This window comes from Jaculus jaculus, chromosome 1 (assembly GCF_020740685.1).
Source record: "Jaculus jaculus isolate mJacJac1 chromosome 1, mJacJac1.mat.Y.cur, whole genome shotgun sequence".
Classification (NCBI taxonomy): domain Eukaryota; kingdom Metazoa; phylum Chordata; class Mammalia; order Rodentia; family Dipodidae; genus Jaculus; species Jaculus jaculus.
The window spans coordinates 242,816,442-242,960,620 of record NC_059102.1 but is presented as its reverse complement, the minus strand read 5'-3'; the positions used below and the strand labels follow the sequence as shown (position 1 = coordinate 242,960,620).

At 44.6% G+C, this 144,179-nt stretch overlaps 1 protein-coding gene and 2 pseudogenes across 1 annotated transcript; 2 read left to right on the top strand and 1 right to left on the bottom strand.

The window, feature by feature from the left end:
- Positions 1-31,998: 31,998 nt before the first annotated feature.
- Positions 31,999-115,931, bottom strand: Kdm5b (lysine demethylase 5B). Its single transcript, XM_045142292.1, has 27 exons — positions 115,562-115,931; positions 94,000-94,077; positions 92,677-92,799; positions 91,254-91,424; positions 85,949-86,083; positions 84,056-84,152; positions 82,360-82,469; positions 78,764-78,922; positions 76,161-76,280; positions 71,828-71,986; positions 69,290-69,471; positions 67,121-67,283; positions 65,299-65,418; positions 63,105-63,299; positions 59,122-59,303; positions 58,700-58,824; positions 56,672-56,822; positions 56,404-56,518; positions 54,328-54,683; positions 53,136-53,274; positions 50,561-50,740; positions 48,046-48,204; positions 44,468-44,953; positions 41,725-41,836; positions 39,133-39,284; positions 36,119-36,439; positions 31,999-35,600 (listed from the first exon to the last, which is right to left on the bottom strand). The coding sequence occupies exons 1-27, from the start codon at positions 115,766-115,768 to the stop codon at positions 35,463-35,465; spliced, it is 4,635 nt and encodes a 1,544-aa protein (XP_044998227.1). The 5' UTR covers positions 115,769-115,931; the 3' UTR covers positions 31,999-35,462.
- Positions 110,752-110,871, top strand: LOC123457795 (annotated as a pseudogene).
- Positions 115,932-121,065: 5,134 nt separating the features above from the next.
- On the top strand, positions 121,066-138,737 carry LOC101594913 (annotated as a pseudogene).
- Positions 138,738-144,179: the final 5,442 nt, after the last annotated feature.

The window sequence follows — 144,179 nt, the reverse complement described above, 5'->3', positions numbered from 1 at the left end:
AGTCTAGGAGAAGTGTTCTCTAGTGAGAGAGTAAGGTCTCATTTTACATCTTGGCAAATCTCTCCCAGGCCTGGTTTACTAGAAGGGAACTGGAGTCTCCTGTCAGAGATCCTATATGCAGTCAATCACAGTGTTTGTTACTGTGACTGGAGAAGGCAAGAACATTCAAACTCACATGGAAGGATAGTTGGAAATGGAAGTATTTATTTGTTTTTAATTTTTGAGACACAGTCTAGGCTGACCTAGAACTCACTCAGTAACTGAGGCTGACCTTGAACTTCAGGTCCTCCTAACTCTAAAAGTGCTGAAATTAAAGGCATACTCCTCCAGGTCCAAATATGGGACGGGTATTTAGTAAAGCCTGTCAAATCACTATGGCTGATTCCTTGATATGACACCAAAACCCAACATTCAGTAGTTTCTTATTCATTTGTGTGGGGGAGGGGTTGCTCCAGGGACTCTTGCTTCCGCAAACAAATGCCAGATTCTTGTGGCACCTTGTTAAGTTTGTTTGCCTATTTTGCCGGAGCTGGGGATTGAACCCATAGCCATGCACATGGCAAGCAAATGCTCTTATACATCCCTATCCTTGGCCTCTTTTTTTGAGTCTGGTTTATGTAGGCAGCTTAGAAAGCAAGCAGGCACCTTTAACCACGGAGTCTTCCCCCCAGACCAGCTGCTATTTGTTTGTTTGCTTGTTTGGTGTATATGTGTTTTTGAGGAAGTTTCACTCTAGTCAAGGCTGACCTGGAACACACTCTACAGCCCCAGACTGACCTTGAACTCATAGCAATCCTATTTCAGCCTTTAGAGTGCTGAGACTTGAGTCACCATGTCCAACTTAAGTAGTTTCTTTTTTTTTTTTTAAGTTTTTTTTTTTTTTTTTTTTTTTTTTTGGTTTTTTGAGGTAGGGTCTCACTCTAGACCAGACTGACCTGGAATTCACTATGTAGTCTTGGGGTGGCCTTGAACTCACGGTAATCCTCCTACCTCTGCCTCCCGAATACTGGGATTAAAGGCGTATGCCACCATGCCCGGCTAAGTAGTTTTTTATTTTTTAAATTTTAAAATTTTTTTTATTTATTTATTTGACAGGGAGGGAGGGAGGGAGAGAGAGAGAATGAATGAGAATGGGCACATCAGGGCCTCCAGCCACTGCAAATGAACTTCAGACGTGTGCGCCTCCTTGCACATCTGGCTAACATAAGTCCTGGGGAATTGAACCTGGGTCCTTTGGCTTTGCAGACAAGCATCATAACCACTAAGCCATCCCTCCAGCTCTTAAGTATTTTCTTTTGTTTGATTGTGTGCTTATTTTTGTTGTTGTTTGTTTGTTTGTTTTTCAAGTTAGGGTCTCACTCTAGCAGAGGTTGACCTAGACTGGAATAGAAAAGGAATTCACTATGTAGTCTCAGGGTGGCCTCGAACTCACAATGATCCTCCTACCTCTAGCTCTTGAGTGCTAGTATTAAAGGTGTGTGCTACCACACCCAGCTTAAGTAGTTTATTAAAGGTTATTTGCCATATGGAATTTGGAACATTTGTTTTGGGAATTTCTCTGGAAAGATCACTCCGGCACCAGTATAAGTGAAAGTAGAGAATTTTTTTTTACCTGGGGACTGAAGCTGGGATTGCTCCCAAAGCAACTTTGACCTCAAGCTAATTTTACTTTCATTTTATAGTTTCATAGCCATGAAGAGGAGTAAGAGAGCAAGCAGCTGGGGTTTATAGATGTAAAATGCGGCAATTAACCGAGTTAGCTGATGTGGTCTATATGGTTCCAAAACATTTTTCAAAACATGCATATCAATCATTCCTGTAGTCGGGTGGCCTTAATCATGAGCTTTATTTTACTTTATTTTAGTCTCAACTGTCCTTCCCTCTTGTCACCCCTCTGGGCCCTTCCTGGACAGTTCTCTCTTTAGGATTTTTCCATCTGCTGACAAAGATAAGTTCAGCTCCTCAGCACTTAACTCCTACAGGAAATTCAACTTTCAGCTTTTCATCTTGCAGCTTCTTTTCTACCACACTTTGAGCTCCAAGAGAACCTTTTTCATTTGGAGGAGGGTTATAAGTATCCCACATTTATCCCTGGAGATGTTGGCTTGCTCAGTGGTACACTGTCTAAATACTGACAAATTTCACTCACATATGACTAAGTCACATCCATTAATATTCCCGCTGATCTGACCACAAAAGTCCTCTGCAAAATAATAGACATGTTTTTCAAATTTCTAATTTTTGCTTAAGTGTTTGTTTATCAGTGGTAACATACTGCCAGCCTTTTTTTTTTTTCTTGAAGTGACAGGCTCAATTCATTCATCTTTGCAAAAATGTCTACCTAATATCTACTTCAAGTAACTGCAGTAGTCACTTTCTTTCATGAAAATGGTTTTCCATGAAAAAAAGTGGCTAGTTCAGCTTGTAACTCAGATGCCTCTAGCCACTGCCAACACGCTCAAAATGCATACGCCACTTTTTGTGCGCCTTGCTTTACTGGGGAATCAAACTCTGGTCATTCGGCTTTGTAGGCAAGTGCCTTAACTGCTGAGCCATCTTTCCAGTCTTGATGTCATCATTCTTTCCCCTCCTATCATGCGGGTCTTGTGTAGGTACTGTTAACCACCATGAAGCCATGGATACCACAGCCACTTTGTAAGCACTTCTGTTGGCCCTTAAAATTCTTTCTGCCACCTCTTCTGCAATGGACCCTGAGCTGTGACAGATGGAAGTGACTTTTAACATTTTTTTTTTTCATCTTTGATACCACATTTCAGCATACAGCAGAAGTGCTTTGTACATATTTCATAGTAAATATTAAAAAAGATACACACTCCAGGATCCAGATTTAATGAAATCATAATATTGACTGTTCACCAAAGACATTGTTAAGTGAAACTGGCACTTTTCCCCTAGTTATTTGTTAAGCAAGTATGTGGTGGGAAAGAACACAATGACCAGCTCAGTTAGGGCTCATCCTTGACTCTTACGGTGGGTATAGGCACTTTCCTCCCCACTGCCTTAGTAATACCACCATGGAGCATGAAAACGCCAAAACTTTCAACGCTGGCCTACAAACTGTTTTGACCTTAGAGACCCCTCTGAAAAGTTCTTGGGGACTCTCCCCACTGACAGCCTATTTTGGGAACAGCTGTCCTAAGGCACTTTGTGTAATTTTCTTGAGAGCTGTGGTCTCTGTAGTACTCTCCGTATTCTCGGGAAGACCCTGAGGCTCAGAAGTTTCAGTACATCACCAGGGACACATATGGAGTCTTGATTTAAGTCTCCACTCCCTGACATGTTCCTTTGGAACAGGCCCTTGAGAACATGTAATTGTGAATCATAGCTCTGGGAGTACCAAGCACCTCCTCTTCCTCTTCCTCATCACCCTACCTACCAGGGTCTGTGGAGCTCACCACTTACTCCAGGGAAAGCCCAGAGACATCTCCCAGCCTGGAAATGATAAGGATCTTGGCTGCATCCCTCAGTTTTCCCTCCCCTAGCAGGGGACTAGAGGGGGTGGGAGCCAGGCCTCCCTAGCGGCTGTCCGTGGCAGGCTCAGGCGCTGCTCCTTCCAGGCCTCCCACCACAGCAAACACAATTCCCAGCATCAAAAAGCTAATCCAATTTCGCGGCTGTGTTTCCCTCTTCGCCTCCTGCAAGGCTGGGATTGATTTGGAACCAGGGCGGCCTTATTAAAACGATGCCTTTTCTTCTCTTGGGAGACACACTGGTAGAGGGAGCCCTTTTTCACTAATTAGCACCACAATTCCTGCTTACACATGTTCCAGCCCCTGTCTGCCCAAGAGTTTTCTGGGGCTTACCTGTAACTTCTCTGGGCTTCAGTGGTGAGGGTGGATTCAGTATCAGCAGATTCTCATACATCCTTCCTCCGCACCCAAGTTGGCCCTCTCTCTTCCTCCAGGTCTCCACCACTCCTGCCATCTAGTCTTACTTGGATCCCTATTGGGCCTGTGACATTGGCCCAGCTTAATTGGCACAAAAGGATCCCTAGTTGGCAAGAAAAGGGGGGATGAAACCAATAGCCCAAAGAAGATGGAGATGAAAAGACTGTTTTAAAAATACTAGAGAGATGGCTTAGTGGTAAGGCAGTTGCCTGCAAAACCAAAGGACCTCAGTTCGATTCTCCAGGACCCACGTAAGCCAGACGCACAAGGGGGCGCATGCATCTGGAATTTGTTTGCAGTGGCTGGAGGCTCTGGTGTACCCATTTTCTCCTTCTCTTTCTCTGTCTGCCTCTTTCTCTATATCAAATAAATTAATTAATTAAATATTTTAAAAAATAAAATATACACAGGAGATGAGCAGTGAGGAGACCTTCAGAGACCTCAACCACACTTCCTCAAGTTCCCTCTTCAGGGCCCCTGCAGCTGCCTTGGAAGTTCTCCTTTGCTCAAGTAAGTGAGGCGGGTGTAGCAGGAGAAGGTATGTTATACACCAGAAAGGACTTCCTTTCTATAACCACATTAAAACTTTTTCTAGTCATTTCTCAAAACACTAAGTACAGGCCCAACCTGTGGACCATTATTAGTTCAGACCAGAGTCAATGGTGAAGGAAATTTAAAGGCATGGTGGCACACTAAAATTCCAGTACTTGGGAGGCAGAAGTAGGAGGATCTCTGTGAGTTCAAGGCCAGCCTGGAGCTACAGAGTTCCAGGTCAGCCTGGCCTAAAGTGAGACCCTTCCTCAAAAACAAAAAACAAACAAACAAAAAAAAATATTTCTCTCAAGGGAGCAGGAGTTATCTGGAGGGTCTGTGGAGTGCTACCCTATCTGACTTTGATAACCTGTGTCTGCAGCAGAGAGGAACAAAGAGGCTCAACCCTGAGGGCCCCTCCCCAGCCTGACCTTGTCCTGGCACATGCCGCCTCATTTCACTTCAAGAAATTGAACTCTAGGTCAGAAGTGAGGAGGAGAAGTAAAAAGTGAGAAAAGGCAGCCGGGGTGGTGGCGCGGGCCTTTAATCCCAGCACTCGGGAAGCAGAGGTAGGAGGATCGCCGTGAGTTCTAGGCCAGCCTGAGACTGCATAGTGAATCCCAGGTCAGCCTGGGACAGAGTGAGACCCTACCTCGGAAAAAAAATAAATAATAGAGGCGGGCATGGTGGCTCACGCCTTTAATCCCAGCACTCGGGAGGCAGAGGTAGGAGGATCGCTGTGAGTTCAAGGCCACCCTGAGACTACAGAGTTAATTCCAGGTCAGCCTGGACCAGAGTGAGACCTTACCTCGAAAAACCAAAAAATAATAATAATACTAAGTGAGAAAAGAACACAAGCAGGAGAGAGATCAGGCACAGAGCAGGTTCTTTCCTCTCTGCCACAGGGGGCGCTACTCTCCCACGTGCTCCTGCCCGGACTGGCCCCCTCCCCAGCCGCCCTCTCTCCTGGCCTCCATTCCCACATCTTTAACCCCAGACATGCACCCTGATGCCTCAGGTAATATGGAGCACTGGAAGGTTCCCAAACAATGAAATGACAAACGCCTCACATGGCAGATGTGCCAACTGCCTTGACCTGATTACATGTTGCACGTATGCACCGCAATGTCACGTTTACCCTATAAATGTGGACAGTTAGTGTGTGTTAATTGAAATCGCTTTTGGGGTGGCTGAAGAGATGGCTCAGCAGTTATGGGCACTTGCTTGCAAAGCCTGATGGGCGGGGTTGGTTCCCCAGTACCAACACGAAGCTAAACACACAAACAAGCGCATTTGTCTAGAGTCCGTTTGCAGTGGCAGAAGGCTCTGGCACACGCCCATTCTCTCTCCCTCTGTATTGTAAAAAGCCCACTGGCAGCACACACCAGTCACCCTAACAGTTAGGAGGCTGCGGCACGAGGAGACCCAGAAGCTGGAAGCCACCCTTGGCTACATGGTGAGTTCCAGGTCAGCCCTGTCTGCAAACACCAAAATATAAAACAAAATAGAAGCCCAGAACAAACCTGAGTATTCTGCCTGAGCTACATCTCTCTCCGCGTATGTGCGCAGTGCGTGTATGTGTGTGTATGTGCGTGCGTGCGTGTGTGTAGTGCAAATGTACACACCCTGTGCGTACAGGAGCAGAGGCCGGAGTAGAACAGTTGGCATCCTTCTCTATCAGTCTTCTATTTGCTTTCTTGAGAAGGAGTTTCTCACTGATCCTGAAGTTGCTATTTTGGGGGTCAGACAGGCTGCCCAGTGAGCTGCAGTGATGCTCTTATCTCTTCACCCCCCCCCCCCAGGACTGGGTTTATAAGCATGCAAGGACGTGCCCAGCTGGGGATCAAACTTGGGTCCTACGCTTTCATAGCAAGCCCTCTTACCTGCTGAGCCATCTCCCCTGTTTCCTGCACCTCTTCTTACAAACACAATGCACGCCTAGCCTTCTTGCCCCAACTTCCAGGTCATTCCATCCATCGGCTTAGTTTCGGTAAGGGTTTCACTCCCTCTTCCTTGTTCCACCTCATCCTCATCTCGCCCCATCCCATCCCTTCATTCATTTTTATTTTCCCATCTCCCCAGTGCCATGCTCATAGTTACACTTACGTGCACTCACTATAAAGAGGCACAGAATGGTAATGGGTAAATTCCATCTCTAATTGCAGTATTCCCTAATTGCAATTCCAGAGCCACCACATCAACCCAATTATATGCCGCCCAGCCAGGCCGTTCTATGGCCAAGGACTCCTGCCTCACTCGGAGGCACCTACCTGCTTTTGCAAATGCCCTGGGGGGGGGGGCCTTCCTGACTCTCTGAGTCCCCGTGATGTAGTATGCTCGCTCACTCAGACCCTTCAGTTCTGTGCGGGTGGTAGCAAAGGAAGGGAAGCTGACTGCACAGACTGAGGAACCTGGTACTGTCTGGCAGCCAGCCAGGACTAAGGGAGTACTGGGAGCCCAGCCTCCCTGTCCTGGCCATCACTAATGCTCTCTACAGGTGCTGGAGGCAGGGACCGAGGACACAAGGAGCCCTGTACTCTGCTCTCTGGGGGCTCCCACATGATGGGCCCTCCCTCAACAATCTGGCATGTTTGCAGAATAGGTGTTTAGTCCATCTGAATGGAAAATGGAGGAGAAATGACAGGTGTGGTGGTGCATGCCTTTAACCACGCAGTACTGGAGAGGCTGAGATAGGAGGATTGCCATGAATTCGAAGCCAATCTGGGCTACAGAGCTCTGGGTAATCCTGGGCTACAGTAAGACCCTTCTCAAAAAAAAAAAACAAAAAAAACAAGAAACAGAAAAGATAAAGAAATGGAAGCCACACATGGTGGTGCACGCCTTTAATCCCAGCACTTGGGAAGCAGAAGTAGGAGGATCGCTGTGAGCTTGAGGCCACCCTGAGACTACACAGTGAATTCCAAGTCAGCCTAGGCTAGAGCAAAACCCTACCTCAAAAACCCAAAAATTTGCCAGGCATGGGGTTCATGCCTTTAATCCTAGCATTCAGGAGGCCGAGGTAGGAGGATCGCCATGAGTTAAAGGCTACCCTGAGACTACAGAATGAATTCTAAGTCAGTCTGGGCTAGAGTGAGACCCTACCTCAAAAAAAAAAACAAGGGCTGGAGAGACAGCTTAGTGAGTGGTTAAGTGCTTGCCTGTGAAGCCTAAGGACCCCAGTTCAAGGTTCGATTCCCCAGGACCCACATAAGCCAGACGCACAAGGTGGTGTAAGCATCTAGAGTTCGTTCGCAGTGGCTGGAGGCCCTGGTGCACCCATTCTCTCTCTCTCTCACTGCCTCTTTCTCTCTCTGTCTGTTGCTCTGAAATAAATAAATAAAAATTTTTCAAAAATTCCCTCTCTCTCTACCTCTTTCCTTGTCTGTCAAATAAATAATAATAAAATAAATTTTAAAAAAAGAAAGAAAGAAAAAGAAAATGAAGGAGAAAGAATGGTGAAGAGCCAGGAAAGATCAAAGCATGTGGCTCAGACTGTGCACAGGCTCTGCGCCCCTGAACAGCAGGGATGGTTTTGGGGCTATGAGTCCCACGGGAATCTGACTTCTCAAGTCTGGGCTCTGAAGAAGAAACACTTGCCGCTAATTCCCATTTCCCCTTCCTTCACGAGGAGCCCCTGCCTCAGTCTATCCACAGAAACACACATGCACACAGCGGGCAGGGTACCTACACATATACTGGCTGCCAGGCATCATCTAGTTACCACCGGGACCTGCTGAGGCCCCCAGTGCTGATGATGTCAGCATCCCACTAAAAATAAGACTATAATGGGGGTGAAAAGGCCCAAAGTGAGGCCAGGGGAAGCGCTTGAGTAAAAGAAAGATGGAGGGAGGGCTAACCAAAATCTAAAAGGATATAAATAAATCATATGGCATCCTACTTTTTTGGACAATGGAATACTCAGGAGCCATAGATTGTTGCTAGAAAATTTTCAGTGCCAGGGATGGGATACCTTCCAGTGAGTTGTTGGCCAGGGAGGTCCCTGATGCCCCCAAAACATTATAGGCCATTGCCAAGGCCCTGGGTTTCCCACCAGGAATAGATGGTAAGACCCTATTGCTGAAGACTCCACATACTTGGGCTGCAAGGGCACTGAGAAATCCTGTTGGAACTGAGCTAATAACCTCCTCCGTGTAGACCAGCTGACAGAAAGCTGGAAGAAGCCATTCTGCATGCAGTTCAATGGGAGAGAGAGAAATCACCAATGAAAATACTCAACAGTGGGCATTGCAAGCCTTATATTTGGCCAGCCAGGCCAAATGAGCCAATGGGTGCAATAGTGGCACGTCTGTCATGGTGGAAACCTTCTAATTGGACTGGAGGCCCACCCCATAGGAGGGAATACATCCCTGATACTGAAAACTTAAAACAGGGGTAATCATGAGCCCTAGAGGTGTAACGTCTGCTGCTGTCTGGCCAAATGTATATACTATGCTTATCAAACTGCCCAGTAAGCACTTTTCTTAATGTTCATACCCTTATATTAATGCTACTCTCACTTTGGGTAGAGAATCTTCTTTTCAGATGGCAGTGACCTTGGCATGACTCAGAAGTTATCATGGTGCTGGAAATAAGTGACAGAAGTGCTCAGTACTGCAATATTTCTATCATACCTTCCAAGGCTCTGGGTCTATTGCAGAAGAGGTGGTGGAAAGAATGTAAGAGCCAAAGGAAGGACTCCTTACAACGTGCTCCCTCCAGACACAAAATGGCCTGGATACCCATGACCTCACAGTGCCTGACACTACCTACACAAGACCATCATAATAGGAGGAAAAGATCATGACATCAAAATAAAAGAGAGACTGATTGAGATGGGGAGGGGATATGATGGAGAATGGAATTTCAAAGGGGAACGTGGGGGGAAGGAGGGTATTATCATGGGATATTTTTTATAATCATGGAAGTCGCTCATAAAATTTTTGAAAAGAAACAACAAAAAAAGATAAGGCTGCTCAGTCAGGGCAGACTTGATGTCAGGGTGCCCCACATGCATTCCAGTCTTCCCTCCATGGTTCCTCTCTCCACCTTCTGAGAGCCCCTAAAGAAGATGCCAGAGAACCCCTGTGGAGAGGCCCCAGGACCCCTGTGTCAGCAAGGAAGACCATAATCAATTCCTCCAAGAATCATGGCCTCCTTTCAATCCTCTGGTCCCCTGACTACACTCAAGCATTAGTGAGCTCGTCCCCGAGGGTCTCTGGAGCCCCTGCCCGTATTCTCGGACTCTGTGCTGTAGGCAGCACTGGTGGGGACAGAGCCAGGAAGAAATGCTCAGTCCAGCCAGCCACAGTCTCCAAGTACCCAAGATCTGCAGGCCCATCACAGCTCTGGGCCTTTGCTTCTTTGTGAAATGGGGCAGGAGATGGCTGCTCCCAGGTTCCCAGGGTGGCACTGATGACTGCAGGAGCAGGAGTGCGAAGCCCTTTCTGAGCTGCCATTTCACAGAATGGAACCGCAGGTGGTGCCCCAGGGGGTTCTGAGTTTGGCCTGTCTTGTATGAACCTCATTGGTTCTCTTATTATTTTTTTTGTGGGGGGGGGGTTCGAGGTAGGGTCTCACTCTAGCCCAGGCTGACCTGGAATTCACTATGTAGTCTCAGGGTGGCCTTGAACTCACGCGATTCTCCTACCTCTGCCTCCTGAGTGCTGGGATTAAAGGCGTGTGCCACCATGCCCAGCTGGTTCTACTTCTTCTTATGCCTCCTATTGCCACAGCTGCAATGCTGAGGTGCCCAGATAAAACAGCCAGTGAAGATGGGGTGGGGGGAGCTGCTTGGAAACCAAATGGTGTGATGTTCTATGGTCATTTCAAAAGTTCTTGCAGGGGGCTGGAGAGATGGCTTAGCGGTTAAGCGCTTGCCTGTGAAGCCTAAGGACCCCGGTTCGAGGCTCGGTTCCCCAGGTCCCACGTTAGCCAGATGCACAAGGGGGCGCACGCGTCTGGAGTTCGTTTGCAGAGGCTGGAAGCCCTGGTGCGCCCATTCTCTCTCTCTCCCTCTGTCTGTCTTTCTCTCTGTGTCTATCGCTCTCAAATAAATAAATAAAAATTAAAAAAAAAAAGTTCTTGCAGGGCTGGAGAGATGGCTTAGCAGTTAATGCACTTGCCTGCAAAGCCTAAGGACAGGTGTTGGACTCAGATCCCACATAAGCCAAATGCACAAAGGTGAGGCAATTGCAAGGTCACACATGCCCACTAGGTGGTGCAAGCGTCTGAAGTTCGACTGCAGTGGCTGAGGCTCTAGTGTGCCAATTCTCTCTTTCTCTCTCTCTTTTTTGGTGTGAGGCAAAGTTTTATTGGGTAAAAAGAAAGAAAAAGAAGAAAACGGGTACATCAGGTCTGCATCCCAGAGTTCAGGATCTCAAGATGTAGCTCTAAAAAAATTAGTTAAAAAGATCTTGCAACTCACATCCTGCTTCTCTAAGTGGCAAGGGCTGGAAGGGACCTCTAGAATCCAGCTTCTCACCAGGTGGGGGGACTCCAAGTGAGGAGGAACTCTCCATAGCAGCTCTTGCTCACCAAGCATCCAGGGACCCCTGCCTGGTGTCCAGTCTTGGTATGCGGCCCCTAGAAAGGGGCTGGCAGCCGGGTACTCCCCATAGTCCGGACACAAAGACAACTCAGGTCCCTCTGGGCTAGAATCCAAATTTATCCATCACTCTGGCTACTTCCTTGAACTGTCTGTTCCAGAGATGAAGATGAAGGATGGCTGGGACAAATCCTTCCCAGAAATTAAGCTCTAGCAAGAAATGACTCATTAGGCATCAGACAGAATCCTCTGAAAGTTGGAGGGAGGAGCCAGGCATGGTGGCACACGCCTTTAATCCTGGCACTCAGGAGGCAGAGGTAGGAGGATCACTGTGAGTTCAAGGCCAGCCTGGGACTACATAGTGAATTCCAGGTCAGCTTGGGCTAGAGTGAGACACTGCCTCGAAAAAACAAAATAAATTTAAAAATGAAAGTTGGAGGGAGGAGACCCAGGATGGGAATGGAAGCAGGCAGGAAAGCTCCCTCCTGTGGGCCGTAAGACTGACAGAACGCAAGGCCCTGCTTGTAGGGAAGGACAGTCCACATGGTGGGAAATGCTCCCATGGATGTCACCCTGGGCTGTTGCAGAATGGACAGGAATTCATTGACTCGGTCCTCTCAAAGCACCATGGCAGACATGGGAAGTTTAGCTACATTCTATAGATGACTAAGGATTAGAGTTTCATTAATTTGCCCAAAGTCAGAACGTGTGGCAGAGCCAGGAGGAACTCAGGGAATCTGTCTGGAGTTAACATGCTGCCTTTTAGAAATAATAATTATATGTGTGTGTGTGTGTATAATGTTACACAGAATATTTCTTCAATAAAACTATGAAAGAAAAAAAAAAAGCCAGGCATGGTAGCGCATACCTTTAATCCCAGCACTTGGGAGGCAGAGGCAGGAGGACTGCTGTGAGTTTGAAGCCAGCAGCCTGGGACTACAGAGTGAGTTCCAGGTCAGCCTGGGCTAGAATGAGACCCTACTTCAAGAAGAAGGAAGGAAGGAAGGAAGGAAGGAGAAGGGGAAGGGGAAGGGGAAGGGGAAGGGGAAGGGGAAGGGGAAGGGGAAGGGGAAGGGGAAGGGGAAGGGGAAGGGGAAGGGAAGGGAAGGGAAGGGAAGGGAAGGGAAGGGGAAGGGAAAGGGAAAGGAAAAGAAAGAGAAAGGGGAGGAGGGAGGAAGAGAGGGGAGGAATACTGAGCGATTATGGGAACTGATGATCAGAGTGGCTCAGTGACTTGCTGAGGCCCAGTGGAATACAAAATCTAGAATGGCAGGGATTGAGGGCTGGGAGTACAGCTCAGTGGGTAGAGTCCTTGCCGAGCACGTACGAAGCCCAGAGTTTGATCCCCAGCAATGCAGAAACCACGTGTGTAGGGCTAGGGAGATGGCTTGCTGGATGACGGTGCTTGCAAAGCTGGTTCTCCGGCACCCGTGCAAAACTGGAGGCAAAGATGCAAACCTAGCACAGTGTCACATGCCTATCATCCGGCTCTTGGGATGTCAAGGACAGGAAGATCAAGGTTATCCTCAGCTACACAGTGAGTTTGCAGCCAGCCTGGGGTACATGAAAGCTTGTTTCAACAAAAATATTAAAATGAGCTGGGCGTGTGTGGTGGTGCACACCTTTCATCCCAGCACAGGGAGACAGAGGTAGGAGGATCACCATGAGTTAGAGGACACTCTGAGACTACATAGTGAATTCCAATTCCAGGTCAGCCTGGGCTAGAGTGAGACCCTACCTCAGAAGAAAAAAAACTATATATATGTATATACACAAGAACTGCTATCTGTTGTCACTACTACATCTACAGTACCTACAATGGGGGCACCCAGTAGACGCTCACTATTAAAATATTTGCTGTGGGCTGCAGAAATGGCTTAGTGGATAAGGTGCTTGCCTGCAAAGCCAAAGGACTCAAGTTCGATTTCCCAGGACCCACATAAGCCAGATATACAAAGTGGCGCATGCATCTGGAGTTGATTTGCAGTGGCTCAAGGCCCTGACATGCCCATTCTCTCTCTCAGATAAATAAAAAACGATTTACCAAAGCATCACATTATTTAAAAAATAAAATAAAATGAAAACATACTTGTGTGCTTGAAGGAGTAAGATGAGCACGAATGAACACACTTTGTAATTAGCCGCTATATTAACTGACACGAAGCGAGTTTTGGGGGAACAGGTTTATTTTGGCTCGCGGTCCAGAGTCCATCCTGGTGAGAAAGATGCAGTGGCCGTGGCAGCAGAGCAGGAAGCAGGCAGAGGTAAGGCGCTGCTCTGCTGGTTCTCCTTTTCCCCTTTATTCAGTCCCAGGACCCCATCCATGGGAATGGTGGCCTCACACTCAAGACAGGCCTTCCTCTCAGTCAATCCTCTTAGGAAAAGCCCTCACAGACACACTCAAAAGTGTGTCTCATTAGCGTCCTCAGTGTTTCTTAACCCAATAAACTGAAAACCAAGACCAATTATGGCAGTGGCCCTGAGGACTTGAACACAGACCCACCTGCCTGGTTTAAGGTCTCTCTGCTTGCTCCTTTATTTTATCGATTATTTGTTTGATTGATGGTTGATTGATTTGAGAGTATGGACCTGCCAGGGCCACCTGCCACTGCAGAGGAACTCCAGACACATGTGCCACTCCGTGCACCTGGCTTTATGTGGGCGCTGGGGAACTGAACCTGGACATCAGACTTTGCAAGCAAGCACCTTTAACCCCTGAGCCGTTTCTCCAGACCTCTGCTTTGCTACTTTCTATTTTAACCAGCAGCTACGTAAAAGCCCTCTGGTGCTCCACCTGCCTGGCCACTGCAGGCCCTAAAGAGTACCTTCGCCACCCTGCACAGATGTCTGTGATGTCTGGCTGGACACCAGCAAATCCAGCTTTAGCTAGAGCCTGCCTAGACCAGAAAAGTCCACATGGAAAAACCCGAAGCCAAGGGAAGCAGCGTCTCTACGCAGCGCAGCTTGCTGTCATCTGTGAGTACGCCTCGGGGCAGGGAAGGGAAGGCTGCACCATTCTTGCAGCCCACTGAGCCCTGTCCCCCCCAAGCTCCTTGCTTCCCACACTCTTTGACAGAACTGCACAGGTTTAGTGGGGGGGGGGAGAGAGAAAGAGGAGACCTAGCAAAGATCAAGGGTAGGAGGACAAAGATCAATAAAAGGCCACTCAAGGTCAGACAAGCCTGGACCCAGAAAGACTGGGGTGACCTGGCAAGAAAGAGGCTTCTCAAGCCATCGCCTGCACACCCCCCATATCTGCAGTGCCAGGGGGGAGCCTTGTAGCAGCTTCACGGAAACTGCCTGAGGGTGAAGGGCTAAAATGAACTCCAGTGGCCATGTGGTCAGGAGGCCTTTGCCCAGCTCTGGAAACCCTCCCTGGTCCTTTGGTCTTCAACAAGGAGCATGCATGCTTTGCCCAGAGAAAACCATTCACTGAATGCAGGGAGAGGACAAGTTACAGATGCCAGTATCTTTTCTCCCTGCACCCATTCCCTCCCCTATCTTGTTCTTTGGATACCAGGCTCTAAGGCTAAAATAAGAGATGTGTTTGCATACCCCTTGCTCAAATAAAGAGGACCTCCCCCCCGCCAAGTCTGCTGAGGGCAGACTGGTCTGCTCAAGGAGTGACTGGGACTCTGCCTCCCCCTCCCTCACTTTCCCAAATATCCCTGGTCCTCATTGAGCCAGGTGCGGGAGGAGAAAGGGAGAGGACTGAGCCCAAGACGTCCCCCTAAAAAGCTGGATGGCAAAAGGAACTCTAAAGGATGGGCCCAGGGACCTCTGGCAGCTTGGGACAGAACCCAATTCAGCTGGCACCAGCCATGCCAGGGAGCTTGGGAAGAAAGACTGGATCACTTCATCCAATATGCCTGATGTGGACCCCCTGCAGCGAACTCACCCTCCCCCCCAGGCCCTGACACCAGCTGCAGTTTGCAGTGAGTGTCTGCCTGGCCACTGCTTGCTAGCCAGGAAGCCAGGCACGTCCCACTGCATCAGAGCCGCCCCCTCCCACCTGCCCTCTACTCAGCCTTTGGGGCACCTGACATGGCTTTTTCTTTTCTTTTCTTTTCTTTTCAATAATTTTTTTTTTTTTCAGCCTCTCGGCTGATCACAGAGATGTTTCTAGCAGCCCAAAGGCTGGTCTTGGATTAAACTGGGGAAGATGGCTAGAAGGAATAAGGCCTCTGGCCCTGCTCTTCCTCAACGCCCCCTGTGATGGTGCCCAGGTTTCTGAGAGGTAGGGACTGGACCGAGATCTATCTATTACACATGGGAGACTCTGCCTCCAGCCAGCAGCAGGGGAGGGGGAAAGCACGTACCTCTGGCTCCCTAGGTACGACCCCAGGCTTCCTGGTGTTTCCCGCTAAGGCCGTCCTCCTTCTCATGCCCACCCCTTTCCAGCCTCCCACCCCCTGCCAGCCTCTGCCCTCTTCACAATGCAGTGGCCCTGTTGGGCCGGAGCCACCTCTCTCCGAGCACCGCCTTCTTCCACCTCAGCAGCTCAGCAGGGAGTAGGGATGTATATGCACAGGGAGAAAGCCCCTTTGGCATGATGCGGGATGGAGTGGGGGCCCCAAAGGTACCTGTTGAATGTGGGCAGGTGGGCATCCGGGGCTTGTGGGATGGTGAAAGGATACCGCCCCTCTTTAAGTTAAAATAGAAAATCTGGGGTGGGGGGGACACGTGGGAAAGGTAAATGGAAGAGTCCAGAAAGGAAGAGTGGGGGCTGCCTGCACCAGAGCTGGGGCAGACAGGACGTCCTAGGTCGTGCTGAGTCATGAGATTTGGAGGGAAGCCTCCATTCCGGCTCTCGCCTCCCCGGATCCCTTCCTCTGGACCCCTCACTTCCAGGCAGTCCTCTCCTTAACCCAGGCTCTCGAGACCTTCCTCCTTCCTCCCACGACGGTGGCGGGGCCATAGGTTCCTGAAGCTTGAGGGGGCAAAAGAGCCTTCGCCCGCCCGAGACCGCTCAGGCGGGCGGGGGTCTTCTAGGGACGAGACAGAGGGGCAGGGGCGCAGAGCTGGAGGTGCGAGGGACCTCGCCGCCTGCTCTCTCTCTCTCTCTTTCTCTCTCTCTCTCCCTCTCCCTTTCCCTCTCTCTCCCTCCCTCTCGTCCGCAGCTCTTCGAGGGAAGATGAGAGGGAATCTGCAACACCCCCCCACACCGCCCAAGCCCGCAGAGGAGTGGGTTCCCCGCGGGTCCGGCGATCCCCAAAGCACTGTGCCCACGGGGCGCTGCAAAGTACCCCCAGAGGCTGGGGCGGTCCCCCGGCCTCCCCCCTCCCCTCGGGTGACCTCAAAACTTCCCGCGAGCCCACCTACCTCTTCGGAGCCGGATGCCACCCGGCCCCTCCACTCAGTTGCGGGGAGGGAGAAACTTTGGAAGGGGGCGGTGGGTGCCCCCCGCGGGCGGGGACGGGGCTCGGGGAGGCGCGCTGCTCGACGTGAGCCGGGCGTCGGGCCGCGGGGCTGCGGCGCGGGCCACCGTCCAGCCGCGGCGTCCGCTCGGGGCGCGGTGCCGGGGCGCGGAGTCCCCGCTCCGCTCGGGGCCCAACTCGGCTCCGAAGTGCCTCTGCCGCAAGACTTGCTGAGCTGGGCAGTCTGCGGCGGCGGCGGCGGCGGGCGGGGCGCGGGCGGCTGGCGGGGCGGCGGGGCGCGGGCAGCTCCGCGCCGGGCGCTGCAGTGAGGGGAGGAGAGCCGCGCGCCCGCGGAGGACGGGAGGAGGGCGGGGACGCGCGGGTGCGGGGCGGGGCGGGCCTGCCTCGGGACCCGGCCCCGGTGCGCAGCGCCCCCCGCCTCGCCTGCGGTCAAGGTCAGGGCGGCTGCCAGCCGGGCGAGAATGGCCGTGCAGGGAAAGGGTCCCCTCCCCACCCACCCAAATCCTCTCCCTCTCCACCCGGCACGCTGGTCTCCTCCCGCGAACCAGCTTCTTCCCGACATCCGCAGCCCGAGGCTAAGTTGTTGGGTACGCGGGTCCCCATGGCCATCTTGGGATCCAAGAACTCCCTTTCCTTCTTTCTCTCCGCCCCTCCCCCAGGGTCCCCCCCCAAACCACCTCTGCCTCTAGTAGTCCTGGGGCTGTTGGGGGCGCTTCGGAGGTCAAAGGATTGGTGAGGAAGAAGGTCCCTGGGAGAAGATAAAAGGAAGGAGCTGTGGGGACTGGGAGGTGACATGGAAGGGGGACAAGGAAATGAGAGGGGATATGACTAAACGACAGGGGTCTCCACACATTAGTTTTCTGAAAGTGTACGGCTGATTTCTTTAAAAATATTGATTGAAGGGCTGGAGAGATGGCTTAGCGGTTAAGCGCTTGCCTGTGAAGCCTAAGGACCTCGGTTCGAGGCTCGATTCCCCAGGTCCCACGTTAGCCAGATGCACAGATGCTGGAGGTCCTGGAGTGCCCATTCTCTATCTGCCACTTTCTCTCTGTGTCTGTCTATCGCTCTCAAATAAATAAATAAATAAAATATTGATTGATTGATGGGACTGCAGAAAGAGAGCAGGGCCTCCAGCCACTGCAAACAAATGAACTCCAGACATGTGCCACCTTGTGTATCTGGCTTTACATGGATACCGGGGAATTGAACCTAAGTCCTTTGGCTTTGCAGGCAAGCACCTTAACCATTAAGCCATCTCTCCAGCCTTTATGATTGTTTTTAGGGTGGGGATTGCCATCAGGTTGCTGATGAAGAATCAGTCCCTGAGCTGCCCTGGGCCAAAGACAGCAAAATGAGGATGTTGAAGAGCCTAGACAGTGTAGTAGGGTTAACCTTCCCCAGCTGCTGGCCACGGTCGGAATTCCCACTGCGAAACCAACTCAACTTTTGTAATACTACTGCCTCTCTGCTGGCTACCAAAAACAAGTAGCCATAGGTCACTCCTCATTATACATTTGCTGTTTGAGAAAATGAGAGAGGGGCTGGGAGTGGTGGCGCATGCCTTTAAATCCCAGCACTCAGGAGGCAAGGTAGGAGGATTGCTGTGAGTTCGAGGCTACCCTGAGACAACAGAGTGAATTCCAGTCAGCCTAGTCTAGAGTGAGACCCTACCTCAAAAAAACAAAACAGAACAAAAAGAAAGTGAGAGAGGGAATGACTGCATAATGAGAGGATATACAAAGAACAAGTGGGGGCTGGAGGGACAGCTTAGCAGTTAAGGCATTTGCCTGCAAAGCTAAAGGACCCAGTTCGATTCTCCAGACTCACATTAGCCAGATGCAGCACAAGGGGACGCATGAGTCTGGAGTTCGTTTGCAATGGCTGGAGGCCCTGGCTCCCCCATTTCTCTCTCTCTCTCTCTCTCCCTCCCTTCCTCCCTCCCTCTGTTCCTCCCTCTTTATCTGTAAAATAATAAATAAATAACAATAAAATATTAAAAAAGAGAACAAGTGGGGGCTGGGAGATGGCTCAGTGGTTAAGGTGCTTGCCTACAAAGCCTAATGACAAAGATTTGAATCCACAATACTCACATGAAGCTAGGTGCACAAAGTGGTGCATACATCTGGAGTTTCTTTGCAGTGTCAGGAAGATTTGGTGTAATTCTCTCTCTCTCTCTCTCGCTCTCTCTCTCTGTTGCTCTTTCAAAAAAATAAATAAAAATATTTTAAACGTTATTTTAAAAAGAACAGGGCTGGCCAGGCCTGGTGGTGCATGCCTTTAATCCCAGCACTCAGGAGGCAGAGGTAGGAGGATCACCATGAGTTCCAGGCCACACTGAGACTACAGAGTGAATTCCAGGTCAGCCTGGACCAGAGTGAGGCCCTACCTCGAAAAAACAAACAAAAGAAAAAGGCTGGAGAGATGGAACTTGCCTGCAAAGCCTAAGAATGCATATTCAAATCTCCAGGTCCCATGTAAGCCAGACGCAAAAAAATGTGAGGCAAGTATGCAATGCCACACATGCTCACCAGGGGTGCATACATCTGGAGGGCGCTCACAGAGGCTGAAAGGCCCTGGTGCACCTGTTTCTCTCTCTCAAAACTAAAATACAAAAATAATTTTAAAAACCAAGTGTGGTGGCGCATGCCTTTAATCCCAGCACTCAGGAAGCAGAGGTAGGAGGATTGCTGTGAGATCAAGGCCACCCTGAGACTACATAGTTAATTCCAGGTCAGCCTGGGCTAGAGTGAGACCCTGCCTTGAAAAACAATAAATAAATAAATAAATAAATAAATAAATAAATAAATAGATAGATAGATTTAGGCCAGACTGGGTGGTGCATGCCTTTAGTCCCAGCACTTGGGAGGCAGAGGTAGGAGGATCGGTGCGAGTTTGAGGCCACCCTGAGACAACATAGTGAATTCCAGGTCAGCCTGGACCAGAGTGAGACCCTACCTCAAAAAACCAAAAGAATTTTAAAAATTAATTGATTGATTAAAAAAGAACAAGTGAGACTTCAGGGATGGGGAGCAAGTAGAGGCATCAGAGACAGCCTTTGCAGATCACATCCCTAGTAATATCAGCTAGAATTCTGAGACCATTCCTGGTCAGCTTGCTTTAGTGGAAAGGGGCAAGTGGCGACCACTCAGTGGCTGTCACAGAGTCTTCTGGAAGTTCTAAATCACTTGAAAGCCAGTCACAACAGCATCTGCAGAGCAGCCACTATGAGCAGCACAGGAGGGAGCGAGGAGTGGAGTTTGAATCGTGAGCAGTGAGATGAAACTGAGACAGACAGTCATCGTGCTGCCCTTGGCATTCGGGACTGCCTGGCCGCTCGAGGCAGAGATGAGCTGGAGGACTTGGTGCTTCACCAGAGCAGGGAACTCTGCTCCCCCCGCCGCCTGTACCCCCATCCTACTAATGTGCACCTGCAGAGCTCCAGCCAGGGAGAGTCTCTTCTGTGTTGCAGGCCTAGCTGCCCACATCCAATCAAACCTTTCCTAAGCACACCTGAGAACCTAAGGTCAAAGGAAGCCAGCCTGCCTTCCCAGACTGTGAGAAAATTCAATGCTGTGGTCAATTAGGTCAAATAAAGTGTGGTGTGCCTGGCTATAATCTTAACTGTTCTTTAATTCGTCAGGACAGCAGTGTCTGGGTTATAAACCCAATCAGCTCAGTATCCCTCATGTTTGTTCCTCCAGATTTCAACAAGCAAAGGAGAAGAGAACAGAAAAGGCATGCACTCCTTCTGCATCTGGCTTCCTACGGAGCGCTTCACTTTTCAACTGTCTCCTTTTCAACGGAGCCCTGGTACTCTTGGCCAGCATCGCTGAAACGTGTGTCTACCTAGGGGCCATTAGAGCAAGCTTTGCCTCCCTGCAAGATCTTTGTGAGGCCCTCAGTACAGCTAGCAAGGGACGGGGAGAAAGTCCACCTCCCCTCATTTGTCTCTCCACGTTCTCCTGAACAGTGTTTCCTGATGCTTCTTCTCTGGGTTTTCCCAGGCAGGGGAGAGAAGGTGGCAGGAAACTGTAGCATGTCTTCCAGCTCAGCTTTTGCCCGTGCACATATGTGTATCTCCTTGATCACACTTACACTGTGCAACGCTTAGCTTATTCTCCTTCTGCCAGGTGAGGTCTTTGTCCTCACACAGCCTTTCAAAGCCCTGGCTGTTGTTCGCGGAAACCCGAGAGGAAAGCCGGCCTTCATCTCAATAGGCCTGGCCGGCTTCTTGCTCCTGCTTTCTCTCCACACACCCAGGAACACAAGCAATGGGCCAGTGAATGGAAGTGCACATCCCACCCGACCCCCACGCCCACCCACCTAACTGGTCTTGAGTGCTTTGCATTACTCCTGATAATTAAGAAAACTCCGGCAGCCAGGCGCCTTTAATCCCAGCACTGGGAAGGCAGAGGTAGGAGGATTGCCATTGAGTTCCAGACCACCCCGAGACTACATAGTGAATTCTAGGTCAGCCTGGGCTAGAGAGTGAGACCCTACCTCAAAAAATAAAAACAAAAAACAAACAAACAAAACAGCAAAGCAGCCTTCAGTTATCTGTTTGGTCTCTCATACTTATATGCAATTCCTGTCACTCATGGTCTTGGTTTTGCTCTGTTTTCTCATCTGATTTTGTACACATATCAAGCTTAAGTGTATTTTAAATTTTAATTTAATATACTCATAGTGTCTGCTTAATTTTTTTTTCGACATAGGGTCTCAGACCCAGGCTGACCTGGAATTCACTATGCATTCTCAGGGTAGCCTCCAACTCAACGGCAATCCTCCTACCTCTGCCTCCTGCGTGCTGGGATTAAAGGCGTGCAGCACCATGCCCCGCTTAATTTTTAAATCTCCAATTAAAAATACTTTTGAGGGCTGGAGGGATGGGTTAGCAGTTAAGGTGTTTGCCTGCAAAGCCGAAGGACCCTGGCTCAATTCCCCAGGACCCACATTAGCCAGATGCACAAGGGGCATACATGTCTGGAGTTCGTTTGCAGTGGCTAGAGGCCCTGGCGCGCCCATTCTCTCTCCCCTCTTTTCTCTGTCAAAAAAAAAATAAATATATTAAAAAAATATTTTTTTGTTGTTTTTTCAAGGTAGGGTTTCACTGTAGCCCAGGCTGGCCTGGAATTCATTAGAGTCTCAGGGTGACCTCGAATTTATAGCAATTCTCCTACCTCTGCCTCCCGAGTGCTGGGATTAAAGGCATGCACCACCACGCCTGGTTTAAAAGATACTTTTGATACAAAGACATTAACTCACAGATGGGGGAGGGTGAAACATGAATAAAAATCACACAACACATGTTATACTTTTATTTTTACATTTTTATTTTACTTATTCGAGAGAGAGAGGGAAGGGATGGGTGCACCAGGGCCTCCAGCCACTGCAAACAAATTCCAGATGCATGCGCGAACCTGTGCGTCTGCTTTACATGGGTCCTGGGGAATTGAATCTGGGTCCTTTAGCATTGCAGGCAAGCGCCTTAACTGTTAAGCCATCCCTCCAATCTATATTTTCAATTTTTAAAAATAAAAATCCTAGGTTGGAGAGATGGCTTAGCAGATAAGGCACTTGCCTACAAAGCCTAAGGACCCAGATTTGATTACCCACGTAAACCAGATGCACAAAGTAGTGCATGCATCTGGAGTTCATTTGCAGTGGTGGCTGAAGGCCCTAGCACAATGATTCTCTCGCTCTCTCTCAAATAAGTAAATAAATAAAATATATTTTTTTTAATTTTTATTTATTTATTTGAGAGCAACAGACAGAGAGAAAGAGGCAGAGAGAGAGAGAGAGAGAGGGAATGGGTATGCCAGGGCCACCAGCCACTGCAAGCAAACTCCAGATGGTTGTGCCCCCTTGTGCATCTGGCTAATGTGGGTCCTGGGGAATCGAGCCTCAAACCGAGGTCCTTAGGTTTCACAGGCAAACACTTAACCACTAAGCCACCTCTCCAGCCCAATAAAATATTTTTAAAAAATAACAATCCCGGGCTGGAGGGATTGCTTAGCAGTTAAGGCATTTGCCAACAAAGGCAAATAACCCAAGTTCGACTCCTCCAGGACCCACATTAGCCAGATGCACAAGGGGGCGCACACACCTGGAGTTTGTTTGCTGGAGGTCCTGGCATGCCCATTCTCTCTCCCTCTTTCTCTGTCAAATAAATAAATATTTTAAAATCCCATCAGGTGTGGTGGCACTCACCTTTATTCCCAGCACTTGGGAGGCAGAGGTAGGAGAATAGTTGAGTTCAAGGCCACCCTGAGACTACATAGTGAATTTCAGGTCAGCCTGAGCTAAAGTGAGACCTACCTTGAAAAACAAAATAAACAAACAAAAAAATCCCAAGCAGAGGGCTGGGCATGGTGGCACATGACTGTAACCCCAGCACAGGGAAGGCTGAGGTAGGAGGATCGCTGTGAGTCTGAGGCTAGCCTATGTAGTGAATCCAGGTCAGCCTGGGCTTGAGCAAGACCCTACTGCAAAAAAAAAAAAAAAAAAAAGTCTCAAGCAGGGCATGGTGCTGCACACCATTAATCCCAGTACTGGGGAGGCTGCCATGGCTTGGCTCTCACTCCCCTGTGGCAGAAGAGGGCTCTGAATTATTGTGCCCAGTGCCAAAACTGCCTCCTTGTCTATCCCTCTTCCCCTAGCAGTACTGGTGCCGTATGCAGGGAGGTGTGTGCTTCTGGAATGTGAAGCGCGGGTGGCTCAGAACCAGCACGCATACAAGGGCAGGGTGTCTTTTCTTTCCAGAGGGCACCCATGTACTTTGAAGCTACCCATCATGACAAGATGAAAAGCAAGTCATTTGAAACAGTTTCTGAATAATTAACCCTGGCACTTTAATATCCCGGTGCCCATTAAAACCCTCCATAAATTGAGGCTGCTTTGCCAAACTGTCCTTCGGATGCCCCCAGCTGTGGGGGGCGAGTACAGAAGTCCCAGCAGAGGACAGCAGGCGAGGAGCCACAGGACTGATAGCGCCCTCGCTCGGGGTCTCAGGCCCACAAAGCAAGGCTCTCAAGTTCAGTTAATCTCCATACCAGTCACCGATCCAATCAACATTTCTGTTTTTGTATGTGTATATGCATGCTCATGTGTGTATAAGCACACATTTGGGTGCACATTCACACAGGTACATGTCATGTGGAGGCCAGAGGTAAATATTGGGTGTCTTTAAAAAAGAAGAACTTTATTTGAGAGAAAGAGGCAGAGAGAGAATGGGCGTGCCAGGGTCTTTAGCCACTGCAAATGAACTCCAGTCGCATGTGTCCCCTTGTGCATTTGGCTTATGTGGGTCCTGGGGAATCAAACCGAGGTCCTTTGGCTTTGCAGACAAACACCTTAACTACTAAGCTATCTCTCCAGCCTTGGGTGTCATAGTCACCCCCCCCCTTATTCTTTGAGGCAACATCTCTCACTAGCTGGCCAGAACATCTCAGGGACCCTCCTGTACCCATTCTATCTCCCCAGCACTAGGATGAGATGTACTACCTTGCCCAACTTTTACATGGGTGGTGGGAATCATACATGTGTGGCAAGCACTTTACTAACTAAGCCATCTTCCCAGTCCCTCTTTTCTTTCAAGATGGCCTTTTATGTAGCTGAGGCTGGCCTAAAATTTACTGTGTAGCCAACGATGAACACAAACTGGTGATCCTCCTGCCTCTACCTCCTGAGTGCTAGGATTACAGATGTGTGCCACCACACCTACTTTATGTGGTGCCAGGGGTTAAGGCCAGGGCTTTGTGCATGCCAGGTAAGCACTCATCTGCACTATATCCCCTGCCCCAAGTCAACAGTTCACCACCTGCCTCCTGGCTCTTGGGAGCCTTGCTAAGGAAGGGCTGAGAATGTGGAGGGGACACTGACAAACCTCAAGGAGGTCACAGCTTTCTTGAGATGAGAGTGAGCTATGCATACCAGTGGGCAAGTACAAAGTAGCCTGGGGCCGACTGTGAGGGCCACCAATTCAGCCAGGAAGGAGAGCAGGAAACGATGGTAGGCTTCCCTGATGGAAGACTCTTTCAGCTGCTGCAGAGCAAGGATGAGTTCTCTAGGGAGGCACAAAAGAAATAGACATGCTTGGCAGAGACAATAATAGCAGGCCAGAAGTACAGTGCGCTCACTGAAGAGCTTGAGCAATGGAGCTGGAAAAGCTCACTAAAACCTGTTTCCTTATTGGTTCAATGTAGATGTCATTACCTCCCTTGAGAGACTGTTGTGACTAAACAGTATAAACACTGAGCAAGGCCTTACCAAACGATGCTCCCGAAAGTGAAAATAACGTGGTGAGGCTAGAATGCAGGCCAAGTTCTGAGTAGTGGTGAAAAATCCAGAGGCCTAGATCATGGTAGATTCCATAGACCGGGTCTTTGTATTTTCTTCAGAAGGCAATAGAAACCATTGAAGGATTTGAACAATTTATACTAAAAACAACAACAAAAACCCACCTCTGGAGTTAGAGGACTAATAAGGTCCCTTCCCCTATGGGGCGAAGATGTAGTTCAGGATTATATAGCACTTGTCAAGCATGAACAGGGCCTGGGGTTTGATCGCCAGCACTGCACAAATGCACACGTATGCATGCACGCACACACACACCCCCCTGTAAGAAGCCAGGTGTGGTGGTATACACCTGCAATTCCCACACCTGTGAGGCTGAAGCAGCTTTGAGTTCAAAGCCAGCCTGGGTTACAGAGTAAGACCCTGTCTCAAGAACCTCTTGCTCTCCCCTCAAAAAGAAGAGACTCGCCAGTTCTATTTTGGAGCCAGAGTGCCTGAATTTGGATTTCAGCTCACCTCCCAGGCTGAGTCCTTGGGTTCATTCACTTAGAGAAGTGAGGCTCGCCGAGGTCCTCTAAGCACCCACCAACTGCCTAGGTTAGCACAGATGCTTAGCAACTGCTCAGGAAGCAGCAGACATCAAAGTGTCTGTTACTCTGTCTAGCTCCAGCAGGCTAGCAAGTCTTCACGTGACACCTCAGAGAAGTTGAGTGGCTTTCCCGAGGAATCACAGTGGTCTAGAAGCCAAGGAACAGCTGCTGATCTCACCGCCTCATACCTGCCGGCTGGCTGGGGAAGGGTTAAAGAGGGTTGAACACCCTGGGCTAGTTCTCTGTTCTTGCCCAATACTGTTATAGCTTTCTTTTTTAAAAACCGCTTTTAATTTTTATTTGAGAGAGAGGCAGAGAGAGCATGGACAAGGTGCTCTGGGAAGGGTATGTCACCATAAAAGCAACCTATATGTGTCTGCCTGCCTGGTACTTTGGTTCCAATCACCTTGGCTTGCCAGTTTGGCTTATGCAATTCCATCACTAAAGGGTTTCTTGGTTTTTTTGCACTGACTGGCTCTTTTTGCCAGGGACACAATAAACAAGTCTGGCTCGGTCCCAGCTGAAGTGACTTTGCTCATGATAGTGTGGGCTGGGAGCTGCGTGCCATCACAGAGCTGCCAGCCACCTGCCAGCAGCCCAAGGACGGCGTCCCTGCTGACACGAGCGGCCTATCAGAAGGTGAGACACCCAGGCCTTATAGAGGCCGTTAAAGTGCACTTCCAACTTGACCGAGCTGCTCATTCAGTTTGGGTAAAGACTTACTGGGTGCGGTGGCGCACACCTTTAATCCCAGCACTGGGGAAGCCATGAGTTTAGGGCTACCCTGAGACTACATATAGTAGATTCCAGGTCAGCCTGGGCTAGAGTGAGACCCTACACTGAAAAACCAAAACAACAAACAAAGCCTTACCCAACGGGGGGTACAGGAGGAGAACCACCATCTGTAAGGATACCAGCTGCTATGTTAGGGAATTTTAGGAATGGTCTGTTACTTTGGGATTCACATTTCTCTGAGCCTAGCCTCAAAGAGAATCCAAGGCCTCTTATCTCTGTGTAGCAGCTGGATGGCCTTTAGTACTTTGTTTTCAGTCTCACAACACAGCCCAGGCCAGCCTTGAACTCATCCTCTTGCCTTAGCCTCCAGAGTGTTGGCCTTTACACTTAATCTCTGCCACCTAATTTCCTTACCTGTAAAATGGGTATTAGTACCTCATTGGGTATTGAGAAGATTAAATGTTAATATATGCAAAGCACTCAGAACAATGCCTAACACATACCAAGTACTGTATTAGCATTCAGTTTTATCATATGTGTCATTTGAAATGTTTCTTCTGCCTGGTGAGATGGCTCAGCAGTTAAAGTCACTTGCTTGCAAAGCCTGCCAGTCAAAGTTCAATTCCCCAGAACCTACATAAATCCAGACACACAAAGTGGCACATGCATTTGAAGCTCGTTTGCAGTAGCAAGAAACTCTCTCAAATACTGTTTTAGAAAGAGGGAAAATCTTGTGAAATGTCTCTGCTTCAGCTTCCCCTGGATGTACAGCTTTTCCCCATTCCCTTGCCAGTACTGAACAGACTCCTGGGATTATGGTTCTGTTCCTTCTCCACTCGGTCTATCCAGAGTTCATTCTCAGTTTCAACATCCAAGGGTCCCAGTGAACCAAGACCTGTCCCTATTCAGAGAACAGCTGTATTGGAATGATTTTGACCTTTTACTTAAATAACACTTAAGGGAGCTACAACAAACTAAACTTATTGGGGGAGGGGCAGGTAAGGACAGAGTACCCCCTGTAGTTTTTAAAAAACATAGGCCATAGAGCCATCCACCAGTTTGGCAATGACCTAATTCAAATATCAATTCAAATTTTCAACTTTCCAAAGTTTTGCTTTTTCTTCTCTCAGCTTCATAGCAATGCACATCTAGGGAGTAAGAAACAGGGAGGATCCATGTGCGCAGTCCTATGCTAAGCCTTGAGCTCCTGGGTGACAGCACCCATGTTCCACAAGTCCAGCAATCTATAAGACATGGCAAGTCTGAGAATATAGGATGGGCTGGATGTATAGGGCACATACTGGGGTCATTATTAGTTTAGAAACTATCAGTGGGGAGAATGCAAATCCAAGCCCTAAGTTTTAGTCTACAACCCAATGCCCAACAGCAAGTTAAGAATCAATGGAAGAACTGTGAAATGTACAATACTGCAGACAATAAATCCTGATGCCCAGCGTGGGACAAAGGAACAGAGTGACCTTGGGTAGCATTTTATCCCGGCCTTCCCTCCCGTGGGAGCAGCACAGCTCTAGATTCTAGGAACGGAAAGCATCTTAGTCCTGGTCCTCTGCTGCCCTCTTCTGCCATGTCCTAGAAGTTCCAAGTGGCTTGTCCTTCAGAGCTTAGAAAACACCACTTGCTTTCAAATATGCCATCTTACCCACCCTACTCCATGATTCCAGTGAATTAGGAATTCTATTAAAAGCAAGAAAGGGGGCTGGAGAGATGGCTTAGCGGTTAAGCGCTTGCCTGTGAAGCCTATGAACCCCAGTTCGAGGCTCGATTCCCCAGGACCCACATTAGCCAGATGCACAAGGGAACGCACGCGTCTGGAGTTCATTTGCAGTGGCTGGAGGCCCTGGTGCGTCCATTCTCTCTCTATCTGCCTCTTTCTCTCTCTGTTTGTTGCTCTCAAATAAATAAATTAAAATGAACAAAAGTTTAAAAAAAAAAAAAAGCAAGAAAGGTAGGTGTGGTTGCTGTTAGTCTTCCTGGTCAAAAACAGTGTGCTTGGGCATAGGCTTCTCTCCAGAGACCTGGCCAATACTGCCATGTGTTAGGATTGAATAGCTTGTGCAAAGCACTAAGAATGTTTAATAGGCAGTGCTACAGAAGTGTTTTCCCAAACCCAGTGACGTGGTAGGGACTCATGGCAGAGAAAAAGCACACAGAAAAGGATATTGGGGCTGGATTGATAGCTTAGTCATTAAGGTACTTGCCTGGGAAGCCTAAGGACCTAGGTTAATTCTCTAGTACCCATGTAAGCCAAGTGCACAAAGTAGTGCATGTGTTTGTAGTTCAGTTGCAGTGACAAGAGGCCCTGGCATGTCCATTCTTTCTCAAATAAAAAAAAATTTAAAAAAAATTTTAAGCCAGTCATGGCACACCTTTAATCCCAGCACTAGGGAGGCAGAGGTAAGAGGATCACTGTGAGTTCGGGGCCACCCTAAGACTACATGGTGAAATTCAGGTCAGCCTAGGCTAGAGTGAGACCCTACCTTGGAAAAACAAAGCAAAACAAAAATTTTAAAAGGATGTAGGGGTTGCAGAGATAGCTTAGCACTTAAGACGCTAGCCTGAGAAACCTAAGAACCCACGTTCAACTTCCCAGACCTCACGCAAATCAGATGCACGAGGTGACACATGCATCTGCAGTTCGACTACAGTGGCCAGAGGCCCTGATGCACCAATTCTCTTTCTCTGATAAGAAAAAACAAACAACAACAACAAAAAACGTTCAGGGCCACCCTGAGACTACACAGTGAATTCCAGGTCAGCCTGGGCTACCGTGAGACCCTACCTCGAAAAGAAAAACAACAACAACATGGACTTGGGTTTCACTCAGCTACTGACTTCATCATGCCCTATACAAGTTCTATGTATAGATATGTCAGCATAAATCTGCATTCATGACTGGAGCTTCCTCAGTGCCCAGTCCAAAACAGGCTGGCTGGCAAACAGTGAACACCTGTCTGCATCCCTAGAACCTAGTCACTTGACCCCTAAGTGAAGGTGGCTCTAGAGGAAGACACTAAGAATGAAGATTCCCTCTAGCATATCTCAAACCTCTGACTAGGACCAACCATCTAAAATATAATCCCTCCATCAGGAGGGCCTCTCTCTCTTACTTTTGGCTGGACCACTATATCTATTTCAAGATGGAATGGGAAAGGCAACGTACAAAATTCCAAAAATTTTCTCTTATGAAGGATTACGGCCTTAAAACCTCAGAATCATCTTATTGAGGTTTGCCTCAACTCACTTATTTCCTTTCTGATCAACCCAAACAGGATGAATTAGGTCACAAGAAGATTCACGGCACTAATGGAAGCTGAGTGGTGCTATCTAGTGGCCAGGGCTGGAGTGGCAGTCACTGAACAAGTGGTGGAGCCCTCGACATGCATGCTCATCATTGGGCTAGAGAATCAGGACACACGACTCATTCCCTCTCCAAACCCTTGTTGGCTTTGCCTTCCAGATAGGACTCTCACTGACTCAACAAGAAGTCCTACTTAAGTTGTTTACTCTTGCTCGTTGAACATTCTTTGGGTGGGGAGGGGAAGGAGTGGATAAATGAAGAATAAGCTAAGCTATGGGTCTCAGAACCATCATGACTTCAGCCAATCTTCAATCCAGCTTGTGCCCAGGACCTGTTTCTCTGGAGAAGCTGCCCTACTGAGGACACAGAGAAGTGTCTGGTAAGTCAAGGTACACATCATGACCAGGTACTGGCAAGTAGTCTCTGTCTCAGGAGCACAAAGGAAACTGACTAGCGATGGATTATTTGGCCCATGAAGGGTATCTAAAATAACGAGTGGGCTGGAGAGATGGCTTAGCAGTTAAGGTGCTTAGCTGTGAAGCCTAAGAACGCATGTTTGAATCTCCAGGTCCCACATAACCAGACGCAAAGTGACACAACTGTACACACGTCTGGAGTCTGTTTATAGGCCCTTTCTCTCTCTCTCTGCTTCTCAAAAAATTTAAAAAAATAAAATAATCATATGATGATTAAAATTACATTTAAAATGAATGATTAAAATATAACAATTACTGTTTTTCTAAAAAGATAAAGCACCTCACACCTATGGCCACGTGCACAAATATGTGACTCATCAGTGACTGTAGGTCAGACCTTCAGTCACACTGCTCACCCAATTCAGAAGGATGCAAAGAGCCAGCCTCAGCCTCATGGGCAATATTCTAGGTTCTCTGAAAGCTTAAAAAACCCTGGCCAAAGAAGTAGCAACACAGAGTAAGAGCTTCCCATTCCTCTCCCAGAACTAAGTTAATCTTTAGTTTTCATCCACACCTGGGAGACCCAGCTATCTGCTACATATACCCTGGGGGCCATGTGAAGGCAGTCATCATGAGTAATTACTCAGTGAAGAACAGACTTCCTCTGGGCATGATGGAGGTGAGAGGATTGTCCTGAGTTCAAGGCCACCTTGAGACTATAAAGGGAGTTCCAGGTCAGCCTGGGCTAGAACCCACTTAGAGTTAAAAAAAAAAAAAAAGACCTCCTACTGGGCCTCATAATTGGCTGATGGATCAGGAAAGCTCAAGCAATTGTCATCCCAGAATGCCCTGCAAGAACAAGACCAACTGATTTAAAACAGTACAGACAGGGCTGGGGAGATGGCTTAGCGGTTAAGTTGCTAGCCTGCAAAGCCAAAGGACCCAGGTTCAATTCCCCAGAACCCATGTAAGCCAGATGCACAAGGTGGCACGTGTGTCTGTAATTCGTTTGCAGTGGCTGGAGGCCCTGGTGCGCCCATTCTCTCTCCCTCCCCCCTCTCTTTAATATACAAATATTAACCATCTTGGACTACCCTCAGCTCTACACTACATTCCCTCTATAGCATGTACTCCTGGTCTTGGCTACCCTACCGAGCACTAACAGCCTGCTAAGTTCCTTGCCTCCGAGGTCAATTTTAGTTAAATGAACATACATGGTTGAGGTGTAGGTTGAAATTAAATCCAGATCATATACAAAAGAGGCTTCATTTGAGAGTGCTCACCCCAAAACCAAAACAGTGGAAAACCGCTGGCAGTGTGGGAATTGCTTGACACTATTTTTCTCAGTTTCTCACAGGAACTAAAATAGAGTTACTTGGCCGAACTTAAATTTAACAAGTAACTTCTTTGTTCACAAAGGCAAATTTTTAAGGCTACTTAAACATTTTGGTATTTCCATTAGAAGGAAATCAGATACAATAGCCCTAAGGCCTCCCACTACTTGAAACAGATCAAGTAAGTCCATATCTATTCCTCTACTGAAAGGCAGCAAATTATCCTGAAAAATAAAACATACCCACACTTACAAATCACAGCCCTTCAAACTTTAACCCAGAACTCAAATAGGGTACAGGTTTATCTGTTCTGTCACTGGCTGGTTTAAAATATCCCATCTATACTGATGAAAATGTACATACAAGTACATTCCTAACTCAGTTTACATAATTTTGGAAGAAGTGAAATATACTTTACAAATTATGACTTAAAAAAGAATTTACAATAGCATTAGTTTATACAGTTTTTCTTTAGAGAACTTTTCAGTAACATTTCCATTACAAGTTATACATGAAGCCTCTCAGACAAAATTGCAAAGTTTGAAAGAGCTACATGCAGAGGACTGAGGAGAGAGGGCTATCAGGAGAGAAGCCGTCACTCTGGTCTTCATAGTCACTGTTGAGGAAGAACTTCCCTTCCAATGGAGCTCAACACAGGCCAACAACAGGATCTTCATTGCTTTCCTCAGTAATTCTTCTTAACAGGCAACATTTCATCCAATTCAGTATTTTTCCAGCATTGAGACAAGTGGAAATTTATCTTTCGGTGGCACGGAGATCAAACCCAGAGCCTCACACAGGCTAGGCAAGTACTGTATCAGAGCCCCATCTCTAGCCCAAGGAAAAGCCAGTTTCCTATGGGCTAACACCTAGCACAGACTAACATGTCAGTCTGCTATCGAATAATCAGTCTAGAAATAGGCAATGACTTATAATACCCACAGTCCAATTCTACCACCTATGGTAATCCATTCTACCCTGTGTTTTTTCTTTTTTTTTTTTTTATGAGAAGAATACTAGGCAATATTGGACCCAGAAAAATATCCCTAGGCACAAAATACCTACCACTGCCTGTTCTAAGCCAGAAGCAGATTTTACAGGACAGCCAGATATGCTGGATCCTAAGTAGAAAGAATAAAATATAGAAGCTAAGTGCATATGGGCCTGAAAGTACAGCCTGCTCAGCTGAGAGCGCGAAGTGCCGGGCCCTGTTCTCAAGCCTGCCACACTAATGCCACCTAATTTGAAAGAAGGGGTTTTGCCATGTATCCAGTGTTGTCCTCTAACTTGCAATCCTCCTACCTTAGCATCCTGTGTCACCATACAAGCTACCACATTATTTCAAATGATGTGCATAATGGCAAAATAGGTGTCTCAATGACTCTATCAAGCTACAATGAAAGCCTTAAGATCTCAATATCTCATTTTTGAGACCAGGATTTTGCTGTGTAGCCCAGGCTGGCCTTGAGCCAAGACAATACTCTTAACTTCCTGAGTGCTAAGATTACAGGTGTGCACACCATGCCTGGATTATTATCTGGTTTTAGAAGTTTAAGTTGTATCAACATCCACCACCACAAGTGGCATGTCTATGTCACATTAACCTGGACAGAAAAGTGAGTCTCACCCTGCAGATGCTGTAATGAAGCCTTCTCTACTGCTACTCTAAATCACATGGTCGTTCTCCCAGCTAGAAGCTTTGTTTGTATAGGACAAGCAGGCCCTTTATTTTGCACACACACACAGAGGAAAAAATACCTTCCAGATTCTGGAATGAAAAGTAACCAATCACTGTCACTGCATTGAGGTGGGGCACCCCACATCCAGCCTTTGGGGTATTTGCCTAGGACCCTCCTCCTGGTTCAGGGTCTACCTCTCAGGGTACTCTTGTCCAACCTTAGGGACCACAGGAAGTGTCAGTTGCTATTTTATCTTTTCCTACAAGTGCAAGGGCTTCTCTAGGGCACAGGACAGCCACAAAGATAGCATATAATGAAATGTGTTTTTTTTTTTTTAACAAAACATTAGTTTGCAATTATATTGGATACAACATAAGCTAAGCTGAGAGGGGGAAATATCTCATGTTCGCCATGCCTGATACTGTAACAAGGTAGGATGAATGAATATCGTATGAGAACTGGACTTTGTCATTTACTCGCATAATTTTGAGCAAGTGACACTAACCACAGCAGCATCAGCAGGAGAAACAGTGGTTCCTGCCCAGGGAGGGAATTCAGATGCACACATCATCTCTCCCACCCCCGCTGTCACTGGCAGTAGAGATGTTAAGTAACCACAGATGCTATTGTCAGGGTTGAGCACAACCCACACGGGAAGAAAAGTTAGTGAGGGGCTGGGAATACAGCTCGATCGACGTAGAATGTATGCCTCATGTGCAAGAAGCCTGGAGTTTGAGCCCCAGCACTACATAAACCAGGCATGCTGACACACGCCTGTGATCCCAGCACTCGGGAGGTAGAAGCAGGAACATTAGTTCAAGGTCATTCGCAGCTATGAAGTGAGTTCCAGGCCAGCGTGGGATATATGAGACACTGTATCAGAAAGTAAAATCTTATTTTCTCAAATGAAGGTAAGGGAAATTTTCTCAAATGAAGGTAAGGGAATCCTGGTCTGATGGTGGAAGATGGGTCTGGAACCTGGATTACTAAAAAGGTCAGAGAACATTCTGCTGCTTCCAAATCCCTTAAGGAGAGAAATCACAGCGACTGTAGGAAAACTGTAGACCAATAGGAGTCATTCTTAAAGAGATTTAATTATTTTATAAAAGGGATAGGACATTTAAATCTGCTTTTTGTCATTGCTTTATTTTATTAAAGATCCACTAGCTCTATCCACTTTCAGGTTTATGGCTATAAAATGTGAAGTGTTTGCAACAGACCAGGAGAGAGTAAGCAGAAGTCTGTTCTGTTTACTAGCTGCAGGCTGGTCCCCAAAAGAAAGAAATGGAGGGAGTTAGTGAGGAAAGGCAGGCCTGGGGTGTTCCCAAGCTCCATGCACTGAAACTGACCCTGTGTGAGGATGAATCTTCCTTAGCCTTCTACCCAACTTCTTAACCCCCATCCAAATTTCCTGGTCAGTTCAAATGTAATAAAGGTCTCATCTCCTCAAGGAGAACTGATTTAAAGATTGGAGGGATTTAGGGAACACTCAAATATTTGGAGAGCTTATTTTTTAAAAGCATGGCTTTAAAGGATTCTAGTCTTTGAAGACTGGACGGTCCTTTATTAGTGGGGGTCTGATGGCATACAGCCCACCTAAGCGGGCAGGCTATAAAAGAAGCCCTCATGTTGACAGGCACGTATCCACTGCTACTGCAGCCTGCTTGGGCAGAAGCAAATCTAAGAACCCCTACTGGTCTGCAAGCCCGTGAAGTGGTGGGGCAGAAGCTATAGTCTAGTTGCTCTAAATAACCAGCATTTAGTACTATAATAGGACCAAGGATTTATTATTCCACAATATAAACGGCAACATTTGATACAATCTACCAAAAAAATAAAGGGGAGGGGGAAGGGAGGCAGGATGAAAGCCAAAATACAGCTGTGGCAATTTACAGCATGGTCTCTTTTCTGCATCACTAGTTCATCAGTGACACTCGAAAGCAGACACTTGCGTTCTGAACGTTAACCAAGTGCTACAGCACCAACACACTGTTCAGACGTTCCTTGTTTTAATTCCAGCCACTGAAACCAACATGGAAGTTATTGCTCAGATAAATAAACCTAGCCTACCAGGAGGAAGGAAGGAAGGAAGGAAGGAAGGAAGGAAGGAAGGAAGGAAGGAAGGAAGGAAGGAAGGAAGGAAGGAAGGAAGGAAGGAAGGAAAGAGGGAGGGAGAGAGGGAAGGAGGGAGGGAGGGAGGGAGCGAGGGAGGGAGCGAGGGAGGGAGCGAGGGAGGGAGGGAGGGAGGGAAAAACAAACAAAAAGTGAAAAACTTAAAATTCTCTCAAAATGTGGTAACAGAGTAAACAAGAGATTACTCACAGAGGGTTTACTGGAATATCTGGTGCCCCCTCTGGGCCCTGAATCTGAGTTGGACTCTTAAGCCAGTAAAATCCCATACAGAAGAAGTACAATGTTAATGCTGTACATGAAAAGGTGCAAACTCCAATACCTTCGAAATCAGTGGAAACCCCTGCAAAAACCAGTCAGCATTTCAAACTTGAACAACCACAAACAGCTCTTAAGGAAAAAAGATACAAAAAGTGTCAAAAAATTTTTTAGTTGTTTTTTTTTTTCTTTTTTTCAAAGAGTTCTGGAAAAATGATCCCATAAGGAATAGAAATAGCACCGTGTACAGGCTGGCTTGGATACCAGTCCTGCAGCTTTACTGATTTGAGGAAATCTTCTTGGTTGGAGTCCTGAATTACATGAAGTGGGGTGTTTGTTTTGTTTTTACTTTCGGCTTGGTGCGTCCTTTCCAGTACAGCGCACACAGATGTAGTCTTCTTTCTCTGCCATCTCTGGAGAGACACCAACACAGACCTGATGAAACCACTGATTGCAGCTGCCATCACACTGGACCCAGTCCACCTGGTTACAAAGAGCAGGGAGATGGGGTGTTCAGAGGAAAAAATGCCATTAAAAATTGGGCAGGCCAGCCTCAAGACATTCAGGCCATTTGCCACTAATGGCCACTGTCCCGCCACTGGGATCTCTGGCACAGCAGCTAAGCCACACGAGTGTAGCTGGCCCACCAGCCAAAGAAACTGAGTCACAGTCAATCTTCAAGTTGTGACAGTGCTGCCCTGTGACAGCAAGCAAAGGGCATTCCTTCATCAGCACCCCTCCCACCTTCTGAGCGCCGGGACGGTGAAAGCTGGAGGAGCAAGAGAAGGAAGAAGGGAAGAACAAAGTCTCTTCGAGAAAAGGGAGGAGCCCCAGGAACGATGGTTAAGAGCAGAGATATCAGTAGGGGGAGAACTGAGCAATCCGTTCAGATCAGCTCAAAGCAGACAAGCAGAAGAGAAAGACCCAGTGAGATGAGGTCTAGCTTATAGGGTTTCTGAGTTAAGGGAAAGCATGTCCTCTATGGCCCAAACCTCACTGACCTCATCTCCTTCTGGCTGCAGGCAGCTCACAGCTGGACAGATGGCATCTTCATCCTCAGAGTCCTCCTGTTCAGAATAGGATGTATCTGAGGGCAGGGAATGAGTTTCCGCATTACGGACTAAGTCATAACTACAATCTCTCTCTAATTTGAAATTGTTCATGTCTTTGGGGTGGCTCAGTTTGATTTTCTTCTTTTGGGGGGTCCGCATTTTTTTAATTCGATCCCATTGCTCATTAGATAGGCCTTCTCTTTCCAGGTGCCTCTTCAGTTTTCTCTCAAGACTATTGATTCCAATCCGCTTCCCTCGGCAGCAGTCACTCTGGGGAAGGTAAGTAAGCACACGTGAACCTTGAGTTTGCCTGTTACTAAGATGCCCAACCCCTAAGTAAGTAACTGCCTACTTACTAAACCATGTCTAAGTGTTTTTCTGGAACTTAAGGAATCATCAAGCTAATATGTCCCTTCTTTATGGACATATATTCCACTCCTCACAGAAGTAAGGTTATTCACTGAGCACCATCAATAATGGTAATACTAGCTGGGCATGTTGGTGCACGCCTTCAATCCCAACACTTGGGAGCAGAGGTAGGAGGATTGCCATGAGTTTGAGGCAGAGTTAATTCCACGTCAGCCTTGAGTAGAGCAAGACCCTACGTCAAAAAACAAACAAACAAAAAGCCGGATGTGGTGGCACATGTCTTTAATCCCAGCACTCAGGAGGCAGAGGCAGAGGTAGGAGGATCACTGTGAGTTCGAGGCCACCCTGAGACTACATAGTATATATATTCCAGGTCAGCCTGGGCTACAGTGAGACCTTACCTTGAAAAAACAAAAGTAATACTATTTGGTATCGTAATGGATGGAAATAAAATTGTAGATGTCAGATCAGCCCTCGTGCTATCTTCCATAAGGTTCTCCCTGTGGTTTCAGTCTTGCTAGCTATAGTTCTCAAGGGCCTTGTAGGTGACAGGAGATTTACATCTCCACGAGGAAAGGGCAGCAGCATCTGTAACTGTGCTAGGGAATGGGACATTATAGAGCATCCTTCAGCACTGAAGCTAAACACCTTCATCCTTCACATCAGCTAACTGTGCTATTGGTTTGGAGTACAAAAAGCATTTGTTCAGTGTTAATCCTAGAAGGAATTTTCTTTTTTTAAAAGATTAAAATAGTATTTTAACTTCTAAAGATTAAATAAAGCAAAAAAGAATGGCATTAACCTTCACGCCTGAGCACTCTGAGACTGGTCATGCAGGCATATTTAGTGTCATGTCCCTCGAGACTATTTCATTTGAAGAAATGTCACCCTTTGGCCAAGCATGGTGGCACATGCCTTTAATCCCAGCACTTGGGAGGCAGAGGTAGGAGGACTGCCGTTGAGTTCGAGGCCACCCTGAGACTACATAGTGAATTCTAGGTTACCCTGGGATAAAGTGAGACACTACCTCAAAAAAGCAAAAACAAAACAACAACAACAACAAAAAAAAAAAACACCAGAGCAAACAAACTCCAGATATGTGCACCCCCTTTTGCATCTGGCTAACATGGGTCCTGGGGAATCAAACTTGGGTCCTTTGGCTGTGCAGGCCAATCCTTAACCCCTAAGCCATCCCTCTAGACCCCAGTGTATGTATTTTAATGAAGTTAATTCAGAAAAAAAAGTGTGTATGTAAAGAAGTATTGTTAGTTCTGGGCATGGTGGCGCATGCCTTTAATCCCACCAAGAGTTAGAGGCCACCTAGAGACTACAGAGTAAATTCCAGGTCAGCCTGGGCCAGAGTGAGACCACATCTCAAAAGCCAAAAAACAAAAATGAATACAGGCTATACTAGTTTTTACCCAGCCTGCTGTCCTTCAGTGTACTCAAACTGTTTTTTTTTTTTTTAAGGTAGGGTCTCACTGTAGCTCAGGCGATCAGAATTCACTGTGTAGTCTCAGAGTGAACTCATGGCAATCCTCTCTGCCTCCCCACCACACCCGGCTAAACTCTGCTTTTAAAAAAACTAGATTTTAGCGCTTACAAAAGTTATAAGCTACTTCATTCTTAAAGGAAAAGAATATATACATTTAGTATACACTAAATTTACAGTATTTATAAAGTACAGTAGAGGAACATCTGATGTACATCTTCATAGTCACTAAACGATCACTCACTAAATCACCAAGAGCAAAGACTATGTCTGCAAGGTAAGTGACCTTCATATGTGTAGCATTTATCTTGATATCAGAGCCTATATATTTATACTGAACCTTTTCTATCATAGATACATAAATGCTTTCACTATTACTTCTACCAACACTATTCAGTACAGTAACCCACTATAGACATTTGAGACCTTGAAGCAATAGGGTTTAGCATATAACCCAAGGGTGTATTAACTATATTGGGAGTACTCTTCACACAAAGACATTGTCTAGCCACATATCTCAGCAAGCTTCTCTATTAGTAATAGGTACAGATAGTGTTTGTCATTTTAAAAATCTTTTATTGGGGCTGCTGAGATGGCTTAGCAGTTAAAAGCACTTGCTTGCTAAGCCTAACTGTTCCAGATCTATTCTCCAGTACCCACATAAAGCCAAATAAATGTACCAGTGCATATCTGGAATATATTTGCAGTGGCCCTGGCATGCCCATACCCACACCCACTCTCTCTTTCTCTTTATGTTTGTCTCTCTCAAATAAATTAATAAATACCAAAACAAACAAACAACTGCAGTTTGCAGTAGCAGTATGCCCTGGTGTGCCCAAACTCTCTCTCTCAAATAGCATATATAGCTTTATGAACAAGAGGCCTCCAAGCTATAATTACATTTTCATTGCTATAGCATTTTTCCTATAGAGCTGAAATCCTACTTCTCAGGATTATCACATGGGAATGACAAGAGTAGTAGTTTGCTAAAAACAAAGAAAAATGAAAGATGAAAAAATTCACATAGTGACTTAAATCAGGGTCCAAATCTAGGCTGTAGACCCACACTGCGGCTGATGACATCCAGTGCCTTTTTTCTTACCTTCTCATTAGTGGATCTAACTGGTGAGCTTCGGTCAGTTTGTTGAGGGCTTGGCTTTGCAAGTAATGTCTGGTAAAGTTCCTGAATTTCAGGAAGTGATACCTGGAGCAACTGGGCTTCCATCAACAGTTCATTCACTTCTGGACTCATACCTGTTAAAGATCAAACTCAGTCAAAAGGATGATAAAAGGTGTTCCACATGTGCACATTTAGGCCTGGGAGATGTGCAGGAATGTCCCTCACACTACTTCCACCCGCTCCTTAAATTACTTTCAGTTCAAGCTACACCTGTGCCTAAACCACAACACAAGGCCAAACTCTAGATTTCTAGTTATAAGGGAAACATCAACTATCAGAATGCAGTCCTAGCTCCTTTCTAAACCAGATTACAATGTGCCTTTGGCTTTGAAGCTTTCACTAGAAAACAAAGAAACAGCTGCTAGCCTAGGGCATGAACAAGGAGTCTTGACCACAGGACCAGAAGCACTGAGAAGGGGAAGGATTGGGAATCCTTTGTCCTGCAGAACTCATGGTCTGATTATTTTAAAGAGGAAAAGAAAGGCCCGTGTGTTGGTGCACACTTGTAATCCCAGCTCTTGGAGAGATGGAAGCAATATGATTGGTCCAAGGTCATCCTGGGCTACACAGAGTGTCTGAGACCAAGGCTGAGCATGGTGGGGCACGCCTTGAATCCCAGCACTTGGAGGCAGAGGTAGGAAAATTGCTGAGAGTTTAAGGCCACCATGAAACTACATAGTGAATTATAGGTTAGCCTTGGCCACAGAGAGACCCTGTTTCAACACCACCCCCATCAATAAAAAGGGAGGAAAGTCTGGGCTGGAGAGATGGCTTAGCGGTTAAGTGCTTGCCTGTGAAGCCTAAGGACTCTGGTTCGAGGCTCGGTTCCCCAGGTCCCACGTTAGCCAGATGCACAAGGGGGCGCACGTGTCTGGAGTTCGTTTGCAGAGGCTGGAAGCCCTGGCGCGCCCATTCTCTCTCTCTCCCTCTATCTGTCTTTCTCTCTGTGTCTGTTGCTCTCAAATAAATAAATAAATAAATAATTTTAAAAAAAAAGGGGGAGGAAAGTCATGTGTAATGACATACTGAAATCCCAGCACTCCAGAGGTGGAGACAGAAAGATCAGGAGTTAAAGGTCACGCTTGGCTACACAGTGAGCTTAAGGCCACAAGCTCAGAGCTATTTGAGCTACTGCTAGAAGGAAAAGGGGAAGAAAGGAGGTTTAAGTCTTGAATGTGGATTACCTCAAAGATCCTCCGCAGGTCTCTTAATTTTTTTTGTTGTTATTGTTTTTCAAGGTAGGGTTTCTTTCTAGCTCAGGCTGACCTGGTATTCACTATGTAGTCTCAGGGTGGCTTAGAACTCACAGTGATCCTCCTGCCTATGCCTACCAAGTGCCAGGATTAAAGACGTGTGTCACCACGCTGGGCCTAAGTCTCTTAATTTTTAAAAAATATTTTTATTTATTTGTAAGCAGAGAGAGATAGGAGAATGACAAACAGAATGGGTATGCCAGGGACCCCAGCCACTGAAAATGCATGTGCTACTTTGTGCATCTGGCTTTACTTGGGTACTGGGGAATCGAACCTAGGTCATTAGGCTTTGCAGGCAAATGCCTTAACTACTAAGCCTTCTCTCCAGTCCCCAAGTCTTGAATTTTAAAACAAGGTAGTCCATGATATGCTATCTAAACTAAATATGTAACATTTGATTAGTTAGCATGGGTCTCAAAAGCAATGGGCAATGGTTTTACAATCGTTTTCTTTGTACTCATAAACATCCAAATATGACCTTTTATCCCCCACCCCCTAGAAAACACACAAAGGGATATTATTGGTTTGGTTTTGTGTGCAGCTGTATGGTGCTGGCAGGTATTCATACCCTATGCACAAGCATGAGGAGGACCCGAGAGGATGTTGACTGTCCTCCTTCATTTCACCTTACTTCCTTGAGACAGGGTCTCTCACTGAGCCCAAAGCCCAAAGCAGTTTTTTCAGTTAGATTGGCTAATCAACAAAAGCTTCAGCAATTGTCCTGTCTCCACTCCCCTCAGGCCTGGGATTACAGGTGTGTGTAGCTTTCTCAAGCTTTTTACATGGGTGCTAGGTAATGAATTCAGGTCTTCATGCTTACAGCAAGCACTCTTTCTCACTGAACTATCTCCGAGCCTCAGTCTGGGTTTTTTGTGACAGTTTCACTATGTAGCCCAACTGTCCTCAAACTCACAATCTTCTTGCCTCAGTCTCCTGAATACTATGCATGGATAACAACACCCAGTATTTGATCAAGTATTACAAAAACCTAATGCAGGATGACTGTTTACTACTATCAAACATCTCAGAATAGTAATTAATAATGCTGGGTGTGGTGATGAATGCCTTTAATCATAATACTTAGGAGGCTGGGGCAGGAGGATAGCTATCAGTTCAAGGCCAGTCTGAGACTACATAGTGAATCCCAGGTCAACCTGAACTAAAGCAAGACCCCACCTAGGGGATTAAAAAAAAGAAAACAAACAAACAAACAAAAAAAAACACACCACCATAGCAAAGTAACTAATAATAAAGTACAAACCATGGAGGGGAATACAACTCCGTCCAGCAGAGAAGGGAGTGTGTAAATATGAGGCTCTGTTGTCCCAGTCATCAGGCAAGGAAAAGGATGTTGTGTCAGGAGGTTGAGAACCCTGATGGAAGAGAATCATCTTATAACAAGGCCTTTCAGGATTGAAAATATTCCTCCCAGTCCAATATGAGACCTGATTTTCCAAAGCTAGAAAGAGTTCCTGAACACCATTGCATCTTAGAATTGGTCAGAATAATCTCAGTGAAATAAAGTTCGCTGGGAAATAAATCATTTTCTCTGAAAACATTTTATAACTACCTTTATTAAAGAACACAACAGTGCAAATGTACTCCCTTGAATAAACTAAAAAAGAACCTGCCATAAATCAACCACCTTCTCCCTCCCATGTTAGTGTTTGATTAAAGATCCATGAAGTAGTCAATACTTGTAAGCCAGTTATAGTGGCACCTGCCTGGATTCCAGGCATTTGAGAGGTGGAGGCAGAAGTAACTACACAGTATATGCTGGGGGAACTGCTGTTGCCAGTTCAAGATGTAGAGCTGAGATCCCAAGTACACAACACTCTCTGTCTCAAAAAATAAAAACCAGCCAAGTGTGGTGGTGCATGCCTTTAATCCCAGCACTTGGGAGGCAGAGGTAGGAGGATCAGCATGAGTTTGAGGCCACCCTGAGACACCATAGTGAATTCCAGGTCAGCATGGGCTAGAGTGAGACCCTACCTCGTAAAACCAAAAATAAATAAATAAATAAATAAATAAAAAACAGCCGGGCATGGTGACGCACACCTTTAGTCCCAGCACACGGTAGGAATACTGCTGTGAGTTCTAGGCCACCCTTAGACTGCACGCTACAGTGAGACCCTACCTCAAAATAAATAAATAAATAAATAAAATTCCAAACCAAACAAATCAAGAATAAAAACAATTATGTCCTATGCCCTTTCGTTTTATTATTTATTTTTTTGTTTTTGTTTTGTTTTCCTTTTTTCTTTTTTTAAAATTTTTATTAGCATCTTCCATAATTATAAAAAAATATCCCATGGTAATTCCCTCTCTCCCCCAACCCCACACTTTCCCCTTTGAAATTCCATTCTCCATCATATTACCTCCCCATCTTGTTTTGTTTTTTGAGGTAGGATCTCTCTCTGGTCCAGGCTGACCTGGAACTAACTACATAGTCTCAGGGTAGCCTCGAACTCATGGAGATCCTCCTACCTCTGCCTCCCAAGTGCTGGGATTAAAGGCGTACTCTACCATACCTGGCTATGTCCTTTTATTAATAAAGGGAAATCTTTGGTAAGAAATACAAGTGACTGTGTTGTAGGCTATCTAAATGGCTCCAAATAATCCATTTAGCTAATACTTAATTGACCCTTTTGCTATTTCTTTTCTTTTTTCTTTTGTGGTTTTTCAAGGTAGGGTCTCACCTCTAGTCTAGGCTGACTATGTAGTCTCAGGGTGGCCTTGAACTCAGTGATCCTCCTACCTCTGCCTCTCAAGTGCTAGGATTAAAGGCATGTGCCACCATGTCCGGCTTTCACATTCTTTCCCTTCAGCCCACCTAAGAAAACTGCCCACTCACTGCAGTAATGGTTGGAAGAGTCTAGCTTTTGGCAGGAAGATCTCAGAGAGTATAAAACTCGGTCCCTATCCTCTGAAGCAAAACAGCACTCAAAACTAACTCAGATAGTCTTCCTTAAAAAGATAAAACAGAAAGCTGTTTTCCTTTCTACACAGTGACTTACATTAGGAAGGAAAAAAAATTCAAGTAAAAAAACCTAAATATAAATATATTCCTGTTAAACCTAGATGTGTGTGAATAGACATGTAAGTAGAAAAGTTATTTGTATATATGAAAAGGTGGACATGTGCTCTATAGAAACATGGATATAACTGGCTGGGCTACGATGTAGCTCAGTGGCTAGAGTGTTGCTGAGCAAGCATGAAGTACTGGGTTTGATCCCCAGAACCACATAAAGCACGTGTGCTGGGCCCACACCTGTAATTCCAGCACTCAGAGTAGCCAGGAGGAACAGGAGTTCAAGAATATTCATATGCATGCTGAATTCTAAACAAAAACAGGGGCTGAGGAGATATCTCGGCTGTTAAAGACTCTTGCTTGCAAGGCCTCCAGCTAGAGTTCAGTTCTCCAGCACCCACATAAAGCTATGTATAAGTGGCACATGCATTTGTGATTCTCAACTGCATCTATAGCAATGGGAGGTGAAAGGCAGAACCTGAAACTCAAATTATCTAACTTTTGCAGTCTGAAAGTTCACTTATAAAACTGAGAGACCCCATCTCAAAGAAGGAACACAGACACCTTGCAGTTCTCCTCTGGCCTCCTGACACACGTGTACCCATCTACCCAGAGATTTTTTTGTTTTTGTTTCTTTTTTGAGGAAGGTCTCACTCTAGCCCAGGCTAACCTGGAACTTACTCTGTAGCTCCAGGTTGGCCTCAAACTCACAGCAATCCTCCTACTTCAGCCTCCCTGAGTGCTGGGATTAAAGGTGTGAGCTACCATGCCCAGCAATGTATTTTTTTTTCTTTAGTGGAGGGAGAAGGAGAGAAGGAAGGAAGGACTCTTGGCAGTTAAGAGGTAATCCAAGGGGTATGTCAGAAGAGAATGTCCCTAAAGTTGGAAAAGGGATTACCCAGAAGGAGCAGCAGATTCAGGAGACCAGCACAGAGCAGGGGAGGCCACCAATACCCCGGCAGTGCAGGCTCACCTTGTTTGCCTCTGACACCTGTCCTGCGGAGGCTTGCCACCTGCTGTGCAGCAGTCCAGGGCCTACTCGCTCCTGCACAGACTTCACATTCCCTGAAGAAAGTAGCTGCTGGGCTCTGTGTTGCCAGTTCACGGTTCTTTCAATCATGTACCGGAGCGCATCTCCCTCAGGAAGCCGAACCCGAATACGCTGGAGAGAGGCCAAAAGGGGCAGAATTTTCTCTAATGGAGGCTTCTCTGACCTCCGACAATGGGGACAGAGCCAGATTCGGGGGCTCTGTGAAATACTGGGTACTGCCACACAACTAGTGTGGAAAGCATCCCTGCACAGTTCACACTGGATCATAGGAGTAGCTGGGGTCTTCTGGCAAACGCAGACTTTCAGCTCCACGTCTGGGACAGGTGACAGCAATTTCCCTTCATTGGCAAGTCTGAGAGACTGCAAGGCTTCCATCTCCTTCAGGCGAGCTTCACCAAGCGTTGCCATCTGAAAAGGAGTTAGCAGTAAGGCATGATGTCATAGGCAACAAACTTTCCCCCACAACTCAAGGTCCAAGTGTTAAGATAGATGGGATCCAAAATAGATTATAATTTGCCTTCAAATCCATAGTAGGCTCTGCCTCAATCTAAGTTGGTGTGAATAACTGGAGCAACACATTCAGCTGTGGATAATGTTCTGCATGTATAAAATGGACACACTATAGCAGGGCGTGGTGGCGCACGCCTTTAATCCCAGCACTCGGGACAGAGGTATAGGAGGATCGCCATGAGTTCGAGGCCACCCTGAGACTCCATAGTGAATTCCAGGTCAGCCTGAGCCTGAGTGAGACCCTACCTGGAAAAACCAAAATAAATAAATAAATAAACAAATGGGCACACTAGTGCACACTCCAGAGACAACAAGAGTCAAATAAGATGTGAAAACACTCTTTTCCTGACACATAGGAAATACAGCGTAAGCAATTACTTGACCTATGACACATCTCTTAAAAGTACAACACGCACATTATTTCCTCAAATATTTACTTCTCTAAGATAATGGCTTCTTTGGAGGTATGGTCTCACTCTAGCCCAGGCTGACCTGAAATTTGCTTTGTAGTCTTAGGGTGGCCTCAAACTCACAGTGATTCTTCTACCCCTGCCGCCCAAATGCTGGGATTAAAGGCACGTGCCACCATGTCCAACAGATAATGGCATTTTATACTTTGTATATGTTCATTTCTGACTCCAGAGGGCTGGAAATATGGCTCAGTGGGTAAAGGTGCTTGCCAATAAAGCCTGATGACCAGCGTTGATTCTTCAGGCTGGACCCACATGAAGGCAGACTCAAAGTGGAGTTCCTTTGAGTGACAGGATGTCCTGGCATGCCCATGCTTCCTCTTTCTACCACTCTTTCTCAAATAAATAAATAATTTTAATTGATTTCTTTTGTTTGTTATTTGTTTTTCGAGGTAGGGTCTTGCTCTAGCTCAGGCTGACCTGGAATTCACTATGTATTCTCAGAGGAGCCTCAAACTCACAATGATCCTTCTACCTCTGCCTCACAAGTGCTGGGATTAAAGATGTGTGCCACCATGCCTGGCAAAAAGAATTTTTTTTAAAGAAAGAAAAGTCTTGGGGGCTGGAGAGATGGCTTAGCGGTTAAGCGCTTGCCTGTGAAGCCTAAGGACCCCGGTTCGAGGCTTGGTTCCCCAGGTCCCACGTTAGCCAGATGCACAAGGGGGCACACACATCTGGAGTTCGTTTGCAGTGGCTGGAAGCCCTGGCGTGCCCATTCTCTCTCTCTCCCTCTATGTGCCTTTCTCTCTGTGTGTGTCGCTCTCAAAAAAAAAAAAAAAAAAAAAGTGTTGGACACCCAGGAGTGGTGGACTCATGCCTATAGTTTCAACACTTGGGAGACTGTTGCAGGAGGATTGCTATGAGTTTGAGTCCAGCCTGGACAATATTGAGTTCCAGTGAGAAGCTTTGTCTTAAATAAATCAGGGCTGGAAAGACGACTTAGCAGTTAAGGCACTTGCCTGAGAAGCCTAAGGACCCAGGTTCAATTCCCCAGTACCCATGTAAGCCAGATGCCCAAGGTGGCAAACGTGTCTAGAATTTGTTTGCAGTGACTAGAGGCTCTGGTGCCTATTCTCTCTATCTGCCTCTTTCTCCCTCTCAAATAAATAATGAAACAGGATCCTTCATGAAAAAACTAAATAAACCATTTTACCATGTTCTGTTCTGATTCTCTCTAGATGATAATCAGTATAAAGACTAAAGCAAGTATTCTGCGAGAATACTTTTCTGTAGGAAGTGCAACATACTCATATCTAGTGTCTTTCCCTGTGTACTAAAGATGCTAAGTTTCAAGACAGCTCAAGATTCAGTTAACTTTATGAAGGACTTGACAATACATAAACAGGACTGGCTTCACCATCATAAAGGGAATGATGCTTCTCTAACCACCACTTACAAGCTATCCATAAAAACAACTTACATTATCAGTCTATGGACATACAAGGTACCCAGTAAATAAATCCAAACATTTATTTACTAGGCATCAGGAAGTAAACAGAGTCTAACGGTGGCAAATTCAAATTAACAGCCATGTATAAGCTCACCACTACTACTCCAAACACAATGTCCAGTTTAACTGGCCAATTTCCTCCAGAAAGGTGTGGAGCAAGAGAATACAGAGGGACAACAGTTTATTTAAGGACCAAGCATTCCCTTCCAGATGCAAAAGGTATAGGCTGTAAGACTTGTCCTACTTTGCCGATTCTACTCCCACATTGTCAAAATGTTAAGTTTGTTATGGCTAAAACCATTCCCAAATTCCCAATGATCATGTCCTCTTACCCTTAGAGCCATCACAATTTACTAGGTAAGTCATAAGGCCTGATTGAATTCTCTATTCTTTTCACATTGGAGATTTATGAATAAGGGATTGAGGGGGAATGCCATGCCTATAAGTAAATCAGTATAAGATCTATTTTCATTGATAAACATAGCATTCACATATTTACATGTTATGTGACAATGTCCCCTCTTATATCTTAGCAATGGAAAGAAAATACCCAACCATTCAGACTTCTACCATAATAAATGCCAACAGATTCCATAAAGAAGGGGTTCTTAAGCTAGTTCTTTGGTTTTTGTTAATATTTATTTTTGTTTCCTTATATACTTGAGAGAAAGAGAGTTTTGTGTGGGGGAGAATGGGCAGGCTGGGGCCTCTAGCCACTGCAGATGAACTCCATATGCATGCCATGAGTTCAGGGTCACCTTGAGACTACAAAGTGAATTCCAGGTCACCCTTGGCAAGAGTTAAACTCTACCTCAAAAAATAAAAAGAATAGAACCGGGCATGGGGGCGGATCACTGTGAGTATGAGGCCACCCTGAGACTACAATAGTGAATTCCAGGTCAGCCTGGGCTACAGTAAGATCCTACATCGGAAAACCAAAATATATAAATAAAAGTCCTTCCAGCAAACCTGAACAAATTATTCTATTAGCTCTCCTGATATTCCTGGAAAAGAACCTTAAAATATAAGAAATTAACCTCCAAAAACAAAGAAGAAATCCTACTACGCACAGCAGAAGCAGTCTCTTTGCTTTCAATTAAAGCCCTTTCCAGGTCACTCAGACTCTCTAGTTTCGTGCTTTTCTTCTTCCCACTTGGCAAGGGCTCCTTTAACTTCCTCTGTTTCCTTTTCAATCCCAAAAGGCCAATATCATAGCGAGGACAAAGCACCTAATATAGGACAAAGCACAACCATAAATAAAATGCATTTCCATAGAAAGCAAAATAAAATCTAAAGTAGTAGGTAGGATGTATACATTTCTTATTATCTAACATTTTCTTTGAAATACAGAGCCCAGAAGTCTGAATACCATGCTTTATTTAAAGGGAGGAAGGCTCACTCTAAAAGACTAACATTGTCTCTAGTTTTAGAATTTTTATTTAGGTATACGTATGTGCACGCATGTACATGTGTGTCCCTCCCCTCTGCAAATAACTACCAGATGCATGCACCATTTTTGGCTCTAACTTTGACATGGATGCTAGGAAACTGAACCCAAGCCAGGAAGGCTTTGCAAGCAAGCATCTTTAACCAGTGAGTCATCTCCCAAGTCAGTTTCTAGATTTAATTAATTAAATAAAATGTGATATGAGTCTGGCATGGTGACTCATGCCAATAAAGCTCAGTATCCAGGATGCTAAGGTAGGAAGATCACCATGAGTATGAGACCAGCCTGGGCCAGAGTGAGAAACTGTATAGATAAGCAACAACAAAAAAGTGATCTGAAGCTGGGCGTGGTGGCTCACGCCTTTAATCCTAGCACTAAGGAGGCAGAGGTAGGAGGATCACTGTGAGTTTGAGGCCACCCTGAGACTACGTAGTGAATTCCAGGTCAGCCTAAGCCAGAGTAAGACCCTACCTCAAAAAAACAAAACAAAACAAAAAAAAGTGATCTGAGCCAGGCATGGTAGCATATGCCTTTTTTAATCCCAGCACCTGTGAGGCAGAGGTAAGAGGATCAGGCTGGAGAGATGGCTTAGCAGTTAAGGGACTTGCCTACAAAGCCAAAGGACCCAGGCTAGATTCCCCAGGACCCACGTAAGACAGATACACAAGGTGGAGCATGTGTCTGGAGTTCATTTGCAGTGGCCTTAGGCCCTGGCACACACATTCTCTCTCTCTCAAATAAATATAAATAAATAAATTTTTTTAATTAAAAAAAAAAAAGAGGTACGAGGGTCACTGTAAATTCAAGGCCAGCCTGGGACTACAGAGTGAGTTTCAGATCAGCCTGGAATAGAGTGAAACCCTACCTTGGAAAAAAAAAAAGTGAACTAAAGCCAGGTGTGGTGCCACATGCCTTTAATTCCAGCACTCCAGAAGGAGTTTGAGGCCACCCTGAGACTACAGAGTGAATTCTAGGTCAGCCTGAGCTAGAATGGGACCCTACCTTGAATAAAAAAGTGATCTTGGAGCCGGGCGTGGTGGCGCACGCCTTTAATCCCAGCACTCGGGAGGCAGAGGTAGGAGGATTGCTGTGAGTTCGAGGCCACCCTGAGACTCCATAGTGAATTCCAGGTCAGCCAGGGCTACAGCAAGACCCTACCTCGAAAAACCAAAAAAAAAAAAAAAAAAAAAAAAAAGTGATCTTGGGCTAGAGAGATGGCTTAGCAGGTAAGTGCTTGCCTGTGAAGCCTAAGGACCCTGATTCGAAGCTTGATTCCCCAGGTCCCACGTTAGCCAGATGCACAAGGGGGCGCACGCATCTGGAGTTCGTTTGCAGTGGCTGGAGGCCCTGGTGCGCCTGTTCTCTCTCTCTCTCTCCCCCCTCCCTCCTTCCCTCTTTCTGTCTGTTGCTCTCAAGTAAATTTTTTAAAAGTGATCTATATCAACTGATTCCAGTGATAATAGACATGCATCAGTTTATAGAAAATGGGAAAAAGAACACTATGCACTTTTTTTACGAGACATTAAGGAAATCACGTATCAGACTTACTAGGATTTACACAGTAAAACACAACCAAACTTAAAAGTCTAGCTTCAATATAATAGAGAACTTCACCTAGCCAGATAAGGTAATGCATACTTGGAAAATTAAAGTAGGAACGTTCCATGAATTCAACACCAGCCTGAACTATAGAGTGAGACTAGGTCTCACATATTGCAAAGCAAAACTTCACTCCATAGACAAATGTATTTTTGTTTTGTTTTTGTTTCTGTGAGGTTTGTAGGTGTGATCCACCATGCCTAGCTCACAAATTTTCTTCTTCTTTTTTTTTTTTAAGGGGGAGTGGGATTGCTAGCCCAGGGCCTCCAGCCACTACAACCAAACTCCAGACCACGTCTGTGCCACCCTGTGCGTCTCATTATGTGGGATCTGGAGAGTCAAACACAGTCCTTAGCCTTAGGCTTAACGGGTACCATAACCATGCAGCCATCTCTCCAGCCCCAAATGTTATCCTTTAGATAACAAATGTACCCTGAATATGTCCTCAAAACTTTCAATGTCGCTAACCCACAGAATCTATCCATGCTGGTCAGCTTTTTACAGACTGCACATTGAAAATGAGCTAGCTGTCACTGTACCTCTAAGAGAGAATAGGGGGAATTCGCAGACAAGAATGTATTTGCAGCACATTCTTTCCAAGCCTGAACTTCAGCTACTAGTGATTCCAGTCTTGGCAAAAAATTCAGATGAACTGGGATAGATCGGCCTCTTGAAACAAGTTCTATGAGTGTGTCTAGTACTGGCACACGTCCTCCAGCCTGAAAAATAAAAATAATCAGAACAATTTAGAAAACAAGACTTCTATGTAAAACAGAAAAAGTATCATGCATTCTCTGGTCCATTCACCCATCACATTGGTACCTACAGACCAATTTGAAAGAAATTCAATGAAACTAAGTATGTATTAACTAATTCAAGACTAAATTAAATCACAGTATTTAAAAAATTTTAATACTTTTTTCTTTTTAAAAATTTATTTATTTACTTGAGAGAGTGAGAGAGAAAGGAGCAGACATAGAGAGAGAATGGACAAGCCAGGGCCTCCAGCCACTACAAACTCCAGGTGAACGTGCCGCCTTGTGCATCAGGCTTACAAGGATCCTGGTGAGCTGAACCAAGGTCCTTTGGCTTTGCAAGTAAATACCTTAACTGCTAATCAATCTCTCCAGCAAGCATCTTAACTGCTAAGCCACCTCTCCAAACCTATAGTAATTTTAAAAAGGATCTAGGCATAGTGGTACATACCTTTAATCCCAGCTCTGAGAAGGCAGAGGTAGGAGGATCGTAGTGAGCTCAACACTACCCTGAGACTACATGTGAATTCCAGGTCAGCCTTGGCTACAGTGAGACCCATTCTCCCTTGGAGGGAACAAAAAAGGCTACAAGATGTGTATAGTGGTATATGCTCATAATCAAAGAAAGTATTCTGAAGCTGAGGAAGCAGGATCACAAGTTTCAAGCCATCCTGGCATACAAAGCAAAATAAACAACCAAAAACAACAAAAAAGAACATATACTGTATTTTACTCTAATCAAGTCACCAATGATGAACTACTCAGGGAAGTAAAATTTGAGAAGGCCCAGTGCTTCTTAAACTTTAGTATACTTTAGAATCATCTGGAAGCCTTCTTTATTTAGAAACAATTTTGTGGGGCTAGAGAGATGGCTTCATTAAGGCGTTTGCCTGCCAAGCCAAAGGATCCTGGTTCAACTGTCCAGGACCCACATTAGCCAGATGCACAAGTGGGCGCATGCGTCTGGAGTTTATTTGCAGTAGCTGGTGGTGCTGGCGTGTCCATTTACTCTCTCCCTCTTTCTCTGTCAAATAAATCAATAAAAGTAAAATATTAAAAAAAAATATAATTTTGTGGGTCACATCCCAGGTATTCTGATTCAGAAGTTAAGGGAGGATTCATGAATATGTATTTCTAAAAAGTCCCCAGGTTGGCGGGTGTGGTGGCGCACACCTTTAGTCCCAGCACTCAGGAGGTAGAGGTAGGATCTCCAAGAATTCAAGGCCACCCTGAGACTACCTAGTGAATTCTAGGTCAGCCTGGGCTAAACAGAGAACTCTACTCTGAAAAAACAAATAAACAAACAAACAAGCCTCAAACCATTTCCACCCTTGCCAGAGTGGACTGCTTCCTCTGGTGGAGGAACTACTATGACTGGCAGCAAGTGCATAATTGGGTACATGGCTATGGTTGGTCCAAACGTTCCTTTCTCAGCTATACACACAAGCTGCTCAGGCTCATTTGCAGAGTCAACTGGGAAACACTCTCCTGTGCTGCTACATCAGGTCCAAAAGACTTCTCAGGTGGCCCTTCTTAGCCTACTGTCAGAAGTGCAGGCTAAGCCAGACGTGGTGGTGCACGCCTTTAATTCCAGCACTCAGGAGGCACAGGTAGGAGGATCACCAAGAGTTCGAGGCCACCCTGAGACCACAGGTCAGCCTGGGCTAGAGTGAGACACTACCCAAAAACAAAAAAAAAGCACAACAAAACAAAATACTTTTATTTATTTATTTGAAAGCAGAGAGAGTGCAGGCTAAGCCAATAATCCAAAGAAAGCAACAAGAACAGTGGCAGGCAGGGGCAGGATAGGTACCCTCGCACCCCTATGCTGTCAGAACAAAGAGGAAGGTACTCTGAGTCCTGGCAGCAGCTGTGACAACTCAAGTAGCAGCTGAACAGTCTGAGAACAGGCAGGGGAGGAAGATAACAAGCAGAAATAGTAAGGAGACCAAGACAGAGAATTGGGATGGGGGGGGGGGTAGGAGAAAGTACTACATGAGGGACTGAGAAAAGAACCTGCAGGCCCAGTCATCAGAAGTTCCAGAGAATGTCAGTCAAGTCTTTATGGCAAAGGATCTCAGACTCTCAGACAGGATCTCACTTACGGGCTAAGGGTCCTAATACATAATGCCTGCAACTTGCCCCTGCATTCCACCTGCCTATGGCTTCTACTCATTGCTGTCAAATACCAAGGGAAACAAAACTTGCCGAAGGCAGCATTTGAAAAGCTTCTTGCCTACATTTAATTTCTGTTAGGTAAAGTAAAGGAACTCTCAAGTAATTGATTGGTGACAGACATGCTTTAACACTTTAACATTCAGGGTATTTTTTCTTTCTTTTTTTTTTTTTTATAACCAACCTGCAGTGCCTCTACATCCTGAAGCCAGTCTTTGGCTCTCTGTACTGAATCTTTCAAGACTGCACCATTTGGCAGGTACGCGGGGATCTCTTCAATCTCCTTCACCGCCGTAGCAAGACTGTTCAGTGAATGCCGTGGTCTACAAAAGTGGAAGACAAGGACGTCAGCACTCTAGGTAATGGTCCATTTATCATATGGTTATCAAAAAGGACAAGAAAAATCATTTTTAAAGAAATTCACTATGGCAAGTCTTTTCACATGGCACTGTATATTGCATAACAAATTAACTTGCTTCAAATGCTTAAGACTTAAGAGCAATAAGATTGAAAGAAGCATTCAAGTTCTTTCTACCTGCTCTGAGTTTTATCATGATATTACCACAAACTTCCACTGATGTGAAGGTATCTTAACAGATAATTTCTTCTGTGTTAAGTCAGATAAAATGTCAAGACTTGGTTTCATTCTGAAAATTAATTCTCTATGCTATTAACATATTCAAGGCACAACACACACAGAGAGACAAATATGTGTATCCACTCTTCAATGTCCACTATTTTAGGATTACCAAGACTATAACCTAGATGTCCTATGCTTTATGTTGTCAAATAGACAAAGAAAGACCTGTTATACAGAAAGCAAGATTAAGAGAGAACGTAAATTTACTCCTCTCACACAGAGAACTAACTAGGCTCTGTCCAAACTAATCCCTCAAACACAGGTGGGCATCCTCATTTGCTAAGCAACAGTATAAATGTACAATCCTGTTTCTGTTATATGTCTGATATTCACTGCATAAAACAATCCATGTTAAATCTCAGACACTTCTCTTTTTATGGCTTTTTGAGAAGAAAACAATACTCCTTGGGACCTTATTTATCAATTGTAAACAGTTTCACACCATTTGTAATTTTTTTCTCTTTTCAAAGACAATATCACTGGAGTCCAAGGAAATTTTATTTAATATTATCTCTAGCAAAGTCACAACCACTTAAATCATGCATTTTATAAAATAGTAAAGTAAGAAAACCTGTTTTGAAGCAGACACAAATATCTCAACTATTTCGACATGCATTCTATAAGGACAATATTTGTAGCTGATGAACATGTGCCAAATGCACAACCCTGGGCTCTATGCTCTACGACAGAAAACCTTCCCAACAAGGGGGTGATTCCAGTCTGGCTGCTTTTTTACCTGGCCTTGAGAAGACTCTTGGCTTTGTCATCCCAGTGTTCTGACACTGTAAGAAGTTCTTGCAGCCGGGCCATAGCTTTCTCCACTGCTGAGTATGGAGCCAGACCCACCCCCAAGTCTATGAGACGTCTCATATCATCTAAAGTGAGGGAGCTGGGGTCTAGGCAAGCTTGCTGCACCTCTTCTAGCCAACGAGCCTGTTCTAAGCGGGTACGCATCTCAGCAAGCTGTGGAAGTTCAACATCAAATTCAAAGCTGACATCTAGCAAGTTCTGAAGTTCAGCAGCACTAGGCATTTCCTCAGAGAGTAGTTTCTGACTACGCTGTTGGAAATCTTCCACACGATTTAAGAGATCCTAAAAGAAAAGATGACAAAACAACTTAAGTTATTCCATCAAAACAGCCAGTTTCAAGCCGGGTGTGTTCAAGGCCAGCCTAAACCTGGGCTAAAATGAGACCCTATGTCATAGAAAGAGAGAGAGAGAGAGAGAGAGAGAGAGAGAGCGCAAGCCAGGTGTGGTGGTACATGTCTTTAATCCTAGCAGTTGGGAGGTAAGAGGATTGCAATGAGTTCGAGGCCAATGTGGGCTAGAGTGAAACTCTGCCTTGGGAGAAGAAAACAAAACAAAACAAAAAAACCACATCAATTTCAATACCTGGCTTTGTTCACAATGGAATGTGTTCATAGCCAATGTAATGCTATAATAGCCCACATGATTTCAGTGGTACAGGGTAAATAAGAAAGAAGTCATCTGACAGCTAAAACAAGAGATCACAAAAGCTTTAAGCAACTACAAGGAACTAGCTAGCAGTCACTTTTTACAGGGGGTAAAGAGGATATTTCTTTCTTTTTTTTTTTTTTAATTTTTTTATTTATTTTACTTGAGAGCGACAGACATACAGAGAGAGAGAGAGAGAGAGAGAGAATGGGCGCGCCAGGGCTTCCAGCCTTTGCAAACGAACTCCAGACGCGTGCGCCCCCTTGTGCATCTGGCTAACGTGGGACCTGGAGAACCGAGCCTCTAACTGGGGTCCTTAGGCTTCACAGGCAAGCGCTTAACCGCTAAGCCATCTCTCCAGCCCGAGGATATTTCTTGAGATAGGGTCTTGTCATGTAGCCCAAAGTGGTTTCAAACTTGTAGCAATCATCCGCCTTAGCCTCTGGGTGCTGAAATTAAAGTATGTGCCACCATACCCGTGTTTTGCCAGTCACTTTTTTTTTTCCTTTGTTTACATTTTAGAGCTGAAGAGACAGCTCAGCTGCTAAGGCCTGCAAAGCCTAACAACCCAAGTTTGATACCCCAGTATCCACTTAAAGCCAGATGCACAAAGAAATGCATGCACCTACAGTTTGTTTGCTGCAAGACGAGGCCCTGGCATACCCACTCTCTACCTCTCTCACCAATTTCCCTCCAATTAAAAAAATTATTTTAGTTTTTTCGACATAAGATCTCACTCTAGTACAAGCTGATCTAGAATTCGCTATGTAGCCTCAGCAATCCTCCTGCCTCTGCCTCCCAAATGCTGGGATTAAAGGCAGGCCCACCACCCCAGCTACTGACAACTTTTCCACATGTACACAAATGTATTTTGATCATATCCCTCCTATTACCCTCTATTGTTCCCACTTCCCACTCAATCCCCATCTTCTTCTCTGTCCTCCTCCTACTTTCATGCCATTTAATATTTTAAGTGTATGTGCCACTGAGTTTAATTAAGGTTGCTTGCATGAGCATAGGAGGGGAATATTCACTACAGCATAGTGGATAGTCACTAAAGAAAATGTCTTCCCCTTTCCCAGCAACCTTAACTGCCAATAACTACTCGGAGAGGGGTGAGGACCTTATGCCCTACTCCCTTCAATGGTCACTTTCATAATAAAAATTTCCAACTTTATATTTCTTCTGTTGACCTATTATAATGTCCTTTTATATGCATAAACACTAATATATTATTCAAATATTTGCAAATTAATAATGTACAAATTACCCACCAAATATGACAAGTTAATGTGAACTGAGTTTATGTGTAAATATGGAGTCACCCAGAGCACCCCGCGCATCACTCTGCGGTTACCTTTAGCAGCGGCGTCTGACTAATGACACACGGAAGCGCGTGCAGCTGTGTCACAAACTGCCGGAGCTCAGTCACTGTCAGCTGATTCTGAGATTTTCCTCCACCAGACCGGTATCTACAGACAAGAACCCAAAAAATTACATGAGAAGGTCTCATATAATATAAGGTCTCAGTATCACAAAAAGCCAGGATGGAAAGAAAAAAATCAGTCACAACAGGTTTCTAGGTTTAGAGGTAACTAAATGCAATTTCAAATAGAAATATATACCTAGTTTGCCTTTTGCCATTAAGCAATTGCTGGGCAACAGAGGCACACTTCTCTGCATCCTGTGTGACTAAGCGAAGGTGACGCAAAAGATCATTATCTGGGAATTTTTTCATTTCTGATTCTTCAATTAAAGCTTGAAAGCTGACAAGGCCTAAAAATAAAGAAAAAAGTCACCTTTTCTGTGATCATTAAGTTTATTATTACTGTTATGTAATTGAGAGGAAGATGTTCCTTTTGTCAATTCTGACCCATTAAATATAATTTTTAAATTGTTACAATGTTTCAGTTAGTTTGTTTAATCTTAGGGGTGGGTAGCTAAAGCAAAAAGTTTTTAAACAAGGGGCTGGAGTGATGGCTTAGTGGTTAAGGCGTTTGCCTGAGAAGCCTAAATACCCAGGTTTAATTCCCCAGGACCCGCATAATGTGCACAATAGGGCACATGGTCTGGAGTTCATTTGCAGTGCATAGAGGCCCTGGTGTGCCCATTCTCTATATGCCTGTTTCTCTCTCAAAATAAATAAATTTGAAAATTTAGAAGGAGTTTCTAAATAAGTGTTGAGTTATCCTTTAAGTGGGAAATGCTAAGACATGGGATTAAAATGTAAAACATGATGATTCACGCCTTTAATCCCAGCACTAGGGAGGCAGAGATAGGATTTCCATGAGTTTCAGACCAGCCTGGGACAACAAAGTGAATTTCAGGTCAGACTGGGCTACAGTGAGACCTTACCTAGAACCCCTACCTTGAACAAAAAATGTAAAAATAAAAAATAATGGACTTATGAAAGGAAAAGTAATACAGATATTACTGTATTCTCCCTTGTCTCATTCTGTAGCTGACAAGTAACTGGTCATTGCTCCCTTCTTCTAAATGAAGGAGAGATGTTACCTACTGAGCTAAGAAAGAAAAGCAAGCAAGGACAGGTGTGGTGGTGCATGCCTTTAATCCCAGCACTTGGGAGGCAAAAGCAGGAGGATTGCTGTGAGTTCAAGGCTACCCTGAGACCACATAGTGAATTCCAGGTCAGTATGGCCCAAAGTGATACGCTACCCCAAAAGAAAAAAAAAAAAAAGCCAAGCAAAAACATTTGGAACAGGCCAGCCATGGTGGCGCACGCCTTTAATCCCAGTACTTGGGAGGCAGAGGTCAAGGGATCACTGTTGGGTTTGAGGTTAGCCTGAGACTTCATAGTGAATTCCAGGTCAGCCTGGGCTAGACAGAGTGAGACCGTACTTTGAAAAATCAGAAAGAAAAAAAAAAACAATCTTTTTGGAACAATATGGAAGGAAGTAGTGACTTTCAAAAGTAATAACAGAGGCCAAGGTCATTAACCTTTGATGAGAACTAAGATGAGTCAGCATTTCAGACACTCTTAATTTCTAGCTGCCTTGCATAGAATCTGTTTGTTTTTTTAAATAAAGTATAGAAATAAAGGTTATTATATTTCCTAAGAATAAGAGTTTGTGAAACCATCTCACACAATCAATATAGCAAGACAGTGCTTAGTTGAAGGGGCAACTGCCTTATCTACTCTTGGTTTCAAAACCTCTACAAATGATCTGGAAACCTGGAGATCAAGGACAAAATTAGGTTGTTTTCAATAACCTATGTTGCTGATGAAAATTACAGTAGCTTTCATGCATGGTGGCATACCTTTAATTTCAGCCTGGGTTAAAGTGAGAGTACTTTAAAAGAAAAGAAAACAAAAAACTTATAGCTAGTTTCATTATACTCCCATCCCTATTTTTTTTTTTTAATTTTATTTATTTATTTGAGAGCGACAGACACAGAGAGAAAGACAGATAGAGGGAGAGAGAGAGAATGGGAGCGCCAGGGCTTCCAGCCTCTGCAAACGAACTCCAGACGCGTGCGCCCCCTTGTATATCTGGCTAACGTGGGACCTGGGGAACCGAGCCTTGAACCAGGGTCCTTAGGCTTCACAGGCAAGCGCTTAACCACTATGCCATCTCTCCAGCCCCCCATCCTTATTTTGCCAGTCATCAAATGTCACTTTTTATGCCACATACTTTTCTTCTTGTTAATCTTTGCCTCCAACGCTTCATTTACATTTAAGGCCCACTCATTGTATGATTCTGCACGAAGCTTCAGTGCATTCATCATGGGGTAGAGATCATCCAGAGTGTATCTGTACCTGGAAAGAGAACACCAGAAAGCTTTGAAGTATGACTACAGAAAACTATATTTTTTTTTGTTTGTTTTTTTGAGGCAGGGTCTCACTCTAGCCCAGGCTGACCTGGAATTCACTCCGTAGTCTCAGGGTGGCAGCGATCCTCCTACCTCTGCCTCCCAAGTGCTGGGATTAAAGGTGTGTGCCCCCATGCCCAGCAAGAAAACCAGATTTTTATTGCTGACAGTTCATCCCTAGAACAGGGAATGCCACTGGGCATTTAGTGTTTTCCCAAAGGGAGGGGTCATTCTTCCTACTCACCTCAGGTTATATTTATAAGGGGGGCAGGAACACAATTCTGTTACATGATGAAGGCAAACAAGCAGGCCAGGTTTACAAGAGCAGGAGATGGCAGACATGAAGCATGTAGTTTTGCATTTTATACACTGCCTCTCATCATCTGGCAATAGCTCAAAATCCATTCTTTCCGAATCAATTACTCCCTAGAATAAAGTCTACTTTAGAGACTTTCAAAGGATAATACAATCTACCAGTACCCAAGATATATACATGCAATAGTTGAATTTTTAAAAAAAGGTCAATACATAACAAAGAAGACTCATCAATATATTTATAAATATATATATATATATATAAGCTGTTTTCAAAACACGGAATACAAAGTAACAATGGTCTTATTAATATGTGCACACTAATCTACTTCTCTAAGGAAAATCTCTCCTAGGATAAAGGTCCTATGTATGGCCATTTTGATCTGAGTATGACCAAGTTACTACTGTATTACTCTGCTGAGATTAGCTGTCTATCCTAGTCCAAACTGGCCTTGTCCAAGTTTTGGGTATAAATGAGAGTCAAGTAAATAGGTATTTCTTACCACTGAGGAAATATCTCAAGAGTTTCAAAGTGATATAATCTTTTTTTTAAAATATTTTTTGTCCATTTTTTATTTATTTATTTGAGAGCAACAGACAGAGAGAAAGACAGATAGAGGGAGAGAGAATGGGCGCGCCAGGGCTTCCAGCCACTGCAAACGAACTCCAGATGTGTGCGCCCCCTTGTGCATCTGGCTAACGTGGGACCTGGGGAACCGAGCCTCGAACCAGGGTCCATAGGCTTCACAGGCAAACGCTTAACTGCTAAGCCATCTCTCCAGCCCAAAGTGATATAATCTTATAAATGAAGAAAAATAGGGGTTGGGGATATAGCTCAGTAATACAGTACTAGCCTAGAATGTGCAAGGCCTTGGGTCTGATCCCTAGCAAAGCCCCCCCCACTTCAGATTAAAGGAAAGAATATAAGGAAAACAGGAAGGAATATTTTGCAGGAAATGTTCCCTGAATATCTCTTAGCCATTTACACAGAAAAGCATCTAAGGGGATATCATTATCTCCACATGCACACGACACCTTGTGCATCTGGCATACGTGGATCCTGGGGATTCAAACCTGGGTCTTCTGGCTTTACAAGCAAGTGCCTTAACTGCTAAGCCATCTCTCCAGCCCAAATAACTTTTTTTTTTTTTTAATTTTTTGGTTTTTCGAGGTAGGGTCTCACTCTGGTCCAGGCTGACCTAGAATTAACTGTCATCTCAGGGTGGCCTTGAACTCATGGCAATCCTCCTACCTCTGCCTCCTGAGTGCTGGGATTAAAGGTGTGTGCACCATGCCCAGCTCAAATAACTTTTTTTTTTAATTTAGTTAAAAAAAAAAAAAAAAAAAACCTAAAGTTGGTGGAACTGAATAGATGGCAGATTAGCAGTTAAAGGTGTTTGCCTACAAAGTGTGATGGGCTGAGATCGATTCCCCAGCACTGATGTAAAGCCAAATGCACAAAGTGGCGTATGTGTTTCAAGTCTGTTTACAGTGACAGGAGACCCTGGCATGCATGCCCATTGTCTCTCCTCTCTTTCCTTTTCTCTCTTTCAAATGAGTAAATAATTTTGGAAAAAAAAGGAACAGAAGTTGGAAGACTCATACTACTTAATTTAAAGACTTCCTAGAAATTTACAAATTATGAAGACTATTTGGTATTAACAGTATGATAGGTTTATGGATTAGCAGAAGGGTTAGGAGAAAAAGACTCACATATGTGGTAAGTTGACTTTTATCCAAGGCACAAAGGCAATTTACCAGAAAAAAGACAGTATTTTCAAGAGGTGGTGAAAAAGAAAAAAGGTAAGCCCTGTTTAGTGGTATAAGCCAATAATCCCACCTACTCAGGAGGCTGAGGCAAGAGGATTCCAAGTTTAAGGCTTGCCTTGGCTATAGAGTGGGCAAGTTACTGAGACCATGTCTCAGAATTTAAAAAGAGAGATGGCTCTGCAGTTAAAGCTCTTGCTTACAAAGCTCAACAGCCTGGGTTTGATTCCCCAGTATTCATGTAAACCCAGATACACAAAGTGCTACATGTATCTAGAGTTTGACTGCACTATCTAGATGCCCTGGTAGAGCCATTCTGTCTATATCACTGAGTTTCTCTGCTTCCTTCTGCTTGCAAATAAATAAGTACATAAATAAATTTTACAAAATAAAATAAGGCATTGGGAATGTAGCTCAATGGTAGAGCATATACAAGGACTTAGATTCAATTCCTATCCCCCCCCACACACACACTCCCCTTAAAAATTAAAACTGGGGAACTTCCGGCCAAGATGGCAACCGCCTAGCTGCCCTACAAATCCCGGGGAAGAAAAGATAGATGCAGATCCTAAGGAGAGAGCCACCTCATCATACCTCAAAAGGGCCCCAGCTGAAACTAAGGAAAATTGGCAAAACAAGCCAGGGTGCTGTTTTCCTGATGAACCGGGTACCAGCACAAGGAGGATGGAGACCAACACAGAGAAAAATCAACGCCTACCAAATCAGAGAGCCAGAGCCCCAGAAGCCCCCAACACCTCATCACTGAAGCACACCAAAAGTGAACCCAACATGTCTCAGGGAAATTTTGCGGAAGGGGTGGAAAGAATGTCAGAGCCACATGTTGGGTCATAATATACAGAGACATTTATCATACCAATAACTGTGGGATAACCCAACAATGCATGACCCATATACCTCAACAAGGAGGGGCCAATGGGGAGGGGGTAGGTCATGGATGAGCCTAATAATGGTACCAAACTGCCTATACTTGCAGAATAGAAAACTAATTTAAAAAAATTAAAAAATAAAGTGGTAATAAAAAAAAATTAAAATTGGGGAGCCAGGCATGGTGGCTCACACCTTTAATCTCAGCACTCAGGAGGAGCACAGTTAGTTCAAAGCTACCCTGAGACCACATAGTGCATTCCAGGTCAGCCTAGACTAGAGTGTAACCCTACCTCCAAAAACCAAAAAAAAATTTTAAAAAATAAAGTTGCAGAGAGATGACTTAGAGGTAAGGCACTTGCCTGTGAAACCTAAAGAATCCATCCATGTTAGACTCTCCAGAGTCCACGTAAGCCAGACACACAAAAGTGAGGCAAGTGCAAGGTTGTACACACCCACTAGGTAGTACAAGCATCTGCAGTTTGATTGCAGTGGCTGAGGACCTGGCCTACCAACTCTCTTTCTATCTCTCTCTAAAATAATAAATTAGGCCAGGTGTGGGAGCGCACACCTTTAATCTCAGCACTTGGGAGGCAGAGGTAGGTGGATAGCCATGAGTTCAAGGCTACCTTGAGACTACATAGTGAATTCCAGGTCAGGCTGGGCTAGAGTGAGACTCTACCTCAAAAATCAAACTAAATAAATAAAACAATATAATATATTTTTAATTGGGCTGAAGAGATGGCTTAGTGCTTAAGGCATTTGCATGCAAAGCCAAAGGGCACAGGTTTGATTCCCCAGGTCCCACATAAGCCAGATGCGTAAGTTGGCACAAGCATCTGGAGTTCATTTGCAGTGGCTAAAGGCCCTGGCATGCACATTCTCTCTCTCTCCCTCTCTGTTTCTACTAAATAAATAAAAATAAAATGTCCAAAACTTGGGACTTCTGGAGCAAGGTGGAAACACTACTAAAACCAAGACTAGATGAACACTCATCTGGATACAGAATTGGTATGTAGAATGTTCGACTATTGCAAAATAAAATTTAAAAATAAATGGAAAAAATGGGCAAGATTTGAATGCTTATCCAGAGATTGAAAGGTATAAGATATGATATGATAGTCAATCAAGATAAAAATAGCAACAAATTAGTACTATGTATCTATGAGGATGACTTTAGCAGAAATTAAACATTGTAAGAAAAACAAAAGGCATTAAATTTGTATCCAATGACATGCAATTAGATTTCCAAAATCTTACCAATTTACGGACAGATTCCCTTAAAGCTTTTTCATCTTCAATCATGATAGCCATGTCCTTCTGAACAGTTGAAGCCACCACAACATCTAATACATCGGCCTTAGAAGCCATTTTACAAATCATCTCATCATGAGAAAACACGCAGTACCGGTGAAGCAGGCGATAATGCTCCACACACTGTCGGCCTAATGGCAGCTGAGTCAAAGGCACAAGAAAATGTGTAACACATCTTTCAGAAATTTGATGTAATGCTATCACATAATCAAATATTACAATCTAAGTCAAAGTTCTAATCACAAGTCAATCTGTCTAAGATTTCCAGGTTAGACCATAGCCCTACTAATCTTTGTATTCTAAAAAGCTGATCCATTTAGTACCTTAATTTAAAAGGTGAGCCAGGCGTTGTGGCACACACCTCTAATCCAAGCACTCGGAAAGCACAGGTAGGAGATCGCCCTAAGTTCCAGGCCACCCTAAGACTACATAGTGAATTCCAGGTTAGCCTGGGCTACAGTGAAACCCTACCTTGAAAACAAAGGTGGAAAAAAAAAGGGCTGAGGAAATGGCTTAGCGGTTAAGGCATTTGCCTCTGAAGCCTAAGCACCCTGGTTTGATTCCCCAGGACCCACATAAGCCAGATGCACAAAGGGGTGCATGTGTGTGGAGTTCGTTTGCAATGGCTAAAGGCCCTGGCACACCCATTCTCTTTATCTGCCTCTTCTCCCCGCTCTCTCTCAAATAAATAAATAAGACCCAGGTTTAATTCCCTAGAACCCATGTAAGCCAGATGCACATGTTGGCACATGCGCCTAGAGTTCATTTACAGGGGCGAGAGGCCTTGACACACCCATTCTCACTCTGTCTATCAGTCTCTCTCTAGTTAATAAATAAAAATAAATAAATAAATAAAAGAAACTGGCATCATGGCAAACACCTTTAATGCCAGCACTGAGAGGTAGGAGGATCACTGTGAATTCAAGGCCATCATAAGAGTAATCACTAGAATAGGGATATAAAGGCAAGAAGATCTGGAGTCCAAACCCATCCATGGCTCTATACCAATTTTATTTTTTATTTATTTATTTGAGAGTGACAGACACAGAGAGAAAGACAGATAGAGGGAGAGAGAGAGAATGGGCGCGCCAGGGCTTCCAGCCTCTGCAAACGAACTCCAGACGCGTGCGCCCCCTTGTGCATCTGGCTAACGTGGGACCTGGGGAACCGAGCCTCGAACCATGGTCCTTAGGCTTCACAGGCAAGCGCTTAACCGCTAAGCCATCTCTCCAGCCCTCTATACCAATTTTAAAGCCAGTCTTAGATACTTGATATGTTAAAAAAAAAAATCTTTTATAATTATGGAAAATGTTAATAAAAATTGTGAAAATAAAAAATAAAAAAAAGAAATTCCAAAACACTGGAATTTTACAACAACAAAAAAATCAACTATATAATTAATTGTAACCAAGTATGTCATTAAATTGCCATATTGTGGGTTAAGTTAGCTTATACTAAGTTCCAGAACAAAATTATTTAGTTTAGAATAGGCTTCAATTAGATTAAAAATTAACAGAATCTTCTCTTGAACCATTCTTGCTACAAACTGTTTTTTTTTTTTTCCCCCAGATACATTTTCATGTTTTTACAGGTTGCAGGACAGCTTGCAACTAGGAGCCCAGGACAACCTGAGTAACACAGTAAGGCCATTAATTCCCCTCGTCCCCATGTCCTCCAACCCCCCAAAGACCTCAACAACAGCAATAATAAATAGAAGAGCTTGCTACAAATGAAAAGTTACAGTTGTGGGCTGGAGAGATGACTTAGTGGCTGCTAAGGCATTTGCCTGCAAAGCCCAAGGAGCCCAGTTCAATTCCCCAGGACCCATATAAACCAGATGCATGCACAAAGGGGCGCATGCATCTGGAGTTCGTTCGCAGGGGCTGGAGACCCTGGAAAGCCCATTCTCTAATAAATAAAAATTTTAAAGGCCCTTAAAAAAAGTCAGTTGAATTAAGCAACGCAGAGTATGTCTAAGTTACAATCTGGTACAAATGCCTTATCTCACTGTGGAATGGCAAAGAGTTACCAATATAGTTAGAGAACCACTTATACATATTACAGTTTTTAAAGCATTCCTCTTCTATTTCCACAGGAAAACAGTACATTTGAAAGAGCTCTATAACTTGTAATTGCATACCCAGTCAACGGTGCAAAAGTTAACGGCCTCAGCAAAATTAAAACCTTGGTTAAAACCACTGTGGTAGGCTCTTGGAAATGTAATCACAAACTCCCCAGCACACTGATTTGTCCGATAGACCTAAGAAAACAGATATTAGAGATGTTTGAGGTTCTTAGCAAGATGGACAAGGACAAACAACAAGAAAAATACTAACACTGAAGAGATGATAAAATTTTGGTTATATATTGGTTATTATTTCTAAGTATACATAATTTATGATCCCTCAAAATTTAAGTCCTTTAAGCTGGGCATGGTAGAACACACCTTTAATCCCAGCAGTTAGGAGGCAGCAGTGGGAGGATCACCATGAGTTAAAGGCCACCCTGAGACATGTAGTAAATTCCAGGCCAGGCTGGGCTAGAGTGAGACCCTACCTCGAAAAGAAAAAAAAAAAAAAAAAAAAAATTAAATCCTTTCTGTGTGTCCCACTGACCAACCTGTGAACTCAGAAGCATAAAATTTAGATTAATGACCAAATGTTCCCATTAAAACTGGAAATTCAGCCAGGTGTGGCGGCACACACCTTTAATCCCAGCACTTGGGAGGCAGAGGTAGGAGAATTGCCATGAGTTCAAGGCCACCCTGAGATGACAAGAGTTAATTCCAGGTCAGCCTGGACCAGAGTGAGACCCTACTTTGAAAAGCCAAAAAAAAAAAAAAAAAACCAAACAAACAAACAAAAACCTGGAAATTCATCATTTTGTTTAATATAGCTAATGAAGATGGAATTTTCAGGGGCTGGAGAGATAGCTCAGCAATTAAAGGCACATGCTGGCAAAACTGATGACCTAGATGGAATTCCCCAGAACATAACGCCACATGAACAAAGTGGCATGTGTGTCTGGAGTTCATTTACGCCAGCAGGAGGCCCTGGTGTGCCCACCCTCCTCTCTCTCCAAAAAAAATAAAATAAAAACGCCAGCCAGCACATGCTTTTAATGCCAGCACTTGGGAGGCAGAGGTAGGAGGACTGGCCTGAGTTTGAGGACACCCTGAGACTACATAATAACTTCCAAGTAAGCCTGGGCTAGAGCGAGACCCAACCTCAAAAAAAAAAAAAAAAAAAAACATATATATAGGGCTAGGAGATGACTTAGTGGTTAAAGCCCTTGCCTGCGAAGCCTAAGAACTCATGTTCGAATCTCCAGGTCTCAAGTAAACCAGGCACACGATGCAAGCATGCAAGGTTGCACATGCACATAAAGAGGCACATGTGTCTGGAGTTCATTTGCAGTGGCTGAAAGCCTGGTATGTGCATTTCTTTCTCTCTCTCCAAATAAAAAGCAGAAACAGGGCTGGAGAGATGGCTTAGCAGGACCCACGTAAGCCAGATGCCCAAGAGGGCACATATATCTGGAGTTAGTCTGTAGTGGCTGTAGGCCCTGGAGTGCCCATTCTCATTCTCTCAAATAAATTATTTAATTAAATTTAAAAAAAGTATGCATTTCAGAGGGCCAGGCATGGTGTCACATGCCTTGAATTCCAACACTTCAGAGGCAGAGTTAGGAGTATTGCCATGAGGTAAAGGCCACCCTAAGACTACACCAGGTCAGCCTGGGCTAGAGCATTCATACAATAGAAACCACAAAGAAAATATTGCCAAGAGCATCTCTAGGCTCACTGGATTAATGGTAGACAGTATCTAACAGACATTTCTGCCATTTAGATAATACTATGGAAAACACAAAACCGAAACAATTTCAATAGGAAATAGGAATAACAAAGAAATAGAGAAGAAATGGATTAAATCTGCAGGGCAATGGAAAAATCCAGAACATACAGGCACTTCATGAGTCATCAAAGTATTGGGGTTCATGATGGTCACAAGCTGGTGAAGGAGATCAGGCTGGGACACAAAGAGCTCGGGAGCCAGTTTCTTCATTACGTTTTCTAGCTGCTCAGCAGCATACCCGGGGACTCCGTACCAGGTTTTTGGCTCACCCCTGAAAACAGATTAAACAAGTAAATAATAACACAAACACAAGCAAAATTGTTAGGCAGTCCCTATTTTTTTTTTTTTTCGAGGTAGGGTCTCACTCTGGCCCAGGCTGACCTGAATTCACTATGTAGTTTCAGGGTGGCCTCGAACTCATGGTGATCCTCCTACCTCTGCCTCCCGAGTTCTGGGATTAAAGGCATGTGCCACCACGCCCGGCTTATTTTCTTTTCTTTTTTAAGATTAATTTTTTTTGAGCCGGGTGTGGTGGCGCACACCTTTAATCCCAGCACTCGGGAGGCAGAGGTAGGAGGACTGCCATGAGTTTGAGGCCACCCTGAGATGACAGAGTTAATTCCAGGTCAGCCTGGGGCAGAGTGAGACCCTACCTCAAAAAACCAAAAAAAAAAAAAAAAAAAAAAAGACTTATTTATTTTTATTAATTTATTATATAGAGAGAAAGGGGATGGGAGAGAGAATGGGTGTGCCAGGGCCTCTTGCTATTGCAAACAAACTCCAGTGTATGTGCACCATGCACATCTATCTGGCTTTCATGGGACCTGGAGAATCTTAGGCTTCACAGGCAATCGCATGGTGGTGCAGGCCTTTAATCCCAGCCCTCTGGAGGCAGAAAAAGGATGACCGACATGAGTTCAAAGCCACCCTGAGACTACATAGTGCATTCCAGGTCAGCCTGGGTTAGAGTAAGACCCTACCAGGGGAAAAAAATACTCAAACTGAACAAGTATACCAGGCATGGTGGCATACGCCTTTAATCCCTGCATTTGGGAAGCAGAGGTAGGAAGATAACCTAAAATTCAAGGCCAGCCTGAGACTACAGAATGAATTCCAGGTCAGCCTGGGCTTCAGCAAGACCTTACCTCAAAACATAAAATTTATCATCAAAACTATGAATAGCATGTGTATAATGTATTTTCCTCCTTCAAGTAAAAACGTGCACACCTGCAGTCCTTCCTCCATTCATTAACTTTTATTTATTTTTTGGTTTTTTGAGGTAGGGTCTTGCTCTAGCCCAGGCTGACCTCAAATTCACTGAGGTCAGGCTGGCCTCAAACCCACAGCTATCCTCCTACCTCTGCCTTCCAAGGTATAGGATTAAAGGCTCTTCTTCCACTCTTATGAATTACAACCAACTAGAATGTCTAAGAATATAAAATCTATTTGCTACACGAAATGCGTGTGCCACCACACCCAGCTTGCAGATACAATTTCTACAGCAACTGACAAAAGATGGCAAACCTCTATCTTCCTTGTCCCTTGCCCATTCTGACAGATGAATGTTAAATCAAACATTAATAAGGCAATTAGCATTCTAAAGAGCTCTTATTTCTCAAAGCACTTTAAATTGTCAAACCAATTAATCTGTAACACTGCTGTGAGGTATGGTAAACACCATCATTTTACAGCTGGGAATAAGTGTGTAAATAATCAAAACCACTGCTGTTCATATATATGCCAAATCCTTGTGTTGGAAATTTGAATGAATTGTAAATCTTCAAGTACTTTTGTAGTGGGGAAAGCTGATGTGAAGAAATGGCCTTGGGTTAAGTGTCTGCACTAGCAACACACACACGATGAGGAAGGCCTACTCTACCAAAGGGTGTGACAACAAAATTAGGCACAACATATGAAGGCTGGCAGCCAAGGAACTAAAAACATTTATGTACCTACATCCTGCTCCTCACCCAAAGAGGTACTTTATTCTGGGCTTTCATGGCCCAAAGGAGACATTCCATACTGACTTCAGTGCCTTTTAACCCTCTGTGAGTAGTAAGTACTTCATATAAAAACTAGCTGGTCCCAGAAAACATTGTATACTTTCATAATACTGTGAAATTACAAAGGATTGATAACCTTTCTAAAGTTTAACAAACAGTAGGTCTTAAACTTGACAAAACACTCTGTCTAAAGGAGTGGAATTAAGAGGGCCCTGTTATCTTCAATCACCGTTGAGACATGTAATGTTCACAGGCTCTATGTGGAACTTCTCACCAGTGCAGGTAGTTGATTGAATAGCTCCAATGGTCTTCAATATGCCAACAGAAGGAAGAAAAGCACATTCCCACATACAACCATGGGAGCTTCATGCCACATATATCAGCAGTAATGTGAGCAAGGACAGACTGCTCCATCACTGGCATATTGTTCAAATTCCAGCCACTATCAAGATACTCCTAAAACGAGGCAAAGAAGATAGTTTTAGCTATGTCATGCCAACACTTGAGCACTATGTTTTTAAAGGAGGTCCAGAGAGACTTCTTCAAAATTAAAGGCCTTGCCAGGCATGGTGGCACATGCCTTTAATCCCAGCACTGGGAAGGCAAAGGTAGGAGGATAGCTGTGAGTTCAAGGCCACCCTCAGACTACATAGTGAATTCCAGGTCAGCCTGAGAACTAGAGTGAGACTCTACCTCAAAAAAACAAAAAATAAAATAAAAGCCCTTGGTTATGGATAGAAGTGGAGGGGCCACTACACTAATTTCTCAAATGCCTGTCTGGTCTTTACATAAATGAACACCAATAGTATATACTTCGGCAGCTACCTCTTTTTTGAATATAAAACAAAAATCAAAAGCTGTATGACTCCACATATATCAATCTAAGCAATCAATCAATATATCAATCTAAGCAATCTAAGCTATAGAATCAGGAGAATGGCTATGCTAATGGGATAGTGGTTTTCCTAAAGGAGGGAAAATAATAAAATGACAAGGTGGGGCTGGAGAAATGGCTTAGTGGTTAAGGGGCATGCTTGTAAAGCCTAAGGACCCAGGTTCAATTCTCCAGGCCCCATGTAGCCAGATGCACATAGTGGTGACCTGTGTCTGGAGTTTGTTTGCAATGGCTAGAACCCTGGTGAGCCCAGTCTCACACATTTTCTCTCTCCTCTTCTGACTGTAATAAATAAATAAAAATGAAATCTTTTTGGTTTTTCAAAGCAGGGTTTCACTCTAGCCAGGCTGACCTGGAATTCACTTTGTAGCCTCAGGGTGGCCTAAAACTCATGGCAATCCTCTTACCTCTGCCTCCTGAGTACTGGGATTAAAGGCATGCACCATCATCCCCAGCTCATATAATTTATAAAAAAAATTTTATGCTGGGGATGATGGTGCATGCCTTTAATCCCAGCACTCAGGTGGCAGAGGTAGGAGGATTGTCGTAAGTTCAAGGCCATCCTCAGACTAATTCTAGGTCAGCCTGAGCTAGAGCGAGACCCTACCTCAAAAAAAAAAAAAAAAATTAAATATTGATTAAGATTGAGTAAAAGAAGAGGGAGGGGGAAATCAAAATTCAGGATATTGTGAGTATCTCATAAGGAAACCTACTTTTTTGGACAATGCAACACCCAGAAGCCATAGATTGTTACTAGAAATTTTTCAGTACCAGAGGCTGGTTATCTCCCAGTGAGTTATTGGTCAGGGAGAGCCCCTATTCCCCTTAACATTACAGGCTATTAGCAAGGCTCTTTTTCTCCCTATAGAAATAAATGGTAAGATCCTATTTCTGAAAACTCCATGCATGAGCTGCAAGGTCACTGAGAAACCAGGCTGGGGCTGAGCTGAAAATTTCCTCCCAGTAGACCAGCTGACAGAAAGATAGAAAAAGCTGCAATGCATACAGCTCTATGGGACAGAGAAGTCATGAGTGCTGAAAACAGTGACACTGCAAGCCTCAAGTCTGGCCAGCCAGGCCAAATAACGGGTACAATAGTGGCATGTCTGTTCTGGGGGAACCAACTGCTCTCTAATTGGACTGGAGGCCCACTCTATGGGAGGGAATACATGCCTGGTACTAGAAACCTAATCCAAAGCCTGTTGCAGAGGAGGTCAAGCGCCTTAGGGGTATAATGCCTGCTCTTGTCTGGATAAATGCTCACCAAACTGCCCTGTAAGCAGTACACTTCACCTTGATACCCATATATTAATGCTACTCTCACTTTTGAGTAGAGACGCTCCTCTTCAGATGGTGTTGACCACTGGGATGACCCAAAAGACATCAAAGCACTGAGATGAAGTGACAGGGATGTTAAGCACTGAAGCATCTCCATCACACCTTCCTAGGCTCAGGGTCCGTTGTGGAAGAGGTGGTGGATAGATGACTCAGTGGTTAAAAACTCCAGATCCCACATTAAAAAAACTGGGTTTGATTTAAAAAAAAAAAAAGAAAAGAAAAAAAAAGGTTGGAGGACTGAAGACATGGCTTCACAGTTAAGGCATTTGCCTGTAAAGCCTAAGGACCCATATTTGACTCCCCAAACCCCATGTAAGCCAGATGTACATGGTGACAAAGGCAGGTAAATAATGTTCCCTATCACAGTGAAGTGGCACAGCCAGGACTAGAAATTTTCTGGAAGAACTTTAAATATTCCTTGAAATTACTGTTAGTTAAGGATTTATTGAAAGTAATTATAAATTTCAATGAAAAACTCAATTTCCAAGGCACTTACATGCTATGCACTATCTTAGATCAAGGACAGGTTTAATGCAAAATTCATCCTCACACTAAAATTGCTCAACTGCTTAAGCCTACCTCTTCCTCAGGAGAAAGTTTGATTTTTCCATCTCGGACAGGAAAGCCACTCCCAAACTCCTTTGAAGCAATATCAGCTCCATATTCCACTGTGACATCTTCTTCAATAGTGCTTACCAGTCTCCAAAATTCTTTCTCCACCAGTTCTGTGGGAACCATCTAGAAATACGATAAAGAAGAAAACAAGGGGCTTGAGAGATGGCTCAGCAGTTAAGGAACTCACAAATCATAAGGACCAAGGTTCAATTCCCCAGTATGCATGTAAAGCTAGATGCACTAGGTGGAGCATGCATCTGGAGTTCATTTGCAGTGGCTAGAGAGCCTGCACGCCCATTCTCTCATTCTGGTTCTTTCTCTCTCTCTCTCGCAAATAAGTAAAATAAATAAACAAATATTTTTTAAAAGAGGAAAGCAAATAATAATTTTATTCATTAACTGTGACTAAATAACTGATCAGAATCACAAAATAGCCTTCTAAGGAAAAATTCTGCTCATAATGGTCTACAACTGATACCAGGCAACAGCTCTGTGTTTTTAAATAGTAGTTAGATAGATTTTAAAATGAGTTTTATAATTCAAAAGTATAAGAGGGGGTCTGGAGGGATGGTTTAGTGGTCAAGGCACTTGCCCGTAAAGCCAAAGGACCTTGGTTCGATTCCTCAGGACCCACGTAAGCCAGATACACAATGGGGTACATGCAATTGGAGTTTGTTTGCAGTGGCTGGAAGCCCTGGTGTGTCCATTCTCTCTCTCCCTCTCTGTGCCTCTTTCCCTCTCTCAAGCAAATAATTTTTTAAAAAATATTTAAAAAAAAAAAAGTATAAGAAGGCTGGAGAGATGGCTTAACAGTTAAAGTGCTTGCATGTAAAGCCAAAGGATTCAGGTTTGATTCACTGGTATCTATTTAAGCCAAATGCACAAGGTGCTGCATGCATCTGGAGTTTGTTTTCAGTGGCTAGAGGTCCTGGTGCACCCAATTCCCTCTGTCGCTTCTCTCTCAAAATATATATATATATATATATATATATATATATATATTTTTTTTTTTTTTTTTTTTAAACTAAAAAAAAAATCATGGGGCTGAAGAGATGGCTTAGTGGTTAAGGCGTTTGCCTATAAAACCAAAGGACCTCAGTTCAATTTTCCAGGAGCCACGTAAACCAGATGCACAAGGGGGCGCTTGTGTCTGGAGTTCCCTTGTAGTGGTTGGAGGCCATGGAGTGCCCATTCACTCACTCCGTCTCTCTGCCTCTTTCTCTCTCTCTCAAATAAATAAATAAAGTTAAAATATTTTTTAAATCATGTTCAGGCTAGACAGATGGCTTAGTGGTTAAGGCATTTGCCTGCAAAGCAAAGTACCCAGGTTCAATTCCCCAAAATCCTAAGTGAGAGACACAAGGTGACACATGCATCTGGATATCATTTTCAAGCAGCTGGATGCTCTGGTGCACCTGTTCTTTCTCTCTATATCTGCCTCTTTCTCTCTTTCAAATAAATAAGTAATTTTTAAAAATTATGCTCTATATCATGATCCCAGCCACAAAAACAGTAAAATGTTGATCTTCTTTGTAAGTCCAAGGTATCTGTGTATGTGAGAAAGAGTGTGTGTGTGTGTGTGTATATGATTGAAAGGGGTGGGAGCAGACAGAGACAATAGGTGAGCCTGGGCCTTCAGCCACTGATAATAAATCCAGACGTGCACACCTCCTAATGTGCAACTTAAACATTAAGCCATCTCTCCAATCTTAGTTCTGTGTTTTTAAAAACACAATTTGGTGGGTAACTGAATAGCAATAATTGGCAGGTATGTTTAGATGATGCATTATACACTAAGAGGCTTTTGAATACATCTATCATTTTATTCTTTTCACTAGACCTGGCTGAAAGTGATGCAGACACTCTCAATTTGGAGGGAAAAAAAAAAGAATCAGCATGAACAGCAAGGTGAGCTTTGCCACCCCCACCTCCCTATGGCAGGAGTTCTGTGTACTTTCTCTTTTTTCTTTCTCTTACTCTAATAAAATCTCTAAACCGCAAAAAAAAATTTTAAAAAACAAAGGCTTTGCAGTTAAGGCCTGCAAGGCCTAAGGACCAAGGTTTGATTCCCCAGTATCTATATAAGGCAGATAAACAAAGTGGCACATGTGTCTGGAGTTCCTTTGCAGTGGTTGGAAGCTCTGGTGCACCCATTCTCTCTATCTGCTTCTCTCTCCCCCTCCCTCCCTCCCTCCCTCCCTCCCTCCCTCCCTCCCTCCCTCTCTCTCTCTCTCTCTCTCTCTCTCTCTGCCTCCCCTCCCTCCCTCATAATGAAATAAAGTAGTTTTTAAAAGATGTTTTAGCCAGGTGTGGTGGCACACGCCTTTAATCTCAGTACTCGGGGGCAGAAGTAGGATCACCATGGGTTTGAGGCTACCTTGAGAATACACAGTAAATTCCAGGTCAGCCTGACCTAGATTAAGACCCTGCCTCGGAAAAAAAAAAAAAAAAAAAAAAAAATGTTTTAAAAGGAAATAAACAGAGCTAGGGAGGTGGCTTAGTGGTTAAAAATGCTTGCATAAGAAGCCTGCTGGCCTGGATTTGGTTCCCATAGACACATGTAGCCAGATGCACAAAGTGGTACATATGCCTGGAGTTTGTTTGCAATGGCAAGAGGCTCTGGACATTCTCACCCTATGTTTCCTTACAAGTAAAGATAAATAACTTTTAAAAATAAGAGTATACAATATAAAGAAAAACACTGATCTCAGCCTGAAGAGATGGCTGAAAGTTTAAGGTACTTGCCTGAAAAGCCTAAGGACCCAGGTTCAATTCCCTAGAACCCACACAAGCCCGACGCACATGGGTGCGGAGTTTGCTTACAGTGGCTAGAGGTCCTGGCATATCCATTTATTCTCTGCCCACCCCCTGCCAAATAAATAAATTAAACTTAAACAAATAAACAAACAAACAATAAAGATCACTCTCTTTGCATCAGCATGAGCTGAAATGCAGAGCCACCAGACTGAATATCAATGTTCTGTTTAGTCTGGAGATCCTACAAATGTTTGTTTTGCACTGTCTTAAATCTTTTATGCAAAATAAGTCCGTCACAGACAGAACAAGTCATATGCCATGTCAGCAAGACTTGATACAGTAACTTATGGGGAAATACTTAAATAACCAGAATAAAAATATTTAAAAATTCAAATAGGCTATATATTTAATCCCACTAAAAGAGCAAGAAGGACTGGAGAGATGGCTCAGCGGTTAAGGGACATGCCTGCAAAGCCTAAGGACACCAGTTTGATTCTCCAGGCACCACATAAGCCAGATGCACATGATGGCACATGCATCTGGAGTTCGTTTGCTGTAGCTGGAGGCCCTGGTGCACCCATTCTCACTTACTCTTTAAGAATAAAATCTTTAAAAAAAAAGGATTTTGAGTTAACAGCTAATGTTAAGGTATGGAGATATGGCTAAATAACAAAGCATTTGCCTAACATGCATGAGGACCTAGATTCATTCCCCAGTTCCACAAACAAACAAAAACAAATGAATAAAAGGTTAGAGATTTTAGAGATCAAAAGGTTCACTAACCTACTTCTTGAATCCCATTAGGATATTCTCCCTTGCCCTCAGTACTCATTCCAAGACATTAATCTAACTACAGAAATTACATGCATGAAGGATTGGCTGGAGCACACAATTTAGAATGAGGAAAAGCTTAAATATCAAGAATTACTGCAGAAAACCACTTCACTTTGACTTATTTGATAGAATATGATAAATAATACATGCTTAGCCCTCAATAACAAGAAAAGCAATCTTAATATGAAGTTTGCAATACGTCATCACAGAACAACACGAGAAATACATCCCTGAGGCATACCCCATTGCCTGCCACACAGTGATCTTTCAACAGATTTTGTGATATTGTCTTTAAATTATATGGGCTATGCTAAAAGAACTTTGTTTCTTCTTTATTGGTATGTTGTCATTACTGCTGCTATAAAATCTGTATTAAAGAGAAAACTGTGCAGGGCATGGTGGTAAACACCTTTAGTCCCACCACTCAAAAGGCCAAGGTAGGAGGATTGCAGGGAGTTCAAGGCCAGCCTGAGATGACATACTGAATTCCAGGACATCCTATACTAGAATGAGACCCTACCTTGAAACCCAACCCTCTCCCAAAATAGAAAAAATCCTTAAATGAAAAACCAGATGCCAATTATTGAACTCTATTACTACCAAATGTGCTACAAGTTTCCTTCTGCATTACTGTGAGCATAATAAATCAAATCCGTGTTCAGGAAAACTTACTTCCTAAATCACATAACTGTGCAAAATTACATACATGGACAGGCATGTTGAAGTAATCAGATTTGAATGCATCTGCCATTTCCCCAAAAGTACGCAGAGTATAGTCCCTGGCTGCTTGTTCAAAGCCAAATGCTTCTTGTGGCTTACTACATTCCTGCATAGAAAAAAAAAAAATTGTGTTTTAGATGACACTTAAAAATACCAAGTATGTCTAATCAATAGTAAAAAAGACAACAAGAATTTATTAATTCTTTGACATTAGAAAATTTAACCTGCTTGAAGAAATTTTTTCAGTGAGTAAATACAATGTTGTTACTGAGCAACTAAAATTACCTATTTAAACACAACTTGAAATAATTTAAATACTTTAAAAAAAGACAACTTAAAACTTTGACTTCCTTAACATTAAATCACCATGGAGGCCACGAATCTCAGCCTACAACTGTTTTCAATACTGAAAGTGAGAGAGATAGTGTTCCAGAGTTAAAACCGTTAAACCAGCATGTATAATAGACCAAACAACAGGCACAGCATGGCAGAAATAGAGTGGCCTCAGACCAGCAACAATTGATGGCAACCCAATGATCTCAAAGACAAAACACAAAGTTAACACTCACCGCAGCAATAGAAAAGTGCCCTAGATAAGTGAGCCAAGGGTCTGAACATTCTAGATACATTTGTAAGGAGATTACAATTAATAAACATGCAACCATTTAAATGATATTATGATTTATTTACTTTGGTTTTTTGAGGTAGGGTTTCATTCAAGCCCAGGCTGACCTGGAACTCACCTCCCAAGTACAGGGCTAAGAGGATTACTGTGAGTTCAAGGCCAGCCTAGAACTACAGAGTGACTTCCAAATCAGCATGGGCTACCTACTTCAAAACAAAACAACAAAAAACTAACAGCCAGTTATTGTGGCACATGCCTTTAATCCCAGCATTCAGGAGGCAGACGTAGGAGAGGAGCTATGACTTCAAAGCCAGCTTGAGACTACATAGTGAATTTAGGTCAGCTGGGCTACAGCAAGACCCTACTTTGACCAAAAAAAACAAAAACAAAAACACCTCTTTGCTATTATAATCTAAATCAAATATAAATAAATGTAGTATTCTCATTACTGCATCATAGTACATAAAAATTAATACTCACAAAAGTGATAACAATTCCTTTAGGTTATTAAAAATGATAGAAACCAGCTGGATGTGGAAGCACATGCATTTAATCCCAGCACTCAGGAGGCAGAGGTAGGAGGATCACCATAAATTTGAGGCCACCCTGACTACATAGTGGATAGTGAATTCCAGGTCAGCCTGAGCTAGAGTGAAACCCTAACCTCAAAAAACAAAAACAAACAAACAACAACAAAAAGAATAAGAAGAAATGATAGAAATCGGCTGAAGAGATGGCTTAGCAATTAAGGTGCTCAACTGTGGAGCCTGTGGAGCCTAAGGATGCAGGTTCAATTCCTCAGTACCCACACTTAAGCCAAATGCACAAGTTGGCACATGTGTCTAGAGTTCATTTGCAGTGGCAAAAGGCTCTGGCATGCCCATTCTCTCTATCTGCCCCCCCTCTCTCTCTCAAATAAATAAATAATTAAAATATTTTTTACAAATATCAGAAATCAAGCTAGGCATGGTGGCAAACGCCTTTAATCCCAGCACATGGGAGGCAGAGGTAGGAGGACTGCCAAGAGTTCAAGGCCACCCTGACACTGCATAGTGAATTCTAGGTCAGCCTAGGCTACAGTGAGACCCTACCTCAAAAAAATAGATAGATAAATAGACAGACAGACAGACAGATAAATAGATAGATCAGAAATCAGCCAGACATGATGGCACACACATTTAATCCCGGCATTTGTGAGGCAGAGATAATACTGTGAGTTGGAGGCCAGATAAACAGAAGAGAGTATCAGGTTAGCCTGAGCTAGGATACCTAAAAAAAAAAAAAAAAAAAAAACACGCAAATTATTTGCCTAATGTAATTTCTTTAAAATAAAAATATCTAGATTAAGCCCGGTGTGGTGGTGCAAACCTTTAATCCCAACAATCGGGAGGCAGAGGTAGGAGGTCACTGTGAGTTCAAGGCCACCCTGAGACTACGTAGTGAATTCCAGGTAAGCCTGGGCTAGAGTGAGACCCTACATCTGCTAGAGGGGCATGGAGTCTAAATAAATACACAGCAAGAAATGAAGGGTGCCTGGGCATGGTAGCACACGCCTTTAATTCCAGCACTCTAGAGGCACAGGTAGGAGAATCGCCGTAAACTCAAGGCTACCCTGAGACTACATAGTGAATTCCAGGTCAGCCTGGGCTAGAGTGAAACCCTACCTCAAAAAAAAAAAAAAAAAGAAACGAAGAGTGGTTAATTATGTATCACGAAATTATCTGTTCTAGTTGTTTGGTGATTATGAACACTCAAAGAGCACATAATGCTCTTTACTGTAAGATTTTGTTTATATTTTAATATTTCTGAATTACCTACATACACAGCAGAACATTGTCAGACCTTGTTCCTATTCAGTCCAGCCTAGCTTGGTTTCTGGACTTATTATCCACTGTCAAATCTAAAACCCACAGACAAAGAAAATTGTTCAATAGGGTGTTTTCATATCTGCTATTAATTCTTACTTGAGCCAAACACTTAGGACACCTCCAGTCTCCTTTGGGAACATCATGGAGAGGTGGTATCAAGCAAAAGGTATGGTAACTGTCATCACAGCCATCACACAAGAGCAGCCGGTCCTCATCGCTGCCACTGCCGCATAGGAGGCAGACATACAGGTCCACCTACAGCAATGATCAATAGCACAGAACAAACAATGTGAGCCATTAATTGTATTACTTGATTTTCAGTCCTTCCATCTCACCCACGACTATTTTAATATTTTTTGTTTATTTATTATTTATTTATTTGAGAGCAACATACAGAAAGTGGGAGAGGGAGGGAGAGATAGAATGGGTATGCCAAGGCCTCCAGCCACTGCAAATGAACTCCAGACACGTGCACCCCCTTGTGCATCTGGCTAACGTGGGTCCTAGAGAATCGAACCTCGATCCAGGGTCCTTAAGCTTCATAGGCAAGCGCTTAACCACTAAGCCATCTCTCCAGCCCTCACCCACGACTATTCTGTGATAGGGTCTAAACAATCTATATACAGTTGAGGATGACCTTGAATTTCTGATCCTCCTGTTTCTACCACCTGACATTATAGATATTCATGAATAACTTATAAGTGGTTTATGAAGTAACATGGGTTGAATCTAAGTTCTCATTTATGTAACATGACAGAAAAGCACTTAACCACACATCCAGCCCATGTAAGGGATATTTTAAATAAATATGCAACACTGGAGAGATGGCTTAGCAGTTAAGGCACATGCCTGTGAAGCCTAAGAACCTAAATTTAAATCCCCAGTACCCATATAAATCAGATGCACAAAATGGCACATGTGTCTGGAGTTTGTAGTGGCTAGAGGCCCTGGGCATGCCATTCTGTCACTTTCTCTCCAATAAATAAATAAATTTTAATGCTATTCTTTTTATATTCTAGCTGGGTCTCAACTCTGTAGCAACTCTGCAATCCTCTTGCCTCAACCTCTTGAGTGCTAGGATTGTAGACATGAGCTACCACACCTGCCGGAAGCATGGCTTTTTTTAATTTAAATTTTTGAATTTTTTTTACATTTGCTTGTTTTCAATATTTATGTTTGTGGGCTGGAAAGATGAATTAGCTTTTAAGGCACTTTCACTTGCCTATGAAGCCTAAGAACCCATGTTCAACTTTCCAGGGCCCACATAAGCCATACACACAAGGTGACGCAATTGTGCAAGGTCACACATGCAAACAAGGTGGTGCAGCACACATGTAGGTTACAGTGGCTGGAGGCCCTGGTGCAACTCTCTCTCCCCCTCTCTTACATTGGAAAAAAAAAAAAAAAGGAGCCAGTCTGCTGGGCTTGCCTAAACTATGCATGCGAGCAGGAAGAGAGTGGGTGAAGCAAGGCCTCTTGTCACTGCGACAAACTTCAGTGTGCGCCCCTGGCTTTACATGGGATGCAGAACTGAACCTGCAGCCAGCAAGCTCTGGAAAAGCAAGCACCTATGACCACTAAGCTGATTCCCCAACTCTGGCATCACTTTTTTGCTGTTGTTGTTGTTTGGGTTTGTTTAATTTTAATTTTTTATTATTTTATTATTGACAACTTCCATAATTACAGACAACAAACCACATTCCCCTTCCCCTTCACAACTCCACTCTCCATCACATCCCCTCCCTCTCTTCATCAGTCTTTTATCTTGATGTCATCATCTTTTCCTCCTGTTACACTGGTCTTGTGTAGGTAGTGTCAAGCACTGAGAGGTCATGGATAGCTAGGCCATTTTGTGTCTGGAAGGGTGTATTTTTTTTTAATTATTTATTTATTTATTTGAGAGCAACAGACACAGAGAGAAAGACAGATAGAGGGAGAGAGAGAGAACGGGCGCGCCAGGGCTTCCAGCCTCTGCAAACGAACTCCTGATGCGTGCGCCCCCTTGTGCATCTGGCTAACGTGGGACCTGGGGAACCGAGCCTCGAACCGGGGTCCTTAGGCTTCACAGGCAAGCGCTTAACTGCTAAGCCATCTCTCCAGCCCTGGAAGGGTGCATTTTAAGGAGTCCTACCCTTCCTTTGGCTCCTACATTTTTTCTGCCACCTCCTCTGCAATGGACACTGAGCCTTGGAAGGTGTGATAGAGATGTTTCAGTGTGAGCACTCCTCTGTCACTTCTTCTCAGCCTTTTAAGTCCTGGAATTCCTTTTAACAAATGTTGCCATCCAAATTAAAAAAAAAAAAAAATTCTCTGGCTCTTTGACTCTTACCATGGTTTTACTAATTACTGTCCAGCTCCCTTCCTTTCTTTCTGTATTTTTTTTTGGGGGGGGGGCTGGTTCAAGGTAAGGTCTCACTCTAGCCCAGACTGACCTACAATTCACTATGTAGTCTCAGGGTTGTCTTGAACTCACAGTGATCCTCCTACCTCTGCCTCCCAAGTGCTAGGATTAAAAGTGTGGACCACCACATCCAACTTCTTTCTCTCTTGTTCTACCTTCGTTCCTCTTGCTAGCTGAAGGTAAAAACAACTTGATTTCTGATCTACCCTTAAGCTCATCTTCAGATAGCCTGGTAAGTGATGAACAAGCATCTGTCTGACACAGATCTTTACTATTTAATACAAACTAAACACATTCAAGAAAAATAGTTGTCATTTTCCCCCAGAAGTTACTAACTAGTTACTACTATTATAATAAATCAGGTAGTTCCTCATTTATAAGCTGATTACACTGACTAGAAAAGATCTTTCTGTTGTCAAATACTAAGTTTACTAGTTCAAACTAAGGTATGTGAGTAAAGGGGCTTAAAGAATGACAAATCTGGGCTGGAGAGATGGCTCAGTGGTTAAGGTGCTTGCTTGCAAAGCCTGAGAACGCGGGTTTGACTCCCCAGTGGCATGTGCATCTAAAGTCACTCTGCAGTGGCCAGAGGCCCTGGCATGCCCATTATCATTCTCATTCATTCATTCATTCTTAATCTTTCTCTTCTCTCCCTCTCTCCTTGCAAAGAAATATTATTTTTATAAAATGACAAAGCTGGGGCTGGAGAGATGGCTGAGCAGTTAAGCACTTGCCTGTGAAACCTAAGGACCCCGGTTCGAGGCTCAATTCCCCAAGACCCACGTAAGCCAGACACTCAAGTTGGCATATGCATCTGGAGTTCCTTTGCAGTGGTTGGAGGCCCTGGCACGCCCATTCTCTGTCTCTCTGTCTCTCTGTCTCTCTCTCTCTGACTCTTTCTTTCTCCATCTGTCACTCTCAAATAAATTTTAAAAAATAATTAAAAATTTTTAAATGGCAAAGCTAAGTGGTATAGTGCATGCTTATTTATTATGCATGTCTCCCAACACTGCCTCCCTCCAAAGAAAAGCTGACTTCACAAGGTTATGTGTATAGCTCAGTAGTAATACTGCTTGCCTAGCATGTATGGGGTCTGGGTTTGATCCCTAGAACAGGGAGAGAGGGAGAGCCCTTAAAATCTGGGCCACTTAGGAGGATGAAACAGGAAACAAATTCAAGATCAGCTTGAGCAATATGGAAAGACTTATCTCACACTGGGAGAAAAAAAAAAAGAGTGAAAAATGGAAACAAAGAAGATAGAGAAAAAGGAGAAAGGGAAATGCCAACTCACAGCATTAGTGGTTTTTTTAGATCTACTCTTGGGCTTTTCCTTCTCACTTTCAAAAGCATAGTCTTTCTTCTCAATGGGCTCTTGCTTGATGTTACTCTTCAGTTCTTTCTCTGCAGGAGGCAATGCACAGTGAGCTCTTTCTGAACTAGCGTTTCCCTGTGCTGCTTCTCTCCCCTCATCATCTCCTCCCTCCTCCCACAGTGCACGCTGCACCCAGACACGACGGCATGTTGGTTTTCATCCTAGTAGCAGCACCCAGCGTTTCAATCTTCAAACTTAATACTGGTGATGATAAAATATCAACTCACATTCCTCTATGTGGGCACTTACTATGGCCATGTTATTTACATTTGTAGTGCTTCAATTGATTCAAAATAGAAGCTAAGATATAGTCTGGTTAAGAGTAAACATGTTCCAGTTATCATAATGAGAAATCAACAATTCACCAACTGATTTCCTGCATATCATTCACTATGTCAACACGGTCTAAGATGATTTTCTGTTGAACTTTTTGATCTCCAACTTTACTTCCAATGACAGTCATTTTTGTCTAGAAGCTAGGTATCCATTATTAAACTATCATGTATTGGGCACCAACCTATGTACTTCCTAGAAATTTAATCCTTCATAACAAGCCTCTTTTAAAGTTAAGAAAACTTATGTTAAAAGAAGAATTCTCTAAGGTCATATAACTAGTTAGTGGTTGAACCAGGACTCAGATTCACACTGTGCTGCGTTGTCACTCTGTAAGAGATTATTTTAATATTTCTTCATTTATATGTGCTCCATATATAGTATATAGTATTTCTCCTACGAAGACCAAAAAGCACCTCTAGAGAAATGTGGTGGCACATGCCTGCAATCCTAGCACTCAGGAGGACTGCAGCACGTTCCAGGCCAGTCTGCTCTACACACGGTTCCAGGCCAGCCAGGGCTAGCACTAGATATGCCAGTGTTTCAAAAAAATCCATTTGCATTAGTGTTAGCTTAATCAGCTAAAATCCAGACCTGGCATGCATGCCCACACACTCTCCTTCTTTATCTCCTCTTTCTCTCTCACATACATACACATACACACATTCATACATATGTTTCTAAAAATGCTGGACATGGTGGCACACACCTTTAATACCAGCACTCAGGAGACAGAGGTAAGACTGTTGTGAGTTTGAGACCAGCCTAAGACTACACATTGAATTCCAGGTCAGCTTGTACTAGAAAGAGACCCTACCTCAAAAATAAAGGAAGGAAGGAAAGGAGGGAGGGGGGAAGAAACTAGCCTTAAATAAATGAGATAGTAACAGACATCTGTGTTTTTGTTTTTGTTTTTTTTTTAACTGAGTCACGGTCTCACTCTAGCTCAGGTTGACATTGAACTCACAGAGATCTCCTACCTCAGGCTCCCAAGTGTTGAAATTGAAGATGAATGCCACCATTCTGGGCTCAAATCATTTCTAAATGAATACAGTAATTGTCAAAGCAACAGTTAGCTGTATTTGAAAATTTCAACTACATTCCTAGTAGGCATGTATTTCTTTTCTCTTCCACTGAGCCATTATGGAAATAAGCACAATGATATATTAAGATTTGATGTCTCAAGCTTCATCATGGGACCAGAACAAAATTGCTTTAATGCCTACTTAATTAGCCAGTATTTTTACTTTACATTTTCTTATTCATAGGTAAGCTGTCTTACCATTTTCACATTTTGAAGTTGGACAACCCATTCGGCGTCTCAGATTATGAGTTCTAGCCTCCGTTGTCTCTTCTGGTTCTATTTTAATATGCATGGCCTAAAAAAAAATTTGTCATAAGTTAGAACTCTTTATTGTATCTATTAACTAGAAATTCAAAACACACTTCATTCTTCACTAGGAGAGATTTTATCTTTAAAATTCTTGTACAAGAGAGACTAATATAGATTTAAAAATAATCCAAACAATCAAAATCAAAAGTATGAGAAGTGTTACTACACAATTAGGGGTAACTTCAGATTTTCCTCCTAGAAGCTTCTCAATACGCCCAATACGTATGCTCTATTTATTATTGCTCAACCTAATTCTTAAGAAGTATGTTAAGTGGGCTGGAGAGATGGCTTAGCGGTTAAGCGCTTGCCTGTGAAACCTGAGGCTCGATTCCCCAGGACCCACCTTAGCCAGATGCACAAGGGGGCGCACACGTCTGGAATTTGTTTGCAGTGGCCAGAGGCCCTGGCAAGCCCATTCTGTCTCTCTCTCTATCTGCCTCTTTCTCTCTCTCTCTCTCTCTCTGTCCATTGCTTTCAAATAAATAAAAATAAACAAAAAAAATTTAAAAAAGAAGTATGTAAGTATTGCCGGGCGTGGTGGTGCACACTTTTAATCAGCACTTGGGAGGCAGAAGTAGGTGGATCGCCGTGAGTTCGAAGCCACCTTGAGACTATATAGTGAGTTCCAGGTCAGCCTGAGCTAGAGTGAGACCCTACCTCAAAAAACCAAAAAATAAAAATACTTTTTTTTAAGTTTAAGATGTAAGTATGATTTTCTGATATTGTGATAATCTCTTCCAAGCCCTAATGATATTTGTGAAAAATTCAACTTCCACAATCTTCTATGAGTTTTTAATGAGCCATCATTGTAAACTACACTTCTGACATCACTAAACCACGTAAAGAATCCCCCCCTTATTAAAGGCATCAAATCAATCTGTTTCTTTTGTTTTTTGTTTTTTTTTGAAATGCAAGCGTTTATTTATAAAACAAAAATAAGTAAGATTTCTGTGATATGAAAACCTAACGTGTTAATGGAAATATTTATCACTTTCTCAGTGTACCCAGCTAACAAAATTTCTTTTGTGGATGATGTCATTAGAATTAGGTATCACTGAGGTCAAATCAGGTATCCATTCAATTACGACACATCTAATATCTATAAATATCAAGAATAAGCCAGGTGAGCCGGGCATGGTGGCACATGCCCTTAATCCCAGCATGCGGGAAGCACAGGTAGGAGGATCACTGACAGCTTGAGGCCATGCTGAGACTATAGTAAATCCAGGTCAGCCTGAGCTAGTGAGAGACAGGAGACACACAACCTCAGAAAACCAAAATAAAATAAAATAAAATAAAATAAAGCCAAGTGAGCTGGTGTTTGTTTAAATTACCAGCACGTAACTTGTAACATCTTGTTGTGGTAGTGTTCACCTTTAATCCCAGCACTCTGGAGGCAGAGGTAGGAGGATCACCATGAGTTCAAGGACACCCTGAGACTACATAGTGAATTCCAGCTCAGCCTGGACCAGAGTGAGACCCCACCTCAAAAAAAGGAAACAAACTAAAAAAATCCAAAATATATCCAAGCATGTTGAAGTTAAAGACTTTGACGGCAGCATGGGGCTAGCGAGTGAACTCCAGGTCAGTCTAGGTTACAATTGAAACTATTCAACTCCTTTGCAGGCAAAATATAAAAGCCAGACAACACAAGGCATCCTTTTGTGAGATTAACACGGCTCAAAACTACAAAGCACATATCCATAAGAGAAGACCGACAGTTGACCATCCATTAGCACTCAGTTCAACATTTTCTTCTCATCAGCCACATGAGGTTCTCACCTCAGCTCGCATGCGCTTTGCTCTTCGGGCTGGGGGACAGGTTTCTGAAGGCTGCACAGACTGCCTTTGGGGAATATCATGGGGTTTGTACTCCTTGTCCTTTGTGTCTGAGGTCAGGTTAGGCTTCTGCAGGCACTAAAAATAAAACACAATTGTACAGGTGAATTTTTCTTCTCATAACAATTACTTACGAAACTAATATAACAGTTCTACTTTAAAAGAAATTCAGAAATTAGTTCTCTGAGTATCAATTATATACATCACATTAATAAATAAGTATAATCTTTTACAGCTTTTAAAGACATTGGGGCTTGGGGAAATGGCTCATTGGTTAAAGGCTCTTACTCAAGCCTGTGGACCTGAGAGTTCGATCCTCACTAGAACTCACATCAAGCCAGATGCAAAAGGGTACACTTGTCTATTTTGATCCTATAGCTACAGCAATGGGAGGCAAAGCAAGGAGAATGAGAAGAGCTGAAAGACCAGTTATTCTGGCTCCTACTGTGACAAGAAGGTAGAAGGACATGAATGACAACTTGAGTTGTCCACTGAACTCTACAAGCATGTAATCACATGCAAATGCCCCCCCACCGCCACACACACACACACACACACACACACACACACACACACACAAAACAAATTAGCAGGGGCTAGAGAAAGTTGCTTGCCTTGGAAGCCTAAAGACCCAGGTTTGATTCCCCAGTACTCAAGTAAGCCAGATGCACAAGGTGGTACATGTGTCTGGAATTGTTTGCAGTGGCTGGAGGCCCTAGCGGGCCCATTCTCTATCTACCCCTTTCTCAAATAAATAAATAAATAAATAAATAAATAAATAAATAAATGCTTACCAAAAAAAAAAAAAAAAAAAGAGGTGCATGCATGCCTTTAATCCCAGCATTCAGGAGGCAGTGAAGCAGCGGTAGATCACCGTGAGTTCAGGGCCACCCTGAGACTACACAGTGAATTCTAGGTAGCCTGAACTAGAGTGAGACCCTACCTCAAATAAAAGAGAGAGAGAGAGAGAAAAGAAAAGAGAGCTGAAGAGATTGCTTAACTATTATGGTGCTTGCCTGCAAAGCCAAAGGACCCAGGTTCGATTGCCCAGGACCCATGTAAGCCAGATGTAGGAGGAGGCACATGTATCTGGAGTGTTTGCTGTGGCTGAAGGCCCTGCCATGCCCACTCTCCCGCCCTCCCTCTCTATTAAATAAATATAAATTTTAAATATATTTTTAAAAATAAATCTTATTTTAAAATAAACAGGTGAAGTGTTGCTCTAATTTATTCAATTACTAAACTATCATTCACAAAACTGAGGTAGGAGACTCAAGGCTAGCCAGGAACATGTAGTGAATGTAATGAAGATATGGCATATTCACACAATGGAGTTCTACTCAGCAATAAAGAAAAATCAAATGATGAAATGTACAGGAAAAATGGATAGATCTGGAAAGGATTATGCTAAGTGAGGTAACCCAGGCCCAGAAAGCCAAACTTCACATGTTCTCTCTCATATGCGGATCCTAGCTACAAATGATTGGACTTCTGTGTGAGTTGGAATAAAACTCAGTAGCGGAGTCAGTAAGCCAGAAAGGAGAAATAAAAGAAATAGGAAGGGGGAGGGGACTAATAGGATGGTGCTGTATATATGTAAGGAGAAAAACAGATTAATGGAGGTGAAAAGGCCTAAGTGAGGTCAAGGGAAGAGACTGAGTAAAGGAAAGGTGGAGGGAAGGCTCATCAAGATCCAAGAGATATAAATAAGTCATATGGAAACCTAGTTTTTTGGACCATGGAACAACCAGAGGCCACAGACTGTTATTAGAAAATTTTCAGTGCCAGGGATGGGATACCTTCCAGTGAGTTGTTGGCTAGGGAGGTCCCTGATGCTCCCAAAACATTACAGGCTATTTGCCGAGGCTCTTGGTTTCCAACCAGGAATAGATGGTAAGACCCTATTGCTGAAGACTCCACATACTTAGGCTACAAAGGTCACTGAGAAATCCTGCTGGATCTGAAAACCTTCTCCATGTAGACCACCTGACAGAAAGCCAGGAAAAGCTATGCTACATGCAGTACAATAGGAAAGAGAGAAATCACCAATGAAGATGCTTAACTGTGGACATTGCAAGCCTTAAATTTGGCCAGCCAGGCTAAATGAGCCAATGAGTACAATAGTAGCATGTCTGTTATACGGGAAACCAACTGCTCTCTAATTGGAATGGAGGCCTGTTCCATGAGGGAATACATGCCGAAAACCTATGACAGGGGTAGTCATGAGTCCTAGGGGTGTAATGTCTGCTAGTGTCTCCATAAACAATATGTACTATAAACATATATACTATACTCACAAACTGGTAAGCACTTCTCTTATACCCAGATATTAATGCTACTCTCACTTCTTTTTTATTTTTATTTATTTCAGAGAAAGAGGGAGAGAGAGAATGGGTACTTCAGCACCTCCAGCCACTGCAAATGAACTACAGACACATGCACCCTCTAATGCATCTGGCTAACATCAGTCCTGGGAAATCAAACCTGGGCCTTTGGCTTTGCAGGCAAACACCTTAACAACTCAGCCATTCCTCCAGCCCTACTCTCACTTTTGATTATAGAAGCTTCTCTCTTTTCACGTGGCAGTAACTTGGAATGACTCAGAAGGGACCACAATGCTGCGAAGTGACAGAGGAGTGCTCAGCACTGAAATACCTCTATCACACCAAGGCCCAGGGTCCAATCTAGAAGAGGTGGCCAAAAGAATGCGAGCTGAAGGAAGGGTAGGACTCCTTACAACGTGCTCCTCCAGACACAAAATGGCCTGGATATCCATGACCTCACAGTGCCTGACACTACCTACACAAGACCATAAGAGGAGGAAAAGATCACGACATCAAAATAAAAGAGTGATTGGGAGGGGGAGGGGTATATGATGGAGAATGGAGTTTCAAAGGGAAAAGTGGGGGGAGGCAGGGTATTACCATGAATTATTGTCTATAAATATGGAAATTGTGGGGAAAAAAAGTTAAAAAGAAAATAGGTGGTGATAGAGAGATTGGTTAGTGGTTAAAGATGCTTGCTTGCAAGCTGGATTTGGTGGCAGATGCCTTTAATCTCACCACTTAAGAGGCAGTAAGAGGAGAATTGCCGTGAGTTTGAGGCCACCCTGAGACTACATAGTGTATTTCAGGTCAGCCTGGGCTAAAGTGAGACCCTAACTCAAGAAATAAAAAAACAAAAAATGATGCTTGCTTGAAAATCCTGACAATGCTGGTTCAACTCCCCAGGACCCACAAAGCAAGATGCACAAAGTGACATGTGCATCTTGACAGCGACAAGAGGACCTGCCATGGTCATATTGACTGTGTCTGCCTTTTTCTTTCTGCCTGTCTTTCTCTCAAATAAATAAAAATAAAATTCTAAGCCGGGCGTGGTGGCACACGCCTTTAATCCCAGCACTTGGGAGGCAAAGGTAGGAGAATCATGGTGAGTTCAAAGCCACCCTGAGACTACATACTAAATTCCGGGTCAGCCCAGCCTAGAATGAAACCTACTTTGAAAAACCAAAAAAAATTAAATAAAATTCTATCTGCCATTTTTCCTTTCTTAAATAAATAAATAAATAAGTTTTAATTTTTTTTTTGTTTTATTTTTCTTTATTTGGGAGTGACAGACCAAGAGAGAGAGAGAGAGAATGGGCATGGCAGGGCCTCCAGCCACTGCAAACGAACTCCAGATGCGTGCGCCCCCTTGTGGCACCTGGCTAACGTGGGTCCTGGGGAATCGAGCCTTTAATCGGGGTCCTTAGGCTTCACAGGCAAACACTTAACCGCAAAGCCATCTCTCCAGCCCATAAATAACTTTTTTTTAAAAATTTTTTGTTTATTTTTATTTATTTATTTGAGAGTGGCAGAGAGAGAAAGAGGCAGAGAGAGAGAATGGGCGCACCAGGGCTTCCAGCCACTGCAAACGAACTCCAGATGCGTGCGCCCCCTTGTGGCACCTGGCTAACGTGGGTCCTGGGGAATCGAGCCTCGAACCGGGGTCCTCAGGCTTCACAGGCAAGCGCTTAACTGCAAAGCCATCTCTCCAGCCCCATAAATAACTTTTAAAAAAAGAGTATCTCCTGGGTCCAATAGACTTAATTAATTAACAGTTAACATAGATTCAAACAACTAACAATACTGTCATAAAATATATCTTCTAAGTTGACAAGTCATTTACTCAAAACTACTTGTTTGGTGATCCATTTAATTTCAATATATACCTACAAAATCTAACTCATGTGGCAAAGATTAATAGAAAGCCCATAGCAATAAATTTGACTCTGGTTTTGGTAGATGTGAACTGTTCCTCATGTTTGAACCCTAGTCCCCAACTGGTGGTGCTATTTTGAAGATTGCAGAGCCTTCAGGAGATGGTGACTGGCTGGAGGAAGTATGTTGGAAGAAACCAGACCTTATACATTCTGGGCCAGCTCAAATTCTAGGGTAAACTCTGATTCATCATCCACCAAGTGAGGCATCCCAACCACATCACCCCATGCAATGAAATCCCCCATGTCCTCTTATCAAATCACGGGCAAAAATAAAGTCTTCCCTTAAGTTGGGTATTTGGTCAAAATGATAAGAAAAATCATTTCTTTTTGTTGTTGTTGTTGTTGTTTTGTTTCTGTTTTTGTTTTTCTTTTTGAAGGTAGGTTTTTGCTCTAGTCCAGGATTACCTGGAATTCACTACGTAGTCTCAGGCTGACCTCAAATTTACAGTGACCCTTCTACCTCTGCTTCCTGAGTGCTGGGATTAAAGGTGTCCCTGGCAGCATTTCTTTTTCATAAGAGCATACAAAACATCATAAACATTATTTGCTGGCACTTGCTGGCAGAGCCAAAGGACCCAGGTTGAATTACCCAGGACCCTCATAAAGACAAATGCACAAGGTGGTGCAGGCATCTGGAGTTTGTTTGCAGTTGCTGGAGGCCCTGGCATGCCCATTCTCTTTCTATCAGTGCCTCCCTCCCTCCCTCCCTCCCTCCCTCTCTCTCTCTCTCTCTCAAAATAAATATCTTTAAAAAGAAAAACAATTTTAATTAAAAATAAAGACATTTCCTCAACATTCTTATTCCTTGTAAATATGGCTGCTTCCTAAACAGAACAAAAACTCTGGAGAAAACAGCCACAAAACCAGGTCTTCTAAGTCACACTTTTCAAATATGATCAAGATTGTATCATCCCCCACACCCCAAAAAACAATGTATTGACAAGAAACCATAAAATGAAACAGGTTATATGTGGCCCCAAAACTCACCCTTAAACTATCTCCAGACAGGAATAAGTTGTAGGGATTGAGAATTCGTTCATAATGTCCTCTGATATGTGAGCCCACAGCCTTACCAGGAGCAAACCCCATCTTGGTGGCAATTTTGGTCCACTTTCTGTCCTTGCAAACAACTGCAAATCCACCTTCTTCTGCAACTAGCTGTTAAAAGAAAAAAGAAAAAATTAGAAACACTTACATGGAAGTTACTTCTAACTCCTTACATCTAGGTATAATTCCAAGAGGAAGCTTACCAGATGTGGTGATCTTTCAAAAATATACTTTTCAAAAAAATACATATACACACATATACATACACACACATACTTTCCAGGGCTGGAGAGATGGCTTAGTGGTGAAGGTGCCTGCAAAGCCAAAGGAACCAGGTTTGATTCCCCATGAGCCATATAAGCCAGATGCACAAGGTGGCACATATGTATAGAGTTAATTTCAGAGGCTACAGGCCCTGGTACACCCATTCATTCTCTCTCTCTCTCTCTCTCTCTTTTTTTAAGGTACGGTCTCACTCTAGCCTACAATGACCTGGAACCCTCTCAGTAGTCCCAGGCTGGCCTCAAACTCACAGCTATCCTCCTACCTCTGCCTCCCAGGTGTTGGGATTAAAGGCATGTGCCAGCACACCGGGCTTGGGTACTATTTTTAAGCTAGAAAATTAAAACAGCTGTTTGACAATGTGGTGGCCGTTAACATATCACTCCTAAAGCAACTTCTTGCTTCACCAAAACAGTCTTCTTACAAGAGCGTAACAATTAAACCTCTGTTGAAGAATGCTCCCCCAAACTTGGTCATAGTTTGTGACCCTTAAAATCTCTGTAAATAAATGGGTAGTAAAGATTTATCATCATGTTTGGTAACGTGGTTAACCGAAAATGAATTACACAGCTCAGCCATGCTAGTTGTAAATATTTTTGTTAAATCTTCCTAATCCTCAGTTCCCTTGCTTAATTGTACTAAAATGGAAAGAACAGTTTGTAGTGTTGAGAAGTTTAAAAGAGATGACAACAAAATCTTCTTTGAGATGAAGCTTCTAACCCAGATAGATAGTGCCTGATCCTCAATATGCAACTAAGTTGAAAAATCTCAATTAATATATTTAAATGAAAAGTTTCTTAAGATAATGATCATAAAAATGTCTGAAATGGGCTGGAGAGATGGCTTAGCAGTTAAGAGCTTGCCTGTGAAGCCTAAGGACCCTGGTTCGAAGCTTGATTCCCCAGAAACCACATTAGCTACATGCACAAGGGGGAGCACGCGCCTGGAGTTCGTTTGCAGTGGTTAGAAGTCCTCTCTATCTGCCTCTTTCTGTCTGTCACTCTCAAATAAATAAATGAATTTTTTTTAAAGTCAGAAAAATTAAATGATCAAATGACTAAGACATCCATTAATACTTTACCTTATTTAGCTGAAACAAGTCTAAAATCTTCCTCTCCACATGTGGAATTTTCAGAGTACTACCCTGTAACTCCCAATATTTTGCAATCTGGTCCAGGAAATTCAGTTTCACACGAGTTTGAGCCTAAGTGACAAAGAAATGAGTTTTAACCTCACCTAGGTTTGGCACAAGGGTGTTACTATTTGGCATTGATCCTGACATAAGTAATCCTCTCAACTCAACCTTCCAAGTAACTGAGACTATAGACATATCATTATATTATACGGGTACTCACCTACCTTAATTTAAAGTGCCTATTACCTGTCACCTTCTGAGCTCAAAAAAAAACAATAACCAGAATGACATGAAATAAAGATAGTTACACAGCCATACATAAAACAACACAACAGTAAACCAGCCCTTTGCCTATGCCAGGAAATAAAGTGGCTTATTAAAATGTAAGTTTTGCACTTGGAAGAAAATGAGACCCTTTTTTATAATCATGGAAAATGTTAATAAAAATTGTGAAAAGATTAAAAAAAAAAAAAAAAGAAAAGAAATGAGGCCAACAAGCCCGGCATGGTGGAGCGTGCTTTTAATCCCAGCACTTGGAAGGCAGAGGTAGGAGGATCGCTGTGAGTTCGAGGCCACCCTGAGACTACATAGTGAATTCCAGGTTAGCCTGGGCTAGAGTGAGACCCTACCTGGAAAAAAAAAAAAAGAAAAGAAAAAAGAAAACGAGACCTACAAAACTTTTCCTATTGTATTGTTTGCAAAAGAAGGTTCTTTTCAAAATCTAAATTCTAGTAATTATCGAAATACATGATTTATATGAATTAATGACCCAAAGAATAATGGCTGACAAAAATCGGTGTCTTCAAATGAAATTTGGGTTTGTTTGTTAGTTTTTGTTTTTCGGGGTAGGGTCTCACTCTAGCTCAAGCTGACCTGGAATTTACTCTGTAGTCCCAGGGTAGCCTTGAACTCATGGCGATCCTCCTACCTCTGCTTACCAAGTGCTGGGATTAAAGGCGTGTGCCACCACACTCAGCTTACTTTCCTCTTATTAAAACCATAATACTGAGCTGGAGGGATGAGCAAGCGATTAAGGCATTTGCCTGCAAAGCCAAAGGATCCAGGTTTGATTCCCCATGACCCACATTAGCTAGATGCCCAAGGGGGCGCAAGCATCTGGACTTCGTTTGCAGTGGTTGGAAACCCTGGTGTGCCCATTCTCTCTCCCCCCTTCTCTATCAAATAAATTATTTAATTTTAAAAAATATTTTAAAAAACAATATTGTTGACAGATATTTTTCTGGGAAAGAGCTTTAGTAAAAACATTACCTCCAATTCATTCAGCCTCTGGATACGTGGAGTAAAATGAAGTTTATCAACATCACACGCAAATGGTGGCTGCCAATCCTATGAGAAACCAAAAGCTGTTAGAATAATTATATTTATTACACACTTATAATTACCTTAAAATTAAAATCAAGGGCTAGAGAGATGCCTCAGTGGTTTAAGGCCCTTGCTTGCAAAGCCTGACTACCTGGATTCAAATCCCTAGTACCAACATAAAACCAAATGCACAAAGTAACACATGCATCTAGAGTTCCTTTACAGTGGCAAAAGGTCCTGGCATGTCCATTCTCTGACTCTCCCTCCCCTCTCTCTGCTTGCAAAAAAATTTAAAAATTTTTTTAATGTTTTTATTTATTTGCAAGTGGGGAGAGAGAGAGAGGGAAAAGGAAAGGGAGAGAGAGAGAAAGAATGGGAAGGTCAGGGCTTCTATCCACTGTAAACTAACTCCAGATGCATGTGCCATATTGTCATCTGACTTTATATAGGTACTGGGGAACTGAACCCCAGTCTTTAGGCTTTGTAGGCAAGTGCCTTAAGTGCTTAGCCATCTCTCCAGCCCAAAATAAGTAAAATACTTAAGATGACTTAGCAGTTAAGGCACTTTGCCTGTGAAACCTAAGAACCCATGTTCAACTCCCCAGATCCCATGTCAGCCAAATGTACAAGGTGACACATGCACAAGGTCGCACATGTGCACAAGGTAATACACTCATCTGGAGTTCAATTACAGTAGCTCGAGTCCCTGGCATGCCAATTCTCTCCCTCTCCTTCTCATAAAAAAAAAAAAGAAGAAGAAGAAAGAAGAAGAAGGAAGAAGAAGGAAGAAGAAGGAAGAAGAAGAAGAAGAAGAAGAAGGAGAAGAAGAAGAAACAAGCCAAGTAAAGTGGTGCTTGTCTTTAATCCCAGCACTGTGAAGACAAAGGTAGGAGGACCGTTGTGAGTTCAAGGTCAGCCTGGGCTAGAGGGAGACACTATCTTAAAAAACTTTTTAAAAAAAGGTGCTGGAGAGATGGCTTAGCAGTTAGCACTTGCCTGTGAAGCCTAAGGACCCCAGTTCAAGGCTCGATTCCCCAGGACCCACGTAAACCAGATGCATCTGGAGTTCGTTTGCTAGAGGGCCTGGAGAACCCATTCTCTTTCCCCCTCAAATAAACAATAATAAATTTTTTTTAAGTAAAAATCAAGCTGGGTGTGGTGGCACTTGCCTTTAATCCCAGCATTAGGGAGGCAAAAGTAGGAGGATTGCTGAGTCAGAGGGCACCCTGAGACTACATAGTAAATTTCAAGTCAGCCTGGACTAGAGTGAGACCCATGTCACAAAACCAAAAAAAAAAATAAAAAATAAAAGAGAGAGAGAAAGGAAGAAAGAAAATCATAAATCATCTTAAATAAGTTAGAATAAATAAAAGTAAGCCAGGGATGGAGAGATGGCTTAGCTGTTAAAGAACTTACCTATGAAGCCTAAGGACCCAGATTCAATTCCCCAGTACCCATGTAAACCAGATGCACAGGGTGGCACATGCATCTAGAGTTTGTTTGCAGTGACAGAAGGCTCTGGCAAACCATTCTCTCTAAACATCTGCCTCTTTACCTCTCTCAAATAAATATTTTTAAGAGAAAAGCCAGATGTGGGCTGGAGAGATAGCTTAGCGGTTAAGCACTTGCCTGAGAAGCCTGCGGACCCCGGTTCAAGGCTCTATTCCCCAGGACCCACATTAGCCAGATGCACAAGGGGGCACATGTGTCTAGGGTTCATTTGCAATGGCTGGAGGCCGTGGCGTGCCCATTCTCTCTCTGTCTCTCTGCCTCTTTCTCTGTTTGTTGCTCTCAAATAAATAAAAATAAAAAATTTAAAAATAAAGAAAAGCCATGTGTCTGGCATTTGTTTGCAATGGCTAGAGGCTGTGGTGCCCACATTCTTTCTTTCTCTATCTCTCATAAATAAATAAATAAATAAATAAATAAATAAATAAATAAATAAATAAATAAATTGCTAAAAAGAAAAGCTTCACTGATCTCAAAATGCTCATTCTTTTGTGTATAATGTGGTGTGTATAGTATACACAGGTATATGTATATGTGCCCATGTAGTAACCCTATGGGCTCTCCTGCGATAGCCACAGGGGAACATGGGTGTCCTGCTCCATTGTTCTTACTTGATCTGGAGTCTCTTACTGATCTGAGAGCTTGCCATTCTTTTTTCATGAACCCAGCTGTGGTAGGAAGATCACCATTGAGTTGGAGACCAGCCTGAGACTACATACAGAGTGAGTTCCCGGTCAACCTTGGTTACAGTGAGACCCTACCTCAAACAAACAAATAAAACAGGAAAGAGGGCTGGAGAGATGGCTTAACGGTTAAGGCACTTGCCTGCAAAGCCAAACGACCCCAGTTCAAATCCCCAGGGCCCACATAAGCCAGATGCACAAGGTGTTACAGGCATCTGAAGTTTATTTGCAGCTGGTGGAGGCTCTGGCACACCCATTCTCCTTCCCTCTATCTGGATCTTTCTCCTCTCTCGCTCTCTCAAATAAATACGAAGTCTGTTGCTCAGTTTGTCTCCCTTAAAGGCTTTCAGAAAGGAACTGATCTACGGCTGGGAGTAAAGCCTGACTAGAATGCTTGAGGCTCTAGTTCCAATCCATAGTACGGAGGGGAAAGGCAGAGCATGGAGACTGAAAGTACAAGAAAGAAAGAAACAAACTGATCTAGGTTAAAGGTTAGAACAAAAATAAAAAATAATGTAGCGAGGTATGGTGTACATGCCTTTGATCACAGCACTTGGGAAACAAAGGTGTGATTACCATGAGTTCAAGGGCACCCTGAGACTATACAGTTAACTCCAGTCAGCCTGGACCACAGCAAGACCTTACCTTGAAAGGAAAAAACAAAAAAGAAAAGAGAGAAAGAGAAATAACTTTAGAGAGAAGAAAGTAATGAGGGGGGGAGGGCTGGAGAGATGATTCTGGCATTAAGGTGTTTGCCTGGGTGCAATTTCCCGCTACCCAAGTAAATCCAGATGCATCAAGTGGCCCACGCATCTGGAGTTCATTTGCAACAGCATGAAGCCCTAGCATGCTTTCTCTTCTTTCAAATAAATAAAGAAAAGATGTCTGCTTTCCTTTCTGCAGTCTTCATTCCAAGTCTGACCCTGAGCCAGGGGAGGTGTCACATGCCTTTAATCCCAGCATTTGGGAGGCAGAGGTAGGAGGATCACAAGTTCTAGGCCACCCTGAGACACACATGGTTAAAGAACTTGCCCAAAGCCAGGCATGGTAGCACACACCTTTAATCCCAGCACTCGGGAGGCAGAGGTAGGAGGATCCTATGAGTTCAAGGCCACCCTGAAACTACATAGTAAATTCCAGGTCAGCTTGTCCTAACATGAAACCCTACCTTGAAAAAAAAAAAACATCCTCATTATATACATATATGAAAATTAGTTTTTAAAGTTCCACATGATTTATTTATTTTAACAGAGAATGAGTAGAGATGTGCCAGGGCCTCCTACCACAGCAAACCAGCTACAAGTACATGCACTGCTTGTGCATCTGTCTTTACAGAGCACTTGCTTGCAAAGCCTAACAGCCCTGGTTCCATTACTGGGTACCCATGTAAAGACAGTTGCACAAAGTGGTACGAGTATACCTGGCATTCTCATTCATTCAGTCAGTCAGTCTTCTGTCTCTCTCTCCAATAAAAATATACAAAAGTTGGGCTGGAGGGACTGCTGAGAGGTTACGGTGCTTGCCTACAAAGCTTAAGGACCCAGGCTCAATATCCCAGTAACCACATAAAGCTAGATGCATAAAGTGGTGCATATATCTAGAGTTCACTTGCACTGGTTACAGACCCTGGCACGCCCATTTATTCTATCTGCTTCTCATGCATAAATATATGTATATTAATAAGATAAACAAAAAAATATTAAAAAGTACAAGGCCTATCTAAAAAAGCTCTATTTTTCTTGGCACACAAAAATGTATTCCTTGGAGGCAATTAGACAGAAAGTTGAAGCTCTAAAATCCTCAGAGGTCTGAGAATAGGTAAACATTTTCCTTAGTCCCAGCACTCACTTGGCAACAACCACTTAACTCACAATTAATTGTAATGGTTGAAAGTTAAAAAAAAAGCCTAGTGCGAGAATAATTTTCAAAGGATAGCTCAGATTTTTTTTTTGTTTTGTTTTTGTTTTTGTTTTTGAGGTAGGGTCTCACTCTAGCTCAGGCTGACCTGGAATTTACTCTGTAATCTCAGAGTAGCCTCGAACTCACAGCGATCCTCCTACCTCTGCCTCCCGAATGTTGGGATTAAAGGCGTGCGCCACCACGCCCGGCTTTTTTTTTTTTTTTTGAGGTAGGGTCTCTCCCTAGTTCAGGCTGACCAGGAATTCACTCTATAGTCCAATGTCAGCCTTGAATGCACAATTATCTGCCTACCTTTGTCTCCCAAATGCTGGACCCAGTTAGGCTAAGATTTAAGATGCCACAAGATCTACTGTAGATCGACTATATTGGGTATATTTATTGTATTAAAATATTCTTTGAATTTTTCTTTAAATGTTTCTAATTATAGAAATGTCATTATGACATCCAATAATTAGCAAAATAAGAAAGTATACTCATAGAAACTACAGTAGTTGGTTCTCCAATCCCTGGAGACAAACCAATTAAAAATCTGGGTCTTATCGTAACAGGAGGAAAAGATGATGACATCAAAATAAATGAGAAAGCCAGGCACGGTGGCACACGCCTTTAATCCCAGCACTCGGGAGGCAGAGGTAGGAGGATCACTGTGAGTTCAAGGACACCGTGAGACTACAGAGTTAATTCCAGGTCAGCCTGTGCTAGAGACCCTACTTCAAAATAAATAAATAAACATAAATAATTTTATACGACTTGCCCAGAGAAAGGCAAATTTTTGTTTTGTTTAAGACAGAATCAATACTATGCAGCCTAGGCTGGCCTCACACTTGTAATATTTCTACTTCAGTCTCTAGAGTACTAGGATTAGAGTATATGTCTGCAAGCCATCACAAACAACAGATGGGTCTCTTAATGTTAGGTACTGGAAAAGACAAAGTGCTGGTTTTATTTTGGTTTGGTTTTTGAAGCAAGGTCTCACTCTAGTCCAGGCTGAGTTGGAACTCATTCTGTAGCCCAAGCCAAGTTATTAATAAGTAACTGTTGACATCACAGGTCTTCTTACAAGCAAATTGTTTAATAAGTAGTTCTGTTTTCTCCCACACCTAGAGTCCAAATGAGGAAAAAACAATATCTAACCGAAAACACAAGGAATCCTGAAGACTACTGGAGTGATTCCAAACATGATGTTTTAAGGGAGAAAGAGTTTAGGAAACAACTTGGACTTTGCCTCCTCAACCTTCCCAAACCAACAATCAAACTTACCTGGGCAATATGAGCAGAGAAAGTTAAACAACCCACACCCTAAATGTTAAAGCTTCATTAGACTGCAAACATTACAGACCTTGGGTCCCTTACAAACTAATGACTCCTAAAGACTTAAAAGTCAGGGTCAGAAAAGGAACATCAGTAAAACTAAAAATCAGCCACTTGCCTGCAAACCCTAGTGACTGGGATTCAATTCCTCAGTACCCACTTTAAGCCTGATACAAGCCGGGTGTGGTGGCCCACGCCTTTAATCCCAGCACTTGGGAGGCAAAGATAGGAGGATCGCTGTGAGATCGAGGCCACCCTGAGACTCCAAAGTGAATTCCAGGTCAGCCTGGGCTAGAGTGAGACCATACCTCGAAAAACCAGAAGAAAAAAAAAAAGCCTGATACAAAGTGGTGCATGCATCTGGAGTTCAGTTGCAGTGACTTAGATACCTTCATGTGCCAAGTCTCTATTTCTCTCCATTTAAAGAAATAAAATTATTTTTAAAAATCACCTTGAGAGGGTTGGGGAAGTGGCTTAGCAATTAAGGCGTGTGCCTGCAAAACCTAGGGACCCTGGTTCAATTCCCCAGAAGCCATGTAAGCTAGGTGCACAAGGGGGAAAATGCATCTGGAGTTCATGTACAGTGGTTGGAAGCATCTGGCACTCTCTGCCAGGCAAGGCATGCCTTTAATTCCACAACATGGGAGGCAGAGGTCAGCCTGAGACTACATAGTTTGTATTCCATGTCAACCTGTGCTAGGCAAGACCCTGCCTCGAAAAAAAAACCAAACATATATATTTATATACAAATTTAGTCTCTGCAAAGGAACTCCAGGTTGCATGTACCACTTTGTGCATCTGGCTTTATATGAGTACTGGAGAATAGAAGCCAGGTTGTTAGGCTCTACAGGCAAGCACTTTAACCACTGGACTATCCAGCTCCTAAAAATAAATTAAAAAAAAATACAAACTACACTGGGCATGGTGGCAAATGCCTTTAATCCCAGGACTTGGGGGACAGAGGTAGAAGTATGGCCACAAGTCCGAGGATACCCTGAGACTACATACTGAATTCCAGGTCAGTGTGAGCTAGAGTGAAACCCTACCTTGCAAAAAAAAAAAAAGAAAAAGAGGGCTGGAGGGCTGGCCTAACAGTTAAGGTGTTTGCCTGCAAAGCCAAAGTACCCTGGTTCGATTCCCCAGGACCCACATAAGCCAGGTGCACAAGGGGGCGTGTGCTTCTGGAGTTCGTTTGCAGTGACTAGAGACCCTGGCAACGCCCATTCTCTCTGTGTCTCTCACTCTCTCAAAAAAAAGAAAGAAATAAAGATAAACTACGGCTAGAGAGATGGCTTAGTGGTGAAGGTGTTTGCCTGGGAAGCCAAAGGACTCCAGGTTCAATTTCCCAGGACCCACATACACCAGATGCACAAGGTGGCATGTGCATCTGAAGTTCGTTTACAGTGCTGAAGGCCCTGACACACCTAATTCTCTCTCTACTTCTTTCGATCTCTCAAATAAATAAAATTTAAAACAAATAAATGGAAGAAAATAAGGGAGGAATGAAGGCAAACTAGGGCTAGAGAGATAACTTCATAAAGTTGCTTGCTGCTTGTAAAACCCTGTGGGCCTGGATTTAATTCCCCAGAATCCATAAAAAACCAGATGCACAACATGGAAGCTCTGCTCTGCCCCTACACACATACACATACCACACACACTCTCAACTGAGTACATTTTATATTCTATATATTCCAGTTTTGGTTTTTGAATGCATCACTGTAGCACCCAAAGTGGCCTGAAACTCAGGGTCAATCTGTCAGCCTCCTGAGTGTTAGGCCACCACATCCAGCTATATTCTAAGGTATTTGGGGGAGAGAAGAATTGAAGAAGCCTCACTCTTATTTCCAAGGCTCATCTGGAACTCTGCAACCCAGGCAGGCCTTTAGCCTGATCCTCCTGCTTCCATGCTAATACTAAGATTACAGATATGTGCTACCTATTACATTCTAGGTTTGGTATTGAACTTTTACCAAAGTATCATTTAAAAAAAAAAATCAGGGTATGGTGGTGCATTGCCTTTAATCCCAGCACTCGGGAGCAGGGTGTAGTAAGATCACCATGAGTTTGAGTCCACCCTGAGACTACATAGTGAATTCCAGTTCAACCTGGACTAGAGCAAGACCTTAACTCAAAAACAACAACAAAAAATACTTTTAGGGGAAAATGAAGGATATACATTCAGCACTTACTTATCTCTCAATAAGCCTGTTCCTCCTCTTAGTAATGAGCCAAAAGTGAATGAAAAAATACATAATAGAGCAAGAAGGCAAGCTTTGGGACTTAAGCTTCTTGTAATCTTGTAAAGCCATTAACTAATCTAGGTAGCACACCAGGTCAATGTCAGATCTCTTTATAGGACCAGAAGGCCTATCTTGGGGTTGAACCAACTTTGTCCCAGGTCATAACAGAATTAGATTAAAACTCTATCCCTATCTCTTCAAACTTTACAAAACTCCCTCCCTTTCACATAATAAAGGAACTGGCTTCTATAATAAATATATGCACATAAGTCTTCAGTTTGATGATTGTTATCCCTAAAAGAGATTTCTTGGAGAAAGCTTTTATATTTTAAGGGATTACATGCTACCCTTGAACATTCATTTCATTCTGCCTCAACCTCCCCAAGTAGTGGGGTTATAGGTATGTACCACAATGTCTAGCATGCAACTATTATTTTTTTGGCTTCTGTTTTGCTTTTAATTAAGGCAAAGTCTCTCTCTAACCTAGGCTGACCTGGACCTCTCTTCTGTACCCCAGGCTGGCCTTGAACTCACAGTGATCCACTTACTGTAACTTCCCAAGTACTGGAATTACAGGCATAAAAGCCACCATGTCCTACTCAGCTTTAATTTTTTTGAGGGGAGGGGGGTTAAGTAAGGTCTTACTCTAACCCAAACTGTCCTAGAACTTATCCTGTAGCACAAGCAGGCCATTAACTCATGGTGATCCTACATTAGCCTTCACAGTACAGGCAGTAAAGGCGTACATCGCCATGTCTGGCTTCAGCTTCATTTTTTTGTTTGTTTTGTTTTTCAAGGTAGTGTCTCACTGTAGCCCAGGCCGACCTGGAATTCATTCTGTAGCCTCAGGGTGGCCTCAAACTCATGGCAATCCTCCCACCTCTGCCTCCCAAGTGCTGGGGTTAAAGCCATGTGCCAACATGCCCGGTTCAACTTCGTTTTTTTTTTAAACATCCAAAAAAGCAAAACAAAATATTCCAGCCAGGTATGGTGGTGCATGCCTTTAATCCCAGCACTTGGGAGGCAAGGATAGGAGGATTACAATGGGTTCAATAAAGGCCAGCCAGTAGCTACAGAGTTCCAGGTCAGCCTGGGCTAGAGTGAGGCTCTGCCATGAAAAACCCAAAAATAAACTATTAAATTTATTTAACTGAGAGAGAAGTAGGGAGTATGAGAGAACACAGGCACACCAAGGCCTCTTGTCACTACAAATACCTCCAGGCTTATGTGTCACTTTGGGCATCTGGTTCTGGGTACCGGGGAATCAAACCCAGGCAAGCCAGCTTTGCAAGCAAGTACTTTCAACTGTGATCTCTCTGTCTTTACATTGCTCATTTTAAAGAAAATGTTGGGGGGCTGGTGCAATAGTTTAGTGGTGCTTGTCTGCGAAGCTTAGGGACACAGGTTTGATTTCCTGGTACCCATGTAAGCCAGATGCAGAAGGTAGTGGCGCATGCATCTGGAGCTCATTTGCAGTGGCTAGAGGCCCTGGCATGCCCAATCTCTATCTGGCCCCCTCTCTAATAAATAAAATAAAAAATACAATAAAATATTTTTTGCCAGGTATGATAGCACACGCCTTTAATCACAGCACTTGGGAGGCAGAGATAAAAGGATCATCGTGACTTCAAGGCCAGCCTGAGACTACAAAGTGAATTCCATGTCAGCCTGGGCTAGAATGAGACCCAACGTCAAAAATAATAATAATAATAATGATAAAATATTTAAAAGAGAAAAGAGGGCTGAAGAGATGGCTTAGCAGTTAAGTGCTCGCCTGTGAAGCCTAAGGACCCCGGTTTGAGGCTTGATTCCCCAGAACCCACATTAGCCAGATGCACAAGGGGGCGCACACATCTGGAGTTTGCATTGGCTGGAGGCCCTGGTGTGCCCATTCGCTCATTCTCTCTTTGTCTGTTTCTCGCTCTCAAGTAAATAAAAATGAACCGAATGTTGACGCTTCCTTGTAGATGTCTTCTATAGGCAGGAGCTCTCTGTTCACTGGGGCTATACCCAGCTACCGCCTTTTCACAAGCAGCAGCCCTATACACTTTTCCCTCTTCCTTCTTTCACAGTGAATTCCACGTCAGCCTGGGTTAGAGGGTTAAAGGGAGACCCTACTTTTAAAAAAAATGGGGCTGCTGCAGAAGGATGAAAATAGATTCTTCTCTCTCTCCATGCACAAGAATTAAGTCCAAATGGATTAAAGACCTTAACATCAGACCAGAAACTCTGAAACTGCTAGAGGAAAAAGTAGGGGAAACCCTTCAACATACTGGTCTTGGCAAAGACTTTCTGAATACAACCCCAATTGCTCAGGCAATAAAACCACAGATTAACCGCTGGGACCTAATGAAATTACAAAGATTTTGCACCGCAAAGGACACTGTGAAAAAAGCAAAGAGGCAACCTACAGAATGGGAAAAAATCTTCACCAGCTATATATCTGATAAAGGATTAATATCTAGGATATACAAAGAACTCAAAAAGTTAAATAGTAAGGAATCAAACAAACCAATCAAAAAATGGGCTATGGAGCTAAATAGAGAGTTCTCAAAGGAAGAAATACGAATGGCATATAAGCATCTAAAAAAATGTTCTACGTCACTAGTCATCAGGGAAATGCAGATTAAAACTACACTGAGATTCCATCTCACTCCTGTCAGATTGGCCACCATCATGAAAACAAATGATCATAAATGTTGGCGGGGATGTGGAAAAAAAGGAACCCTTCTACACTGCTGGTGGGAATGCAATCTGGTCCAGCCATTGTGGAAAACAGTGTGGAGGTTCCTAAAACAGCTAGAGATTGATCTACCATATGACCCAGCTATAGCACTCCTAGGCATATATCCAAAGGACTCATCTCATTTCCTTAGAAGTACGTGCTCAACCATGTTTATTGCTGCTCAATTTATAATAGCTGGGAAATGGAACCAGCCTAGATGTCCCTCCACAGATGAGTGGATAATGAAGATGTGGCACATTTATACAATGGAGTTCTACTCAGCGGTAAAGAAAAATGAAGTTATGAAATTTGCAGAAAAATGGATGGACCTGGAAAGTATTATACTAAGTGAGGTAACCCAGACCCAGAAAGCCAAGCGCCACATGTTCTCTCTCATATGTGGATCCTAGCTACAGATGACTGGGCTTCTGAGTGAGAATGAAAATACTTAGTAGCAGAGGCCAGTAAGTTAAAAAGGAGACATAAAGGGTAGAGAAAGGAAGGGAGGAGGATACTTAATAGGTTGATATTGTATATATGTAATTACAATGATTGTAATGGGGAGGTAATATGATGGAGAATGGAATTTCAAATGGGAAAGTGTGGGGGTGGGGAGGGAGGGAATTACCATGGGATATATTTTATAATCATGGAAAATGTTAATAAAAATTAAAAAAAATGGGGCTGGACAGATGGCTTAGCAGTTAAGGTACATGCCTCCAAAGCCTAAGGATCCAGGTTCGATTCTCCAGGTACCACATAAGCCAGACTGACATGGTGGTACACCTGGAGTTTGTTTGCAGGCTAGAGGCCTTGGCATGCCCATTCTTTCTCCCTCTCTTCTTTCTCTCTCTCTCTCTAATAAGTAAATAAAAAATAAAAATAAATCTTTAAAAAAATTGGCAGAATACTAAAAAAAACTGAAGCATCAATGCTAAAAGCTAAATTACCATTCTGTACAGAAAAACTAACTTAACAAGCAAACCATCTATTATTAGACTCTTCAAAAGGGACTTCATTCTGTTTCGTTAATTGTTCCCAAATTCCAACTTTCTGTCAGGCAAATACTCTGACCAGGAGGCCCCTTCCTAAAGTAAGAAAGTATGGCCAATCCCACCAACGAAACGATGCTAGCATGAAATGCCCTCCACCCACCACATACTCTGTGCACTAAATTGAACATGGTCAAGTTTCCTCACAAGTTACCAAAAACTGGTAACAATGCAACAAAACTATTGACATAGGGGTTGGGAAGATGGCACAATGTTTGTTAAAGGCACTTGCTTACAAAGTTTGTGTTCAGTCTCCCAACACCCACATAAAGACAGATGCAAAGTGGTGGGTGCATGGCATGTACATACACACAAATAAATAGAAATTTTTTAAAAAATCTATTGACAAAAACTGAGCTGGGCATGGTGGTGCATGCCTTTAATCCCAGCACTCAGGTGACAGAGGTAGGAGGATCGCTGTGAGTTAGGCCAGCCTGGGATTAAGGATTTAGTTCCAGGTCAACCTAGGCGAGAATGAGACCCTACCTCAGAAAAAATAAGCCTAAATGAAATGTCTCAGCAGCTAAAGGACCATCCTTGCGAAGTCTAATGTCACAGATTTGATTCCCAGCACTTTTGTAAAGACATGCGCAAAGTTGTGCATTAGCTTAGGATTCCTTTGCAGTAAGTAGCAGGAGGCCCTGGTGTACAAGTATGTGTGCTCTCTGCCTCTGCCCCTCTATTTCCTTCCCTCCCCCTTCTCTTTCTCAAATAAATATTTTTTTCTAATTTTATAAGGCTGGGTGTGAAGCCAGGTGTGGTAGCACACGCCCTTAATCCCAGCCCTAGGGAGGCAGAGGTAGAAGGATTGCTGAGAATTCAAGGCCACCCTGAGACTACATTGTGAATTTCAGTCAGCCTGGGCTACAGTGAGACCCTACCTCAAAAGAAAAAAGAAAAAAAAAAAAGCTGGGTGTACAGGTAAACACCTATAACCACAGCTCTTGAGAGGCTGAGGTAGGAGGATTGCCATGAGTTTGAAGCTGGCCTGTGGCTAAAGAGAAAGTTCTGGGTCTGCCTGTGTCACCTACAAAACAAACAAAAATAAACATGGAGATATTAACTCCTCACACTAACTGGGCAGAGACTATTGCTTATTAAAAGCGTACTCTGAATTGCCCAAATGTCACCTGTAACCACGCAAGGGACAAAAGCTAAGCTCAGATGTTCTTCACATCTGAAATTTATTAATCCTCTCAAATCTTCAATACCACCACTCTTTCTTTTCTTACATGGAAAAAATAGTTATGAGGACTATTATCAATATTTTCATGCATGTTTGACTTTTTTTTTATGGTTGGGTCTTACTCTAGCCCAGGCTGACCTGGAATTCACTCTGTCATTTCAGGGTGGCCTAGAACTCACAGCAATCCTCCAACCTCTGCTTCCAGTGTGCAGGGTAAAGGTGTGTGCCATCTCACCCAGTATGAATTTCAGTAATATTTTATTTGTGTGTATGTATGCATAGCTGTACCAAAGTTTCTTGCCAGTGCAAACCAATGTCCTCCAGCTTTGTGTGTGGATGGCGAATTGAACCCGTGCTGACAGGCTTTGCAAGCAAGCACCCACTGGGCGATACTCCAAGTCCATGATTTATTTTTTTTTTTTGAGATATCATTCTAGCCCAGGTTATCCTGTATATCACCCTATAAACCATGCTGTCCTCAAACTCAGGGCAATCCTATCTCAGCCTCCCAAAATACTGGGATTTAGCTGGGCATGGTAGTGCACGCCTTTAATCCCAGCACTCAGGAGGCAGAGGTAGGAGGATCACCGTAAATTCGAGGCCACCCTGAGACTACATAGTAAATTCCAGGTCAGGCTGGACTAGAGTGAGACTCTACTTCAAAAACAAAAAACAAACAAACAAACAAACAAAAAAATCTGGGATTTTTTTTCTTATAGTACAAAAATTTACACTCTTGTAGTTATAACTCCAGCAGAACAAAGTAATTAATCTCTATAACCCCAAAAAGCTTTAATAATCATTTTATTATAAATATGCTTATTTGAGTGACAGAGAATGATTATGGGTGCACCAGGGCTCTGAGGCAATAGAAGAAAATCCCCGCTGAGCGTGGTGGTGCATGCCTTTAATCCCAGCACTGGGGAGGCAGAGGTAGGAGAATCACTGTGAGTTCCAGGCCAGCCTGGTATTACAGAATGAGTGCCAGGATAACCTGGGCTATAGATCCTACCTTGAAATATCAAAAATGACAGATGTGGTGGCACACACCCATTTAATCCCAACATTTGGGAGGCAGAGGTAGGTAGGAGGATTGTCATAAATTCAAGGTCACCCTGAGATTGACTATATAGTGAATTCCAGGTCAGCCTGGGCTAGAGTGAGACCCTACCTCAAAAAAAAACAAGAAAAATTCCCTCCCCTCCCGACCCCAAAAAATCTCTGGGCTGGAGAGATGGCTCAGCTCTTAAGGTGCTTGCCTGCAAAATTTAAGGACTCTAGTTTGATTTCCCAGTGCCCACAGAACACCAGATGTACAAGGTGGCACATGTGTCTAGAATTCATTTGCAGTGGCTAGAAGCCCTGGCACACCCATTCTTTTTTTTTTTTTTTGAGACAGGGTTTCACTCTAGCCCAGGCTAACCTGGAATTAACTATGAAGTCTCAGGGTAGCCTTGAACTCATGGCAATCCTCCTACCTCTGCCTCCCCAGTGCTGGGATTAAAAAGGTGTGTGCCACCATGCCCAGCTATAAGCTCTTTACTTACCTCTTTTTATATATCTAAACCTCCTAGCATGAACCAATGAAGACTAGGGCAGAGTGCGGGCAGGGGAAGGGGGACTAGAGAGATGGCTTAGTGGTTAAGGCACTTGCCTACAAAGCCAAAAGACCCAGGTCCCACTCCCCAGTACCCATGTAAGCCAGATACACAAGGAGGAGCACACATCTGAAGTTCATTAGCAGTAGCTAGAGGCCCTGGCATGCCCATTCTCTCTCTCCTCATGCCCATTTTTCTTTCTCTCTCTTAAAAGAAAAAAAAAAAAAAAAGACTAAAGCAGGGCTGGAGAGAATGCTGAGCAGTTAGAGAAGACTTGTTTGCAAAGCCTATGGCTCAAGTTCAACTCCAGTACCCACATAAAGCCAGGTGCACACACACAAAAGTGGCACTTGTGTCTGGAGTTCACTTGCAGTGGCAAGCGGCCCTGGCACGCTCCTTCTCTTCCCCCATCCTCTCTGCTTCAAAAAAAAAAAAAAAAAAAAAGGAGCTGGAGAGATAGCTTAGTGGTTAAGGTGCTTGCCAACCAAACCAAAAGACCCAGATTCGATTCCCCAGTACCCATATAAAGCCAAATGTACAAGGTGGTACATGCTTCTGGAGTTCATTTGCAGTGGCTAGAGGCCCTGGCGTGCCCATTTTCTCTCTGCCTCTTTCTCTCTCTCTCAAATAAATAATACTTTTTAAAAAATTTAACAACATCAAAAGGGACAAAAGTCTATAAAATATCCCATTATTACCAATAAATCGAATTTTTTTGCTTGTTTTTCACAGTAGGCTCCTGCTGTAGCCCAAGCTGACCTGGAATTCACTGTGCGTCTCAGGGTGGCCTTAGACTCACGGTGATCCTCCTACCTCTGCCTCCCCGAGTGCTGGGATTAATGGCTTGCACCACCATACTTGGCAGTTTATCTTTTTAAATAAAAGAGCACACAAACACACTCTCTTACCTTTCTAAAAGAAAATACCCTCACTGCCAGATTTCTGCTTGTCTATATTCAAGTATTTCAAGCTTCCTGGACTTTGCTATTGTCCCCAAAATTTAACCAAGTAAATAAATTATCACTAAGATCTGGACTAAGAATACTGTAAACCTAGGCAATAGGACAAAAAAAAAAAAAATCCTTAGAGACAAAAAATGAAACTAACAATTAAAATGAAAGAATTCAAACCCTAGCTTTGGAGCCTCTAATCTCAGCACTTGGGGAGGCAGAAGTAGGAACATCGCCATGAATTCGAGGCCACCCTGAGACTACATAGTGAATCCCAGATCAGCCTAGCCTAGAGCAAAACCCTACTTCAAAAAAAACAAAAAACAATCCTAGCTTTAATAGAAAACACTTTCTCATTTTCTCTCCTCCACTCTCCATACCTTTTTCTGTCTGCTGTTTGAAATAGAGTCTCATGTAGCTGACGTTATGGCCTTGAACCCATGGCCCTCCTATATCAGCCTTCTGAGTGCTGAGATCACAGGCGTGGATCACCACAGCTGGCTTCATTTTGATTGTTAAAAGGGTTTAGATTGGAGAGAAAAGAGGAGGGAATTATGGTTTACTGTTTATAATTATGAATGTTGTCAATTTAAAAAAAGGTTTAGATTGAAGCAGGACATGGTAGTTTATACATTTAATCCCAGTACTAGGGAGGCCAAGGTATGAAGGTCTCAGAGGTCAGTCTGGGCTACAGACTGAACTCCAGGTTAGCCTTTAGAGAGAGATCCTGCTGAAAGAAACAAAGAAAGAAGAAAAGAAAGAGGGAGGGAGGGGAAGGAATGAAACAGAGTGGTGACGGATACCTTTAACCCCAGCATTTGGGAGGCATAGGTAGCAACATCACTGTGAGTTTTAGGCCAGCCTGGGACTATATAGGGGGGAAAAAAGTTTAGATTTTGGTTTTGTTTGAGATTCTTAGTGGTTTAAAAACACCTGCTGTTGTTTTGTTTGTTTTTATTTATTCATTCATTCATTCATTCATTCGAGAGAGAGAGGTAGATAAAGAATGGATGTGCCAGGGCCTTTAGCCACTACAAACAACTCCAGACCCATGTACCACCTTGTGCATCTGGCTTATGTGGTTTCTGGGGAATCGAACCTGGGTCCTTAGGCACCTTAACCTCTAAGCCATCTCGCCAGCCCTTCAATTTTGTTTTGTGAGTTGGGTCTTGCTCTAACCCATGCTGACCTGGAATTTACTTAGAGTCTCAGGATGGCCTCCAATTCATCGGGCTCCTCTTACCTCGGCCTCCCAAGTGCTAGGATTAAAGGCATAAAAGACACCTGCTTTCAAAGTCTAATGTCCCTGGGTTTCATTCCCCAGCACCCACATAAAGCCAGATGCACAATGCAGTATATACATTTGGAGTTCATTTGTAATGACAGGAGGCACTGGAGTAGCCGTACTCATTCAATGTCCGCCTCTTTCTCTAAAACATATTGGGAAGCTGAGTATTGTGACACACACCTTTAATCCCAGCACTCTGTAGGCAGGTAAGAGAGGCAGGAGGAGGACTGCTACGGCTTCCAGACAAGCCTGGAACCACAGAATGAGTTCCAGCCAGAGAACCAGCAGCCTCCTTGGTAGTGAACATAACCTGTTACTTGTACAGGTGCCTCTAAGGGGCCTTGGAGACAGTTTTCAGGTGAATATCCGCATTTCTAATCTCATGCTATTCCCAGTCTAGGCTCCAGACAGGTATGCGGGGTGCTTTTGGGAAGCCCCAGAGCACAGTGGCCAGGGCTCACACTGGCCACATTGTCGTGTCCATCTGCTCGCACCAAGCTGCACAATAAAGAACTTGTGATCGATGCCCACACAGGGCCAAGTTCAAGTTTCCTGAACCCGAGAAGATTTGTATCTCAAAGTGGGACTTGCCTTTAAGAGTATCACCAAGAGTTCAAGGCCACCCCGAGACTACAGAGTGACATCCAGGTCAGCCTGAGCTAGAGTGAGACCTTACCTCAAAAAAAAAAAAGAGAGAGAGAGGGACTTCACCAAGTTCAATGCAGATGAATTTCAAGATGTGGCAGCTGAGAAGTGGCTCATCCCTGATGGCTGTGGGTCAAATGTATCCCCAGTTGTGGCCCCCTGGATGAGGGGCGAGTTCTGCACTCATGAGCTGCCATTGCTCATACCTTACCAACCACACTCACTAAATCTCAGTTATGGGGCTAGAGAGATGGCTTAGTGGCTAAGGCACTTACCTGTGAGTGAAGACTAAGAACCCAGGTTACATAAGCCAGATGCACAAGGTGACGCATGTGTCTGGAGTTCATGTGCAGTGGCTGGAGGCCCTGGCACACCCTTTCCCTCTCTCTCTCTCTCTCAAATAAATAAATGACAATAAACTTTTAAAAAAAGCCAGGTGTGGTGGTGCATGCCTTTAATCCCAGCACTTGTGAAGCAGAGGTAGGATTGCCATGAGTTCAAGGCCACTCTGAGATGACAGAGTTAATTCCAGGTCAGCCTAGACCAGAGTGAGACCCTACCTCAAAAAAAAAAAAAACAAAATACCAGCCGGGCGTACTAGTGCACACCTTTAACCCCAGCACTCAGGAAGCAGAGGTAGAAGGAACACCATGAGTTCGAGAACACTCTTGAGACTACATAGTGAATCCAGGTCAGCCTTGACTAGAGTGAAACCCTACCTCAGAAAAAAAAAATCTCAGGGGGAGGGATAGTGGTGCACACCTTTAATCCCAGCACTTGGGAGGCAGAGGCAGGAGGATTACGGTGAGTTCAAGGCCACCCTGAGACTACAAAGTGAATTCCAGGTCAGCCTGGACTAGAGAAAAAAAAAAAAAAAAAGATATTGGGAAGACAGCCCAGAGGAAAGATAGGGCCAAAGTCAATTCAAAATCAAGGAGAAAGACAGCCTGGAATGGAAAAAGTGAGCTCCATCAAGTCATGAACACTCCTGACACAAAGTACGCATTTTATATCGCTCTTGTTCTGAATGGAACTAGTTCACTTAAAGATGCTGACTTTATTAAAACAAAGCAGTTTGATACATCATGGCTGTAAAGATCAAAGTAGTGACCACATGAAGTTAAAACTTTTAAGAAAGTGTTTATTGTGCCATCTGGGGTTTGATTTAAATCTCACTTTTGGACACTGCCAAAGAAATCTGTGGAATCTGTCTTGCTGCAGCAAGAATGTTAGGTGTTTAAAAGCAAGGAAGGTTATTGAAGCTATCAAATACACTGCATTGAATTTGAGATTCAAAAAGGTATTTACGAAAGAGCCAACTTTTTTTAAACCTAATAGCAAAGATCTCTAAAATTAATCATCTCCAAGCACTAAAAGGTAATATGGAAAGTATCATTTATCCAGAAATAGGCATCTCAAGGAGGAAATTACAATCTGTATTTTAAAGGTAATAAAAATTAAACGCAAAATTAATTGTAAGTTTTAAAAGGTCTAAACTCAGAAACAAGATCAACTATCCTATGTGATTTTTTTTTCAAGAGACAATGATTTAAATTGAAACCAAGCTTTATTATACTGTCTTCAAACTTGGGATATGAGCATATAGTGTTCTTGACTCATCATTTTTAATCACATTTACCTGACTATATTTTCACAATATTCTGTTAACTCTTAACACACTCATACACAAAGCAATGCGAACATCCTAAATTTTCGCAAGCTAAGCAACTTAGGACAGCCCTCATTAAGAAAGCAGCTATAAACTGAAGCTTTGTAAGTACCATTAAAGATACAAAGAAATGGAAACAGAAATGCTTTATAATTCTTCCCCTCACTTACTAACAAGTAAAATACCAAAAGTTCCAAATCCCCTTTTAATATAGACACCGATGTTCCAAAACCTCAACGAACAAAAATCATCTAGAAATACAGGCATTATATAAAGCTATTACCATAGAAAATACTTCACACTTCTTAAAAGTTGTATTTTGTTACAGTGTTTCAACTATATGAAACCACTTGTTCAGTTTCCCTGAAACAAAACAGTTTCTGAAACAAAGACTGTTTACATCTCTTAACAAGCCTTTGTTTCAAGACCCCTCTCTTCAAGAGCTACAAACTTCTGGATTTCCCTTTTTGTGGTAATAATGAGAACAAATACTGACAAACTCTTTCCATTTGGCACAGGAGTTTGTTAAACAAAGGAGGAAGCAAGCCCCCTCCACACAAAGGAGGTCTCCCAACCTGCATTTGCTATGTTTGTAGATTACTTGTTCTTATCAACCCTTCCTCAGGCTGTAGTATATAGTATTCAATACAAAATGGTGGCCATCATGTCTGACATTCAGAGTGGAAAAAAGGGAAAACAAATGCACATTTTGCACAGATTGGCATTAATCTGTTAGTCCAGATGAGGAAATGGGTAGCCAGACCTGGCCAGGGCAACACTATCTTTTGGGGAAAGGGGCTGTACAAAAGGCAAAGAAAGCAAGCTACAACATTTGCCCCAGCCCTGGTATACCACAATACCAACATGGAGGACAACTCCCAGAAATCGAATCCCTCTTACATTTTGGTTACTAAAAACTTAGTCAAGTTACCGAATATTTCTGGATAAAATCCCACTAATGCCAAAATGCAATATTCCTATCCATCCTTCCTAGTACCTAACATGAAGCTACACTGCAAAATGTTGGAGATCTGGTCAGTTCCTCAAGAACTAAAGCCCTGGGTCTAAGCAGCCGGGGGTTAACTTCTGCAGGCCTCTGCACAAACAGAAATGAAATGGATTTGCCTTGGGTTGACAATAATCAAGCTGTCTTCTTCGCAGAGAGAAATGGAGCAGTTATTTTCTGTGGCAATATTTCATCTCTGTTTTCAAAGTTGTCGAGAAAAACTAAAGTATGGTGACCGTGTTTTTCTTAATTATTTTTGGAAGGGAGGGGGAGATAAGGCTTATTCAGGGATGACCAAAACAGCTTTCCAATATACGATGATTATGTTCACAATCCCTATGGCTCAAAAATGCCACTGCAAACAGCAAGTTGAATTTAAAGGGGGGGGGTAGAAGGGGGCAGTTTTTATTCCACTTGGGAGGGAGGAGTGGAGGAGACAGAGGACAGAAAATTCTTAACACGGCAGTTAAACCTCTTTCCAACCGTCCCAGCCGGCCCAACGGTCGTTTCGGCCAAGTGAAGACACTCAAGACCATCCCGAAAAGGTGGGCGACAAACCCGAGGCTGTCGCAGCGCTCCAGTTCCGGCCGAGGGCTGGCGGGGGCCGGGGGGGGGGGGGGGGCAGGGGAGGAGTGGGCCGAGCTCTCGCCCGTGGACGTTGGGGGCCGTTGGCTTCGGAAGACACCCCAACACCCGGCGCATCCCCCCCCCGCCGGGTCCGCTCCGGGCCCGAGGCGCTCTGCCCACCTCGGTGGCTGACTGCGAGAGGCCGCGGGGGGGAGTGTCGGGGGTCCGGCGACACGGGGCGCCGTGCGCGGAGCTGGAGGGTGACATGTCCCCCTGCAAGCCCAGCGCCCGTCCGGCACCTCACCGTCACCCGGGCCGGGACTCCCCCGCCCCCAAGTCCGCGCAGGAGCGTCCCCGAGCGCGGGCCATCGAGGGGCGCGGGAGGCAGAGGGTCCCCAAAGTGTCCCCCACGTACTTGCACACGCACTCGCACGCACACGCCGTCAGCGATCCGCAACCGGGCCTCCCCGGCCTCTCCTCTCCCCCCCACCCCCAGCCCCCCGGCCACCACCATCATCCCGCCCCGACCCCCGACGCTCGGGGCCACCGAGAGCCCGGGCGAGGAGGAGGGTGACGGGGGCAGCCGGTGGCGAAGGTGGGGCGCCCCAGGTGAGGGCCGCAGCGGGCCGCCGCCGCCGCCACACAAAGGACCAGGGGCTCCCGCCGCCATATTGAAAACTTTGCTCCGCTCGGCGCTCGGCGACTCGCACGTCCCGCCGCCGCCGCCCACCACGCGCCCCCGGGGCCGCCCGCGCCCGCCCGCCCGCCCGCCCGCCCGCTCGCGCCGGGCCCCGCCGCCCGCCCGCCGCCTCACGCCCGGCCGGGCCCGGGCCCCGCGGGGTGCGCGCCGGGCTCCCCCCCCGCTCCCGGCCCGCGCGGCGCCCCGCCGAAGCCCCCGCCGCCCGCGCCGCGGCCTCCCACCCCGCGACCCCACCCCCGCCCCCGCCAATCTGGCGTCCGGCCCGAGCCTCGGGAGCCACCTCCGAGTCGTCGAGGGAGGGAGGCCCCGGCGAGGGGCGCCCCCCGCCCGCGCCGGCCCCCGGGCCCCGAGCGTCCCGGCTCGCTCGCCCCTTCCTTCCCTTCCTCCCCAGCCCTGCACCCTCCCTCCCCCCCCCGAAAAGCCGCGAGCAGGATCCGGGGTGCTGGCGTGACTCACCGGCGGCGGCCGCACCTTACAGATCCCCGTCTGCTCGGCGATGGGCCGGATCTTGTGGATGAAGGCGAAGGGGTCCGCGAACTCCTCCCAGCTCGGCTCGAAGACCGGACACTCCGGGGGCGGCAGGAACTCGCCCAGGGGACCGGGACCCCCGAGGGGCAGCGCCGCCGGGCGCGGGCCTGTGGGCAGCGCGGCGGCCGGCTCCATCACCCCGGGCTGGTGGACAGGGACGAGCGCAGGGCCGGCTGCGGGACACCGCTCTCCCCCCCCCGCGAACCTCCGCCCGAGCCCCGGTGACGAGCTCCGCTGGCTCCGGAACCTGGACAGCTCGGGCCGCAAGTCCGACTTCCACAAGCAACGGCAGCACCTAGAGCTTCTTTTTTTTTTTTTTCTTTCCCCCCCCAACCTTCCTCCGACGACGTCTTGCCGCTACCCCACGCCGTGCGCCTCCGCCGCCACGGCAAGGGAAAAAAAAGTCCCACCCTCCCTGCCACCACCTCCTCCCTCCCCCCGCCCCCCCCCCCGCGCCTGGCGCCCCGCCCCCCTAGCCGGGAGGGGCCGTGCCCTTCTCGCCCGGGGATGGAGTTGAGCCTGATGGTGCCGTTGGGACAACATTTACTTGACCAGGTAGCATGAGTTCCTGCCCTCAAGAGGGGAGCAGTCTGGCAGACAGGATGAAATCCAGACACCACCATTCAATCATGTCGTGCCCTTTGCCACGATGGGGTTGAGACACTTGGTAAAACTCAAGAGGGGCAGATAGGATCTCGCAGGTAGAACCTCAAGCACAAGAACAGCTCAGACAAGAAAGCAACAGTAATAAGGACAGTAATAACTGAGTGCTTGCATAACCTAGACATCGTGCAGGGTTACAGAGAACACATAAGCATTAGCCAAATTCATAGGAGTGGACACTGCTTATTGGGAGGTGGAGGTGTGGTGGGGCAGACAGTCCTCCCGTCACATGTCACAATTGGGCTTGAGAAGCCCAAAAGTCAAAATAATCCAGCCAGGCAATAATAGTTGGGAAGAAGCTATGCAAATGTAGAAAATAAAATTGGAGAGGGGCACACCGAGGGAGGGACCGTGGAGTACTATGAACGATTCAAGTGTCTGGCCACCGGCAATGCTGAGACATATACTGAGAATATACATATGCTGAGAATACACTAAATGCAAGAAGTCATTCTAAGATGTGTTCACACCTGCACATGTTGAATTTGAGGTGTCTCTGATACATACGACAGGAAAAATCCAAACAGGGTACAACCAAGGGAAGAAATCACAGCAGAAATTATTAACACCATTTTTGCAAAGCAGGCAATGGAGGTGCTGAGAGGTTAAGTAACTGAGATAAGAACATTGAGGAGGGGGTTGATAGTCCCAGATAAGTTGAGAAAGTCCCTAAGTAGAATTTGAAGGGTGAAGTGACTTCATTTATCTAGTACGCAGCTAGAAGTATGGGAAGGGACTGTGCCAGGGGCCTCCACAGTGAGGTGATGGTTCACTAGTACTGTTTTCAGACTCACCTGGAACATCTCTCTTATCCTTAAGGATTCTTCAATTTGCGGGGTGTGGTGGTGCACGCCTTTAATCCCCGCACTCAGGAGGCAGAGGTAGGAGGATTGTCGTGAGTTCAAGGCTACCCTGACACTACATAGTAAATTCCAGGTCAGCCTGAGCTACAGTGAGACAAAACAAAAAAGGATATTCCTCAATTTAATAACTTTTTTTAACATTTTGTTTTTTTGAGGTAGGGTCTCACTCTAGCCCAGGCTGACCTGGAATTCACTCTGTACTCTCAGGGTGACTTCAAACTCGTGATGGTCCTCCTCCTACCTCTGCCTCCAGAGTGCTAGGATTAAAGGTGTATGCCACCATGCCCAGCTAGGATTTCTCAATTTATTCAACTTACTCATCATAATTTTTTTCTTTTTTTTAGTTTCTCAAGGTAGGGTCTCACTCTAGCCCAGACTGCCCTGGAATTAACTCTGTAGTCTCAGGGTGGCCTCAAACTCACAGCAATCCTCCAACCTCTGCCTCCCAATTGCTGGGATTAAAGGTGTGCACCACCAAGCCCAGCTCATCGTGATTATTTTCTTAATACATGGTCACAATTTCAAAGGGCCCACTAAATTCTCACGATTGGTCATTTTTTAAAAAATATTTATTCACAATCAGAGAGAGAGAAAGGGAGTGCCAGGGCCTCTAGCCACTGCAAACAGACTCCAAATGCTATTTGTGCATCTGGCTATATGTGGATCCTGGAGAATCGCACCCAGGTCATTAAGTTTTGCAGGCAAGGTCCTTAACCTTTGAGCCATATATACAGCCCTCTTATTATTGTTGTTGTTTTGTTGTTGTTGTTTTGTTTTGTTGTTGGTTTGAGGTAGGGTCCTGCTTTAGCCTAGGCTGACATGGAATTCACTCTGTAATCTCAGGGTGGCCTTGAATTTATGTTGATCCTCCTACCCCAGCCTCTCAAGACTGGGATTAAAGGCGTGCCACCACCATGCCTGGCCTGTTACTTTTCAGACTTGTATGACCTTGAACTCCTGATCCTCCTTTTTACACTTCCCAAATACTGGGATTACAGATGTGTGCCACCAGGCTTGGCTAGGATTTCTCAATTTAAAAAGGAAAAAAGGGGTTGGAGAGATGGCTTAACAGTTAAGGCACTTGCCTGCGAAGCCTAAGGACCCAGGTTCTATTCTCCAGGTCCCACATTAGCCTGATACACAAGGAGGTACATGCATCTGGAGTTCGCTTGCAGTGGCTGGAGGCCGTTGGAGCGCCCATTCTCTCTCTCCCTCCCCCCCCCACTCTGTCTCAAATAAAATAAATTTAAAAAAAAAGAATTTATAAAAAACATTTTTTAAAAAAGGGAAAGAATTTGTTGCGGTGGCACAGTAATTTTCATCCTAGCACTTGGGAAGCTGAGGTAGGAGTCTGAGACCAGCCTGACTACAGAGTAAGTTCCAGGTCAGTGTGGACTGGGCATGGTGACCCCATGCCTTTAATCCCAGCAGAGGTAAGCGGATGGATTTGAGTTCAAGACCAGTCAGGTTAGCCTGGGCTAGAGTTATATCCTACCTTGAAAAAAAATAAGCAAAAAACGAATTAAAAAGACTTCTGTCTTCAATAAACTTGGTCGTAGGTACTTGGCCTTCAAAAGAATTTCCAGCAGTCCTTGAAGGTAAATCTTTTTAAAATTATTTATTTGTAGGAGAGAATGGGTGCACAAGTGCCACCATGTGCATCTGGCTTACCTGGGTTCTGGGGAATCAAACCTGTGTCATTAGGCTTCGCAGGCAAGCGCCTTAACCACACTAAGCCATCTCTCCAGCCCAAAGGTAAATCTTTTGTCTGAGCTTTGGGACTTGGATTTTTTCTCCTCCCTACCACAACAGAGATCCACACAAAGGAGACAGCTATTAGGATGCAGCACCCAACTAGCGGGGGAAAAATAATACAGTGTAAGATAAGAGAATGCAGTAGGTAGACCTAAACATGGCATGCTACTGGAATATAGGTGGCAGGTATGGAAGAATCTGGTGTAATATCGTTTAAACTTGTAGAGTATTTGAACATGTTTCATAATGTATTGAGAGAAAGAAAAATTGAGACAAGGTCTCACGCTTGTAACAGAATCTGGCCTGAATCTAACAATGTAGCCCAAGTTGGCCTCCTACCCCAGCCTCCAAGAGTCAAGATTTACCGGCTTGAGCCATTACCCCTTGACTTTAGCAAGCCACAAGCCAGGTAGGCGTAAGTTTGAAAAAAAAAAAATTTTTTTTTTCAAGACATACGTGGATTGTGACTGTTGCTCAACTAAAGGGCCCACAAGGAGCAAGCCTGGGAAAATAGCCCTCACTAGGTGCCACGAAGCTCCCGACTCAAGTTCTTAAGGTCTGCCAGTCGTACTTGTTCCATTTCCGGTAGTGACCCTAAGCGACGAGCCGCCACTGCTCTCCGATCGGGCAGCAGCTGCAGAGCCCCGCCAGGGCCCGCGGGACGTTGCGGGAGGGGGCGGTGGCCAGGCTGCTGAGGGCAACCTCAGGACCGAGGGGGAGCTCGCGAGCGGCGACAGCGCCCCCGCCCCGCCGAGGCCGCTTCCCCGTGCCCTTTATGATGTGTGTTTACATGCGCGGAGGGATCCCCGCCAGCTGACAGCCACACCGCGGCCGGCTCTTCTTTTTTTAAAGAGCCTAACGGCGGGCGGCGATTGGCCGCGGCTCGAGCCGCGTCAGCCCCCGGGGCGGGGCCGCGGACGCATTGTCTAGTCTGGGGCCGGCTGGACGCGCTGCAGGCCGGAGCTGGGCAACTCCAAGTGTGCGGATGCCCGGGGCTGCGCTGCCCAGGGCACTGGGAGCGAGCACCGTCCAGAGCCCCGGCCAGGTTCCCCCGGGAAAGCGGAGCCGCGGTGCCCACGGCCCCAGCAGAACCAAGTCCCGTTCCAAGTGCCACGTCTCCAGGAACCCCCTCCTTGCTCTCGGACCACACTCCGCCCCGCCCGGGACTCCGTCCCCCAACCACCCCCGTGTGTGTCCCCAAGAGATCCCATTTCTAGAGTTCTCTGGTCTGCTCCAGCCCACTCAACAGTCAGACCTCAGGCGCCCAGGTCCCAACCCGGACTGCGCCCCAACATCTGCAGCCTTCGCCCGCCCTCTGGCTGATGCGCTCCCCGCGCTCCTTCCGATCGCCGAGGAGGGAAGACCAAGCTCCTGGGTTCCAAACTAGTGGAGGGACTTTCCCTCCCTGGTCATCGTTCGTCCCCTCCCCCGCGCCCGGGACGGGACCGAGCCTCGGGATGGGGGGTGCAGGCCTGGCTCCCCAGCGGCCGGGTGGGGGGGGGGAGGCCGTCTGTGCAGCACGTAGCGCACGTGTCGGTGCCGCTCCCCACCCCCACCACCCCGCTGCGACGAGGACGCGACACCCCGTGTCGCCGAAACTTGTCCCTTCCGCTCGGACCCCCGGGTCTGGGCGCCTTCATCGTGCTGCGTCCGGTCTAAAACTACTCTTCCTGCTCATCCTTCTCCCCAGTCTCCACGATGCTCACGCTAGTCCAGCGCAGCTCCTCATCCCCAAGTCAGTGTCATCACTTGAACTCGCCACCTCTGATGCTTTCAAATGTTTGGTATCAGATGTCTCCTGGGGAAACCATGGGATGTCCCCTGGGTTTAATTGAGTGTCTCCCCACAATGTCTTGTTCCTGCGCTTTATAGCTTGGCGCGTATGTTTCTCCCAGTTGGGTCTGCCCCGCACCCCACCCACACAGCCCCACCGAGAGCAACTGGGAAGGAAGGAGAAAAGTCAGCCCGGGCACGTGGAGACGCTCCGCAAATATTTGTTGAAAGGGAGGGGAAATGGCCTTGAGTTTCTGTGACTCCAATTGGCTGAGAATGGAGCTTAGGGCTGGACATGAAGAATCTGCTTGAAGGAATCGCCCAACTGCTAGGAGGTGGGGTGTGGGCCAAGCCCACAGAGTGGGTGCACACAACGCGATGAATCGACCTCACCGCTCTGCCCCGCCGAGTCCTAGCAGCCCATCCTCTCCTCGCAGCCTTCTGCTGACAGGCTACTTGCTCGGCCCCAACTCTCCGGCTTGTGAGTGCTACAGCTCAGTACCAGAAGAATCATGTTTCAGGGATTTGTCACTGGAAAGCGGAGCTGGGTCCTGGTCCTGCTAACTCCGCTCCTGACTCCAGAGGCAGACAGACAGATCGGAGATGACCAGCTAGGCAAACCTTGTACTAGAGCTACGCTCCCATCCCCTCCCCAACCCTTAAGTCTCTGTCTACTCAGCCCTACTGCAATCCAGGGTAACGTGCAACTGTAGTTGTAAGATTTGGTTTACCTGGATGTGGGGCCGAAAGGGCTAGACCCTTGTGTAGATCAGACACTGGCAGTCACATATTCCCACGGGGCTGCTGGCTCTGCCCATAGGGACTGGGAGGGGCAGAGCAACCCACACCAGGGCTTGGGCTGAAGGGCGTTTCTTCCCATTCCAGTTCAGCCACTTTAGAGACCTGGGACTTCCCATGAGCAATCTGTATGTTTGTTTGTTTAGACAGGGTCTTGCTCTGGAGCCCACACTGGGCCCAAACTCACTATGAACCCCAGGTTGACCTTAAACTAACAGCAGTCCTGCCTCGGCCACCATCAGTGTTGGACCAAGGAGTAATCTGTGCCAATTCTGTGAGTGGCTGGGAGGGAAAATTCTGGTCACCCACCAGCACCCCTAACTCGGGTCTCTGTGCTGAGGGGTCCCTCTCAGCATGCCCTGTGGTCTTGGATAGCTGGAATGCTTGGAATTACCTGGATTGAGGATGGAACAAAATGTCAGAAGTCCAGAACCTCATTGCGTCTACCATGCCCATTTGATTGGTGGTGTTTGTTTTGTTTTGTTTTTGGCTTTTCCAGGTAAGGTCTCTCCCTAGCCCAGATTGACTTGGAATTCACTGTGTAGTCTCAGGGTGGTCTGGAACTCACAGTGATCCTCCTACCTCTGCCTTCCAAGTGGTGGGATTAAAGGCATGCACAACCACATCCAGCTACCATGCCCATTTGAAATTGCCCATGTCTAGCAGTGTCTGATATAATAAAAGCAAAAAGGCTTTTTCCTCCCTTTCTCTTTCCTGATAGAAAATGAGGATATGTGAAAAATTGGAAATACTATTCTGACATAAAGAAGATAGGGCCACTAGCCAGGGATAATTAATAGTCTACTAGATATATCAACCCTATAATGTAGGTGGTATTATTGTTGTCATTTTCCAAATGAAGGAAAGTTAATCAGTCTAAATCACATCAACAATAATGGCAGAGCAAGGACTAAAATGGTAGTTTCAATATCTGCCTTTGATCTTCCCTAAACAGCAGGTTGCCTTGGAAAGGTAAGAGAAGACGACTCATCTCAAATCTACCATCAGCCCGGCATGGTGATGCTCGCCTTTTATCCCAGCACTTGGGAGGCCAAGGTAGGAGGAGTGCTGTGAGCTCAAGGCCAGTCTGAGAATTCCAGGTCAGCCTAGGCTAGAGTGAGACCCTACCTTGAAAAAAGAAAAAAAAATAATTAAAAAATATTTCAGTGTCCACACACATGTATATGGCTGTGATCAGACTATACACTGTGTGGAGCCCCACACCTTCTACCTGCCAGGAGCAACCAATGGGATGCTCTTGCTTTCAGAAGGAACAATGGAGGGTGGAGAGATGGCTTAGTAGTTAAGGCTCTTGCCTTCAGGACTTAGGTTCAATTCTCCCATACCCACATGAGCCAGAAGAAGCACAAGGTGGCGCATGTGTCTACAGTTCATTTGCAGTGGCTGGAGGCCATGGTGCACTCATTCATTCTCTCTCTCTCACTATTTACCTCTCTCTCTCAAATAAATAAAGCATTTTAAAAGATTAAAAAAAAAAAAAAGAAAAGAAAAAGAAGAAGAAAGGACAGTGGTTGCCCAGGGAGCCTGGCTGTGGAACCCAGGAACTAGTACAGGAAAGGTGGTTTGCTACCCTGTGGGTAGAGTTAGAGAACTCTGGCCAGCTAAGTCCAAGTTCCTCACCCAGAACATACAGTGTCAACAAGCACTGTGTGGCAGATGGCCTGCTCCTAACTGCAATGCTGGTGTGGAACCTGAGGAAGGGTCAGGACTTTCAAATATTGATTTTCTCCTCTACCTTTTGTAAAAAATATATATATATATATATATATATATATATATATATAATTTATTTATTTGAGAGATAGAAAGGGTGGGAGAGAGAGAGAATGGGTGCACCAGAGCATCCAGCCATTACAAACAAACTCCGGACACATGTGCCCCCTTGTGCATCTGGCTTACGTGGGTCCTGGAGAATTGAACCAGCATCCTTTGGCTTTGCAGGCAAATGCCTTAACCACTAAGCCATCTCTCCAGCCCTCTTTTTTCCCCCCTCCTCTAAGTCCCTCATAGAAGTAGGCATCGAATGGTAATATGTATAGAGGTCCTGAGAGTGGCTATGCAGCTGTGTAAGAATCCAGAAGTACAGTTTGAGTTGGAGTGTAGAAACAGGGGAAATGGACTTCTCAAACATTAGGGGAGAGAAGGGAGCGCTGCTTACCTTTGCTGAAAGTAAGTGGTGATGCATGCCTTAGGAGGCAGAGGTGGGAGGATCACCATGAGCTCGAGGCCACCCTGAGACTACATAGTGAATTTCTGGTCCGACTGGGCCAAAATGAGAGCCTACCTCGAAAAAACAAACAAACAAAAAAAGTGATGTTATGGTCAGACCCATGCAGCATGCCTATAACTCGAGCATTCTGGAGGCTGAGGCAAGAGGTTCACCATGAGTTCAAGGCAAGCCTGCATTCCTCGTCTACAAGAGCTAACACTTATTGAGTGCTTGCTATGTGCCAGGCATGTCTGTGCGATGATCTCTAGAGCCCTTGAGAGTAGTCATCGGTGATCTTCACTTGATAGATGAAAATAACGTTCAGAGAGACTGAGTCGTATGACAAGGTCATGTAAATAGTACGTTTAACTGAACTAGATTCTGGCAAAAGTTGTGTGAGTACAGAATGGGAATGTTTATAAAATATTTTATATTTATCTGACAGAGAAAGAAGGAGAGAGAATGGGCGCACCAGAGTCTCTAGCCACTGCAAACGAACTCCAGACGCCTGCGACCCCTTGTGTAGCTGGCTAAAGTGGGTCCTGGGGAATCAAACCTGGGGCCTTGGCTTTGCAGGCAGACACCTTAACTGCTAAGCCATTCCTCCAGCCCCAGAATGGGAATATTTTAATCAATATACACACACACATCCCTTCTGTAAGCACTGCTCCTCTGCACCTAGCATTGTGTTTCTTGATACACAGATGACAGCTTACTATACTATCACCAGAGTCTCTCTCTCTCACAACCAGTAGGCTATTAAATACTTGTTGAGTGTGCTTCTCTGGGGCAGGTAGTGTACAAAGTGCTATAGATACAGCACTGAATGAAGCAAAGTGGCCTGCGGTGCAGGGGCTTACAGTCTAGCCTAGGGGACAGTGACAGGTAATTAAACACATCAACTAACAAGCAAGACAGTTTCTGACAATAATGAGTGCTTAGGAAAGTTAGCTGGACATGGTAGTGCACTCCATGAATCCCATCTCTCGGGAGGCAGAGGTAGAAGGATCAAGGCCAGCCTGAGACAATTAGTGAATTCCAGGTCAGCTTGGGGGAGAGCAAGACCGTACCTCAAACAAATGAATAAGCAGTAAGTGCTCAGGATAACAAACCAGAATATACAATAGGCGTAGCATGGAATGGGAGGGGTAGCCAGGGGCCACAGTTACTCCAGTCAGCAAAAGACATCTGAGCTGAGATGTCAATGTTGGGAAAGAGGCGGCTATGGAAAAAATCTACAGTGGAGAGTTCTAAAAGGAACAGCATGTGCAAAGACCCTGAATCAAGAGTTTGGAATGCCCACAGAACACGCGCCCAGGAAGGGCCTCTGAGGCTGGGGAGAGAAACCAGAGTCAGGCAGAGCACACGGCCTAATGAAGGCTTGCAGACCCACGCTCCGGAGTCTGGAGTCCATCTTACTTGCGTTGCCATCAGAGAATGAGAATGTTAGTCAGGGGAGGGATGTCATTTACTTACGTTTGTTTTGGCTTTTTGAGGTAGGGTCTTGCTCTAGCCCAGCCTGACCTGGAATTCACTCTGTAGTCTCAGGGTGGCCTCAAACTCATAGAGATCCTACCTCTGCCTCTGAAGTGCTGGGACTAAAGGCGTTTACCACAACACCGGCATTTTTTAAAAATATTTACTTATTTATTTGAGCATAACAGACAGAGAAAGAGGCAGAGAGTGAGAGAGAATGGGCGTGCCAGGGCCTCCAGCCACTGCAAATAAACTCCAGGCGCGTGCGCCCCCTTGTGCATCTGGCTAATGTGGGTCCTGGGGAATCGAGCCTCGAACCAGGGTCCTTAGGCTTCACAGGCAAGTGTTTAACTGCTAAGCCATCTCTCCAGGCCACCGGCATATTTTTTAAAAATAATTTATTTATTTCTGAAAGCAAAAGAGGCAGATAGAGAGAGAATGGGCATGTTATAGCCTCCAGCTGCTGCAAACGAACTCTGGATGCATGCACCACCTTGTGCATCTGGCTTATGTGGGTACTGGGAAATCCAACCTGGGTCCTTATGCTTCCCAGGTAAACACCATCACCGGTAAGCCATCTCCCCAGCCCTTGTTTTGTTTTAAGAAAGGGTCTCCCTATGCTGGCTTCAAATTTACAATCCTGCCTTAGCCTCCTTAGATCTGGGATTATATATGGCATATGCATGCATGCCAGACATGATTTACAATCTTTTTTTTTTTTTTTTTCTCCCAAGGCAGAGTCTGGCTCTAGCCCAGGCTGACCTGGAATTTTCTATGTAGTCTCCCTGTGGCCTCAGACTCACTGCCATTTTCAATCCTTAATCTTCCTACCTCTGCCTAGAGTGCTGGGATTAAAGGCATGTGCCACCACATCTGGCCTTTAATTTTCAATCTTTAAAGGTCCCTCTCTTAGCTGGGTGTGGTGGTACAAGCCTTTGGTCCCAGCACCGGGAGGCAGAGGTAGGGGGATATCTATGAGTTTAAGGCCACCCTGAGACTACATAGTGAATTTCAGGTCTGCCTGGGCTAGAGTGAAACCCTACCTTGGGGGTGGGGAGAAGATCTCTGATTCTGGTCCCTAAAACCAGAATATATCAAAAGAGCTCCTATTTTCTTAAGGTGAAGTGACTTGGTACAGTCCTGAGACATCCCTTCAAATAAGGAGTTATGGGCTGAAGAGATGGCTTAGCGGTTAAGCGCTTGCCTGTGAAGCCTAAGGACACCGGTTCGAGGCTCGGTTCCCCAGGTCCCACGTTAGCCAGATGCACAAGGGGGCGCACGCATCTGGAGTTCGTTTGCAGAGGCTGGAGGCCCTGGCGCGCCCATTCTCTCTCTCTCTCCCTCTATCTGTCTTTCTCTCTGTGTCTGTCGCTCTCAAATAAATAAATAAACAATTTAAAAAAATAAGGAGTTATTTTTCTGTATGCAAATTGGGGAGGGGCTGGAGGGTTACTGCTTGTGACTTTTTTTTTTCTTGGTTTTTCGAAGTAGGGTCTCCCTCTAGCCCAAGCTGACCTGGAATTCACTATATAGTCTCAGGATGGCCTCAAACTCACAGAGTTAAAGGCTCATTTTATTTTCTTTTAAAGTCACAAGCAAGCCGGGCGTGGCAGCACACGCCTTTAATCTCAGCACTGGGGAGGCAGAGGTAGGAGGATCACCAAAAGTTTGAGGCCACCCTGAGACTATATAGTGAATTCCAGGTCAGCCTGGGCTATAGGGAGACCCTACTTCGAAAAGCAAAAACAAAATAAAACAAAAATGAGTGCTACCTTATTCTGTAATTGCAACAACTTTGGAAATTGTACTTGACTGGAATTCAGCCAGCCATCACAACCCTGAATTTTAAAAATTATTTTATTTATTTGAGAGAGAGACAGAGGCACTTAGAGACAGAGAGAGAATGGGCACGCCAGGGCCTCCAGACACTGCAAATGAACTCCAGATGTGTGCACCACTTTGTGCATCTGGCTTACATGGGTCCTGGAGATTTGAACCTGAGCCCTTCACAAGCAAGTGCCTTAACTGCTAGGCCATCTCTTCAGCCAGCACCCTGAATTTGACTGTGCCCCTCCTCCTCCTCCCCCTTCATCTGTTCTCTGCTCTAGAGAAGGTAGGCAGCTGGCTCAGACTTTGCACTCCAGGTTGCTTTCCTGTGAGGGTTGTTTCAGCTGCAAACCAATCCATTCTGCTGTTTCAATTTCAAAGTAAAAGGAAACTTATATTAAAAAAAAAAAAAAAAAAAAAAAACAAGGTCTTTGACTACCACATGGAGAACAGACTGCAGAAGATCAAGGGTGGAGGAACAAAACCATTTTGAAGGTGGTTGTGGGAATCCCAGCAAGATGATGGTGGAAAGGGTCCTATTTTGGATGAAATGTGAAGCCCAGTATCAGGATTAAACTGACTGCATGTGGGTTGCTAAGGAGAGTGGCACTAAGAATAGTCACTGTATTTTCCCCTCGAGTGACTGAGTAAAAAGTGGTGCTACCTAGGAATGGGAAAAGCTAAGGAGGACATCATGAGACATAAGAGAGGAATCAGCTTGTTCTATTTTGTTTCAGCTACAGTTGAGATACTTCTGATTCATCCAAATAAAGATGTTGAGTGGGGCTGGACAGATGCACAAGATGAGCTGGGCGTGGGGGCACACACCTTTAATCCCAGCACTCAAGAGGCAGAGGTAGGAGGATTGCCATGAGTTCAAGGGCCCCCTGAGACTCCTTAGTGAATTCCAGATCAGCCTGGGCTAGAGTGAGACCCTACCTTGAAAAAAAAATGTACACATGCACAAGATGTCACATGAATCTAGAGATTTTTTGCAATGGCTGTAGGCCCTGGTACACCCATTGTCTCCCTTTCTCTCCCCCTCCCTCCCTCCCTCTCTCCCTCCCTCCCTCTATCTATCTATCTATCTATCTATCTATCTATCTATCTATCTATCATATAACTGCCTTTCTTTCTCTCCATCCTCTCAAAAATAAATAAAATAGATTTATTTTTAATTTTATTTTTACTTATGTCTTTAAGAGAGAGAGAGGGAGAGAGAGAATGGGCACACCAGGGCCTCCAGCCACTGCAAACAAACTCCAGATACATGTGACTTCCTAAGTATTATTTTTATAACTATTACCAAATGGCTAGAGAAGAAAAGCACATTAACTTCCATCAAAACACTATCCTGGATATCCAGGTGTGGTGGCACACACCTTTAATCCCAGTGCTTGGAGGCAGAGATAGGAGGATTGCCATGAGTTCCAGTCCACCCTGAGACTATATAGTGAATTCCAGGTCAGCCTGGGGTAGATCAAGACCCTACCTTGGGAAGGAAGAAAACAAAAACAAACAACAGGAAAAAAAAAAAAAAAAAACCACTTATCTGCGGGCTCAGGAAATGGATGAGTGCTTGACAGTGCTTACTTGCAAAGCCTGCCAGCCCAGCATTCAATTGCTAGCCACCCACATAAAGCCAGACACCAAAATGTGGTGCAGGACTGGAGAAATGGCTTGGCAGTTAAGGCACTTGCCTCCAAAAAGTGGTAAACGTGCCAGGTGTTGGCTTGCAGGGCCAAAAGGTCCTGGCACATACATGCATGCATGCATGTATACACACACACACACACACACACACACACACACACACACACACACAAATTAATACATAAATAATGAATTGTGAAAAACAATACTAAGCTGGATGTAGTGGCACATGACTTTAATCCCAGCACTCAGCACTCAGGAGGCAGAGGTAGGAGGAGGATCATCATAAATTTAAGGCCACCCTGAGACTACATAGTGAATTCTAGGTCAGCCTGGGCTACAGTGGGACCCTACCTCGGCACAGCCCAAAATAAATAAATAAATAATGGACTGAAGAAGAAATGGCTCAACAGATAAGACGCTTGCCTGCAAAGTCTGAGAACCCAGGTTTGATTCTCCAGTACCCATGTAAAGCCAGATGCACAGGGTGGTGCATGCATCTGGAGTTCATTTGCAGTGGCTACAGGCCCTTGTGTGCCCATTTTCTCTCCCTCTCTCTTTCTCTCAAATGAATAAAATATTTATAAATAAATAGGGGTGGGCTGAAGAGATGGTTCAGTGGTTGAAGGCACTTGCCTGCAAAGTCTGGTGGCCTGAGTTCAAGTGTCCAGTACCTACCTATGTAAAGCTAGATGTATAGAATGGTGCATGTATCTGGAGTTCATTTGTGGTGGCAGGAGCCCGACTGCGCCCGTTCCTTCTCTCCTTCTCTTTCTTTCTCTTCCCTTCCTTGTAAATAAGTAATTAATTTTTTTACAAAATAGATTAAGCTTTGACAACATTGATTCTCCAACATATCTATGAAGTAACAGCAAATATCATTGCAGAACATGTGAACTTTTTCAAGGTTGGGTCTCTTTAGGCCAGGTTGACTAGGAATTCACTGTGTAGTCTCAGGGTGGCCTCGAACTCTCAGCCATCCTCCCACCTCTGCATCCCAAGGGCTGGGATTAAAGGTGTGTGCCACCATGCCCAACCCCTTGCCACATTTTAGAGCAGGAGGAATCAAGGGGAATTTAAGAAATTGTAGGGTTTAGGGCTGGAGAGATGGCTTAGCTGTTAAGGCGCTTGCCTGCGAAGCCTAAGGACCCTAGTTCGATTCTCCAGGTCCCACGTGAGCCAGATGCACATGATGGCATATGTATCTGGGGTTCATTTGCAGTGGCTAGAGGCCCTGGCGCGCCCATTCTCACCCTCTCTCTCTCCCTCTCTTTGTCTCAAATAAATAAATAAATAAATTAGAAAAAAGAAGTTGTGGGGTTTAAAAAATGTTTTGTTGTATTTTTGATTTTTTTAGATGTTTATATGCCATCTTTTCTATTTATTTTTTATTTTTTCTCAATTTTTATTAACATGTTCCATCATTATAAAAAGTATCCCATGGTAATACCCTCCATCCCCCCCCCCCATTTTCCCCTTTGAAATCCCATTCTCCATCATATTCCCTCAATCAGTCTCAATCAGTCTCTCTTTTATTTTGATGTCATGGTCTTTTCCTCCTCTTATGATGGTCTTGTGTAGGTAGTGTCAGGCATTATGAGGTCATGGATATCCAGGTCATTTTATGTCTGGAGGGAGCACGTTGTAAGGAGTCCTACCCTTCCTTTGGCTCTTACATTCTTTCCACCACCTCTTCCACATTAGACCCTGAGCCTTGGAAGGTGTGATCGAGATGTTACTCAGTACTCCAGTCACTTCTTTCCAGCACTATGGTACCTTCTGAGTTGTCCCAAGGTCACTGCCATCTGAAAAGAGAAGACTCTCAACTAAAAGTGAGAGTAGTGTTAATAAAGGGTATAAATATTAAGAGAAGTGGTGGGCTGGAGAGATGGCTTAGCGGTTAAGCGCTTGCCTGTGAAGCCTAAGGACCCCGGTTCGAGGCTCGGTTCCCCAGGTCCCACATTAGCCAGATGCACAAGGGGGCGAATGCGTCTGGAGTTCATTTGCAGAGGCTGGAAGCCCTGGCGCGCCCATTCTCTCTCTCTCCCCCTCTATCTGTCTTTCTGTGTCTGTCGCTCTCAGATAAATAAATAAATAAATAAAATTAAAAAAAAAAAAAAAGCTTTGGCCCTGAGCTGAGATTTAAAAAAAAAAAAAAAAAAAGAGAAGTGGTTACTGGGCAGTTTGATAAGCACAGTATATACATTTTTCCAGACATCAGCAGATGTTACACTCCTAGGGCTCATGACTACCCCTGTTTTAAGTTTTCAGTATCAGGGATGTGTTTCCCCCCATGGAGCGGGCCTCCAGTCCAATTGGAGGGCAGTTGGTTTCCACCATGACAGACGTGCCACTATTGTATCCATTGGCTCATTTGGGCTGGCTGGCCAATTATAAGGCTTGCAGTGTCCACCGTTGAGTATCTTCACTGGTGGTATCTTTCTCCCACTGAACTACATGTAGAATGACTTTTTCAAGCTTTCTGTCAGCTGGTCTACATGGAGGAGGTTATCAGCTCAGTTCCAGCAGGATTTTTCAGTGGTCTTGCAGCCCAATATGTGGAGTTTTCAGCAATAGGGTCTTACCATCTATTCCTGGTGGGAAACCAAGGGCCTCGACAATGTCCTGTAATGTTTCGGGGGCATCAGGGACCTCCCTGGCTATTTTTAATTTTTTTATTGACAACTTCCATAATTTTAAACAATATCCCATGGTAATTACCTCCCTCCCCCCACTTTCCCTTTTGAAACTCCACTGTCCATCATATCCTCTTCCCCTCTCAATCAGTCTCTTATTTTGATGTCATGATCTTTTACCTCCTATTATGATGGTCTTGTGTAGGTAGTGTCAGGCACTTTTGTGTCTGGAGAAGCACGTTGTAAGGAGATCTACCCTTCCTTTGGCTCTTACATTCTTTCTGCCACCTCTTCCGCAATGGACCCTGAGTCTTGGAAGATGTGATAGAGATATTGCAGTGCTGAGCACTCCTGTCACTTCTTCCCAGCACCATGATGCCTTCTGAGTCATCCCAAGGTCACTGCCATCTGAAAAGAGAAGGTTCTCTAACCAAAAGTGAGAGTAGCATTAATATATGGGTATGAACATTAAGAGAATTTTTTTTTTTTTTCCTTCGAGGTAGGGTCTCACTGTAGCTCAGGCTGACCTGGAATTCACTGTGGGTGGCCTTGAACTCACAGGCAATTTTCCCACTTGCCTCCAAATGCTGGGATTAGAGGTATTCTATTGGGCTCACTGCAGGATGAGTCTCTCTACCTCTTCCCTTAGAAAATTTCATGGGAATAGACCAGGCATGGTGGCATACACCTTTAATCCCAGAACTTGGGAGGCAGAGATAGGAGGATCACTGTGAATTTGACACCAACCTGAGACTACATAATGAATTCCAGGACAGTCTGGGCTACCCTGAGACCCTATCTCGAAAAACTAAAAAAAAAAAAAAAAGAAAGGAAAAAAAGCCCTGCATGGTGGCACACACCTTTAATCCTAGCACGCAAGCACCCTAGACTACATAGTGAATTCCAGGTCAGCATGGGCTAGAGTGAAACCCTACCTTGAAAAACAAACAAAAGAAAATTTATGGGAAACCAGGAGGCAAGGAAGGGTAAATGTAATTTTTAAATTTATTTTTATCCATTCATTTATTTATTTATTTGAGAGCGACAGAGAAAGAGGCAGAGAGAGAGAGAGAGGATGGGAGCGCCAGAGCTTCCAGCCACTGTAGACAAATTCCAGATGCATGCGCCCCCTTGTGCATCTGGCTAATGTGGGTCCTGGGTAATTGAGCCTCGAACCGGGGTCCTTAGGCTTCACAGGCAAGCACTTAACCGCTAAGCCATCTCTCCAGCCCTAAATGTTATTTTTTATGAAAAGAGGCATATGTTTTGCTTTAATTGATGGCTCAGGAGGCTAGTTAGGGCAGAGCAAAAGTCCCTTAACCTTTCAAAGACTGGCAGACCATCATCTATAACTATGTGGAAAAAATACAGCAGAGACGAAAGAGTGCCAAGGAGAGCAAGGGTATTCCAAGGAGAGTAGGGAAAATCAGAGGGTAAGATAGTAAGGAAAGAAGGCGGAAAAGAAAAGTGCTCTGGAACATTTGAATCTGTCAGGTAAATCTGTCCCTAGCCCCAAGACATTTATTTATCAGAGGTATGAGGAAGGAGGGAAAAGATGAAGGACAGCAGGGTGTGGTGGTGCACCTTTAATCCCAGCATTCAGGAGGCAGAAGTAGGTTGATCACTGTGAGTTCAAGGTCACCCTGAGACTACACAGTGAGTTCCAGGTCAGCCTGAGCTAGAGACCCTACCTCAAAAAACAAAAAAACAAAGCCAGGCATGGTGGCGCATGCCCTTAATACCAGCACTTGGGAGGCAGAGGTAGGAGGATCGCCATGAGTTTGAGGCCACCCTGAGACACTGTTAATTCCAAGTCAGCCTGGACCAGAGTGAGACCCTACATCGAAAAACAAAAACAAACAATCAAAAAGATGAGGAAGAGGGGAAAAGTGAGTGGTTTTAAGAAAGTGGAAAAGAGCCGGGCGTGGTGGCGCACGTCTTTAATCCCAGCCCTTGGGAGGAAGAAGTAGGAGGATCACCAAGAGTTCAAGGCCACCCTGAGACTACATAGTTAATTCCAGGTCAGCCTGTACCAGAGTGAGACTCTACCTCGAAAAACCAAAAAAAAAAAAAAAAAAAAAAAGTGGAAAAGGGCTGGAGAGATGGCTTAGCGGTTAAGCGCTTGCCTGTGAAGCCTAAGGACCCCAGTTTGAGGCTCGGTTCCCCAAGTCCCACGTTAGCCAGATGCACAAGGGGGCGCACGCGTCTGGAGTTCGTTTGCAGTGGCTGGAAGCCCTGGCGCGCCCATTCTCTCTCTCTCCCTCTATCTGTCTTTCTCTCTGTGTCTGTCACTCTCAAATAAATAATTAAAAAATTAACAAAAAAAATTAACAAAAAAAAGAAAGTGGAAAGGCTCACTTTTGATTAGAGAACCTTCTCTTTTCAGATGGCAGTGACCTTGGGATGACTCAGTAGGCACCATGGTGCTGAGAAGAAATCACAGAGGAGTGCTCAGCACTGAAACATCTCAATCACACCTTCCATGGCTCAGGGTCCATTGCCGAAGCGGTGGCAGAAAGAATGTAAGAGCCAAAGGCAGGGTAGGACTCCTTACAACGTGCTCCTTCATACACAAAATGGCCTGGATATCCATGACCTCACAGCGCCTGACACTACCTACACAAGACCATCATAATAGGAGGAAAAGATGATGACATCAAAATAAAAGAGAAGGGCTGGAGAGATGTCTTAGTGGTTAAGACACATGCCTGTGAAACCTAAGAACCCAGGTTCGATTTTCCAGGTCCCACATAAGCCAGATGCACATGGTGGCACATGCATCTGCAGTTTGTTTGCAGTGGCTAGAGGCTCTGGTGTGCCTATTCTCTCTTGGTCAGCCTGGACCAGAGTGAAACCCTACCTCAAAAAAATAAAATAAAAGAGAGACCGATTGAGAGGGGGAGGGGATATGGTGGAGGGTGGAGTATCAAAGGGGAAAGTGATGGTGGGGGGGAGGGAATTACCATTGAATATTGTTTACAATTATGGACATTGAAGAAGAAATGGAATGGGCTGGGTGTGGTGGCACTCACCTTCAATCCCAGCAAACAATAGGCCACAGTAGAAGGATCACTGTAAATTCAAGACCAGCCTCAGACTACTTAGTGAATTCCAGGTCATCAGCCTGGGCTAGAGAAAGACCCTACCTTGAAGAAAAAGAAAAAAAGGAGAGAGAGAGACAGAAAGGAAGAAAGGAAGGAAGGGAGGGAGGAAAGGAGGGAAGAAGGAAGGAAGGAAAGAACGAAGGAAGGAAAGAAGGAAGGAAGGAAAGAAAAAACAAAGGAGGTAGAATGGGCCAGGCATGATGGCACATGCCTTTAAGACCAGCACTTGGGAGGCAGAAGTAGGAGGATTGCTGTGAGTTCCAGGCCAACCGGAGACTACAGAGTGAGTTTTAGATTGCCTGGACTAGAGCGAGACCCTACCTAGAAAATAAGAAAGTGGAATGGCAGAGGGCCCAGCAATGTACTCGGTGGTAGAGTGCCTGCTTAGCATGTGAACAGCCCGAAGGTCAATCTATAGTACGGCATAAAGTGAACAAGGTGACACAAGCCTATAGTCCCAACACTGGGGGTGAGGAGGTACAGGCAAGATCTGAAGTTCAAGTTTGTTCTTAGGTACATAACAAGAGTTCAAGGCCAATTTGAGCTACACAAGACCCTGTCTTGAAAAAAAAAATAAAAGCCTGGTGTGGTGGTACACACTTTGCGGAGAAGGGGGGCAGAAGCAGGAGGATCTCCATGAGTTCAAGGCCACCATGAGACTACATAGTGAATTCCAGGTTAGTCTGGGCTAACACAAGACCCTACCTCAAAAAAAAAAAAAAAGATAGATAGAAAGAGAGAGGGAGGGCTGGAGGGATGGCTTAGTGGTTAAGGTGCTTGCCTGAAAAGCCAAAGGACCCACATTTGATTTCCCAGGACCCACATAAGCCAGATGCACAAGGTAGCGTATGTGTCTGGAGTTCGTTGGCAGTAAGAAGAGAGAGAGAGAGCCTGGTGTGGTGGCACATGCCTTTAATACCAGCACTCAGGAGGCAGAAGTAGAAGGCCAGGCGGGAACTACAAGAGATGGCCTAGAAGTTAAGGTACTTGCCTGCAAAGCCTAATGACCTGAGTTTGATTCCCCAGTCCCCATATAAAGCCAGATGCACAAAGTGATGCATGCATCTGAAGTTCATGTGCAGCAGCTAGAGGCCCTTGCATGCCCATTCTCTCTTTCATCTCTCTCTGTTGGGAAAGAGAGAGAGAGAGAGAGAGGGATGAAGGAAGAAAAAAGAGAGAAAAAGAGAAAAGAAAAGGAAGACTGGAGAAATGGCTCAGTGGTTAGGGTGCTTGCCTGCAAGGCCTGATGACCCAGGTTTGGTTCTCCAGTACCCATGTAAGCACAAAGTGATGCCTGCATCTCTCTCTTTATCTGCCTCTTTCTCTCTCTCAAATAAAATAAATTCAAAAATAAATAAGTAAAATGATGGAATCAGGCTGGGGATGTAGCTCAGTGTTAGAGTACTTACATAACATATGCAAGGTCCTGGGTTCCATCCTCAACACCACAAACGCAAGTAAACAAACAAACAGACAGAAAGATACAACCACTCTACCTCTCCCCCACTAAAATAAAGATTCTTTTCTTTTCTTTTCGTTTGTTCTTTCTTTTTTTTTGGCTCTGGCTCAGGCTGACCTGGAATTCACTATGGAGTCTCAGGGTGGCCTCAAACTCTCAGCGATCCTCCTACCTCTGCCTCCCAAGTGCTGGGATTAAAGGTGTGCACCGCCAGACGTGTAAAATGGTACATATATCTGGAGTTCATCTACAATAGGAGGCCCTGGAGTGCCCTTAGTCTCTCCATCAAATAAATAAATAACAGTTAAAATTACACATTCTGAAGAAGGTGTAGAGATTCTGCGTGTTTAATAAGATAGCAGATGAGGCTCATGATGCTGGACCAAATAACCCCAGGAATGCGTACATCCCTTTTGCCAAATGGGGGGGGGGGACACAGAGGGGAGAAAAAGAGATGAGATCCCAAATATCATTCTTTAACCTTTTAGATTTTCTTTAAAAAAAAATAGTTTATTTCTTTATTTATTTGAGAGTGACAGACAGAGAAAGAGAGAGAGAGAGGGAGGGAGAGAATGGGCGCGCCAGGGCCTCCAGCCACTGCAAACGAACTCCAGACGCGTGCGCCCCCTTGTGCATCTGGCTAACGTAGATCCTGGGGAATTGAGCCTTGAACTGGGGTCCTTAGGCTTCACAGGCAAGCGCTTAACCGCTAAGCCATCTCTCCAGCCCCCTTTTAGATTTTTAAAAAATTTTTATTTATTTGAGACAGAGAGAGAGAGGAAGAGGCAGATAGAGTAAATGGGTGCACCAGGGCCTTCAGCCACTGCAAATGAACTCCAGACATATTGTACCACCCTGTGCATCTGGCTTATGTGGGTATTGAGGAATTGAACCTGGGTCTGTAGGCAGGTACCTTAACTGTTAAGCCATCTCTCCAACCCTAGACTTTTTTTTTTTGAGTCAATATCTTGCTATATAACCCAGCCTGATCTTCAATTTATGATCCTCCTGCCTTAGCCTCCCAATGCTAGGTTTATAGATGTGTACTACCATACCTAACCCCTTCCAACCCCTGAGGTAGGGTTTCACTGTAGCCCAGGCTCACCTGGAATTCACTCTGTAGTCTCAGGGTAGCCTCAAACTCACAGTGATTCTCCTACCTCTGCTTCCTAAGTACCAGAATTAAAGGCGGGTGTCATTATGCCCTACACCTGGCCATACCTAGCTTTACATATGTATATATATATAATTTATTTATTTATTTGAGAGAAAGAAGCAAAGAGAGAAAGAGAAAGAGAACAAGAGAATGACCACACCAGGGCCTCCAGCCACTGCAAATGAATTCCAGATGCATGCGCCCCCTCGTGCGTCTGGCTTACGTGGGTCCTGGAGAATCAAACCAGGATCCTTTGGCTTTGTAGGCAAATGCCTTAACTGTTAAGCCATCTCTCTGGCCCCCATACCTAGCTGTTTCAATATTTATTTTTATTTATTTATTAGAGACAGAGAGAGAGTGTGTGAGTGAGAATGGGTGTGCCAGGGCCTCCAGCCACTGCAAACGAATTCCAGAGGCATGCACCACCATGTGCATCTGGCTTACGAGGGACCTGGAGAATCGAACCTGGGTCCTTAGGCTGTTCAGGTATGTGCCTTAACCTCTAAGCCATCTCTCCAGCCCACATCTAGCTTTTATAATCCTTTTGCCGACCCTAAGTACCATACACTTATAACTGTCCCTCTTTCACCTCTCCTTAGCATGGCTGACCGTGGGGGTCTCCTCAGTGCCACGACAGGACAGAGAAGGCCTTTTGAACACACTGGCCTCTCTGTACCACGCCTCCTATGCAGCTGAGCAAAAACACTTCACAGTGCTGGTCCACTTGGCAGATTTCAACCTTATGTGGCTCAAAGAAACCATTGCCCATATTTCGTGTCTCTACCGTTCTCAGATCTTGGCAGGACAGCTGTTATTGATCCAGGCTCCAGCTGATGCCTCCGCACTCCCGCTGTGGCTTGCGTCCGGAATGAGACCTGCCATGAGTGGCTCTGCTCCAAGCAGAACATAGACCATGCCTTCCTCATGAGCTTCGCCACAGAGCTCTCTACTTCCTGTTCATAGGAGACAATGTCTTTTTTAGTTCCAACTTTATGACCCACGTGCCTTCAAAGGTGAAGAGCATGAAGCGCACCACATGGGTGCTGTTGGAGTTCTCTAATATGGGCTTTCTTGGCAAACTCTTCCACAGCTGGGACCTTCCACCCCTTGCCCACTCTCTCCTCCTCTTCCACAAGGAGAAACCCCTCAACAGGCTGATCCTGCACTTCCTACTCTCCTGGCCCAGGAAGATCCAATTCTCAGCACACTTTCTCTTTTACCACAGGCCATCTCACTTCACCTCTGATGACAAGGACAAAAAAGGACCCCCCCACCCCCCAAAAAAAACACCCTTATGGCCCTGCTGTCCTCCCTGGAGCTGTTTTCATGACATGAAGTTCTCGGATGTTCTTTTCCCCTGGGAGGCCTATGCCCTGGATGAGTCATTCTTTTGGATCTACAGTGTTAGTGAAGGGAACCATTTGACAGTGATTCCGAACCATCCAGCAAACCTGAACAGAGTGTAAGTGAGGACAGGCCTGGGTATGCTCTAGAGAAAGGACAGGCGGCGCTGGCCTCTGACCCTGCTGGGATGCCTCAGTACTACATTAGCTTTCACCTGGTGGGCCATCTTGTGCCAGGGCAGGTGGATCAGGAGGTCTTTCTAAAAATCATGGAGCAAGTGAGCTGTGTGAGGCTACTGGTAGATGCTGACCAGTTTGGTGGTCTCATGATCAGGTATATATACCTCTGGGAGGAAAAACCAAATTAAAATTAAAAAAAAAACTGATCGGAGTTGATGATGGAGTATGAAAAATTGAAATCTTATGGGTAGAGAATCTTCTCTTTTCAGATGGCAGTGACTTTGGGATGACTCAGAAGATATCATAGTGCTGGAAGGAAGTGACTGGAATACTCAGTAACATCTCGATCACACCTTCCAAGGCTCAGGGTCTAATGCGGAAGAGGTGGCGGAAAGAATGTAAGAGCCAAAGGAAGGGTAGGACTCCATACAACGTGCTGCCCCCAGACCTCATAGTGCCTGACACTACCTACACAAGACCATTATAAGAGGAGGAAAAGATCATGCCATCAAAATAAAAGAGAGACTCATTGAGATGGGGAGGGGATACGATGGAGAATGGAATTTCAAAAGGGAAAGTGTGGGGGGGGAGGATATTACCATGGGATACTTTTTATAAGCATGGAAGGTGTTAATAAAAATTGAGAAAAAAAAAGAATGCTGGAAAAAAATTAAAAAACAAAAAGACAAAAAAAATTGAAATCTTTATTTATTTATTTATTCATTTTTGTTTTTTCGGGGTAGGGTCTCACTCTGGCTCAGACTGACCTGGAATTCACTATGTTGTCTCAGGGTGGCCTTGAACTCATGGTCATCCTCCTACCTCTGCCTCCCGAGTGCTGGGATTAAAGGCGTGCGCCACCACACCCAGCTCAAAATTGAAATCGTAAAATCATTTCATTTTAGCTTCTATGAATAAGACAGAGATCCAGGGGAATAATGAGCAGAAAGGCTCTCTGCCTCTCTCCCTCTCTCTCTCTCTCTTTCTCTCTCTCTCTCTCTGTCTCATGTGTGTGTAGTGTGTATGTGGGAGTGAATGTTCATTTGCTTGTGTGTGTGTGTTCACCAGAAGACAGCCTGAGTGTCCTTCCTCAGGCACTATTTACCTTTTTTTGTTTGTTTGTGTTTTTTTTTTTGAGGTAAAATCTCACTCTAGCCCAGGCTGACCTGGAATTCACTATGTAGTCTCAGTGTGGCCTTGAACTCACAGTGATCCTCCTACTTCTGCCTCCCCAGTGCTGGGATTAAAGACAGGTGCCACCATGCCCAGCTTCTTTTGGTTTTTCCCAACACCATTTGCTGAAAAGGCTGTCTTTTCTCCAATGAGTATTTTGGGCATTTTTATCGAATATCAGGTGTCTATAACTACCTGGACTTACATCTGGGTCCTCTATTCTGTTCCATTGATCTACGTGTCTGCTTTTGTGCCAGTACCATGCTGTTTTTGTTACTATGGCTCTGTAATATAGGTTAAGATCAGGTATAGTGATACCACCAGCCTCATTTTTGTTGCTCAGTATTATTTTAGATACTTCTTTTGGTTTTTAAAAAAAAATATTTTTATGTCAGGCATGATGATGCACAACTTTAATCCCAGCACTCGGGAGGCAGAGGTAGGAAGATCACCATGAGTTTGAGGCCACCCTGAGACTACATAGAGAATTCCAGGTCAGCCTGAGCTAAAGTGAGACCCTACTTCGAAAAAAATATACATTTATTTAGAGAGGGGCGGGGAGGGTAGGGAGAGAGAATGAGCACGCCAGGGCCTCTAGCCACTGCAAATGAACCCAGATGCATGCGCCACCATGTGCATCTGGCTTAAATGGGTTCTGGGGAATTGAACCCAGGTCCTTAGGCTTCACAGACAAATGAATTAACTGCTAATCCATCTCTCCAGCTTCTCCAGCTTTCTTTTTTCTTAGATAGGGTCTCACTCTAGCCCTACCTGACCTGGAATTCACTATGTAGTCCCAGGCTGGCCTTGAATTCACATCAATCCTCCTACTTTAAATCTGAAAGATCTAAAATGTTATTTAACTCTCCAGGCTAGTTTCACTACATGTAACACAGGGGTTCCACCTACCAGGTAGGGCTGAGCAATTAATGAGAGGAAATACCACAGGGAAGACAGATGGTAGACACTTGGCACCCGTTCAAGTGCCCAGCCCTCAGTGGTCAAGCATGGTTACCCTCTTCTACATCCACCTTCCTCAGAGAACCAAGTCTTCTACTGGCTGGCCACTCCAAAGGCCCCTCTTGTTTCCTGCTGATGCATTTCTGGGGCTCCAGGGCAACTACACACTCAGCCCTGGGCTTTGAGCTACCCCCAGGAGCCCTGCTCATTGGTCTGAAGACGGAGCCTCAGACAGGCCCAGGCAGGTCTGATGTCTTCCTGTTGCCAGCCATTCCCTAGGTGGGTGGAGAGAGGCAGATTTTTCCCATGGAAAGGCCTCCGGGTATGATTGTCCCCCTTCTGGTTGGGCAACTTCAGAAAAGCAGGGCATCTAAGACACAATACTGTCACCGAGAAGGCCAAGACCAGACAGAGAAATCCAGGTTCCCTAGGTCTCCCACAGGCACCATCTTCTCTCTGGCAGGTGTAGGTGTGGGTAGATGCTGGTGGGAGAAGCCCAGGGGAGTGATGCGGTCTACTTATGTGAGAGACCACTGCTGTCTGGGATTCCAAATGCTCCTTTTGAAAAAAATAGTTTGTATTTATTTATAAGCAGAGAGAGAGATAGAGAATGGGCATGCCAGGACCTCCAGCCACAGCAAACAAACTGTAGACACATGTGGGCCTTGTGCAGCTCATTCACATGGGTCCTGGGGAATTGAACCTGGGTCCTTTGGCTTTGCAGGCAAATGCTTTAACATTTAAGCCATCTCTCTAGCCCCCAAATGCTCCTTTCTGCAAGATAGAGAGAACGTCTCCACAGGGTTGTGGTGGCAGTCAAATGAGATTAATATGTTAAGACTCCTAACTGGAAAGCAGAAAAATACATCACGTGGGTAGGGTCATGACATTACCTAGTTGAGAGTGGTGCATGTCTTTAATCCCAGCACTTGAGAGGCAGAGGTAAGAAGATCGACGTGAGTTCGAGGCCACCCTGAGACTACATAGTGAGTTCCAGGTTAGCATGGGCTAAAGCAAAACCCTACCTCAAAAAAAAAAAAAAAAAAAAGTCTGGTCAGCCTGAGCTAGAGTGAGACCCTACCTTGAAATAACCAAGAAAACAAAATAAAACAAAAAAATTCTTAAAAAAAAAAAAAAGAGTTGTGTCTGTTGAAGGTTCATCAACCTAGCACCCAAGTATGTGCTTCCTGAGGACGGAAACTGCATGTCTCTTTTGCTCATCACTGTATAGACAAAGGCCTCAGGCAGGACTAGACACACAGTAGTCATGTAATCCCTGAAAGGAAAAGTAACAGAATTACAGGAGCTCTACCACCAGTCTCTTCTCCCACTCCCCTTGCCCTGAAGCCGGAGGCAGCCACAGCGACCGGCCTCCCCACCACAAACACGCAGCTACACGCTGCTTCATGTATCAGAATTGAGCGCTGTTTTGACTTTTTACCTTTGTCACTGTCAAACCTCAAAAATTTCTGGGTGTGGGGCTAGAGAGATGGCTTAGTGGTTAAGGCCCATGCCTGCGAAGCCGAAGGACCCAGGTTCTATTCTCCAGGTCCCATGTAAGCCAGATGCACAAAGTGGCACATGCTTCTGAAGACCCTTTGCAGTGGCTGGTGGCCCTAGCATGTCCATTCTCTCTCTCTCTCTCTCTCTCTAATAAATGATAAATAAACATTTAAAAACAAGATTTTTAAAAAATAAAACAGAGCCCGGCATGGTGGTGCATGCCTTTAATCCCAGCACTCGGGAGACAGAGGTAGGAGGATTGCCATGAGTTTGAGGCCATCCTGAGACTCCATAGTGAATTCCAGGTCAGCCTGGGCTAGAGTGAGACCCTACCTCGAAAAAAAAAATAAAATAAAATAAATTAAATAAATAATTAAAACAGAGCCGGGCGTGGTGGCGCATGCCTTTAATCCCAGCACTCAGAAGGCAGAGGTAGGAGGATTGCCGTGAGTTCGAGGCCACCCTGATTCTCCATAGTGAATTCCAAGTCAGCCTGGGCTGGAGTAAGACCCTACCTTGAAAAACCAAAAAATGAAATAAAATAAAATAAAACAATTTCTGTGTGTGGTGGCACACGCTTTTAATTCCAGCACTTGGGAGGCAGAGGTAGATGGATCACCATGAGTTCGAGGCCACTGAGACTACATAGTGAATTCCAGGTTAGCCTGAGCTATCCTGAGACCCTACTTTGAACCATCACCCCCCCAAAATAAACAACACTGAAAAATTCCAGTAATCTGCATTTTCCCTCCAGATTCCCTTCCGTGACCCTGGAACTTGGCCTGTCAAACTTGTTGATTTCATTTTAGGTCTGGGAACCTTCGGACGGAAAGCTCCTGGTGTTCCAGGTCCCGCTGTGCACTATTCTAGATGCCAGACCATGGATACCTTCTACCCCAGCTCCTTCCCCTGTAACGTAGGGTTAATGGCTGGAATCATAAGGCACACAAATTATCATCTGAGTCAGACGCTGTGCTAAGCACTTCCAGAGCCTTCCTCAGTACACCTCAGCACAATAGGATTTATTTACCTCATTTTTATCTTTGAGGGCTAATTGAAGCATGCAGGGCAAGTGAAACACATGGCATGTTCACACCATTATTAAGCAGTGTGAACTTGGATAGCTCCTGCCAGAGCTCCAGCCTCCTTCCAGGCAGCCACAGCCTTCTCCCTCTGTTCTCAGGGTCAGGACAGGTGCTGGGCAGGCGGGGCTTATCTAGAGCCAGGTTCTGATGGCAGCTGGCTTGTCTTTCTAAGCTCATTTAGAGCTTGTGCAGGTATGTGATGATGTCTCAGACAGGGATGCTGAAATTCAAGGGATCCCCCTCTTCCTCCTGGGGAATGAACTCCCGCCTCCTTGGCCACTGTAGCTATCTCAGTAGCCACAGGGATGCTGCTGGGACAAGAAGAAATTACAGGGTTAGGGACGGAGCCCCACAGTAGAGTTCTTGCCATGTACGCACACGGTCCTGGGTTTGATCCTCAACACTGATAAAAAGCAATTACAATGCGTTCAAAAGAGGTAGTCGGGGCTGGGGAGATGGCTCAGTGGTTAAAGGGCTTGTCTGTCCCAGTACCCACGTAAAGCCACATGCACAAAGTGGCCTATGCATCTGGAGACTGTTTGCAGGGCCTGGAGGTGCTGGGCCACCCATTCTCTCTATCTGCCTCTCCTCTATCTCTCTGCTTGCAAATAAATGAATAATTAATATATGTAATATATCGTATGTATATTTATTATTTATTTATTTATGGTTGGGTTTTCAAGGTAGGGACTCACCCAGGCTGACCTGAAAGTCACTATGCAGTCTCAGGGTGGCCTTGAACTCATGGTTATCCTCCTACCTCTGCCTTCTGAGTGCTGGGATTAAAGGCATGTACCACCATGCCTGGCTATTAAAATGTTTTTTTTTTTAATTGAAACCCTACCTTGAAAGAAAAATTAACTTTAGGAAGTTAAAGAACTTTTTTTTTTGAGGTAGGGTCTCACTCTA

Coding starts and splice junctions, on each gene's coding strand:
- Kdm5b (XM_045142292.1), bottom strand. CDS start 115,768: ATGGAGCCGGCCGCCGCGCTGCCCACAGGCCCGCGCCCGGCGGCGCTG. Junction 92,800..93,999: donor AGAGGCTGAATGAATTGGAG/GTAATGTTTTTA, acceptor TTTGTCACTTAG/GCTCAAACTCGTGTGAAACT. Junction 53,275..54,327: donor AAGAGTCTTCTCAAGGCCAG/GTAAAAAAGCAG, acceptor CCACTTTTGTAG/ACCACGGCATTCACTGAACA.